Source organism: Lutra lutra, chromosome 11 (assembly GCF_902655055.1).
Source record: "Lutra lutra chromosome 11, mLutLut1.2, whole genome shotgun sequence".
NCBI classification, from domain to species: Eukaryota; Metazoa; Chordata; class Mammalia; order Carnivora; family Mustelidae; genus Lutra; species Lutra lutra.
Window position 1 is genome coordinate 73,664,850 of NC_062288.1, and position 144,179 is coordinate 73,809,028.

The 144,179-nt window shown below is 39.0% G+C and overlaps 1 protein-coding gene across 1 annotated transcript; it reads left to right on the forward strand.

The window, feature by feature from the left end:
- Positions 1-13,932: 13,932 nt before the first annotated feature.
- On the forward strand, positions 13,933-103,590 carry MDFIC (MyoD family inhibitor domain containing). Its single transcript, XM_053447784.1, is given in 9 exon segments — positions 13,933-14,160; positions 14,163-14,196; positions 14,199-14,243; positions 14,246-14,302; positions 14,567-14,614; positions 14,617-14,751; positions 33,123-33,245; positions 67,401-67,676; positions 101,091-103,590. Coding segments are annotated over 9 exon segments (1,179 nt in total). The 5' UTR covers positions 13,933-13,947; the 3' UTR covers positions 101,339-103,590.
- Positions 103,591-144,179: the final 40,589 nt, after the last annotated feature.

Here is a 144,179-nt window from a genome sequence, read left to right on the forward strand (position 1 = left end):
TTGACATATTTTATTAAGTTGACAGATTTCTCAATACAGAATCCCCCTTGCATTACTGGAATAAATATTTTTATCATGCATTATGCTTCTTTTACAATATGGCAGATTCTATTTGGTATGCCTTCATTTTAAATTTTAAATGCATTATAAGTAAGATTTATCTGTACTATTATTTGTTATTTACAAAGTGTGGGAATAAATGTTATTTTAACTTTACACAAGGGATAGAAAACTTTTATACCTTCTTCAGTTTATAATTGTGTATTTGGCATTTAATTTGTCTATTCTTTGAAGGTTAAATGAAAGTGATGAACCTATGAGATTCTGGTGCTTTTTTTTTTTAGTAGTATCTCTAATCACTTTTCAAGTTTCTTCAGTGGTAACAGTTTTTTCCATTTTTCCACTTGTGTTTATTTTGGTAGTTCATATTTTTTTTTACAAAATCATCATTTCCTCTAGATTTATAAACTTAAAGGAATTGCATACATGAAATTGTATATCCTGGTGTCTTTTAATTCCCAGTTGGTGGGGGAGCTAATTAGGGTGTTATTTTTTTTTTTAATTTCAGCTTCATTGAGTATAATTGACATAAAATTTTAAGATATTTGAAGTGTACATCTTAGTGATTTGATATGTGTATGTCTTCACTCTTCACCCCCTATCTGTTAATTAATACCTTTTACCTTGAGTGTGTGTGTGGTGTGTGTGTGTATTTGGTAGGAACATTTATACTCCTAGCAAACTTCAGCTATACAGTACAGTATTATCAGTAGTTCTCATATTTTGCATTGGATCCTCAGACTTTGTTTTTGTACCTGGAAGTTTGTGTCCTTTTACCAACCTTTCCCTATTGCCCCCATTCCCCAGCCCCTTGCAACCACTTTTCTACTGTTTCTATGAGTTCAGCCTTTTTTTTTTTTAATATTCCATTTATAAGTGATGCCATGCAGTATTTGTTTTTATCTGGCTTATTTCATTTAACATAAAGTCCTCAAGGTCCATCCAAGTTGTCACAAATGGCAGGATGACCTCCTTTGTTATGACCAAATAATATTCCATTGTATGTGATATATATGTATATGTGTGTATACCTATATCACTTTTTCTTTATTCATCCATCAATGGACATATGTTGCTTCAATATTTTGGGTGATGGTTATATAGATATATATAATTGTCAAAACTGTATTTTATGACCTATTACATCCTACATCTCAATTTTTAAAAAAATTTTAAAAAAATCAATGTCTGATGCTTTAGGGAGATAAAGGAATGTGTGTAACAATCTGTAAGTATGATGGGAAAAATTCAGACGCTGAGAGTAAGCACACATTTACTTGGCTGAAGGATAACTCTGGTGTTTATTTGGATTGAGAAGCAAAGGTACAAGGAACCTTTGTTCCTGGAACATTAGCCTAAGTGCTGGGCATTAAGACAACTGCTAAAGCTTAAGCTCTTCATAGTGAGAGCTGAATGGTGTTCTTTTGTACTTTGTAGATGGAGAATAATAATTTAGCAAGTTTATTTTTCTATCAGTTATCTATAGATGGCTTACAAATGACCCCCAAACTTCATGGCTTAAAACAACACCCAATTTATTAACTCATGGGTTCTGTGGGTAATGCATCTAGGAAGGCTTACCTGGCTCCTCTGCTTCAGGGATCTCACAGGCTGAGATCAACGTGTCCACACGGGATATGGTTTCACCCCAGGGCACCACTGGGGAGGAACTGCTTCCAAGGTCCTTGTGGTTTTTGGTAAGGTTCAATTTTCTGAGGGCTGTTGACTGAAGGCCACCCTCAATTCCTTATTATAGGACAATGAGAAAACATGATTACCAGCAAGAGACAGAGAAAGTGCTGGAAGATGGAATTCTTAGGCTCTTCCACGACTTAATTGTGGAAGATATATACCATCACTTTTGTCTTATTCAGCTTCTTGCAAACAAGTCACTAGGTCAGGCCACACACAAGGAAAGGGACTATGCAGGAAGTGAGGATCATTGAAGGTCAATTCAGAGTACTGCCTGCCCAGATCCTTACTAATGTGGCTAGCATAGGAAATACTGAGTGTATGTTTTTTGGCCTTCAGTATGCACGAGTTATTTTATTTAATAATATTGAAGAATTTACATGATGCTGAAGAGAAAAATATAACAGTTCTTAAATATATCTTCATAGTGTATAGTTATAAGTGCATAATATAAACATTGACAGGGGAATGAAGTAATTTTTTCATGTTATAGATGATTAAATTTGCTTTACAATTCATAAAGTTAAATACTAAAGGAAACATGACTTAAGTAATATTTTAAGTCAATTTCCTTAGTCAACTGGATCATTTTCAGAAATATAAATTTGCGTGGTACATTATGATAGTTTTTATAGTATAGTAGCTATAACTTGATTGTATGGACAATTGATTACTTACTGGCTTGATAGTTCAGTAACAGAACTCATCTTAAACCAATGAAAATAATTATTTACTTTTAAAGTTGGCTTCCTAAGAGAAAGGACCCAAATAGATAAAATCATGAATAATAGAGGAGAGATCACAAACACCACAGAAATGCAAACAATTATAAGAGAATACTATGAAAACTTATGTGCTTACAAACTGGACAACTGGGGAGAAATGGACAAATTCCTAGAAACTTACAAACTACCAAAACTAAAACAGGAAGAAATAGAAAATTTGAATATACCTACAACCAGCAAAGAAATTGAACCAGTAATCAAAAATCTTTCAATAAACAACTCCTGGGCTGGATGGCTTCCTAGGGGAATTCTAGACATTTAAAGAAGAGTTAATTCCTATTGTCTCAAACTGTTCCAAAAAATAAAAATGAAGGAAAACCTTCGAACTCCTCCTACAAAAGCAAAACTGAAGTATTAGGACTTCATTAAGATGAAAAGTTTCTTCACAGTGAAGGAAACAATCAACAAAACTAAAAGCATCCTATTGGAGAAGATATTTGCAAATGACCTATCTGATGAAGAGTTAGTATCTAAAATCTATAAAGAAACTTATCAAACTCAACACCCAGAAAACAAATAACCCAGTTAAGAAATAGGCAGAAGACAGGAGTAGATACTTTTTCAAAAAAAGATATCCAGATGATGGCTAACAGACATGTGAAAAGATGCTCAACATTACTCATCAGGGAAATACAAACCAAAACCATGATGCGATCCCATTTCACATTTGACAGGATGGCTAAAATTAACAAAAGAAACAGCAGGTGTTGGTGAGGATGCAGAGAAGGGGGAACCCTTTTGTACCCTTGGTGAGAATCCAAACTGGGGCAGTCACTCTGGAGAACAGTAAGAAGGTTCCTCAAAATGTTAAAAATAGAACTACCCTACAATCCTGCAATTGCGCTACTACGTATTTACTAAAAGGATACAAAAATACAAATTCAGAGGGGTATATGCACCCTGATGTTTATAGCAGCATTATCAACAATAGCCAGACTTTGGGAGAGAACCCAAATGTCCACTGACTGATGAAGATGTGGTGTGTGTATACACAACCATTTTATATATATATATTATATATATATTTATATATTATATATATATTTATATAATATATATTATTATATATAATATATATATTTATCCATATATATCCATAATATATATATTATATATATATATAATTTATATATATTTATCCATCATTTGCAATGACTTAGATGGAGCTAGAGTATATTATGCTAAGTGAAATAATTCAGTCATAGAAAGACAAATACCATATGAACATATAGGAAGGGAGAAAAGAAAAAGGAGAGAGGGAAATAAGCCCTAAGTAACTCTTAACAATAAAGAACAAACTGAGGGATGTTGGAGGGAGATGAGTGGGATTTGGGCTAGATGGGTGACGGGTATTAAGTAGGGCACTTATGATGAGCACTGATTGTTGTGTTTGAGTGATGAATCACTGAATTCTACTCCAGAAACCAATATTGCACTGTATGTTAACTATCTAAAATTTAAATAAAAAATATAATAATAATAGGGGCACCTGGGTGGCTCAGTGGGTTAAGCCTTTGCCTTTGGCTCAGGTCATGGTCTCAGGGTCCTGGGATTAAGCCCCGCATGGGGCTCTCTGCTCAGCGGGAAGCCTGCTTCCCCCTCTCTCTCTGCCTGTCTCTCTGCCTACTTGTGATCTCTCTCTCTGTCAAATAAATAAAATCTTTAAAATACATATATTATAATAATAAAACAATATATTAAAAACATAATTTACTATGAACGAAAAAAGTTGGCTTTCTAAAGTGTTGATTTTTAAAATTTATCAAGTACAGTGCTATTGTTATACACTTAAAATAGCTAGGGAAACAAAATGGCTTGAAAATAGTTCTAATGTAAAAAGAAACTATCTTTTTTTTTTTTAAGATTTTATTCATTAGAGAGAGAGAGAGAAATAGACAGCATGAGAGGGGAGAATGTCAGAGGGAGAAGCAGACTCCTCGCAGAGCTGGGAGCCCGATATGGGACTTGATCCCAGGACTCCGGGATCATGACCCAAGCTGAAGGCAGTGGCTTAACCAACTGAGCCACCCAGGCGCCCGAAACTGTATCTTTTATTCTATATTTTGAAATTACCATTGGGTTTCTACTAAATACACTAAACTGCATGCACGTAGGTAAAAATTTGTCTTAATTATAGTTATGAGCATCACCCATAATCCTAGAAGCCGGGTTCTTACAAGTACAGATTATTACTTTTGGGGGGAATTTTAACAAATAAAATGATGCTTTGTGTTGTTAAATGATGTTAATGATTTTAAATCATTATGATGTTAAAGTTATTAGAGAATTAAAAAAATGGTTTTCTTTCATTCCATCTCTTAAAATTTTTTATGTATCTGTTTGCCTTGGGCCAAAGGCTACCAGGGAAATAGTTCAAACTGATGATTGTTTTATGACAATTTTCATCTTTATCTTGGATTAGGGTTTCAAATTCTCAGAAGTCGTATTTGCCCTTTGGCCCATTGTCTACTCTAATGGACTTGAGGGGCTAGGGGAGAGATGTGGCCCCTTAAGGGCCATTGAGTGTTGGAAAGCATGACTTTGGCAGAGCCAAAGAAAGGAGTGGTTTGGTTTGTTACACTAAACTAAAAATTAGAATCATAATTTGAATTAAGAATTTTAAGTAGCCTTGCTTTTAAAGTAGTTAGAGTTACTTCCTGAGTTCATTCATTTTAGAAATGATTTTTCAAAAGATGCTAAGAAAATCCTCAACCCTCTCCAAAAATTGATTAGGAAAAAAAAATCTAGGTGGTCCAAAGAAGTTACTTCCTTCTGGTTTTGAAGGTATTCACATCCTATATGAAACAGGTATAGTATCTGTAATGCTGAATGATCACAGACAATGTCTGTATGCTAGTTTCTGAAAAGAGATTGCCCTGGGTCTCAGTATAGACCAAACAGATTCCAAAAGTATTCCAGTAATTTTAAATGTCATGGTTTCATTTTATAATGGTTTGTTTCAACATTGTCTTTCTTATCGTCTTTGGCATTAATGATTGTTTTATTTGATTTAGAGATTTCTTTCTATTTTGAAATAACTTTGTAATCATACCTTTATAAGTATCATTCTTTGTTTAAAACATTACCTTTATTCGTTAGTGGACTTTTTCAAATACCCACTTCTTCATTACAGAGAGACCCAGGAGAGATTCTCTGTTCTTTGGAGTTTAAAAAGCAAAGACTATAGGATAAAGAGAGAAATGACCCAAAGAACTCTAACTGATGTCCTACTCCTGTAACATCATGGGACAACACAATTCTCTGGGTGGTACTGGTGGTACAATTTATGGTGCAAATACAAATGAGCTTTTCAAGCTTTTGTTTTGTTTTGTTTTGTTTTCCCCCGCCTACTGCTATCAGATAGATTTTTGCCAGCACCATTTAGCCAACAGCATTTTGGCTATACCTCAGATGGAGTGATGTCTGATCACCTTGGAAAATTGAATATTCTCATTAATAGAGAGTTAAAAAAAAAAAACTTAGTCTAAAGCTAACCTAAAACTGTTAACTATACTGGAATTAAAATTTAAAAACTTAATAAAATTTTAAAACATTTAGCCTAGAAATCCCTCCAATAGAATTCTGAGACAAAAGTTTTTGGAATGTATAAATATGGTCTTGTTTTGGATTAGGCATACATGTCTTCTGAAATACAAAAGAACAGGTACAGGGTTTGGAGTTCTCTGTATGCTCTCCCTTTCCCTTCTTCCCCTTTTCCTCTGGTTGAATCCTTCTCATCTAGGCTCCTCTCGAAACCCGTATCATTCTGGAAGTTCTTCTCTCCGCACAGGGTTTGGTTCTACCTCTTGGGCCCTATCACAGGACCCTGTTCCTACTTCCTACTTACTATGAATCACATAATCCAGGATGATCTCTTCATTTCAAATACTTATTTGTGTCTGCAAAGACCCTTTAACCAAATGATGGAACTTTCACAGGTTCTGGGGATTCAGATGTAGACCTCTCTTTTTAGAAGCCACCACTCTGCGGACAGTGAAAGTCTCTGAGAGTGAGAAAAGAAGATGACTTTGTATAGGTTGGCTGTTGTAACCAAAATATTTTGGTGTTGCTGAACTTTAACACAGATAAATTGGGTAATCACATCCATAGTCATTTTAGTTACCCCTCCCCCAATATATATGACACAGAATCTTCAATTCTTCTGGTCGTGTGCGTGTGTGTGTGTGTTTAGATTATTTATTTATTTGAGAGACAGCTCAAATGGGTCGGAGAGGGAGAAGCAGGCTTTCCGCTGAGTAGGGAGCCTGACATGGGGCTTAATCCCAGGACCCTGGGATCATGACCTGAGCCAAAGGCAGATACTTAACTGAATGAGCCACCCAGGAGCCCCTCCTCTGGTTGTATTATGGCAGGGCCTGATAATCTACCAAATACAAATTTGGGCAAGTCTATTATTATTATTACTATTACTCTTACTATTACTATTCTTATTGGCAGTAGTACTTGTCACTGTTTTGAATCTCTGAAAGAAGAGTTAATTAGTACCTTGGTACAGGGCACCTTATCACGGGTCTATGCAAGTCCCCTTTCTTGTACACATGCTTCTTTGCATGTGTATGTTCTCTTCAATTCCTGTTCACTCATCCTTCCCTCCACAGATTACCATTGTAAGCTATTTATGTAAGTCCTTTTGCTTGTGTGTATTATAAGTTGTGTTGGTTTTTTTGTGCATGTATTTTTAATCATTAATCGGTGCTATGCTGAAATTATACTGTTTCTTACTTTTTTCACCAAATAGTGTTTTAAAGATCTTTTTTTTTTTTGGCTATCGTGTGCATATAATCTTTCTTCTGATAGTTACACAATACCCCCAAGTTCTGCATCCACTCCTTAACTTCCTGCTCTCTCAGGGGTGGCTATGTAGGTTGCTTCCAACTTGGTGCCACCAAAATAATGTGGCAATAAATAATCTACACCCCTTTATGGGCCTGGGTATATTTTGGGGTACTATGAACATAGGAACAGGACTGTTGCTCCTAGAATGAGGGGGGCTATGAGTGATTTATATCTTTGTGTTTAATACATTAAATTGAATTCATTCCTTTAAACTTCAGCACATTATTTGCCCAGGGACTAATGTTGGGATTCTAGGATAGCAGGAGAATAGAATGGGACTCCAAGGGCCTGGGGGGAGGGGCTGCTGGAAAAGGAGAGAGGAAAACAATGGAAGGTGGGAGGGTAGTCAAGAAAACCCTGCATTTTTCCCATAGTTGATTAGAAGTCTCTGGATTGAGTATCTTTTAAATGTCTTCATCATGGCCACCCTGCAGTTGCAGGTTTAGCAGGTCAGTGATGGTGTTCAGGGCCCTCCTGTATTCATTACTTTTCCACAATGCCTGGTACATCCGGGTTTGCTTTCTGTCTACCAAGAAAACGTCTCCTTATATTCCATTGTATACAATATCCCCATTTTCATTTCTGTCTTCACTCATGCTGTTCTTATCTGACATGTGCCACTGTGTGGCTTAATGTCTCCCTCCTTTCCTTCAAAACACAAGCAGAAAAGTAGAGTGACAGCAAGAAAATACCCTGCAGGCCAGAGCCGCAGGCCAGAGCAGTCAGCCAACTGAAAGGACACTCACAGAGGGCTTGACTGGGAAGTACAAGTCAAACTAATCTAGCAGCAGGAGATCCTGTGCCCAGTTCTTGGGCCATGTATGCACAACAGAAAATCTTAGGAATTCCTAAATATAGGATTAGGTATGGCCTTTCTTTGCCATCACTTAGAACAGATGAATTCACTGATGATGTGACTCAGCTAGACAACTGCAATGGGAAGCCTGGATATCCAGAAACTTAGGCTCTAGGGTCATCTTTGTAGTGAACCCACTCAACGACCTTTGCCAAGTCATTTAATTCTGTGGGGCTTTCCCACTCCTGGGTCTTTGCATGTGTTACCCCTGCTTTCTGGAATTCCCTGAGCTCCTTGACAGGCAAATTTTACTCATCAGTGATACTCAGCTTCGTATCATCTTCTCTCTGAAACATCCCGTGACTGTCCCCACCTACGCCTGAGCAGTAAGGTGCTGGTTTCTTTGTGCCCTGTCCTATGGTTATGTGACTGTCCCTGTCCCACTCTGTTCCCTGCCCTACTCCTAGCATTCTACACCATGAGTTCCTACTATTTCCTCTGTTTTTGCATAGAGGAAGTATGTAGCATATGGCTTGATACTCAGTGCATGTTTGTGGAGCATAATGAACTTTGTCTTCACACCCTTTTGTGTGTTAAATGAACGAGTTGGGCAAGATGGTGGTTTTCAAATGTTTAAAAAGTAGATGGACGGGTTTCTCATTTAAAAAATTTTAAGGGAAGGACGGATGTGTTATGGAGAAACAAATGTGTTATGTGTTATGGAGAAAGCACTCTATTTGAAGTAAGAATGGGACTCCAGAAACCTGTCCACTTGACCTCTTCTCTTCGAGAAAGCACTAGGAGGTGGAGAAATACAGTTAAAACAAATTGGCCTAGAATCATGGTTACTCATTTCCCTTGTAGCTATAGAAATGTAATTCTGTGAAAGATACTCTTTCAAGTAGCAACAAATTTTTTATGTGAACATTTTTTGGTGAAATTTTTCCTGAAATATAAAAATACTAACCTGCTTCCATAAGAAACAGAATGCAGTACTAATTTAACGGAATCTTCCTTAATGACCTAGACCCTCGTTAGAAATATTCACTTTCACTGGGCTGAATTCACAAAGGTACCAGTATGACGTGTTTATTTTCCTCTATCTTCCCTGTCTGTCATCTACCATTTCTTCTGCTGTCATTTTTTCTGACCTAATAGCTCCCTTAGCTAATGTCTTTTTCTCAAAGCCCCTGTGCCCTAAATTTTTTGTGAGCTAAGACAATAGAAAATAAAGTTTGTTTAGAGGTCTGTGTTCACACACGAAAAAATGAGTAGGATTTGAGAAAATTGATGGCCATTGTGTTGGCATGATGTGAAGGTCATGAAGGTTATTTTTGGTATTTAGAGTCTTAGGGTGATTTCCTGGTTGCTATGTCCCTGGGTTTTGGGTTTGCTAAAGTCACACTTCCACATGAATGAGTTAGGTATATATCTTTTCTAGAAAAACTACCAAAGACCTTGGTACAATCTGGGAATGACTGACTTTAAATTACTCCCTCACAGTTCAGGAGTCTTTTTTTTCTATTTATTTATTTGACAGAGATAGATCACAAGTGGGCAGAGAGGCAAGCAGAGAGAGAGAGGAGGAAGCAGGCTCCCTGCAGAGCAGAGAGCCCGATGTGGGACTCGATCCCAGGACCCTGAGATCATGACCTGAGCTGAAGGCAGAGGCTTAACCCACTGAGCCACCCAGGTGCCCCTGGGAATGACTGACTTTAAATGATTAAAGTATATAAGCCTTTTCTCCCCCCACAAAACAAGTAATAGAATATTTTTTAGTATGAACCTCTAACGTATATTTATAAATGACATGCAAGTCCTTTTTTACTAATGTTTTATATGCACTATAAAACATACTCAAAAATAGAAATTACAAATAACAAAAGAAAAATATAAATGCTCAAATTAAAATATTTTCTCATTATTCTTTCACATTCCAGAGACTTGTCTTGTGCACCCCTTGGTATCCACACACAATGACCTATACTGCTTGCAGAACTCTGGTTAAGCTTACTATGTGAGGGTAGTTACTCTGACTTGAGCTATGCCAATCAGCCTCTGCCCAACTGAAAACTAATTTAGCTGCTTTTCAAGACCTCAAATAAAAATTTTTAGCAACCAAGCCTAACATGTGGCAATGTAGCATATAGTAGGTACACAATAAATGTTTGAATGTTGAACAAATGGTGAAGGTTAAGTAGTCCATAAGGATGCTTTATAAACTGATTTGATTAGTTCATTTTATCTGCTTAGGTCATGTCCGACTTCTTTGACAATGTGTTCACATATTCTATCACTGGTGTGTATATCACCAAGCAGAAATGGTTGCAATACACATTGGGATTTTAAAGGTAGAGGGCTTTGAGCCAGGACTAGAGACTTAATTGTAATGGGAGGCCCAACCCAGCATAGTTTCCACCCATCCAGGTCATTATAGTATGAGGTGTGGCAAAACCTGACTGAACGAAGATGATGATGTGATGATACCCATGGGCATCTGGGTATCTGGGTATCTGATTACTACTAATCAGTAGTAACTAAATAATGGTGATTCTCAAGCTAGAGAGAGAATAGTATGATGACCTTGGGAAGCCTGTAGAGAAAGGGAGAGAGGCCAGTGAGGACACACTTGTATTGAGTATCAGGGCATAGCTGCGTCTTAGGCCTTCTGTGCTTACATGACATGTTCATCTTGGGCGCTCATAATTTCTAGCCAGTGAAGTACCATCTATGTGCTTATATTCCCAGCTCCTATTCAGCAACCTTCTGGATGCTTCCAATTAGCTCTCTTGCTAATTCTCTTGCTAGCTCTCTAGCTCTCAGACACCACATGATTTGCATGATTAATTCAGCAGATTTTCCCAAACCTGTTTTTTCTAGATGTTTCGATCTCTGTGGGTGGTATTGCCACTTTCCACCTAGATTCAGAAAGCTGGAAGTCACCTTTGATTCCTCTAACTCCCTACCTTATATCTCTATTTGGCTTCACTGCCAGCATCCTCCCTTGCCTCCTTATTGGACTCCCGAACTCTAGTCTCAGTGCCATTGGACTTACATTGACCGTTGTCAGTTCGCCACGGATGCTTGGCTGTCCTCCACTCTCTGGCCTGCCACCCTCATGGCTCCTTCTACCTGGGGCAGTCTGTTTCTCTTCTTTTCACTTTCTCCTTCTGGTCTCAGCAGAGATATAATTTTTTCCAGGAACTTTCTCTTGACCAGACTGTATCTCCCTGCTAGGTTACTATCCTAGCACGCCAAAACTTCCCTTGCCATGCTTCTTAGCAAATCTGTTGTTAAGGGATTGTGTAACCATACTTCTTCCAGGCTGTGAACTCCATGGGCAGTGGTCCCACTTATCATCTTCATTGCTATGTCCCCGGTACCCACCACAGCGCCTTCTGCCTCCATACATATTTGTTGAATAGAAGAATGAGAGAATGAGGGCGTGGAGTGCTGCTCATCAGGAACCAGGCTAGGTGATTAGTCAAACTGAACAAATACAGCAAGGGATGGGGTAATTGGGAAGCTTGGGGAACACTTAAGAGCCCACACTTAATTTCTGGTCTATCCGATGCCACATTTATACCTTCCAGAGGGAAGACTTGTATCTGCCTAAACAATTGAGATAATCTGCCTTATAGTCAGATAGGTCTGAATTCTAAATTTTAGCAATGAAATCCTGGCAAGTTAGTGGTAGAGCCAATGTAAAAATTCATTGAGAAAGTTTGTGTAAGGTACATGTATGGTTACCTGGTATGTTGATGTGGCCGTTGTGATCTTGCCATCATGCCATGCTCTGTGTAACCCATCGAAATGCTTCTGCTGTGTAATAACAGTTAACACTTTTGAGCACCTGTCCTCCTGTCTGACATTCTTCCAAATGCTATATGAGAATTATCTTTTTATAGTTTTAATTTCTATTTTAATTATTTTATAATTATTTTAATAATTATCCCACTAGCCCTTCTGGGACTCTGTAAAGAGTTTCTCTTACCATCCTTATTTTATGAGGCAACCAAAGCAGAGAGAGAGTTTGACTAAGATGCCCAAAGTCACACAGCTGAACAAGATACAGCATTTGACCATCAAGGTGATTGTACAACATAGCCTCTCATTTATTCCTAATATTTTTATTTGAATTTTATTTCTTTCCCATTAAGAAGACATTTAAATTCAAGGATTGATTCACATGTGTGCAACACTAAGTACTCTGCAAAATTACCAAATACTTATCACTGACTGTGACTTTCCAGAAGAGTGGTATAACTTCTTGATATTCATGGACTTTACCATCTTTGTGAGGGGATCAGAAAAAAAAAAAAAAAAAAAAAAAAAAGCAAAGGAAATAGTAAGAAAGGGCTAAAACAGAATCTTTCAGAGTGGTTGCCTTCTTCCTGTTTCTTTGATTGCAGATAACTGTGCACTATATAGTGATGCTTTGTAAATGTTCATTCTTGAGTGGTAATGCAGCGATCTTCAGAACTGATCTGTTTCCATCAAGTAGATTCCAGAGTCCAGGCCCCTGTACAAGTTTTCAGGAAACTTAAGGCACTTCTATGCACACCATATCTGAAACCTCTACACTAAAGATAGAAGAAAAAAAATGTGTTAGTCCTAAGTCAGAGAAAATGTCATTTGTTTTTTGGTGAGCATAGTCTGAATAACTGTCATCAGAAACTTGAAAGACTGTGCTTTTCAGGTTTAATTGAATGTTTGGTTGCACTGACTCTAAAGAAACAGATCTTCTCAATTAGTTGAGTACTAATACCAAGGCCCCCTGATTCCTAAACCAAGGAGCAAACCCTCAATTCCAGTTGGTTTTTTTGAAGAAATGAGATTCTTGAGATATTATGAGTGATATACCTAGAAAGATCTACCCAGTGCACATTTTCTTCCATTTTTTTGTAACATGGCTGTGATTCCTCTCTTGTCCTAGAGATTTGAAGAATGAGTTTGTTCTACCTTTTTACAAACGAATTCTGCATTTCACTTACAATGAATGAAAAAAAGAGCACAGGTTATGTGAATGTATTATTAAAATACTTTATATCTGCAAATTACTTTGTACTTGTTATTCTAGGCTCATCGGATTGAGCTACAATCAGAACGTCTGAGAGTTCCATGGCTTTTGACTTCCGACCACAAGTTTATCTCACCACAGAAGCCATTCAGGGTGTTGTAGTCCTGGCTTGGGGCCCTGGGCTGCAGTGTCCTCTGTGACGTCAGTCTTCTAAGCCTGGATGCCTCTCCTGACTTCAAGCACGTGCAACTGGTTTTATGGAACTAGGATCCTGTTTGACCAGTATCAAGGCTTGAAAAAGAGAATAAAGGTAATTTAAGAGGCACAGAGTAAGAATTTAAACACTCTGCTAAGGGGCACAGTTTCAAAACCACACTTCTGCTATCCCACCTGTAAATTCGATAAACATTTGTACTCTTTTTGGTTTTGCATTGTCCACCCTAAAGGTTTCTCCTTCATTAAGATAGTTCCCAGAGCTTCAGTAGGTCTGGGACAGGATTGGGAAGAAAGGCTGGGAGAGAGGGATTGGGGTGAGTATGGCCAGGAAGATGCCAGGGCAGCCAGCGACCAGCCAACTCTCTCCTTTCTCCCAGCCCTTAGAAGAACCCCTTGCTCTGAGCCAGCCCATTCAGGCTTTGGCCTCCTGACCCAGAGGGCTTGGGCGAGAGGGAGCCCACATTGTACCGCCCCCTGGGCTCGGGCCACCCGCCAAGAGTTCGAGGCCGCCTGATCCGGATATGATGAAAAAGAGCAACAGAGGAAAAGTGTTTCAGGAGTGGAGGGGGTTGGATGGGGAAAAGAGAGGCAGAAGGGGAACAGTCCCCCTCCGAGGGGAACAGGCTGGACTGAGCTGGCTGGAAAGAGGGGGCGGAGAGCTCGGAGTCAGAGGAACGGCCGCTGGCGCACTTGCCGCCACTGCAGTGTCTGGGCTGAGCCGGAGGGAGGCGGGGAGGGACGCGCAGGGGCGGCCGCCAGCGCTGCCAGGCCGTTGGGGCAAGATGCCGCCGCTGCCAGAGCTTTGCTAACTTTCCGGGCGGAAGAGGAGGAGGAAGAAAGGGCTTTGAGAGAGTTGGGGGGGTGCTGAGGTAGGTGGTGGTCGGCCCGGCCAGGAGGAGGATGAGGGGTTTCGTCCCCTTCCCCAAACTTCCAAATCCAGTCTCCCTTCCCCGCCCGCCTTCAGCACCTCCCTCCCCACTCCCACCCCCACTGTCCACGCGCGCGGGGTAGCAGTTTTCCTCCCCGGTTTCAAATCAAAACTTCTCCGGGGTGGGGTTTGGGGGAGGGAAGCGGAGGGGGAGGGAATGTCCCGTAAGGGTGGTGTGCTGGTCTCTAAAAACACTTTTTTTTTTCCGCCAGAAGCAGTCAGTCCTCTGCACCCAACACCTAAGAGCCCTTTGGTCCGCCCCCGGGGCGGAGAGCTAGGCGGCAGCGCGGCGCGGGCTCCGTGGAGCGGCCCATGTCCGGCGCGGGTGAAGCCCTCGCTCCCGGGCCCCAGCGCGGGGCCGAGGCGGGCTGCGGCCGGCTGGGCGCCCCAGCCCAGGGTGAGTGTCTGCTTGCAAGTTGCAAGACGTTTTGTCATTGTCGCATTTTATAAATTTGTTCACACGTTTACTGATCGGGGGCGGAGGGGTGGAGGTTGGTGCAGGGAGGACGGATTCTCACCTCGTAGTTGTGAACTTTTGCACAGTTACTGTTACTCAAACAAGTTCTCCAGGACTCCTGCCCCAGATCAACAACCGGATAAGAGGGCGGGATCCGCTGGTCCTTCCACTCCCCCTTCCTTTGGTTGTGGGGGGGAAAGGGGATGGCATGACTGGTCTTTCTTAAGCATATGCATTTTGGGGCCTAAGACTCAAATATGTGGGATCCCTCCCTCCCCTGCTTCGCTTCGGTTCTAGTGTCTTCATCAGATCCCGGTGTGCTGCTGCTCTCTGACCAAGTATGCGCTCTCTGTTCATCTTTCTGTTTATTGTGGGCCACCCTGTGACTCCGTTGATGATCCAGGTTTCTGTGACCCACTGCTTGGGAATGACTTTCACAGATGTTTCAATAACTGTTTTGTTTTGAAATAAATATGCTTTAAAAGAAACACTTTCCAAGAATTAATTAGCTCCTTTGTGTTCTTCCAAAGTGTAAACACAGGCAACCTATAGAGAAACTAATCTTGTTTCTGGGAAACTTCCCTAAGAAGCTTATAAACAAGTCAGGCAGTATCTTTTTTCTCTTGAAGGTAACCTACTTCAGGTCTTCGATGGGGACAGTGAACAAGGACCTTACTCTTCAGATGCATTTTCCTCTAAGCGTGGCTCTGATTTAAAAAGTTCTGATATTGATATAAGCTAAATGTTCCAGATCTCAGAAACCTACTTTATACTCTTGATTTTAAGCATATCTGATAGCTTTTCTTTTCCTTTGACCATAATGTAGTGAGCTTTTTGGGATTTTGTTTTTGTGATGGCATTTGTGTTTGTTAAGGCAGCAGAAATGGAAAAGAAGTTAATGTTGAACTCAGAAAAGGTTTTGCAGAAAACATCCATGACTAAATTAGAATGTTCTGGCATTCAGGGCTGTTAAATTGAATTATGTTTATCATTGCCTTTTGCTTCTAAACAGTGAGTCATTTTTTTCTGAAGAACAAATAGAACGAATCAGAGAGCTAGAATGATCAACATATTTTCCCAGAAGCAGCCCACGTTCTTCACTCTGTATTGCCAACATAGTCATTTTCTTGTTGGGCATGCCCTTCATAGTCTTATCGACTCATTGATGTTTATGTTCACACGTGAGCTGTTAATCACTCTTGTTAAACGATGCTTATGTCAAAATCCACATCAGATATACTACAAAAACAATTGATTTGACATAGTGATATCTACAGTGTCCAAGTTTAATAATGCATCTTCAGAGTCAGAACTTGCAGTGTTACTAAATATACCTGTGCAAATGCAATGCTGTAGAATACCCCAGGATCTGGCATTAAGAAGTGGTCATCTAGAATGGTCTGAGGTGCAACTGACTGCATACAACACCTACATTATCAGTGTGGAAACTCTTGGACTATATTGTACCTGAAAATTGGCTTATCCTTCACAACATAGTTATATGGTGCTTTTTTACTAGTTTATCTTTGGCTCACAACATCCTTTAAATAGGCATCAATTTAATTGTAACCATAATACAAAGTTGATCTTTTAAGAAAAAGAATTCTCAAAATCTTGTTATAATACTGTGTCTCAAACAAGCAGATTTCATAAAGTGTATTGAAAGAAAAAAAATTGAGCTAGTAGGTAGAATAAGAGCTTCAGGATGCTGCCTTCCATGGTTAGGTTGGTTTTACTGGTAAAGACATTAGTATAAGAGAGCAGCTTTGCTCACAGAGCACTTAACTCTCAAGCTCTTGCTTGAGTTGTTTTATCCTCTTCCTTCTGTCCTTGGATTCTTTTATCATCCTTTCAGAAGAACAATTTAATGATTCTCTGGTAAGTTGTGGGTGCTTAGTTAATGGAAACTTAATTTAAAATTTTTATATATTGAAATCAGTGAGAAGAATGGAGTGTTGTAAGAAAATTAACGGAAAATACCTTTTTATGAGCGGGACATAGAAGGTCAAGTCTTAACTTGTAAGCAAAGATACAGAGATGACAACATGAAACCTATACATTTATTACTGGGTTATGAAGAGCTATCCATACTGCTAACTGAGGACCTATAATGTTCAAGTTACAAGACATTTTAGGGGGTCTATAGTGAACTCACCATCAACTCTAGCATTCCTTTCTCCATTCTTTCAGGTGGTTAGTTAGACCCCAAAGTGTAGCTCGTTTTACTCATCAGCATTCAGAGTTAGGAAGGTTTTTCTTATTAAAAGCATAGTTCTCTTTCTTCAAAATTTCTACTCTTTTCCTGTGATTCTGGAAGGAAAATTCTATTACTTTGAAAGCATTAAAAGTATTTTCAGTGTATTTTGAAAATTGTTACAGAGCAAGGACATAAGCTCATATGCTCCAGGCTGTGAGAGGGAACCAGGACCCAGGATGGATGTCAGAAGAGAAAGAGCAGCAGGGATTGTGGGCCATAGGATGGCTCATGGGCCAGGAGGCTCCAGCTCATTGTTGCCATTTGGGCTAATATCTTCCAGTATTTCAAGAGACACTGGAAATACAGGTTTTTATGTATCATCTCTCCCTGTTTAAAAGTTGGCTATTGATTAAATACAGTCTTTGTCCAGGCCAACAAACAACTACACTTTCAAGCTGGAAATGGCCTCTAGGCAACTGATCTGTTATCTCTGTTACAGAAAATAGCACGTAAACATATATTTATAATTATGCAGAGAACCTGTATAAATGTCTTAGTAGGTGAAGGATGAGTAATACGTAAATCATATTCATCGTATATCATCCTTCACCTTAGTAGATGAAGGATGAGTAAAATGTAATATCATTTTAAGAGAGAGTGGATCCTAATATGTTGTATGTTAATTGAATTTAAATTTAAAAGATGTGGATGTTGTGTATGTGGTTCATCAAATTGTCATTTTTTTCTTTTTCAGATTAGACATTTTAAAATTCATTGTGTTATCAACATAGAAAATATAAGTACTTACCTTTTGGTGCAATAGTTACTAGAATCCATACAGCGGAAAGAGCTTTTTAATTAAATACTTCACCCATACATTTGGGACTTGTAACCATAGGGTTTTTAGAAATAATTTTGTCCAACTTGCTCAATTTTTAGAAAGGTTGCCCAAAGAATTTAAGTGACTTGGCCAAGGTCTTATGCAGTCAGTAGAAATCAGGGTAGAACCACAAATTGTGGAATATATGTCATTGTGATAAATGTGGTTGAAGGAGAGAATCAATACAACTGTTTCCTACGGCTGGATGAATTAAAGATAATAGGCTTTGGATACTGTGAATCACTTGAGCCTGTTCCAGTCCCTGCATCACGCCCCCACCCCCCACACGCCCTATTGCATTAGCCAAGACTTAGACTGTTGGACTGTGAGTGCTGGAATATACTTTAATGTGATAATGTGTGATTTAATGCACTCTTTTCTCTTGGGAGAGTCCTCTGAGACTATTAGGCAGACTTTTCATAGCAGGATGCAAAATGCCAGTGAAGTTAATTAAAAATAATTTAAAATAGAAGCTAGGGAGAAAATCTTTGAGTTGAAATTATATAAGAAGAGCTTTGACTTAGAAGATTAGCTGAGTTGTCAGGAGTTTATAGTGGCTAATCAGACTTCCTTTATGAGAAGCCTGTTTATTTCATTTTATGCAGTGTATGCTTGTAATACCCATGTTCTTCTATTTGTATCATATTGTTTTATCCTTCTGGTTAAGGATGGCATTTCTCAAAGTGTGTCATCTTTGGATAGCTTCTGTCTCTGGTTCCAGTTGCGGATGACCGTGTTTCCAAGAGATATTTGGCAACATCTGGAGGCCTGTTTAGTAGACATGCAGGGAGTGGAGTGGGTCCTCCTGGGATCTAGTGGGTAGATGCACGGGTTAATGCAAAATATCTTAGAATGCACAGCACAGAACAGCTCCTTACAACAAAGAATTATCTGGCCTTAGAATGTCAGTAGTGTTGAGATGCTATCCTGATTTCTCGAGGCAACTGACATTTTTGTCTTAAAGTGTCCATTTCTAGGTGGAAGGCTCAAGAATCTTCACTTTTAACAGGCTCCATGTGCTCTTTATTTCTGGTTGGAAATCATTGTTTTAGAGTCTTTTATCTGTAGAAAGACAAGTTATCATAGATTTCTAGTAAGTGTCTCTCTCTCTCTCTTTTTTTTTAGTAGAAAGAATTCGGAAAGCTTTTAGAAAGTCTCTTTTTCAAGTTCCAAATTTTCAGGCTATCACTCTGTATTACTAGTCTTCAGCATTTTTATTACCTACCCAGTTAATAAAAATAGTGCTGAGTATTCATCTTCAAAGAATTTTCTTAAATTTTGTTTACCACCATACAAATGTATTGTGTGTGAACTTTAGAAAAGAAATACATAAATAAGAGTTGTAGGCAGATGAGATAAAAATAAGTGAAACAGATATTTTTATACTGTCTTCCACCATTTCAGCAGATATTCTTGTCCTGCCGCCCTACACTTCCCTTTGGAGATCCCAGGATTATGGAATAATGAGGCAAAGATTGCATAATTTGCACGTTAGTTGTGTTCCTTTGTGAGCTGGAGTTTTGGAATCTCAGTGATCCTGTCTTGTAGAAACAGTGATCAATTGAACCTTGTTATGTGACAAGTACAGAGAGAAATAGACTGAATGAAATCAGGGTCTCACAGAACGATGGGGAAATACATACATTCACCCATAACTATCATGCAAGGTAGACTGATAGGTGCTATAACAGATGTACGAAGGAAGTGTGAAGGCAGAACATGGAAGTGAGAAAGTATCTCTAGCTGGGGCATTTGGAAAAACCTCAAGGGAAACTTGATTTTAGCTGGATGAAGAACCATGATTGCAGGACTCAGCTCTGTGAGATGGATGGTGGGAAGCAGAGCTTGGAGGGTATTACTATAGAATGCTAAGTACTTTGCTAAACCCATTGTATGGATTGTAGGAAGAAAGCAAGAGTGGAATAAGGTTGAGAAGATAAACTGAGGTGATTTTGAGGATGGCCCTAATTCTCCATGGAAGTGTTTGAATATCCTTTACTGTGAACAGTGGTGAACCATTAAAAGTTCTTGAGAAAGGGAAGGACAGGACCAAGGTGGTATTTTTAGGAAAATAAATCTGGTGGCAGTACAAAGGATGGGGTTGGTGGGAGGGGCAAGAGTGAAGGTAGTGATTATCCAGGAAGCTATTATTGTCACCTGACAAAAGAGGACGCAGGGCAGCACCAGTAGGAGTAGAACTGAGAAAATTAGTTTAAGAACTATAGCAAAAGTAGGATAGAGGTCTATCTAGATATGAGAGCCCCTGGAAGGCTTTTTATTTTTACTCATCATCTGTGACTCCTAAAGCACAGTGTCCAAATTTTGTTGAATTCAATTGATATAATTGGGCAACATATTTAATATGGGAGATGCTGGAAAGGTAAAAAATTAAGGTAGTCCACAGGTTTGCCATTTTGGCCTGAGTGGCAACATAGGAGGAGCTGTTGAGTCATCTTTTGATCCTGTTGGTTCCTAGAACTTATCCCTTGACAGGAGAGCCAATAAACCATGGAAAAGTGGAACTTGTACCTAGGAGAATGGTGAGGGTCAGGCCCCTAGGCTAAAAGTTCACCACCAGGTAGCTGATGGATGGGCACAAGAATGAGAGAGAGGACTGAGGGGCAGACTTGGAGGTATGGGCACTCTTACGGAGGAGAAGGAAAAGAATGCAGAAAGACCATAAGGAGTGGTCCCAGAAACATTAGAGGTTTAGTGGTCGTGGAAGATGAACAAAATTGCAGTCTGGTAAGGGAGAAGTATGATGTATAGAAGGTTTCTGTTGGATGGGTAGATTTTGAGCATGCTCATCACATGCTAATGGAAAGAAATTTAGAGGATAGAGAGATTGAAGATGAAAATATATGGAGCATAGTGATGGTGTGATGGGTGTGTGTAATTGAAAGAGTAAAATTCTGGGACCGAATGGGACAGAGACCAGTCTTAGGAAAGTAGAGAATATTCCCTTTTCAGATGGGTATGGGAGAAAATGGTGAATGATAATCTAGAGAAAGTTTGATAGGAAAAAGAGATCCTGGGAGGCCTCGATCTTCTCAGCAAAGTAGATGGTAACATTTCCTGGGAGCAAGACTGGGGGTGGTTTTAGGATGAGCTGAGAAATTTGAGATGAGTGGAAAAGATTTCAAAGAATGAAGTATTCAAGAGGGATTCAATCTGGGGCAAACAAAAGTCTGCTCAGTAACACTGAGGGCTTAACTAAGAATGAATGGCATGAATTTTTAGTGGACAAGGTCAGCATGGTTGATTGCCTTTCTCAGCAAGGAGCAGGAAGGAGCTTGAGAATAGAAGCTGATAGAATGAATTTTTGGAATTAGCAAAGGGTTGGAGGTTGGCAGGGTGGAAGCAGTGTGGGACAAGGGAGGAGGATTATACATGTGTGGGAAGAGTGTGTTTCTTCTAACTAATCTTGTGTTCTAGGGTATATGGGGAGCCAGAGAGACCAGAAGTGCAACTGGCAGGCAAAGGTTTCAGGGCAGCAAGAACTGTGTCTGTTGGCCTTGTTTGGTCAGTTAACATACAAGGATTTTTTATTTAAAAAAAAAAAAAATATATATATATATATATGTGTGTGTGTGTGTGTGTGTGTAAATAAAATATATACATATAAATATAAATAATAAATATACAAATAGTAAATATAATACATATAAAAATATACATATATATGTGTATATACATATTTATATATATATATATATATAAAAATAAATAAATTGAATGACCTTTATAGAGCTAGTGGGGAAATTGGAATTTTTGGGTGTATAAGAGTCTTTCCTGTTTCTTTGAACCTTATTTCCTGGATCTTGTTGAGGTGATTTCATGGAAAGTTCTAATAGCTGTGTGCAATTATTTTACCAGCATTATATTTTTATAATAATAAAAGATTTGGGGAAAATAAGGAAGCGTAAATCGACACAATCTAAAGTTAAGCCATTTGCAAATGGAAAATTAGAACGATACAATAAGCAACAACAGAGGATAACAATTCAACCAAATTGTCTTTCTGAGATAATGTAATTATTCTACCGTATGTAAAGGCAAGGGATGTGATTTTTATGTTTCTATTTCTAAAGGTCTTTTTAATCAGTTTTTGTTAAGGGAAGACAGATTCTGCACTGGCTAGATTCTGGATGTTTGGCTAGTTGGATGTTGGTGAGTCAGTGGAGCAGGTGAAGGACGCTTCAGTCCTTCCTGCTGACCTAATCTTACATGTGTTTGTGCACCAGTTTTTTGGATGCTTCGCTTTTCTTTATCTTCGTGGCTCTGTCTCTTTTTCCCTTCCCTCTTCTCCTCCTTTCCCAAAGTTAAACTTTTCGTATCTTCTTTTCATGTCAGCACAAGTATTCTGAAGGAAACCTTTTAACTTTGTTTTTGAAATCGAGTTGTATTTTAAAAGATTCTAATTTAATCAGTTAGGGTTCACTAAGTAGGAGCTGTGAACAGAGTTATTTTAACATTAATTTCGTTTGTGGTTTCTACTTGCAGTCCACTTCTGTTTTCGGATTCACACCCATGTGACCTGAAGTGAGATGATTCATATGCATGTGCTTTTATGCCTGAATTTTTTAGTCTTTCAGGAGTCAAGTCTGAAGTTAATTTTCATGCCAGCACATAGATTTCATTATTGACATGTTTGAAGAGAAACCCTGTTAACAAACATTTTTTTGTGTGCCTACTATGTACACAGTCCTGTGAAGATTAAAAATGTGTCATGCAGCGTTTGCCCACAAGGAATTTATAAAGTAGGCGAGAGAGAGAGGATGAGATATAAATGTGCCAAATTAAATTTTAATTCCTTGTCTAAATATCAGTTGCACATTCCAACAAGAACCGTGTGACAGATGAGTTGATGGCCAGTTGCCAACTGACGGGTGTAGTTCTGGAGCATACAAATTCAGAGGTTGAATGAGAAACTCAGAATGGCAACGAGTCAGTTTTGCTGGGTTGGACTGCTCGTGAGCCCCTCTGAAGAACTCGCAGTTTGTAGGTCTTTATGGTTTGGATTATGCAGAGTTGAGCACTAAAAATAAAGCAATTTGTGGTTGAGTAGGTGACAGGCGCTCCGAAGGCAGCTGGCAGAGTACAAAGGAACTGGCTTCCCCTTTAAGATATAGTCCTCCTACTCTTTTCTGTCATGGATCAGCTCTTGATCTTTTGGGCTCTAGAAATGTGGACCTACTCTGTTCTTTGTTTTTCCATCATTTAAGCAACATGCATTTTCTGAGGGGTATTACTCTATTTCTCACCAAAATGCGAGATGAAATTACAGAGCATGGGGAAGGTGTAGGAGCTTACATTAAGATGTATACAACATGAAAATAACTATACCAGTTTTTCATCAGTATGCAAAATGAATTTAATTTTTCTTGAGCTGAGGCATAGCATATTCAGTCTTTGTGTTGAAAGTATTTCTGGTTGGAGGAGATAAGGATTGGTGGCACTGGTAGTGGACACAGGAAAAAAAAGTCTGCATCTGAGAGAAATTGGGAAGTTGTAAGTAGCTCAGTCTCATAATTGATTTTGTTGGGGCCGGGAAAAGAGAGAATTGAAAGATGAGTCTGAATACCATTAACCAAGATACGGACCACAGTTGGAGAAACAGGACAGAAGAGAAGTGATGACTTTTAAGAAATGTTGAGCTGGAGTTGCTAAAGATGTACTGATGTAGAGTTAACTTAAGATTTGTAGGTCAGGACATGGGAATAGGCCTAGAATAATGGATCTAGAAGTTTGTCTCCTAGAGTTGAGTTGGTCATTATGGTCCCTCGTAGAAGTTAATGAGATTACAAAGATTATGGAGCCAGCATGGGTTGGTTGTCTTACAGGAGAATCCAAAGAAGGCAGTGTCTCAAAGAAAAGAAGCCAGGTTAGTGAATTCTATGAGAGGCTTCTAGTTTGGGCCTTTAGGAGAAGTACCAGAGAGGATAAATTCCATGACCTATAATCTCTGTCTATCATTCTAAAGTCCAAAAAATAAATTCCAGTACAGCTCTGATTCTCTTTTTTTTTTAAGGTTTTATTTATTTATTTGACAGAGAGAGAGAGAGTGATCACAAGTAGGCAGAGAGGCAGGCAGAGAGAGAGAGGGAAGCAGGCTCCCTGCCTAGCAGAGATCCCGATGTAGGGCTCGATCCCAGGACCCTGAGATCATGACCTGAGCTGAAGGCAGAGGCTTAACCCACTGAGCCACCGAGGTGCCCCCAGCTCTGATTCTCTTATCATTATCTTATTTATGGTTTCACTGCTCTGTGAAATGCTCTTCTCCATCCTCTCTCACTTAACCTATATCAGGATTGGACTCAAATCATAGCTGTGAAAAAGCGTTTGCAGAAGAACCAACCCCCTTTGGTTCACTTTTGATTTCCGTTGGCCTTCATTCTCATAACAGTACCAAGTTAAGGGTTCATCTCCACCTGATAGAACTGAGAGGTAACAGAAAAGTTTTAGAATTGTGGCAGTTAAAACAGTGATCATGAAAAGACTAAAGATGGGTGTGTGACCTCATTTTAAGAAAAGGGGAAGATGTCAGAGTCCTCAGTTCCTTTTTGTCATAGGCTTAGTCATTTACTAAGCAAGAGAACTGCTGTAGATATGGCTTCTCTGTGTTCTCGCAGTCAGTAAGACAAAACTCTTTCATAATAGCTTTCTAGACAAGATGAAGAAGACTGTCCTGTCCATAAAGGTGGGCAGAAGTTAAAAAAAGGCCCTAAAAAGCCACTGAAGAAATTAAGGGTGTTTAGCACAGAGAAGATAAAGACACAAGAGCAGGAGATATTTTCTAAGATGAGACTGTCACATGGAAGGAAGATTAGTCTTAGATTGCAAAGAGCAAAATACGATGAATCCGTGAAAAAGACAGGGAAGTAGATTTTAAGCCAATTGTGAGGAAAGTCTTTGAATTGTCACAACAGTCCCAGACTGGGGTGAGCGATGTGCTGAAGCTGTGTCCCGGTTCTTGCCTTCGCTCCTTGGGTTGTTCTCAGGAATATTTGATGGTGATAAGTATTCATCTGACTTCAGGTTATCGGGTTGGGTTGAGACCTCTAAAAGCCCATCTAACTCCAAATTCCAGGAGCCCGTGAGTGTTTGGTGTTAGCATGAGTATACTTGGTTGAAAGAACACAATTGAACATCTATTTGAAGAGGCGGGAGTTCACTAGGCCTCAGGGTAGGTCATTCTGAAAATATATCTTTAGGACAAGGAACTGTCGTTTAGATGTCAAAGGGAGGAGATAAAACGTGACTGAAGTAATGTGTCCTGGTTGCCAGTAGGAGCTCGCTGTCACCTCATCTCTCCCTGCTCCTTCCGCCGTTTATTTAGAGCCCCGATTGAGATATTACCGGAACTAAAGCGGCATTTTGTACTTATTCTTTTGCATAGTCATATTCAATTGTATGTTGATCTGATTGCGGAATTGTTTTCCACTGTGCTGTGTGTATAACCTGCTCTCCCTATCCCCACCCTGTGAACTAGTCCAGTCAGTGTCATTTGTATCACTCTTGCATGTAAATGCACCTTAAGCCTCTGAATGCATAAGAGACCCTTTGAGGGAGTGCATTTTAGATTTTGCTCAGAAGTCTTAACTTTTCAAAATATTGTTAACAGTGAATCAATTCAATTGATTTAGGCATTTATGTCTGTAAATTTCATAATGATCTGTGCTTATATAATAAATTTATGGTCTTTACAGAATTATGAAATTTTATGCATATGCTCATTCATCTGTTAAAAATGCTTTGTTTTTTTTTGTTGTTGTTTGTTGTTGTTTTTGGACAATGAGATTTTGATCCATTCGAGAGCATTAGGCAAAGCAGGTGGTTTTGCTGTGCTTCTTGAATGTCATTGGGCTTGAGGGGTTTGTTTGTTAGTGTTTGTTTGATGAGTGAAGAAGTAAAATTCCAGAGCCTCAGGTCTTCCTGAAATCTGCCTTATCTTTGGTTTTTAAAGGTTACATTTGGGAAGCATTTGTAGATTTCCACATTGTTCTGAGCCTCTGGGACAAACAGACCTAGATATTTTTACTTTCCCCAGTTATTTTAGTCTTGGATTACTTGAGGTTTCATAAACCGGAGCACACATAGATCACCTGAAATAATACGGGCATTTTAATGGAAGAGTAAAAATTGTTTAAAGCAATTTTGTTTTCAGAAAAAGGAGGCGTGAATATAGATTGCGTAGCAGTAAGAATATATATCTTATGTAAATTATAAATGATCTGTCATAGATTATTACCAAATATTAAGTTGAATTGGATGAGACCTAACATGCAGAAACCCCCAAATTTAAGTATAAAGAAAACTATGTATATTCCTTTTCTATATGAATATATGTGTATTTTACACTAAGTTTTATGAGGTTTTATTAAGATTTCTGCCAAGCACCATTGTTTATATTAGTCTTTCATGAAGTAAGCAAATAAAGTCTGGATAACAAGTAGAAAACATATTTGATGGTTGGTTTGTGCATTTAGATATACCTCTGCCTAGTTCAGCAGAATATTTAAGGCAGCTTATAATAGTACATTTTAAAAGAATATTAAAACATAATAATAGAAAATACAGGTATCTAGGAGATCAAAACATGGCAGAAATCGAAATGTACAGAGAGACTGTAGGGTCAGAGTCACTCAATTTTGTCTATAAATTTGGGTCAAAAAGAAGGCATTTTTAAAAAATTTGATGTTCACTGTGCATCAAGGAAAAAAAAAATATAGCTTCTCAGAGACCACAATAGTTTTCCTTATACTCAGTCTAGAAACAGATTTCTTGCATGGTTTTTCACATAGGGATTATTGAATAGATAACTGCCCTCAACAGCTCCCATATGGTAGCTTTTTAAAAAGATTTTTATTGGGGCGCCTGGGTGGTTAAATGGGTTAAAGCCTCAGCCTTTGGCTCAGGTCATGATCCCAGAATCCTGGGATCAAGACCCTTGCCGAGCTCTCTGCCTGGCAGGGAGCCTGCTTCCCCCTCTCTCTCTGCCTGCCTCTCTGTCTACTTGTGATCTTTCTCTATCAAATAAATAAATAAAATCTTAAAAAAAAAAAAAGATTCTTATTGTCCTAACAGTTAATGAAATACTAATAGCAAATATGGATGAGCCCTTATTCTGTACCAGAAACTCTGCTTCCCAGGCATGATTCCGTTTCTTTCCACATCCACCTTATGGGATAGATACTGTTGTTGGTCCTGTTTTGGCAAAAGTAGTTTTCCCAGGATCTATAGCTTAGTGGTGGACCCCAGGGCCCTGATTTGAGATCCTCTGCTCTTAACCACTTCTAGTGGAAACTATGGTTTAGAGATGGTATTTCTGTCCCAGAGAAACTAATGAGAGTCTTTTCCTTTGTCAGGAAGGAATCAGATACATCTGGACTTTTACATGACAATATTGTCTCCATTTCTTGGAAACCCGTGGCACATACAGAACTTTATGTTTAAAAGCTCATTAGTAGCTTTGACAAACTAATCATCCTTATGCAGCATGACTAGATTCTTTCACTGTTACGTGCTCACAGCATTTAGCTATTGAGATTGTACGTTTGCTTGATGACAGATTGCTGGAAAAAATATCCCTCTTCAGTAGTTGGAAGCGTTGTCGTTTAGGAAGGGTTACCTTTACCGTTTCTACCGACAATGGGCAGAACTGGGACTAGTTATAAATTACCCGGGAGCAAATTTATGTTAAAATAAAGTATAACTTGCTAATGAACCTAACTGACCGAGAGTAGGATGTGTTTCTTTGGAATTTTGAAGGGCTGAGTGTTGCAGTGGGTCTTTCTGCACTAGGTGTGGTATGAAATGAGCTGAGCTGCACGATGCTCTCTAGCTCTGACTTTGATCCTATTTTCAACTGCATATCTGTCTCTGAGACTCATTCTGTATTATCATCAGTAAAATGGAGCTAATGTGTTCTTTAAAATATCGTTGATGGTTCTGAAGATCAAATGAATATTATATATCAAATTCCTTTGCAAATTGCTAATGCTATAATTGCAAAAATTCATTAATTTACTCTTTCCAAAAAAGGAAGTGTTGTTTCATTTTCAAAAAGTTGTTTAATAACCATATACAAGCTGAGTGGCTGTTGTGTGCATAGAACATAACATAATGTTGTACATACATTATTATCGAATTTGCTTATTTTTAATGCTCTTCGAGTTTTCTTTTGTTAATCACCATTCAACTAGGTTATTTCCTAGCTCTCAGATAAGTAAAATTCTTACTCTCAAAGTTTTAAATTTGTATAATGTCAACTAAGTAAAATATTAGAGAATTTTTAATTAAATGGAAATTCTGTTTACCTGGCTCTTTCTCCTTCTTCGTCAGTGGGAATGATTGAGATTAGAGAGAGATTGCTTCTCACCATCCGTACCTTTCTTTAGAAAAATAACAGAAAGTTAAGAGTATTAATCCTGTAAGAAAGTCATTTCTGTGTAGGGCATATTGTATTTAAATTGATCGCTTAGAATTCTTATTATTTTCCTCTGATTCTTTTGCTTCATTCATGCTTATTATTTTCTTGGAGAATTAACTTAAATCTAATGCCTTACGAAGGCTTTTTTCCAATTTTCTCCACTCTATTCTGAGTGCCCTTCATTGTGTATATGAAGTTTTGGCTGTTCAGCCCCTTTGCAGAGTTAGAGTTACAGAATTTGGAGTAAAAAAAAAAAGACCTCTGCAACCATCCAGCTCAATGCCCTCACTTCCGGTTGAAGAAAATGCGCCCCAGCCACACAGCTGGTCAGTTTCTGAGTCAGAATTATAACCCAGTTCATTTTTCATTACTCTCAGTTTTATAGTTTCTTGTTTTGTGTGTATGCTGGGTCTGCCCAGCCAGAGGATTTTTTTTTGGTCAGGGCTGAGGTTTTTGGTAGTTGTTGGGGCTCCCCCCCCACCACCCCAGCCAAAGATTCGTCTATACTTCGGTATTCAGGGTAACTAGAATTCTTTGGGAAGCTGGCCTTTTGGAAGTGGCTGCCAGAAGTAGGCAGGTATTTTCTGGTCTAGTGTTATCTTTAAGGTATCTTCAGTTTTTATTTTAGTCTCTAAAACACGCTTCTGTAGTCATTTGTTAGTAGAAGTGATGAGTGTTCACTGTGATTCAGGTTTTATATTCTCATAGTTGTTCCAGCATGGAGACACAGCTGAATACCTCTGTATTGGTGATGAGGTCAACTTGCATTTTCTGATTACTTGGAATCCTTTGATGAGGTGATGTAGAAAGCAAGGTCTGTATCTCAGTGTTAAACAGGCGCTCCCGAATTTTCTCTAAGTTGTGTAGAACAGAAGAACTTAGAGCAGTTTCCCTCACACCTGGCTATCTATGATGATGACAGAACTTCTCCTGTACCACCTGAATTGGGACCTCTGAGGTTAGGACCTGTGCATCTTGATGGTTAAGGAGCTCTGCAAAGAACGGCATTATTGAGCTGATGAAGGTCTCTTTTCAAGAAAAGATTGTTAAGTTAGCGAAGAGTGCTGCTTGGATATGCGTACAGAATTCTTGCAGAAAGATACAGACTGATCTCATGGATCATGAAGTTACTTGATTACCTATGGGATGTGTGGGACATGTCTTTGGGGACCACATACTAGATGAATAGCTACTACAAACCTTCGTGAACCCAAAATGATTAAACCAGGACGGTGGCCCTGCTTCTGCAGTTCAGAAGTAACACCATAAACCTATACTGATCCTAGAAATCTGCTCTTTGAAACTGCCTGTAGGTCATCTTAGTGAGGAGTGGCTGACCCAAGGTATTGAAAGTTGTAGTAAAGTGGGTTCTGTGGCTGGACATCGTGGTGCTCATCTTATAATTGTCTATCAATTAATTCTTCCTCTGCCTCAGTGCATTTCTTTAGTGTTAGATGGAACTGTGCACCATTTATGAGGCTGCTGAATAGGTATTCCATTAAGTATTACAGATACATAAATAAAACAATATACATATGTGAGAAAGCTGTACAGCACTCTAGTGGTCACAGAAGTTTAGTTTATAGATGTGGAGAATTGGCAAAAGTTGACTTAATTTTTATACTTAAGACCTTTTCTGAGCCTTGCTTTGAGCTGGATGCTGTGGGTCATAGCAAAAAGCTGAGGCCAACTTTTGGGCCAAGACATTTACTTTTCAAAGAAGGTGAAGCTGGATAGACTGATGATTGTGATTTGAGAGTAATTACATTTTAGTGATTATATCTTGAACATAATGGGACAGAGAGTGATAGAGTTCCCCTCAAGTTAAAAAAGAAAAACTAACTCTAGAATTTCACAGATCAGGAACCTTAAAAAAAAAAAAAAAAGTGAAACTGTTCCTTAATAAATATTTAAAGCAGAAGGAACTTTATGTTCCTCTTACGAGTAGGTCACTACTAGACCCGTGTGCGTATGGACCACATGACATTTTCATTTATTCAGTGGAGAGTCTAGAGGGCCTGTGTTGAGCACTTGAATATTGGACATGATTCAAATGTGAGTCAAGTGTGTCTAGAGGCTTTATTCATACCTATTTTCTTTTAGTCAGCAATGCTTCATAATGCCCTGGTTTCATGAATTAATTTTAATGGAATTAAACTTGAACAGCTCAAAATTATATAATTAATTTCATTCAGCTTCAATTAAAGTTACTAATTGAATCAAGCCTACTAGCATGACACCTGGCGGCAGTTAGCTACATAACAGTAGCTGCAAGTATGTAGGACTGTGCTGATGAACTGGTGCATGGAAACTAGTGAGTCTTTATAAAAAAGCTCTTCTGTTGATAATCTCAGAAAGGCCTTGAGTTGACTGTAACAGTGGAAAGACTTCTGGAGTTGTTTAAAAAAGTCAAGGTTTTAATTGAAATGAACACCTCTCAGGAAGATTACATTTTCTCTCGGATAATGCTGAGTAAATGTTACATAAATCTTCTAGAACATATTGGTTTAGCATGCTTCTGATTTATATTTTACTGCTATCTGAATGTGGTTTTGCTTTCTGAAAATACTTAGCATTGAAGACCCTGCTTTTTTTCAGAGACTTTAGCCTCTGGATTTAGTCCTAAGAGGGTGTCCATTTATTTTCATGTGTTGAAATGTGTTTCATGGCAGAACTTTTCAATTGTTGTGAAATCCCCATGGTACATGAGAAACTTTTGCATGTGCAGAAATTTTTTCCTTCCACTGGAAATGTTAACACAGTTGACTAACAACTTCTGTTTGAATCTCTTTCCTTTCCTTGCTTCCATGGCTTGACATCATCCAGCTTCTCGTCCTTCTCTGACTCCTTTCTAATTGTATGGGCCTGTCTTGGCATTCTTATTTTAATTTATTAATTCTTCTGATGGGCCCATTCACTTAACTGGCTTTAGCAGTCAAATCAAGGAAGGTCACTGTTTCCAGCTATAACTTGATTTATTTATGATTTGCAAATTCAAATGTGCAACACTAAACTCATCCACTAAGCTGTAAAGTCCGTGAAGGCCCCAGTCGCATCTCACAATTCATTGTATCCTCATTGCCTAGCACAAAGCCTAAACATCTACTTGTACAAATACATTTTTTAAATTAATAAATTATTCTTCTGGCCTCCAGGTTTTCCCAGTCAAATCCTGACCGAGAGGGCTCCCTCATCTCTAGTCCCATCCATGCAGAGCTCTAGTTTTAGATAGAGAGATAGATAGAGAAATAGATCTAATTATATTCTCACATCCCCCTTTTCCATCTTGTCGTTCAGTATATTCAACTCTGATCAAACTGGACTCTTCTAAGTCTCTATTTTAGTTTCCCTTCCTCTCTTCTCCCTCTTAGGTACATCCATACTCTAGTGATTCTCAGGGATATTAAGTGCAATAAAATTACCTAAGTGCCCCACACTCAAATTGAAATAGAGTCTTTGGTGGTGGGGCCCAGGAATCTGTGTGTTTTTTTTTTAAGAGTGCCCCCAAGTGAGTTAAAGCGCAGTCAGGACTGAGGCACTGCTGTGCACAAATGTATTAATCTTCCTAATGCATGGCTCTGATAAGGCATTTCATAAAGCTTCAGTGGCTACTTTGACTTACTTATCTTGCCTTAAATTTGGTCCAGATTTCTCACCTTTGTGTGCAAATATCCATGCTGTGTCCCTAATCAAACCTTTACAGTCTTATCTCCTGATGTCCCTCTTAAAGTATTTCACACTCCAGAGTGTTGGAACCTTTTTGCTTGTAGAGTTTGCCCTTGCCGTTCTCCTACCAGGCATGGGCTTTCTCCCATCCCTGCTTTTAGAATTCCTACGAATGTTTTGAGGACCGTCCAACATGCACCTTTTTCTCTAGTGCTTTTCTTGAGCTCTGAATCAGGGTGAGTTTCTTTTTCTTCCTTCAAACGTCTTCAGTGCTCTGGACCTCTTATAACATGGATTTCATCTTGTGTTACAGTTAGCTTTTTGTCTGAGTTCTAATGTCCCTAAAAGGTGTTAATTTTCCTTACTGTTTTTCCCCCCGGGGACCCATAAACTCATGCATAAATCTCCCATCCTCAGTAGCCTCCCTTTCTGAGGATGCGGAACACAGTCATTGCCTCTTTCCCAGGCTTCCACAGAGAGAACTTTACACTTGGTTTCTATACCTTCTCACTTCTCAGTCCCTCCTCGTTCAACTGCGGTCTTTTAGCCCAGCCGTTCAGTGGGATCTCTTCCCCTTTGGTGCTTTCCCTACCATGCCTGCCCCCGACATGTACAGACTCACTTTCATCTTGTACATGACCTTTGCACATGACTCTGTCATGGCAGACCACTTGTGTTATGACTTACTGACAATAATCTTTTTTTAAAAAGATTTTAAAATATTATTTATTTGAGAGAGACAGAGCATGAGCAGGGTGAAAGGCAGAGGGAGAGGGAGAAGCAGACTCCCCACTGAGCTGGGAGCCCAGTGTGGGGCTCAATCCCAGGATCCTGGGATCATGACCCAAGCCGAAGGCACACACTCAACCATCTAAGCCACCCACGGGGCTCTACTTACAGTAATCTTAATGGGTTATTTTTGCTGTACACATGTCTGTTTCTTTGGTGCTGGTCACATAGTAGGTGCTCAGTAAATCTGTTACTACTTCAACAATCTATGCAACAGTCGATAGAGATACAGCTCCCATTTGCTTAAATTATGGCAGACTTGGAAGCATTTGGGGAAAAAAATACCTTAAAATAAAAAAATAGAGAAAAATATATAACTATAATAATATATCTTGTGTTTTATCTAGAAAAATGTGATAAAGAAAATACTGAGAGAACTGTAACTCAAGCTACCGATAGCTGCTTCACACATGGAGAGATGCAAGACCAGTCCATCTGGGAAAGCTGTTCAGATGACGAACTCATCCGAAGTAAGTATTTGTAGAGAAAATCAGAGTGATTTGGGTATATCGCTATGAAAGTATGCTTTCAGTTAATTGTTCCTTGTAGTTCTCCCAGAAATCTCTAAATCAGCAGAGTTTATCTGAAAGTATATTCACGAGTATTTTAAGATGTAGAGCTAAAACTAGGATATAAGGAATACCGTCTGTCCATTTTCATCCTTTTATTTTATCTAAAGGAAGAATTGACCTGTAAGTTTTGGACTTTATTCTTCTAGAGATATAGTTAAACTTACTTCCTTCTTGAGCAGTGATGAAGTAGAAGTTGGACAATTCTGAGTGGACTGTGAAACTAAAAAGATAAAGACAGAGCAAAAGGACAGTAAACAGCACTTTGGTGATTGGTACCATTCTGGTCCCTGTTCTTGTGCAAAATGATTCCAAACTGGTTTTCTGTTGTCATTTTTTTTTTTCTTTCTTTCTTTCTTTTTTTTTTTTTTTGCAATTAACATTTTTAGCACTACTTGGTTTCTTTTTACTCTCTTCCTCTTCCTGAACGTAGTCTGTAGAATATGTACAAAAGCTTTGGTGTATTTTCATCTGAATGTGGGAATGTCTGGCAACAGCAGTATCACGGGGGTGCTGTTCAGAATGCGGGTTCTGTGTCACGTTCTCTAGACCTGGAACTTCCCCTCTGTAGGTTCAAAGAGTGAATTATTCTTTCTAGTAAACAAGTAAGTATAAAGATTTTTGCTATAGTGTTTGGTGAAGCTCCATCTTAGTTACAGAATTCATACCATTAAAGGGAAAGGATTGAAAATAAATTCTTCGCCCTATCATCTACACTAGTTAGGTGGGCAGTGATTTAAAAAAAAAAAAATGTAAATTGCATTAAATAGTTTCTTTGGAGATAATGATGGTTTAGCTTGTACCAAGGGACAGTGGAGCATCTGGGAGCCACTGTCTAGTTTTATGGCCCCCTCTGAGAAGGCTGCTGGGGAAACAGACAGTCGAATGGATATCCGGAAGAAAAAGGCCAAAGGCAGCAGTGCCACCCCCGGCCCGAAACATAGCTGGCAAGACTCTCCGAATATTTACGGGTGACCTTGGACTCTGAATTCTGATTACAGATTTCAGAAACTATATTTTTGTCCTCTTCCTGATCACACATTTTCTAGGCAAAGGCAACTTTGTTGGGTCTCCAGAAAAATCTGATATCTGGATTTGCCAAAACGGAATGATTTATGTCATCTTTAGACTCGACTCAAGGCTGGCTAGCACTTCAAAGTTTGACACTGTGATAGCTCCTGCTGTTCCAACTCCCTGACACTGGCCTCCACAGAGCTGTCTGGATTTCCTTCTTTGGCCTTCCCGGTAGAGTAGGTGGTCGTCTGCATAATTCACTGCCTGTCTCTCTTAACTCCAAGGTGAGGGAGGTGTGTGTTTTCCTCTTCAGCATCTAGCACATTTGAGGGGGCCCAGTAAAATATTTTGTAATAACAATAGGCCCAGGAAGGAAGGCCCTGGCTCTGAGTTGCATGGGGGAGGAGGGGAACATCTGTGGTGAGTCAGGCCAGGGTTGGCTCCCATTCCAGGAGTCCTGTGTGGCTCCCTGAGCACTGTGGAAGAGGCGGGCAGCTGGCTCTCATGGAATTGATTTTAGTGTTCCCACTGTAGTGTGAGGTTGGTTGGACGCAGGGATCGTCAGAAAAATGAGGCCGGCCGGGGTGTGGGAATGTTTTCAAATGCACAGCCCACTCTTTTTCCAAGCTTCCATGGGACGGCTCAGCTGCATAAGCAAGAAGTGGACGAGAGTGAGTCGGTTTAATAGGACTTCTCTTTCTCTCTCTGCTCCTGAGAGTGGTTAGAAGGCTGGCAGCTAACATCTACATTGTCCCGGATGCCTGCTGCTTTCTTTGTTGGACATTTAAGGCGTAATTTATAGGGGACTGTTAGCTGTCAGTGTGATGAGGCTGTTTTTACTTTCCTGAGAATAACTGAGCTCTGGAAAGTCAAGGGAGTGGTTGCTTTGGAAATTGTATTCTAATTAAAGGGTGTATTCTCAGGCTTATAAACGAGATCCAAGCGGAGAATAATTTCCAAATTATTCTGTGAACTTTAACCCTGACCTCAGTGGACCACCCACTTGTGGCTCACACTTGGTTTATGCTCCAAACAGAAGTCCGAGCTTTGTGGGCCTTCCCTGGCCCTTCTAGAAAACCTTGCAGGTGGCAGACCTCAGGTACGGTGCTCTCAGGGCCTGGATTTCAAATCGGTTGCCCTTGAGTTGCTAACTTATTACAGAGAATCCTTTCTGGAAGTTATAAATAAAAGAGAAGAAATCCATATGGAATCGAACATTTCGAATAAATAGGCCACACACAATCTGGTCAGGGAATGTGCAATTGTGATTCTCTTTCTTATGAAATTTAAATTAAAAAGACAATTCCAACTACTCAGATTGGTTTAAAAATAAAAAAAAAGAAAAGACTTAAATCAGTAAAGAATTAAAAGCATAATGGAGGTTTTTGAGGAAATTTTATGATTGGGAGGTTTTATTTTTTCATCTTACGAATTTTCTTTTTACAGTTTAAAAGGGGGTTCATATTCTGAGGAAACGTTTTGGCCTATAATTTCTGGAATGAGACTTAAATTTTAGTTTATAAAAGTATCTTTTTATGGGAACACTAGTTAAGACTTTGGCTTTTCCCCTCGGATTAGCGTATATGATTCAGTATATAATTTGGAGCTCTGCCTTGTTTTTATAATCACTATTCCTCTGAATTGGTAAAATAAATGTGGCAGAGAAGTGACACCCTCAATTAATATTAATTTTTCTGTTTAACCCATAACATGCATAAACTGATAACAGGCAATAGGCAACATTTCATGTTTTAATTAGACTAGAAAAGGAACAGAAGTAACATTTTGATCTTAGTCTTTGGGGGGATTTCTAAGGTAAGAAAGAGAGAGAGAGAGAGAGAGAGAGAGAGAGAGAGTGTGTGTGTGTGTGTGTGTGTGTATCCTGTGTTTATACTCAGATATTTGTAGTATTTTCCTTTAATTTAGGTCAAGTTCTATTCTAATTATTTCCTATAGAGAGAGAGCTTACATTTTTCTTTGTTCTTCTTTCCAAAGTGCCTCGGGTCTCTATTGCAGATTTTTCTAGGTCTTTCTGAAAATTCTTATTACTTAACTTTATCCTTGGACATTGCTTTTACATAAATGTCTCCTAATTCTAAATGTCATTACTTAACTCCAGAAATTTTCCTTAGCTCCTCTTCTGAAATAAATTTCCCATTAAAATAAACTATTTTGTACAGCTAATTCTCTCTTTGTGATTTTGTAGAATTCCCATGATCTGAAGCAAAGTTAGAATGCTCCACTTAAATGATAATCCTCTTTCTATTTAACCCATTTATTCATTCTGAAGAGTTTTTAGCTCTCCTAATAGTAAACACTTAATTGGTAGAAGAATACAAGCCTCTTCTCTAATTCACACTTGTCTCCTCTTCATGGAGCTAATGCTTCCTGCTGTTTCACTCTTCCTGCTGCTGGAAACCTTCCTTTTGGCAACCTTGGAGTTTCCTCTCAACATCGCCAGGCTCGGTTCTGAGGAGCTCTATTCCTTCTCTTCCAAGACTTTGCCAGCTTACTTCTGATCACTCTTTAGTGAATATTACTTGATCACTTGAGGGAATGCCTTCTTTATGTCAAATGCTGAAAAAGGCCGAGACTCAGGTGTGCTGTTTACATACTGAGAACATTTCTTACTTGATGATAAGGGAAGAGCATGAGATATTTAGATTTAAATTTCTTCAGCAGTTCTCATGTTTGAATGCACATTATAGTTAATATTATTACTATTATTCCTTTAGAATTCACTGTATATAAAAGAGGACATAAGCAAGCCCCTGAAATAAGTATCATCCAGTAAGACTGTGGGGGAAGGGGGCGAATGTAGTTTTGTGTTATGTTTCTTAGGTGATGTGGAATTCTCTCTTAATAGTGTCTGCTCATTCATTCTGGGATCCCATATTGGGAATAAGCCTTTGTGACTTCATCTGGCTCATTATCTTTTCCTCCATTTGTCTCTCAGAAAAATTCTCTTTTTTTAAAAAAATACGCTGACCAAATGGTAATGTGGCTACGGTTGAGATGCTTTGGTTATTGCTGTAGAGAAGAATCGTTAACCACCAGTTATTCCAAAATTCAACTCATGATTTGGTTTCAGGGTTGAGTGGACAATCAGAAGCTCTTTTTGATGGTTATCTATATTTATCTCATTGGCCAATGACCATGAATAGGCTGGATTCTAGAATAGAACTCAAGTTTATTCACATACTTCGTCCTTAGGGTGCATCATTCCAAGCTTATCTGGGTTTTGGTCAAGATGCTAGGGAGAACCATTGCCCATTGTTTCTGCATTGGGCATCGTAGGCTCAGAATCTTGGAAGCTGACTGCCAGGTTCGGATACTGACATCATTATTCCTAGTGTTGGACATGTTACTTAAACTCTGTGATCAGATTTCTCATTTTTAAAATGAAGGCTAGTTCTGTATACCTCATTGTGTTATTTTAAGGATTATTTATTTATTTTAAAGATTTTATTTATTTATTTGACAGAGAGCACAAGCAGGAGGAGTAGCAGAGGGAGAGGGAGAAGAAGCTGGCTCCATCATCAACAGGGAGCCAGATGTAGGGCTCGATCCCAGGATTCCAGGATTATGACCTGAGCCGAAGGCAGCTGCTTAACTGACTGACCCACACAAGCATCCCTATTTTAAGGATTACATGAGAAAACGTATTTTGTATGCTTAGTTAGCACAGAGCTGTATGTGTAAACATTGAATGAATTTATTGATTTTCATTATTATTATCCTTGGGTACAGGTATCAGTTATGAAGCTTGGTTTTTGGTTTTTGGTTTTGCTTTTTTTTTTTTTTTTTTTTTTTTTGATCCATGATTCCAATGGGTTACGTGTGCAGAAATGCTGGGTACGTAGATCATGTCTTCCCAAGATTGTGGATATTTATGTCACAACGTTAGCCAGCACATTGGATGCTATGTGGTTTATGCTTATTAAATGCGTAGGAAGCACATAGAATTAATGAGATTCTTTACCCATCTTGCTTGTACTATTTCCCACTTTAAGGTCCTCTCATGAACATGCTAAATCAATATATTCTTCCTTTTATTCCTTCTAACTCCCTTCTTACTCCCAAGCTATGCATGATTCATTCATGTCAAGTTCCAAATATTTATAGATGACTGTAAGGGTATTAAAGCAGCCAAGTCATAGGTTTGACTGCTTTTTGCTGATAAGTTCTTCTGAAGAGTTCTCAGTGAACTATGGCCATGATCTCAATAACATTCATTGTCCATGGGGGTGGGTAGAGATGGCACTTTATGTAGGACCTTTTTTGGTTCCCCGTTTCTTACTCTTGTTGTCTAGCCAATAAGAAAAGAGTCTGAGACTGATTTAGTTTCCTTCCTTCCTTCCTTCATCCCTCCTTCCCTTGTTTATGCCCAACCTCCCACTCTCCCTCCTTCTCTGCCTTTCTTCTTCCTTTTCCTCTCGTCCTCTGCCTTTCCAAATTACTTTTTAAATGCTTTGTGTTCTGTAACGTGCAGTGTATGTTGTTGCTGTTGTTGTTCTTACTATTCCTATGAATAGTCTCATTTATTACTTCACCCTTCACCCCTACCCTCTACCATGACTGGTTTCATTTGCAGTCTATCTCCTGCTGCCCTTTTGTCAAAGATTTTTAGTCTCTTTCTGATATCCTTAAAATCTTCTGGTCTTTACTGGGGGGAGATGAGATAGTATTGAAGTGTAAGTGGTGCGTAGGGTCCAGTGAGGGAATCAGATTTATTCCTTTCCCATTTGGGACTTTCTTTGAGCCTCAGGGAGGTGCTGAGGCCTGGGAACTACCTCAGAGATCAACCTGAAAATGCTAACCACTGAAGGAATAACTAATGTGTAAAGATCAAGACCATAAATGCTGTGGTCTAGATAATTTTAGTTCTCAAACCTCCCAACTTCCTGGAGCTGAACACTATGTGAATTTACACATAAATTATTTTTTGTGGAGTATGTTATTCATACATAACTTTCAGGATTAGTAGTCAAAATATAACTTCTAAAGCTGAATAAGAAATTGGCTACATTAAGATGTGGTGTTACACTGGGCTGACTCTGTGTTATGTTGGTGATACAGTGAGGAACAGTGCAGGTGTGGTCTGTGTGTTCAGAGTTTATGGTCTTGAAATATGTATTATGAGTGCTATGATGGGAAAGGGCAGGCTGCTATATTTTCACATTTGAGAAGCACAAAGTCTCACATTGGGGAGAGGTCAAAGAGGGTGTTCCAGAGGGACTGATGTCTATAGGAAAGCCTAAAGGAGTTAGCCAACTCAGGCAGAGCATGGGAGTGGATGGCGCCATAGTAAGCCAAAAAAAAAAAAAAAAACAAAAACAAAAAACGAGCATATTTACAGGTCTAGAGGTAATAGGTCAGCTTGAGGAGAGTTACATAAGTTTTATATAAGCTGAGATATAAAATGTTCGACTAGACGTAGAGAGAGGTAAGAGGCAAAGAATCTGTTAACAGAGGGCTAAGGGAAGATGGAAGGTATTGAAGAGAGTAGGGTAGGTTTATGTTTTTATTTGCCTATATTTTAGGATGATTACTGTTGCGGTCGTTGGAATATAAATAAGAATGGGAAACTGAAACTATCAGGAGACCAACAGGGAGACCGTTGTATTAATCCAGCTGAGAAAGCTACGTCTTGGTTAGGGTCATGGCAGGTGGGGTCCAGCTTTCTGTGGTATACAGTGGGTGAGAGAAAAGCAGGTGTTGGGAATGAGGCCAAGGGTTTTAGTTTGGACAAATGATAGTTGTTTCCAAGGTCGGATGGCAGAGGTTTTAAGGACATTTCCAAAGGGGGTTTGAAATGCTGGGCTGTGGCTGTCTGATGGGTTGCGAAGGAAGTAAAAACAAGAAGGTCTAACAAATAAGAAAAATAGCCAGAGTGGCTGATAATCCATAAAGGTTTCTATTCCTGGAGAAACAAAACAGGTATCAATGGAGTAAGTGAACAGGGAAAGTGGAAAGAGAAGATGAATTATGAAAACAGAAAGTAAAAATTTTAAATTTTGAAGTGGAATGGTCCCTGGTGAGGACAGGGTACAAGGTGCAGTTGCAAGGATGGCTGACTGAAATAGTTTCTCCCAAACCCAGATTGTTAGATTTGGAAGAAATTTTAGAGGCTTCATAAAAATTGCCCTGTTCAGTAGGTGGGGAAACAAATCCAGAGGTTTGTTCCCATCTTTATGGTCATTAAAAGGCAAAGCTGGGGCTTATCTATGTTTGACTCTCAATCTTCTGAATTCCTCATTGAAACTTAATAGTTGAGGAGAAACCAGCAAGTTGGTTATCTCTGGTTCCTTCTGCTTTGCCCTAAGATTAGTTACCTGTTGTGGAGGAATGGAAGAGTCCATTTGATATTTTCTAAGCTGAGGACTCTGAAATGAATGAAAAATAGTGTACATTGTTTGGAGCTGCTGGTTTGCCTCATTGTAAGATTTAGAAAGGTCTTCTCCATCTAGTCCAGTAACATACGAGATTGGGATTATTTTAAAAAGAAAATTCTCCTACATAGCTAACAATGCCAGGGTAAAGGTCCAGCTTCCCAAAGTTACATTAGAGCCCAGTCCCCTGTAGGAACTGTTTCAAGTAACAGATAAGCCAGAAGATTCAGATTCCTTCAGGTTCTGCAGGAGATAGGACCAGCTAAACAAATTGGTGGGTAGGGTATGTGTGGAGTGGAGTGCAAAATGAGAATTCTGGTCCCCTTATTCAAAAAGTGTGAATTTCAGATGGCCAGCAGTAGAGCATTGAACCCACTCAGGGTCCTTCTGAGCGTGGGATTCTGTGCCATTGCACACACAAGTCCCATGGCTACAAAGCCAGGCCTGGCTGGAGGCATCAAGGGAGTGGGAATTCAGTTCTGGTAAGCAAAAAAGAATACTGTATACCCATTTTAGAATTTTTTTTTTTTTTTTTTTTTTTTTTTTTTTTTCAGTAAGGCTCTGAAATTCTAGAATGAGGAAGTTTTTCTGGGCTGGGCAGATCCTGCCTTTGTAACAAGTATGAGTAGCTTGTACAGGTATGTGGGACAGTTGCTATGTAACAGATTCTTGAAGGCAGTGGTTGCCAGGTTTTATTCAGGCACAGAAGGACTGAGACCTGCTTCTGGCTTTAGTTTTATCCATGGCTTGGTAGAGGATGAGTGTATGAGAACGAGAAGGAACATTGAAAATCCCCTCTCCACTCCTTCCAGGAGCTCATTCCCCTTCATCTTAGCACACTTGGGAGTCAATACGGTGACTTGTCGCATGTTTCCTTCACTGAGTCTTTCAGGACTGATGGTAAATCCTGCTCCACGGTTTTCCATCAGAAGCTGGAGTCTTCCTAAGTCCTTGGGTTCCACAGTAAGACACCCAGAAGTCAGGGAAATTTTTTTGAAACCCTCCGATGCTGGTATTGGAGGGTAAAATTGCATTAAGTGAGCTAGAGAAGAGAGTGGGTGGAGTGATTTGTTCTGCATTGGAACATAATCTCATTAAATACATTTTCCATGGTTCTTGAGAATTTGGACTGGGAAATTTAAGAAAAAAAAAAAAGATTCCTACCATCTCAAATGTCATAAATAATTGATTCATGCCAGCGTGATCTTTAAGATTTTATTTATTTAGTTTTAGAGAGCAAACACAAGCCATGGGGAGGAGTAGAGGGGGAAGGAGAGGACGGGGAAAGAATCTCAAGTAGACTCTGCACTGAGGGCAGAGCTGACATGGTGCTTGATCTCACAACCCTGGGGTCATTGCCTGCGCCAAAACCAGGAGCCGTAGGCTTAACCGACTGAACCAGCTAGGTGCCCTCATGCCAGTGTGGTCTAATGAGACCATAGATGTCATCTTTGAATGTTGCCTATTGTTCCTTGTCTTAATGAGAAAAAAAAAACAAAAACAAAAAATGCATACTGTATCATCAACATAGAGGCCCATCTTTGCAGGGTACCTTCTCCTATGTTCATTGAGCATTGCCAAGGTGCTGTCATAATCACAAGGTGAGTGAAATCTAGGCAGCAGCAGTGAAAACAACACATCCAAAGAATGGTTGTGATCGTGTGTAGTTAGCATTTTCTCCTACCTTCTCGTGAGTTAGGTTCTTATTGCACTTCTCTCATATCCAGTAAATTTTTGAAAGAGATTTATTTATTTACCAGAGTGCATGTGAGCAGAAGTGGAGGCAGAGGGAGAGGGACAGAGAGAATCTCAAGCAGACTCCCCGCTGAGCATGGAGCCCTACCAGAAGTTGGGGATGGGGGCTCAGTCTCACAGCCCTGAGATCATGACCTGAGCCAAAAATCAAGAGTTGGCCACTCAACCCACTGAGCCACCCAGACGCCCCTCCAGTAGATTTTTAAAAGTCTTGTCAGATAACTCTGAATATGAATACGTACCACCGGAAATATAAAAGTAAACCCATGTTCTTACATATTTAGGTTTTTAATATTTTTCATTTTAGCCAGTTTCAGGTGGTTGATTTTTGATCTGGCTTTACACTGTTAAAAGCAACAGAGCCAATGCCCTTCAGTGTTTTCCAGGTAGATATATCTCATTTGCTTTTTTAACTTCTTAAAGATTATACCCCAGTGAAATATATGTGTCTAATATTTAGAACATACTTTAATATATATCAGTCTTTTTTTATAGAAGATGGAATAATACTGACTTCTTTAATAAAGTCCAAGTTTGTTTGGACTGATCACATCAGGCTCAAAAAATTTCAGTTGATGTAGACATAGATTGAGCCTCACTGCCCCTCCGAGGCCTGGAAAGTCGGTGTGAAGGGGTGTTGGCGGTCGCCCACACTCACAGTCGAATGGCAGAGTCTTCAGTGAGTGCCCGTGTGGAGTGGTGTTGGGTGTGATGGTGCTGTGCCTGCTCTTGCATCCGGCTCCACCTCCCAGCATGACCTCTTCGATCCCTGTAGTATCCGATTTGTCCTCTGGGTCAAGGCTGCTTTTAATTTCCTCGAACTGTAGAGCTGCTTTTCCTTTCTTTGAAATCACACTGATGCTTGACTACTTTCACTCAAAGAACCTCAAATCCGTTTCACGGGAGCCACCTTACAAACATGGACACACTTTGGACCTTGTTGCTGCCAAGGTCTCTTTTCTAAGATCTTGAAATCAGAAACTTGCATTCTCATTTCTGCCCGTTCTTTAATTATGCCTATTGTGTTAACTGTGTTCTTTTCCCCGACTTGAATCTCATCTCCTTAACTTCACATGTCTTTTTTTCTGTTTTGTTTTGTTTTCATGGCTTGCTGACACCTGCAAATGATCTTCCATTATCTCCCCCAATTCTGTGACCTTGTGTACAGTTGGTCATGATTACAAGGGAACAGCCAACACAGTCCGTCTTCTCTGTTCAGATTCCAAGGCCTGGGGACTCCTACATAAAAGATGTTCTAGGCAGTACGATTAGCTTTAGGATGACTACACATTCTCTGATCTCAGTTGAGACCTCTCTGCTTCTCACCTGTACTTTAATTTCTAGTTGATCTTTGCTTTTGGTCCATTCTTGCCTTTTGATTTTGTGACACTATTTTCTAAAGACTCCTCTTATATTCTAATGTAGCTGTCTCTATCACTGAGACATTTTAGGCTATATTTTAGGACGAGCTCCTGGTATTCAAACCCACTTCTGGTTTTCACGGCTGGTACTTTGTCTACCTTGATAGATGTCCTAGATCTAAAACGATCTCTTAATACTGATAGGGCAATTTGCCCAGCGGCCTCCTCTCAGTCCTCTTGTAGTGTTTGACAGGACAGGTTTCCTGCTGGAAATTCCTCCCTCTGCCTCCCGAGCTATCCTGGCTTTCTTTCTGTCCTCCAGATGCCCTGAGTTCCTTTCTGTCTCTGAGCTTTCCCACTCTGGGTCATCGTGTCCCCACCCTCCCGCCCCCCCCCCCCCCCCCCCAAACTCCCTGAGCTCCAGGCTTAATTGTCAGTTCTGAAGAGAGAATTCTGTCTCCTCCCTGTTTCTCCAAGCACCCTTTCCTTTCAGTTGTTGTCACAATTTGTAACCCAGTTCTGCTACGCCGTGGCTACGATCTGCTGGATTTCTGTTGCAACCCCAGCAATGAGCCCTGGTGCAGGGCCACTGTGGACTTTCCCAAAGCTGTTTTGGATGACCATGGGAAGAAAAGAAATTCGGCTTTTTCCTCCACGACTTCCTTTCATGTCGTTTTACTGTAGCCAAAATAGATTCCTTGTTCTTCCCTCTACATGTGCAATCCTTTCCTCCTCCTCTGCTTCAGTCAGGTTACCTGTCTCCATGCATCTCCAGCTGCATGAGCAAGGCCTGCTGTGATTTCTCCCTCTTCTGGACTCGCAGACTGGGTTCATCTTCATCTCTCCTAAAGGACTTGTTAATTTTGAAATTGTCCTGCCGTGTGGATGGCCCTCTTCCTTGTCACCGAACTGAAGCTCCTTAAAGGCAGAATCGGCAGCCCTTTCAGCTTTGTAGCCCTCCCAGCATCTAGCCTAGGGCCATGCACAGAGTTTGCTCCCAATACTGTCATGTTAATTGTTGCATAAATGAAAATCTGTACCTTTTGACTACATTTAGCTTCTCTGTAGGAGACTGACAGCTTTGAATTGGTTAAGCTGTAGTAATTTGTCTTAAAATGTGGATTGACTATCTTTGCCTCTCTTAAGGAGCTAATTTTCTCAGTCTACAGTTCATGCATATCAAAGGATGCTTTTTATTAGTAATATTAACAATGTTATTACTTAGAGCTTTTTACAGTTAATGAAATTTTTCATATTGATGATCTCACTTGGCCTATCAGCAACTTTATCAGACAGGTGGAATAATAAGTATTATTGTCTCTAGATGAGGCTGGGCTCAGAAAAGTCAAGCAGTGTACCTAAGGCCACACAGCTCATCTCCTGATCATCTAGCCTTGAGTCTCAGATGGGGGATGGAGTAGGGAAAGGGTTGAGACATTATGGTATTCATGGTCCCCTAGAGATTACATTCAAGTCACAGGGGAGGTGATAGTTTTCCCAAATTATAAGTTTATCCCAAGCTGCAAATTCTAATCCTTTTTCCTACTTGGCAATTATTGCCATTCTGTCACTATCATGATGTGACTATATCCTGCCTTTGTGTTGGAACATAAAAAAGTTAGGAAAATTTTAATGTACTATAGTCCTTTGGAATTTTATCTTTGTTGTGATGAATTCAAGACAGTTCCGGGCTAACGGTATACTTGACATCTTACTAAAAAGGCTTGTTTAATTTTGAGAACTGTTTCCTCATTGCCTCCATGAGAACTTGCCTGTTCTGATTCCAAGAGATGGGCAGAGAATCTTGACACCTGCTGTTCACTCATTTCCTTCTACACCAAGAAGAAATCAGAATAACTGAAGCCAAAGTTACAGAGGCAGGAATATGATGCTATAGTCCTATCCCTTTGTTCAAAGCAACAGTTCTCAGCTCTTCACATGAGCTTAAAAACATACTGATGCCCAAGCCTCACTCTATACTAACGAACCTAGAATCAGATGTGAGTAAGTCCCGGACAACCTTAATTTCTGAGAGCTTTGCCGGTAATTTTTTTTTTTTTTTAAGATTTTATGTATTTATTTGACAGAGAGAGAGAGAGAGAGATCACAAGTAGGCAGGGCAGCAGGCAGAGAGAGAGGGGGAAGCAGGCTCCCTGCTGAGCAGAGAGCCAGATGCAGGGCTCCATCCCAGGGCACTGAGATCATGACCTGAGCAGAAGGTAGAGGCTTAACCCACTGAGTCCCCCAGGCGCCCTCTTTGCTGTTAATTTTGAGGTATGGCTCTGACTTAGAACTGGTAAGATTTTCAATTGAATATATTGCACTAGAACAAAAATAAAAGCTTGCACATTGAGCAGTTTTTTGAATATTCAAAAACTTTCTTTACTTTTTTTTCTTTTTTGGGGGGGTGGTGATTTCTTATCATTGTGATTGATGATTGATGACCCGTAGGGACTGAGAGCCGTGGCTGCCTGTTTGGGAGAACCCAGATCCTGGCTTCTTGTTTTTGCCCTTAGTTCTTCTGGGAAGTTGTTTTCTGGAGAGATGTTTACATGGTTGAGAAAGCGTTTTGTGCTTTTAGTTTCACTATGCAGCACTTTAAGCTTTATGATATTGGAAAAGAACTATCTAATTTGCACTGTGGCCTTGCGAAGTGGCATGATGGGGTGGGTAGTGTATTGAAAGGACTTTAGGATCGAAAACTTGATGCCGCCATAAGGGATTATTTGATTATCTTTGGAATCTCGATGTATTAACCCGAGATCAAGGTTTATGTTATTTAAGAGTTGGATTTCTTAAGGTTGAAAACACTTTTGCCTGTTTTTCTGAGGAATTACAAACGCCTGCTTTCATCTTCTCTTGACACTCTGTCCCGAATGGGACTAAGCTATCGCTTTCAGTTAAAAATCTCAGCAATAAGCAGTCTCCCAATCAAGTGTTTGTAGCTAGAGTAGAAAGAATATCTCCTTAACTATTATAGCTAGAGTTTGTTCTCGGAATAAAGCAAAGTCCCTTATAATAGAAATACAGTTTACCTAAGCGTCCTATTAATAAGTAAAAAAAGATCAGCTTTTTGAATAATATATGAATTCATAGGATATCAGTGGTATCTGGGCATTTGGGACAATACATAATTAGTTTCAGTTCCTTTAGAGAGGGAGATGTGGGTGTTAAAATAAATTGCTGATGAAGCACATACTTTGGAGAAGAGTGTATTTCAAAACTTTGTGCAATATCAGCTATTTCTTTCAATGGTACGGAAATATAGCATAAGACGGACAAGATTTATTAGGGGCAGTTTTACACCATTCTTACTGTCTAGAAGTTCATAGTTTGCTCATTTGGAACTAGTTACTAAAAGAAGAATAATAGCAAATATTTATAGACCTGCTGGGAACACATTAGTTCCGTGCAACTTTGGCACCATTGTTTGTCGCCGTTAAACCAGTCATAATCATTTGCTTGTGTAAGAATAATCAGTATCACAATATTTCAGCATTTACAGGAGCTTGGTCATTTTGTTATTAGGAGTTACCCTTTTGCAAAATTCCGAATAATGGAGCTACCCCAGAAGATTCAGCACCCACAGAGTAAGAAGATTTGGAATTGTGGAATAAATACATTCTGAGGGAAGAAGGGAGGGAGGGAGTTTGGAATAAATGGTTTTTATCAAGTAAAAGTGCAGAAACTGACTCTATGGAAGGAGCTGTTTTGCTACAAGGAGTAAATACTCCAACCAGAACTGTTCCTGGGCAGTCCTGTCTCCTCATTCTCGCCTTGAGGGAGTCCCTTCAAAGGTTTCGGTTTTACCATGGAAATTAATTAGTGAGGCTCTAGCATGTACAGTGTAGGTAGTATAAGGCCCTCCACAAGCATGGTTCACCATCTTGAGAGACACAAACAAAATACTGTATCTTTTTGCAACATGGGGGGTTAAGGGGGGTAGGAGAAGAGTAAATGAAACAAGATGGGATTGGGAGGGAGACAAACCATAAGTGACTCTTAATCTCACAAAACAAACTGAGGGTTGATGGGGGGGAGGGGGGTGGAAGAGGGGGGGTGGGGTTATGGACATTGGGGAGGGTATGTGCTATGGGGAGTGCTGTGAAATGTGTAAACCTGGCGATTCACAGACCTGTACCCCTGGGGATAAAAATACATTATATGTTTAAAAAAAATAAAATTTAAATAAAAAAAATACTGTATCTTTTGCACAACTCTTCAAAGTTAGTACTCTGATTTCAGTACAGATACTGTCCTTATCTTAAATATGTCCAAAAGTTTTCTTCCTAAGAAACGGGGCCCATTACTTAGGCAAGGATTCATCCCCTTGCTCATCACCTTTCTCGGGTTTGCTTCTTTTGAGAAACATCGTGTTCATGATCGATTCCTCGTCTCCATTGAGGCTAAAGAAAATGAGGGGTTTGTTAGAACACTAACTGGGGAGAAGTCTTTAGTTTATTTTTCTGATGACATCCACGGTGTTAAGGTAAAAATATTTAAGTGGAAGTTCACTGAGTGCATGCTTAATGTGCAAAAAGCACGAATGTGAGGGAGTGTTCAATTTCTACATTTAATTTTCTTTTTTCTTTCTTTTTTTTTTTTTTTACTAAAAACAAACAAACAAAAGCCCAACCACTACTTCTTTAACAAAAAACTAAAATGGGATAACTAAGCCCACAGAGTCAGAATCTAGGGTTCGGGCAGCCCAAGTACGTGCGATTATAGTTTGGTCAGTAATAATGACAGATTTTAGTGTCCATTTTAGTGTGTGAAACACTAAATTACAATGAATTGAAAAGATGGCTGTTTATGGTCCTAGAATAGCATTTCTGGGAGGTAAGGATGACGTGAAATCGTTTCAGGGATGGTTTCAGTTGCTTCTCTTGTAATTGCAGGGAGGACAGTGTTGTTTTCACTTCTTTGCGGGTTAATACAAATGGGAAAATGTTTGCGGATGGTCTGTTTGGGAGAGAGACTCATTATTATGTCTATCTCCACATTTAACTGATCCCTACTTTTTTGTTGTTTGTTTTCGGCACACAGTATCAGTACTCAGCCCCTTGGAAAAATGTCATAAAGAAGTTTCGTTATTCAGATAACTTAATTCTTTTTCGCAAGTCTGCAAGCAGGCTGCTTCAGCTAGAGAGTTGCCAGTCAGTCGGGCCTGATGGAACCCACTCTAGCCCACCTTGCAGACGCAGTGCTGGGATCTCTCATGCTGTTAATGATAAGTATGAAGACTTGGGAAGAACTGGAGGTGTCACCGACGACAGATACAAACATAGCATGGTGCTTTTTTCAGGCAGGGAAAGGTACGCATGTGGCAAGCCAGTTATTGACTTCCATATTCCAAATAACGTATTTGGAGCAAAAGTGAAAACGAAATAATGGCCCAAAGCTTGACTTGTCGGCTAGCTCTGTGTTTGGTAGGAGGAAGGCTCCTGGTCAGACATTGTGAAGGGGCCAGCATGCAACCCCCGTGCTTAGAGAGAGACCAGGTGTAGGTCAAGAAGGTAAGCTGTTGGGTCCTCGGATTCGGATTCTAATCCTGCCTGAAACTCATTGGCCTTGTGGCGTTATGCCAGGTCACGTCGTGTTCTGCATCTTCAGAAGATGGATGGCGGGGGAAGTACTGTCTTCCCTTAGTACCTCATGAGGTCAGTGAGGAGGCAAGTGGGAAAACCTAGGTGGAAATACTTCATTAAATCTTAAGTTTCTATGTGGAATTTGTTAGACTTATGATAAGAATAACTAGTACCTGGGTTAGAGGAAGAAGTACTGAACCATTCTGAGTTATTCTTTGGAAAGAATGGAGCCTCTTCCTTAGTCCCATTTTCGGGTGGATCTAGAGATACTAAGCAAAGAACCAGGAAAGAAAGTAGAGTGTGATTCTCTGGGTTCTCTTCTTGGTTATCCAGGAGTTAGCTGGGAGAGTCAGGTGCACACAGCATGGCCTCTTTTTATGATCCTAAAATAAATACAACCTAAAACACATCATCAGAGTTGCCTACAAAAATGTAAGGACTTGAGCCACTGCACTGAAGATGCCCCTCTTTACCTTAAAATGCATTTTCAGTTTTAAATATAGTGAAATATCTCAGTCAAAACAAGAGATTATTTTTTAAGAAAAAGGTGATACTGTTTTGCCCTTGATTCCTGGTAATATCCCACTGTATTAGTGTTATCAGGATAAAATGATGCTTCTTCCTAAGTTACCAATCAGTAGCAATTCACTGGTTTGTGGCCTTAGGTGCTTAATAAATAGAATTCTGATTTTTCTTAGCATTTAATTAGCTCCTTTAAAAATGAGAGTTAAAAAAAAATATCAAAAACACCCATGTGCCAACTGAGCTCAGACTTAACAGGTGTTAACATTTTGCCACATTTTCTTGAGATTTTTTTGTATGTGTGTGATGGTTTTTAAAACTATTTGCTTCAACATGGCAGATTGAACATATATATTCCGTTCTCTTTGGAAATCCCACTGAAATGATAGTAAATTAATGATAATTTTAACAAAGACATAAATTTAAGACAAGGAAATGACAGATCAGAGATGTTAAACATTTTCTGAAAGACAGAAAGTAGGTGGAGAAATTAGAACTGGCTTTGTAGCATGGACTAGCCAAAACCGGAGTGTTAGCATGACACGATATGGCACTACCCTGAAAAGGTTCAAGATCGGAGGCACAAAGGCTCTTGGAATCGGTGATGAAATTGGGAATGCACAAGTGTGCCGCTCAGAAGTTTGCTTACAGATGACTTAGACTATCAGGTCTCTTCCACCCCTTGAGTCTGAGTAACCGTATCATCCCCACTCTGACCTTCACAAGACACAAGAGAGGGATGCTCTAAAGAATTTAAACCAGGGAGGCTCCAGACCTGAGTGCCTGGAACAGGAGTGAGGGGTCTCCTGGCCAGGGGGCCCTCAGTGCAAATCAGCTGCCTAAAGGACAAGTCATAGTTGTCATCTCACCCTCCTTTCCCCTTAAGATTGATGGTCATAAACCAGATATCACACAACATATAGAGAGACTGAGTTTCATATTCTCTTTTGGTCTCTGGTTTTCCATGTTAGACCAAAAAAAAAATGGAAGAGATTTAATTTTACCTTCTCTTGCTTACTGTTGTCACTAGTAGCAGGCCTGAGCTCCTGACACCTGGCTAAGTGAACTTTGTTAAATTAGTAATTGTTGGTTGAAGGTGGAGAGCAAAGCACTTGGTCACAACTGTCACTCCCTCTGGTTAACCTTGCTCCCAGTGAATGGTTCTATTTACGTGTCATACCTTCCACTCTCTTATACATCTTTCTCTAAAAAAAAGGCATTTGAATAATTATATTAATAGATATTCTCTAGATGACTTAGATTCTGAATGTTAAGGCCCTAACAACGTGGCTGCTTACATTCATATTTTCTGGTTTATGCTAATATGCTACACTTACATTGTTTTTCTACGTGTTGAAAATGAATCTTGGGCCTATATGTTCTTATACTGTTAAAGTTAGGGAACATCCCTAGAGATCAGTGTGTTCAACCTTTGTAGTTTTTTGTTTTGCTTTGTTTCAGCTGGTAAGTTGAGCATGAAGAGGTAAACAAGTCATCTAAAGTAGCCCAAGAAGTTAGTGGCAGAATCAGGGCTAAAATTATGGAAAATGGTCTTTGATTATCCATGAGAATATATACTTGCCACGTGGAGTTTGTAAACTACAATGTGGGATTTGAAAGTGTCTGTGTGTGTGTGTGTGTGTGTGTGTGTGTGTGTGTGTGTATGTTTTTATTTAAATTCTAGTTAATTAACATACAGTGTAGTACTAGTTTTAGGTGTGCAATATAGTGAATCACTGCTTCCATACAACACCCAACGTTCGTCACAAATGCCCTCCTTCATCCCATCATCTTTTTAACCCATCCCCCCATCTCCTCTGTGGTAGCCATCACTTTGTTCTCTGTAGTGAAGAGTCTATTTCTTGGTTTGCCTTCAGGTCTTTCTCTCTTTTTTTCTCTTTACTCATTTGTTGTGTTTCTTAAATTCCATGTATGAGTGAAATCATATGACATTTGTCTTTGAAAGACTAATAGAAAATAAGTGCTAGAACATGAGGGGAATTTTTAAGACCTCAGGTAGATAAACTTAATCTACTGACTGTCCAGTTGCTCGTTTTGTTTTGTTTTTTTAAAGATTTTATTTATTTGACAGATTATTTATTTATTTATTTATTTGAGATCACAAGTAGGCAGAGAGACAGGCAGAGAGAGAGGAAGGGAAGCAGGTTCCCCACTGAGCAGAGAGCCCAATGAGGGGCTCGATCCCAGGACCCCGGGATCATGACCTGAGCCGAAGGCAGAGGCTTTAACCCACTGAGCCACCCAGGTGTCCCTAGTTGCCCATTTTGTTTGCCTTCATGATAAAAATTTGCTCTTGGTCTGCATTCTACCTATCTGTGGCTCCTGTATTAGAATTAGGATTCTCTGGTGCTGCACGCAAGCCAGGAGATAGGAGAGTCGTTGGAGAACTTTGTTTTTTGAACCCACACAAGATACTACTAAAGGATATGTGTTGCTCAAATAAGCCCTATGGAGTTGGAAAAAGATTGAGAGCTACTGCTAAAGAATTGTATTTTTAGTAAAGGAATCAGATTTGGGAAATTGGAATAGAATAGGAAGGTAAGTATAAATCACAGTGATAGTCTCTTATCTAAAATCTGAGCAGATTCATAAGAATAGTAGCAAGATTCCTGCACAACCATTCACTTTTCTATTAAAGAACATCGAATGAGTCCTGCTACTCTCTCTAGCCCCGGAACAATTTCAATATAAATAGATTTGTACATTTTCGAGAAATGGATGTATGTGTTCTTTCTTGGAAAGTAATTAAAGGATAAGATTTTTATAAATGTTTCCTAATATTCCAAATTGTGGTTGTATTTTACATACACTGTTGATGGCCCCTTTTTGTAATTTCCTAAGAAGTCTTTTACTGGGAATATCTTGATTCACAGTAAAGCATGTAAGTCAACTTCTGGTCAGTTTTACTGAGAGTGGTCTTATAAGTGAATAATTTATTATAGTAATGGCTTATAGGGTGAAGAAACATAGTATCTGGGAGAATATTACCAGGAATTGTTGATGGAAGCACATTCTGTGATTTTTCTAATGTATTTGTTAATGTTTATAATTTGAATTAGGCGGTAAGTATATGGTCCAAAGGACCATGGGAGTATTATCTAGACACACTGGTTCAACGTCGGGTCAGGAAATGCTGTGAGCCCTGTTCTGCTTCGGAACTTTGCTCCTGTTGTTAGGCTGGCCTGAAACCCTATTATTCCTCTTGGTGAGGCTTCTTCCCCTTCAAGTTTTTGTGGAAATGCCACTAAAGTATTTGGTAAAAGAAAGCATAACACATAAAGAAAACATAATTTTATATGTGATGGGCACTTCCCACTCTTTGTCTTCAAGTGTTAACATCTGTTGGTGGTGGTTTTTACCAACTCCAGTGATTATTTATGGGTTTTTATCTACTGTTGGAAGACAGAGCAACATTCTTCTAAATGTTAATGAGATTAATATGAGGTCTATGGTGACAAGTACATTAGACGTTCTCATTTTTCCCATTTCATCTGAACTATTAATGTCTGGCATATTATAAATAACACCGTGCATGTGGGCTAGTTGTTACAGGGCCAGAGGATTGGTGTCTGGAATAAGTAGAAGTCAAATTATATCAGGGAGGTATGGGAAAAGGCAACTGTTGTGCTTACGTTTTCCTTATTTACTTTTCAAGGTAAGAAATATGTAATCATTAAGGTTTTACTTGAATAATTGAAATTAGGAGCTGTAGAACGAACGTTGTTGTTTCTGTCACTCCTTCATTTGTTTTTTCTAAGTGACCCCTGTTCCAGGTGCTGGAGCACGTTGTCAGAAGGACTTGGCACTTGAATGCAACGCTTAGTAAATGCTCATTAAATGACTATATGAATGAATGAATGACAGGTTTCTTTCTATAGAGAAGCATTCATAGAGTTGGGTAGAGGGGGCAAACCTTTCAGCAAGTGTTGATCTGTGGGGAGAGAAGAAGGAAGCTTTCATTTTAGTTTGGTGGACGTGGACCCAGTGTGCACCAACGAAACCTGAGGGACATCTCCTGGAGGAGAAGATTTTCTTCTCTATATTCTTAAAGGGACAGTAGGAAAGAGCATGTCTTTTTTTCAAGGGCTGTCATCATCTCTGGATGTGATGGCTGGTGGTGTTTCAGAGAGTCTTGTGACTATGAGGCAAGAGTCTGATGGGAAAGTTACATGCCGAGGATGGCGGTGAAAATACAGAACCTGGGAAATTAATATTAGTAGAGCTGCCCTATCTTGGGATTTCTTGTCATGCAAGATAATAAATATTTGTAAGCTTTGTGAGGGTAAGGTATTTGTAAATTTTTTAATCTCTCCTATGCCTGGAACAGTGCCTGGCACTATAGTATACTTAACAAATATTTTATAATACATTTAAGTTAGTTTTGTCACCAGAGGCACCCTGATGGATTTAGTGGGTTTAAATGGCAAAATCAGAGGAAGAAAACTTTTTATAAATGGTCTCCATTGTGTCCATCTTTAAATGTAGTTAAATAAATTGCTTCCTCTGTATGGAAGCCATTTCTTGGGGCTTATGTTTGGGTAACAATTTTATTCCTATAGAGGTTAAAAATCACCTTGATACATTGATAAAGACAAGAAACTAAAATTCACATTCTCCAAGTCAGTCTTCAAAAATGTAAAGTAGCCCTGTAAGAGGGTGGGGAGCGGGGCTGAGATTTCATCCTCAGAGAAGACAAAATGAGAATGAGAAAATCATGTTATTTTTGCTTATGCGTTTACATATGGAAACCTTTCCATTGTGTTTATGTTTCCTTTCCATTGTGTTAAACGTTTCCATTGTGTTATGTGATTTGTGGTTCACAAGTAACCTATTATTATTATTTTTTTTTTTGGAAAGTTGTTTTCAGTTATGTGGGGTAAGCAGCTTGTTCACTACTTCCTTAGGGAGGAAGTTCTCCAGGATCTCCTGTAGGGGTTTGACATGATCACTGTGACAATCCCAGCCTTAGAGTCAATTCTGAGAACTTTGCTTGGAGTCCTAAATCTTTAAATTATGTCAGAGCATCATCTATAATGGGATGTTCTTAGAACTAAAACACAAAGGTTTCCTCTTCTCGGACCATATCTTAAAGGAATTTATTGAAGAGTGAAAAGCTATCCCAATAACAAATACTCACCAGTGAACTTTGAGGGTTATGACCTATATTAAAGCTCAGGGGAATAACAGTGGAATTTACTTTTTTTCTGATTTACCTTGTATAAGCTACCAGAAATAAATTTCTTTTTAAACGTTCGGTTAGCAGTGCATCATTTCCTCCACCAGATTCCCTGTCTTTGGCCTGGAACTTCATTTGCATTTCTACTGCTCTAACCTCAAAGAAGTGATACCAGTTTTACTTATACATTAGGTTGGATTTACTTTTATTAACGGGTCGGGGGGAACTTTTAGTCAGATAATTTTTACTGAGTTTTTAATACTGTTTTCAAGAAGGTCACTTAACTAGTATTTCTGATGCATTTCCCTACACATTGTATGATATCTGTAACTGAATCTTTAATTCCCTTGTTATAGCAGAGAGAATTTCTCGAATCCTTGCTGTAGCTCCACCATCCTCATATTATGCTTTTACAGCAATTCCCTAGACTCGTGAAGGTGAAGGATAAAGTTTATAATGAATACCAAACTGTTGCTTGATTTATTCAGAAAGGTTGTTACATACTGGGATCAAGTGACAGCTTAAAAGCTAGTATAATTCATCATCATCAGTTAATTTTCACTGGGTGTCCACTGGGTGCTGAACATTGTACAGGGTTCTTTGTCAGCAGGTAGTGCCTGATAAGGTTGATGGAACTCTAAGAAGACGGAATCTTGTCTTTAAGGCACTTGCTGTATAATCAAAGGCAAGTCAGTGAATGCCCGGTGTTAAGCTCTGTGTACAAAACATGGGAAACTAAAAGTGCTTTATTTTTTGAAGGGTTCTTATTAGTAAATTGAGGTCCTGCTCTCACGAACAGCTATGCTGACACCAGAAGAAAGTGGATGATATGGGATGGATCAAGGTTAGGGGTCTGCCATGGTCCAGTCCTTGCTTGACCCCCACGCATTTACTTGTGTGTGGACACACAGGTGCTTTTTGTTTCCGTGCATATGATTTCACAATATTCTTAATGAGACCCAGTTATCCTTTGAACAAACATGTGTACTCTGCCTCTCCCTAATGGGAGACAAATCGAAGTCACGTTCAGATGATGCATCTAGAGCTGGTGTTATGTCATTGTTCTGAAGACCTCTGGGTGATGTTTATGCATAAACTCCATTGAGATGGTTCAGAAATGTGACCTCAGTCAAATTTGGAATTAGCTCCTCGTGATCTTGCAACTTATGTTTTATCATACTCCTGGCTGTATGATGGTGAAGGGAGTATGGGATAGCTGCATTGTCAACTTTCAAGTACGGTACTGGTCTGGGGACTATCCATATGCCTCAGGTTAGGAATAGTACAGAACCATCTCTTCATTGAGCTTCTCCCTTGACCTTGGCCTGGCTTCTCCTGGCAGCGGATGTACTTACTCCGGGATTCTCGGCTAAGATTTCCTCTTGGTGTCCTCCGTGGCCGGAACGGAGGAGGGCTTCAGGGGAGGACTCCCTTATAGGGGCCTTAGCAGTTCTCTTCTTGTTGTTAACAAGGACTTAGATTCAGGGATTGCCTTAAGGTGGAACTGTCACAGGCCTTTATTTGCTAAGCTAGAGATTTATTCTAAAATATAATTTCTTTAACATCTTCGTTCATTGCTTATCAGTACCCTTTCTTGGGAGATGGGTGGGGGGAAGACTTGGTGTTCTGGTAACTGGCATCAGAAGTGCTGAATAATGATCTCTGACTCTAGTCCCTCGACTTGCCACTTCCGTTTTTGAGCTCTGATCTCCCTCTGTCTCCACGTAGTAGCTTGCTATCACGAGCATTACTTCTTTGGGTGGTGAGGCTTGGCCCAGCGGCTGCTGCTTCCGCAGCCTGTATCCCCTGTAACAGAGTTGTGTGAACCACTGACGGGCAGTGAGTGCGGGAGGCACCCGACAGAGTCTGCAGTTTCTGGCTTCCCGGTTCTCACTCTTCTCCCTGTTTCGTTGTTCAGCACTTCGAGTTTACGTGATCGGCTTGCTGGATTTTGACTGAACCTGTAATTGGGTTGCTGAAATTCAGTTACCATATCTGACCATCTGAACGTCGGTGGTCTCACCTCCCTAGCCACTAGGGCTGCTACATGGGGTTGTATGCCTGTGAATTGCACAGAGGCCAGTGGAGGCCAAAATCCAGTCCTTGCTCTGATCACCAGGACTTGCGCTCAGGCAAGGAAGGCTTGTGAAATTGGTCTTTGCAGAGGGGAGCACCTCTTTGGATTTACACGTTAGCCAAGTTTATTTGTGTGTTGCTAGCTTTATGTTGCTTGCAGGTAAGGATAGCGCTCTCTATTTTTTCCTCCCAGTTGGCTTTACCATCACCGGTTAGAATGGAGTTTGTTGTTTTCTTGTAGCAGCTGCTGAAAGCCCTCAGATGTCCAACATACCAGTATATAAGTAGTTCTCTGCAGAGTACCCCAAAGCTCCAGCCTCAGTACCCACGTGATCCGTGTTCCAGGAACTGGTGGCCGCTTCTTTTAACTAACTCCTTGGCCACCTGCTTTTCTATGGTAGGAAGTATTGATTCTCACCTTCTCCATTCTTGGCTTTACTTAGGTGTTTGTACATTTTAACAGTCTACTTTCTATGCAGGTTTTTCTATTTGATCAGAGCTCTTGGTTTCAAGGTTTTTTTTTGTTTTTTTTTTTTTTTAAACTTATATCCTTGCTTGACTGGAGAGCCCTTATCCCATGGGGGAAGGCTAGAGGGACCCCTTTAGCAGGGACGGGTCTAGGACCTATGTCAGAAAGCAGTTCTCCATCTGTCCAAGTGTGTCAGTGTGTATCTTAAGTTGAAACCCTAGAGTGCTGCGTGCTTCTTCATGGGGGGTCTACCATGCTTTGTGGTCCTTGAAAGCTGTAATCAGCATGTAAAGTTCCAGGATGAATTCCGAAGTTTCAGATACTTGGGGTTTTTGGTGTGTACTTTCCTTAATTGTTACCAGCACTATTTTTACTATAGTATATGTTGTTTGATGTTGTTAAATAAAATATTTCTGACCTGGGGTGCCTGGTGGCTCAGTGGGTTAATAAGCCTCTGCCTTCCGCTCAGGTCATGATCTCAGGGTCCTGGGATGGAGCCTCACATTGGGCTCTCTGCTCAGCGGGGAGCCTGCTTCTCCCTCTCTTTCTGCCTACTTGTGATCTCTGTCCGTCAAATAAATAAATGATATCTTTAAAAAAAATATATTTCTGACCTGTTAAAGACGTGTGAATGTGTCCTATCCCATTCTGATAGTCAGGTGCTTTTAAAGTGAATACTTACAAAAACAAGTATTAATAATTTTTAAAATCTTTTTCTATAAACCCAGGGTGAAACACCAGCAAGGTCAAAGAAATGTTTAACTTATGGTCTAAAGATTGAAATATGAGTCATTGCTATCTGATGCTTCTCTTGCCTATTCTAAGAATCCTGAGGAAAGCTTTTTGTTAAAACTTAACTAGGACTTTTCAGGCTTCTGCTTGCCTGCCCACTAATTGCTTTTTTTTAAAAAACCTGAGAAATGTCTTTTATAACTCAAAACAAAACAAAAAACCGTAAAATTTCAGTATGTAAAATAGACTTTTGGAAGACTGTGACTTTGTGCTTTTTATTCATATGTTTTCCTGTCATCCAAAAAACACTGCTTAGGCTATTTATTTTCTATAAAATATAAGTACATATGCATTTATTTAGATAATTTTGATACAGTTATAAATAATTATAAGCAGATGTCACTTTATCAGTTGAATCAAATGATGGAAATACCTATTGAGCCTGAGAACAAAGGGATACCATAGCAGAGATCCTGTCTTCACTATGGGATTATATTGGAAGACAATATGATCTTGTAATATATAAATAAAGCTTGTAGATAACAATCCATAAGGAAGCCTGCTAACTTAAACTGAAACATACTCTGTTCTCCAATGCAGGAGTGGTGGGCTCATATTATTCATGTAAGTTACTAGAAACTGATGTGCAAGAGTGGGCATAAAGTCAGGCCAAGTTTGTCATTCATTTGTGGTTAGAAACAAGCTTCAAGAAAGGCTACACTTGGAGGGAATATAGAAAATGTTTTGTTGTTCTTTGGTTTACTGCTGGGGACTTTTCAGTAAAACGTGCAAATCTTAAAGTGCTAATTATTTTCCTTCATAATCCTTATATTTTAGTATATTTTTCAGTGAAGTCGTTATTTTTCTGAAAAATGAAAGATAACGTTTGTGTCTTCTTTTCAGACCTGTTTATTTCTAAAAAGGTTTTGTTTTGATTTATAGGGGGGAACAAAAACCCCTAGTAATGGAAGAAAAAATAAAAGCCTAATGGTAAATCAGAAAGAAATGACAGGAAAATTTTATAGGGAAGAGAAAAACAATGGTATGAAACTGGGAAGTGTTAAACCTGTTCAGAGGGACCCGTCACTTTTTCTCATTTTGCCAGTGAAGGTCCTAATGCCCAGGGGAATGGAGTGACTTTCTCAAGTTCACAGAACTGGGAAATACTGACTCTAGAATTCAAACCCTAGTGGGTCTCCCTCAAATCCTGTGCCCATCCCTCCATCTCCTGATGCTGGTGTCTCTTGAAGGAAAACAGTAGCAGTTGTGCACAAATTGCCCCCGATAGAGAGGAGACCAAGTCCTGATTCACCTAGAAATCTCCTGGTTTTAAAACTAAAAGTTCTGCATCCCAGCACTTCTCTTAGTCCTGACCAAACCAGATGGTTGGTCACTTGACTAGATTTCCCACCAGCCGTGGTGAGGATACAAATTGTCTTCGAATGGCAGAGAAATCCTGGGGTCCTTTCCCTACAGAACTGCGTGATACATGCTTATCCTTCAGTAATAATCCGCTTCTGCATTGTAAGGCTCGTCTACGATCTTCTGAGATTCACCACAGGCTGTGGATTTGGCAGTGATCTTTCTGCTGCTAATAATGTACTGTTGCTTTCTAGTGAAATGTGGCATCTTTTGGGTCCTTTGGGCAAGGGGCAGTTCACGTGTAAGTATATATAATGTACATCGTTGTTCATAGGACTTAATAGAAGCTGTATTAGTGTTTTATAACAGTGAGTCCTGGCATTAATCCCATGGCTAAATAAAAGTTTATATCTTAGGGAACAGTATAGGATGAGCATTCCAGGTCAGTGAGAGGCTTTCCTCCCTGCTGTCCTGTACGTTCCTTCCATTTGGTTTCTCCAGCCTAAGATCTTCCCTCTGCTGTGGTCAAAGCTGGGTTGTTGGCAAATACAAGAAACAAAGTATAGAGGACACACCCCAGGCTGAGGCCTAGGCCTAGAAGTGGCAGAAATAATTTCTGCTCTCATTCTTTCAGAGTGAACATGGATACATGGCTGAACTGAACCAACAGGAAGACTGGGGAAATGGGTTAGCCAGGAGCCCAGGACAATGGGGAGCGTGAATCTGGGGAAAAGCTAGGAGTCCTTCCTCTTTCAGGTTCTGCTGAAAGATGTTTAAGTACTCTCTTAATGTTGTTTACCAAATGAAGAAAAGGATGGATTCTCCAGCCAACTTTGAAAGTTTTATCCTTTTGTTTGGGAAGAAGTCTTTGCAACCCCTGTCACTGATTACTGATGAATTACCGTTAATGCTTTCGTAATAAGACAGTCTCCTCCCCTCTGTGCATTCCAAGTCATGTGGGTAGATGGAATTCGAATGGGATTCTCAATGTGATCAATGTTCCCAAATAACATTTCACCATGTTAATATATACATTAAATAAAATGAAAATGTACTAGCTGTTGAAAAAGTTCAGAGGCTCAAGGGAGAAATAGTAATTTTCAGATATGCCATTGGAGGGGAATTGAGGAAACAGGTAGAAAACACCAGGTGCTCCCAGACTGTGGGAGTATTAGGGTACAGGGTGTCTCTAGGGTATACCAAGGAAGGCTTACATCAAGCTGAGGAACAGAGTTGGCCATTAGTGCACTTATTTCACTTGTTTTTTGCCTAAATTTACATTACGACAGGTAAATACAGTTTTATCACAAGTGCATCTTGAAGTGATTTTTAAAGCTATTATTCTGTCTAGATGCACGTTATATATATTTATCATAAAACCCTGTGTCACTCGTATATATAATCTCTACCATTTGAGTGTGTGTGTGCACACACGTGCATGTTTGTCTCAGAATGACCATGGGGGAGCACAAGACCACTCACCCAGCAAAAGCTTCGTTAACTATCTCTGGGAAGAGTAAGTTCTGTTCATACCAAGTCATCCCCGGGCAGTATTCTATTTTGATAATTTTGTTACAATTGTGAATTCTAAGCATTTACATTTTCTTCGTATGTGTACAACCAGCATTTAAACTGGGTGCGTGGTATGAGAATTCTTTTGTAATTTTATTAAATATGATTTGTGAAAAAGACCAGGGACTGAAGATGACTTGCCCATACTAATAGATTATAGGCTGTAACAAAATGTTGCTTTATATTGCCACTCCTGCAGCTGCAGTTTCGAGTGTAGTTATTATTGGCTACAATATCACCCAGGTGTTTTTTTTTTTTAATCAAAAGAAGTTCATGCTATTGACTCATTACTCCCATATTTTTTATTCTTATTGAAAATCACTAGATTTAATTCTATTGGTTTCCCTCCTGATTGAAAACATTTGAACCCGAAAAGCACAGTATTTCTTAAGACGTTTGTAACAATTCATCACGGATATGAAAATTACAATCATGCAGCATTGTGTGAGCAATGATTTAAAAAAAAAAAATTCTTTACACATATGATAAGCGGGTGACCAATGCTATCCAGGTTTGAAGATGCTGAATGTTCATATAACTGGTATTTGAAATTTTGATGTGTATAGCATTTGTTACTGAATATCAAGAATCCATTTTTTTGCTCATATAGAGTAAGTTTAAAATGGGGTCTTTTGTAGAAGCACCTATCCTGTTTAGAATGATATAACAGATGCTGAATGTTCACATATCAAACAAAATGCCAGCTTTCTGTGGAAAAGAGGTGTCAAAAAGTTTCTTTGTACCTTTAACGCATGTGATTATGTAGTACAAAATGCAGAGTTTGTAAAATTTCTTGAATATACAGGCAAAAAAATGAATAATTCAAAACAACTCATAAGTTCTACATTCTATTGTCCCTTTATAACGCAGGCAGAAGATAGCAGTGCGCTCCCAATAGAGCTGAATTTGCACAAGTTACACCTCTGAAAATGCCAGATGGTCTATGGTCTACTTTTGAGAGCTGTCACATATGTAAAGATTTGAAAAAAGAAAGACAGCTGAATGAGAGCAGTGGATCATTAAAGGGAGAGTGAGGGTCCCTAGGCATCACTTGTGTTTTAAGAAGCATTGTGTCGTTCCCATATTAGTGTGCTTTTTTTTTTTTTTAAAGCCATACACAACTTTTACACAATGAGGAGAAGAAATCTGTTTAAAGCCAAGGAGTTGGGGTTTAATCAGTGAGATGTTTTTGTTCTTTATTTGAGAATAAAACCCTGTTTCCGACTTGGTTTTACTTATAATTTTACCATAAGATTCAAGTCACACCCATGAAAAATTAGCAGTGAAGTTAAAATAAATGTTAAGATAGCTAATCTATCTAGGGTTTATCCAGTTTTAATTTGACTTACACACTGCATGTATCTGAACAAATCATAAAACTACGAAATTGTGTTAATGTTAAAGATCTGGCGTAAAGAGATAATACTCGGTTGTTACCTGACCATAATACAAACTATAGGAAAAATAATTAGGTGACAGTGAAACAAAAACGAATGTACTATCATTTATCTGCCAACAGAAATAGATATCATTTTGAAGACTGAAATGTAGATAAATCATTAAGGATATGTTTGAATACGACGCCAGCCATACCTGGTAATTTGCAAATAGTCAATTTTGATAGTAGAAAAAGGTCAGATCTGTCAATTTGAGAATTTGGTGGCAAGACATAGTTGTCTTTTACCACCTTTATTTTTATTTATTGAGAATGTTTAACTATGACATGGTAATTTTAAATTTATCTCGGATTTTAAATTTATCCATAAGGACTATGACAGGACATTTTTGATTGATAAGAAGGCTACTTAGCATGGGTCAGTTGGACATTTCAATTTAAGCAAGCTCTCAGATTGCTTGAAATATTCTTTTCAGAGAAAAAGTGGGCCAAAACATTCCATTTATTTGGCGAGATTACTGGTAAATGCTCTGAAAAGAGCACCAAATGAGGTTTAACTGTCTTCTTTGGCATCCCTTTAAATACATATGCATAACTATCCATGTTCAATAGCAGTCATTAGGATGTCATTCTAGTTGATAAAAGAAGCTAGGGGAGCAGCAGATTAATCTCTAGATCAAATGATTGCACACCCATAAGAAATAGATCTCCTTTTGCTGATGTCTTGTCCAATTTTGTTATAAGAAGGTCACATAGAGCTGCTGAACAGAGAAGTAACCTTTTTTTTTTTCATCAAGAATAAGGAGAAAACCAAAATATTTTGATATATTTCCACACCATTACTTTGTGGTTTTCCCAAATATTTAATTTTTAGATAATCATTCTCCAGTATCGCTGAAGAACCGAAAAACTGTACTGTATGAGGAGTTCATAAGTTTCATAAATCAGGTATTAATGGTAACAAGATTTGGTAGGAAAGTATGCTTTTGTTTGTTAAATAAAGAAATGAATGTCTTTAAAATTGAAATAGGCACAATCATGAGTAGAATGTTTTGATATATTAAAGATGTTTTTCTTCAAGAGACATAGGATATGTGAATAAAAATGGAAGTAAACAATGTACTAAAAACCTACTCAAATGCAAACTATCTTCTTTGTCAAAAATACATACCATTTTGGCTAATCCCCAGATCACAGATAATTAGGTCCTTTTAGACATTGTCAATGCCATGTATAATTCTTAAGCTTTGCATGCAGCACTTTTTCTAAATTGAGTTCTTAGTATTCAGATTTAATTTACATTTCATAACTGCTCATAATCATAAATGGAAAAAAAAGACTAATTAAAATAGCAGGTTTTGGTTTTGAAATTACAGGAAATTGTAAAATAGTAAAATTTTGGCAACGAATGGAATAGTTTTTGTTCTTTCTGTTGTTTTTGCTGAAGCACTATGATTGATAGCTTTGCTTAGGGGCTACTCAATCAATGTAAATGTTGATTTTAATAACCTCATTACTTAACCAGTATAAACAAATAACATTTGGGAGAGAGAGGGATCAGGGCTCTTTAGCTGCAAAAACTCGAATTCACTGTGGCTAATTTAAATTAAAAAAAAACTTACTAGTGATGTAGTTTTGGAACATTGGTGAGGTTTGGTGGGGTGGGGTACAGAGTCAATGGCCCAGAAAGAATTCTTGAGACCTCTGTGGTGCAAAAAGGTGGTTTTATTAAAGCACAGGGACAGGACCTGAGGGCAGAAAGAGCGGCAGCACGGGGTGGGGCTGGGGGGTTGTTGTGAGGAGTATCTGGTTACATACTCGGGAGTTAGGGGTAGGGAAAAAGGGAGGTTTTCGAAAGAACTTTCATATGCTAAGGAGGGCCTACAAGATACTGGAGGCCTTGCATTGTCAAGTTAAGGTTGATTTTCCCCTCCAGTAAGGCATTAATATTAAGACAGTTGAGAGCTTCCTGGAGGGATGGGGACACCCAGGAGTGGGGGCAGCGGGTGGAAATGTTGCAGGGTGTCAGCTTGTGCTTCGTCCTCAGCTTGCCTTCTGCTGCCGCCTCATTAGCACACGGACCCTCCCAGGAGTTCCAAAGCCAAGATCATTCCCATCCATTCAGTGGGGCTTCTCTGTTGACAGCCCCACTGCTGCACCATCAGCCCATGGTCCGCTAGGGAGTGAATATCAGACACTGCACCCCACTGCCAAGACCAACAAACGCCTTCTGTATCGTTTGTGCTGAGAGTTCCACCTCCCTGTTGTGGCTGGGGTCTTGCAATGGCCACTGCTGGTCTGTAAGTCATCCTTGTGCTTGGTGGAGCTTAGGTCACATATCTGCCCCCTGACTGCAGAAGAGCAGAGGACTGGGATAGAGGTATTGACTAGAAAATCTGTGAGGGTGTTCAGAAGTTCCAGGCAGCACAAATGATGAATAGTCATGTTGCAGAACCCGGACTGGATCCTGGTGGAAGAACCAAGTGGCTCTCGAGACTTTGGACGATCGGAGGTTTATTTATTAACATCTGCGGCTCAGAGGAGGAGGTTCTCCAAAGGTCTGAGCCCTGAGCACAAGCAGGGAGGGGGATTTATATCCTTCTACTTCCCCATACTTGGTACTTTTGGCGCGTGCCGGAATTGGAGTAGGAAAGAAGAACCTGGAAGGGCTTTGAGACGGGACTGGAATTCCCTTGCTGGTTTGGTCAGCCATCTTAGAGTACAATTTTTCCCTATCAGTCATCCTGCTTCTTTATGAGTCACTGTCCAAAGAATCAAATTTGTCCTTCCTTAGTATCATGGTGGTAAGTCTCTTATATTCTTTTTAAAGATTTTATTTATGTGAGAGCGAGCATGCATGCTAGAGAGCTGGGATCATGGCATGAGCTTGAAGCCAAGAGTCCCATGCTTAACCAACTGTGCCGCCCAGGCACCTCTCATATTTTTTCTTCAGTCTGAAGTGTTTTGCTTTTTATATATAGGCATTTCATGCACCTGTAATTTATCTCCATAAGGTATATATGCACTTAGATGTGCAAACACATACATATTTGGAGTGCTCTCTTCTTTTTCCGCTGGTTATTTGTGCTGGACCCATAATACATGGCTTTAGTTGCTGGAGTTTCTTAAGAAGACTGTGTAGTAAGTCAGGTGCTGCAACCCTCTTTTACTTCCTTAAAATTGCTTTAGCGATTCTTGGTTACTTTTCCTTATAAGTTTTTGGATCAGCTTCTCAAGTTCCATGTAAAAGTCTGTTGGAAATTTTATGGGAATTACACTGAACAAATAAATTGGGGGGAATGAATACTCTACACTTAGTAGGATTTTCTTTTATGTCCTTCAGTATTGTTCTGTGATTTTTTGCCAAGAATCTCCCCATTTTTTTTTTTCCTAGCTTAATTCTTAGATACTTAATGGGAGCTTTGGGAGGGGCTTTTCCCTTTATTTTATTTTTATTTTTTTGATATTGTAAAGCGTTCATTTTTTCTTGTATATTAGCTGTTTGGTTACTGTTGGCGTAGAGGAACTTTGTTGATTTTAATGTGGTTGATCTTGTATATATCTTGTTAAATTCTTAGTGTTTCAGGGTTTGTAGTCTCCTAAAATTTCCCCTAGAACATTCAAATTAGGGATGCATCTCAAAAATATTTTTTCCAGACCTATTATTTCTTTTTCATGTTATATTGCTTTCACCAGTGCCTCCAGTGTAATGTCGAATAAGAGGGATGAAGCTGAGCCACTTTTTCTTGGTCCTGACCTAAATGGGAGCATTTCTTAAGTGCTGACATTTAATTTTGGCAGATGTGTTTTATCAGATTCTACTTCCAACTTTTCATAAATGGTTTATTTTTTATACCAAATTAAAAAATAAATATAGGGAATGTTTTCTCCAGGATTCAAAATGAGATAGAAACAGTGCCTGGCTGGCTCAGTTAGAAGAACATGCAACTCCTGATCTTGGGGTCATGAGTTGGAGCCCCACACCGGGTATAGAGATTACTTCAATAAATAAAACTTTTTAAAAACATTAAAGTAAAATGAAATTGAAAAGAAGACTATTTCTTTCTATATTGTCTAGTTATGATACTTGGAGTCATTGCTTTTTTCCTTTTTTCTCAAAAGATGATTAAATATTTTATCCCAGTATCAGGGTTATTGAGATAATATTGCCATGTTTCTAGCACCAAAAAAGGGACCTGGTACATAGAAAAACAAACACTTGCTGTCTAATGAGTGTGTAATAACTTTTTCAGATTTCCAACTTAAATTTTCTTTTTTAAAAATTATTTTTATTAACATATAATGTAATATTTGCCCCAGGGGCACAGGTCTATGAATCCCAACTTAAATTTTCTTAAAAAACAAAGCAGTCTTTCCCACTATTTCATATGCCTTGTATAAAGTCACTTTTGATGACCCTGCCCCACTAACCTTTTTTACTAATTATGTTTCCTCGATGCCCATGTTTATTAGTATTTTTCCTTTTTTTTTCTCTCCATTTTGTAGAACCGTGGGTAAAGCCCGGAGCGGCGGGGAACGGGGGGAATCTGTTCCTGAATATATTTTGATGATTTTTCAAATATTTCTTTTTTAACTGGACCAACTTTTCCTGTTGTTTAGCCCAACCCCAGCGCTTGCCTCAGCTTCCAACGTGCTCACAGGAACCAACTGAGGAAGAAACCAGCAAGATAAAGAACGGGCACACAAATCTGAGAAATGGAAATGGAATTCACCACGGGGCCAAACATGTATCTGCGGAGAATCGAAGACTTTCAGCACCTGTTTCTCACAAAATGCATAGAAAAATTCAGTCCAGCTTGTCTGTAAACAGCGATATCAGTAAGAAGAGTAAAGTAAATGCTGTCTTCTCCCAAAAGACAGGCTCTTCACCTGAAGGTAAGTTGGAGATATATGCTTATTTTATTTGACCGGATGAAAATCATATTCACCAATAACTATTTGATCAAGCAAACATGAACCAAGACTCCTGCTTATATTTCAGACAAACTGGAATTTTGGTAAAATGCAACCACTCCAAAGGGAAACACAGGCTAGGAAAGGAAGTGCCAGCAGCTGACATCCCGCTTTAAAGATTATTGTCTTCTAGAGTGAGGAGTCATTACTTTAAATAGAACTGATATACTTACTGTTTTTCATACCATGTTTAAAAATATGAAGGCAACATACTGGTGGTGGATGCATGTGTTTTCTCTGTCTCTGCTTCATTTTATTATTCTGTGGTTCAGAGAGATTACTTGCTTGCATGTTTATCTTGCAAATGAGTTCTTTTATTTTATTTCAGTGTTCCAAAATTCATTGTTTATGCACCACACCCAGTGCTCCATACAGTATGTGCAAATGAGTTCTTAAATATGCAGCACTAAAATGAGAAAAGGATTTGGTGATTGTCATGTTCTTGCCAGAGAGTGGGCCATGCTAGTATCTTCCAGCCATCAGGGCTTTCACAACCAACCCCCCCACCATTCCTCACTCACTCTGCTCTGGCCTTTAGCTCCTTCCATGGAGGTACAGGGGTATTCTCTGACCTCTCAGGAGCTAATTATTATGTCCTCAGTTCTGCTCCATCCTGCCCTTGGCCAGGTCAAAGGCTAAATACTATGAACCTGAGAAAGGTTTTCTCTATTATGACACAAACCCATCTGATGACAGTGGGTTTATAACCCACAGACTTCTTTTATAAAACTAGCTTGCCATATTATATATGGATATTTTGTAAAAAGAATAGTCTCCCTACCATGTATAAGGTCCCAGATTTCTGCCAGCCTATCCGTGTTCCTCTCTTTTTCCTCTTTCCTCTCCTTTAGCAGTTCTTGGGATCCAAAAACTCAAATCTGTTTTCTAAATATAGATGTAGATGTATCTTTCCTCCCGCTCGTTGAGGTGTATCTGATTTTTTTCTTATTCCCCTTACCTTTCAATTTTAATTACCATGAAATCTTAAGTAAGGCAAATTCTGTCGATGCTTCTGTGAAGTTGGCCATGCTTATTCATAGAGATAAATTGAGTTGTAAATAGGAAATTGTATCGAGAGTTACCAGTAGTAAGTGGGAGAAAGGATATTACATTTTGGCTACAGGTGTCTCAAACTCAACTGAGGTAAAGTGTTAGGTTGATCAAATGATATGATAATAAATGGTCTGTATAGTTCTAGGTCAGTGACACTACTTTCCAAACTAATTAGATTGAAAGGGACATGATTGACACTTTAAAATGAGTTTGACATGTAAGCTGTATGGTCATCTCTGAAGCAGAGAGAGGCTGTTAACTAAACTGGCTCTCCAAGGAGTTGGGAAGGCAATGCAATTTTCTTTAGAGTATCTTTGCTTCTAGGTGATTGGGTGAAATAATTGAAATCTACTTGTTTTATACATTTGAATTTACTTATTACTGCCTTAACCTCTTATTTGCCATTTAATATTTACTTATTTTAAAGAATGCTCTCTCAGTCCAACCTGAACAGTGTGTATCAATCCAACGTGAAATAGCTTGTGGAATTTTTAGAAAATTTTTCATTATTTTCTTATTTTTAATACCACATCTGAAGTTATTTCTGATGGAAGAAGGCAGCTTCTTTTTTTTTTAAAGATTATTATTTGAGAGAGTGTGAATAGGGGGAGGGGCAGAGGGAGAAGGGAGTGTCTTAAGCAGGCTCCACGCCCAGCACGGAGCCTGACACTGGGACTCAATCCCACGACCCCAAGATCATGGCCTGAGCTGAAATCAGGAGTCAGACGTTTAACCAACAGAGCCACCCAGGTGCCCCAGGAATATAGCTTCCTAAGTAACATACAAAGGAAGAGGAGAATCAATAGTGTTGAAGAGAATTTTACTCTTCCTCTTTGTCTCCCTCTCTTTCAGTTCTTTGAGTGTGAGAGAGCAGAGATTAAGGATAATCCTGCTCTTTATCACGAAATGTTTTCCAGATTGGAGTGGAGGTCCGAGTCCTATGAAACACAAATGAAGAGGTCTAAATATATGGTAGAGTGTCCTATCCAGAACTTGGCCAGGAGGCTATAGAACTTAGCCGGTTCTATGTTCCTGGTGTGGGGATTGCTCAAATCCAGATGAAAATTTCCTTGTCCCAGTTCATGTATATTCTCCAAATTAGGTGTCCTCATGCTTTTTGATGCTATTTAAAGTTGAGCACTGACTTTCAGTTTTGAAGTTATGTTTCTTCTCTGGTAAATGTGCTGTAAGCTAAACAAAAAAGGACAGAACAGGCAGATAGCAAGTGAAAGGACCAATATTGCGAGTGTGGCCACCAGCTCGCTGGGCAACTCGGGTTTCTCTGGGGCTGCTTTCTCTAGAAATTGGTTTGGAGGAGAAATCTTCCAAGTTAGTTTGGGTTCCAAGATTCTGTGATGCTGTCCTCCCAGCAGGACTGCTGCATTGCAGGTCAAGTTTCTTGTTCAACAGAACATGGGATTCCAGGTTGAGCAGAAATGTAATACTTGCTGAATGGGACGGGGCAAGGGCAGGGATGGATTTGACGCACAGGGATGGCATCTGGATTTCAGGAGCTCTGTACGTCAGAACGGTAGGTCTTGAACACTCGATTTAGGACACGAATAAAAATGGATAAAAATTATTCAAAAAATGAGGGGTTTAATACAGTTTTCTCAGTTTTGTTTTTCTTTCTGTTTTACATTTTCTTCGATCTTTATTGTCTATGCCTGTTGCTCTCACAGTAAAATGAACAAATGAATAGCAGAGTCTTACTCACCATAAACCTCAAATCAACTAACCACAGTTTGACAATGTGTGTTTTTTCTGGACAAACGTCCCTTGTGGTTATTTTTGTGTTGCACATGAATAATAGTGACAAGCAGAGGGGCATTTTTCTGACTCAGAGGATGGAATTAGATATTTAACTATTTCATTCTGCTTCAGTACGAGAAGTAGGGACCTCTTTGCTGACAAGTTTGGGAAAACTCTTGAGATGGCGGCTCCTCGCTGCCACAGAGCTAAAGACTCACCCAGCCTTGGAATTGAGCCCGTGCGTTGGCAAGATCTCGTGAGCTCTAACCGTGGGTTAGCTACGGCGGGAGTGCAAGTAGAAATGCACACCTTCGATTCTCTTGCTAAGCTGTGTTGATTCGTCAGTTACTTCATTCTGTGTTCCTGCTGCACTCATATGATCTCCTTGTATCCTCCCCATAGCACTGTAAGTCCATCAACTCTGTGTGATTTTCTCATTGTAAATGAGGAAACTGAGGCACAGACGGGTCAAGTGAACCCACTGACAGCAGTTGGTATGTGGTAGAAATGAGATTCGACCTCAGACATTCTGGCTCCACAGCCTATGCTCCTAAGCACTGGTATTTTGCCTTCCTAGAGTTCCCTGAGATAAAGGTAATTTTGGTCATTCCAACGCTGCACCCAGTGTTGACCTGGTTACCTGTGGGTTAGGCAGGGATCTTTGTATACATGTGCCTTTCCAACTAAAAGGAATTTGCACACTTTTGCCCTATGCTTGTTTACCTTTCCCAGAGGCTGGACTCAGATGAGTCCGTTTTGTTTTTCTAATTTATCGTGGTGCCCAGCACAGTGGCTTCCTGGAGTTGTCTGCCAGTTAGTGAGTGAGGCAGTGTTTTATCTCACACACCTTTATCCTACTCTTCCTTCAAACTGGCCCTGGAAAATAAATGTGTACTCATATTCATGAAAAAATGTCATTTTAAAAAGTGCCTTTTATGCAGTAGAGGAAAAAAAATACCCATGTTGGAGAACATTGTACTTTTTATTTAAAGGTTATTAAATAGGTAGATTCCTACTTGTTTTGTATAATTAAATATTTTCATACATACTTTAATTTTCTGATTGCATCACCCAAGTGGAGAGTTTTAAGACTAAATGTTTAAGATTCTTGACCTTTGCAATAATTATATGATTTAGTATCATATAATATTCAAATTGCCAAGGGTTTTCATTAGACTCTCAGACACTTTTCTTGTCCTAGGAATGGTGAATCTTAACATTTCAGGTGTGCCAATTAGAGCCCTGTATTTTTGTAAAAATTAAGAAGTTTCAACAAAGAGGTTTTTAGAACAGACTGCATGCCTTTGGATTAAGGTGCCATTGTGTATGTACCTCCAGCTCCAGGAGCTCATTGAACAGAAATGTTGATTAAGACCATCTAGAACCTTGTAGATATGGTAGTATCTAGGATCTTTTTGTTTTGTTTCGCTTTTTAAGATTTTATTTCTTTGAGAGAGAGCATAAGCAAGGGGAAGGTTACAGAGAGAGGAGCAGGGAGGCCAGCATGGGGCCTGACCTGAAGTCAGACGCTTAACTGAGTGAGTCACCCAGGCAGCCCAGATCCATCTCATTTGTTATCACATGGACGCTCTGTGGCCTACTTTTCTTTTTTGTGGCCTACAGATTAGAACACAGATGCTGGGATCGGTCTGCTTGGGTTCAAATATTGGCTTTACCATTGTCTGATATGTCTTTGGGTAGGCTTTATGCCTCCGTGTCTTAAATGTAAAATGGGGAGGTTATTGGTCCCTACTTAATAGAATTGTTGTGAAGTGGAGTTGCTGTCGAATTCCTTGGAGTTAGAATAGCAGTCTGGCCCAGATGGAAGTGTTTGATAATGACAATTACAGCAGTGACACTTAAGGAACTCACGGGGGTTAAGAATGTTAACTTCCTTGAGAAGGCAGTGGAGACTCAGTACATCGGGTAGAAGGAGAGACATTCCAGGCTGAAGGGGTGTTATGATTTACTGTGTTTTTTCCAGAAAACCATCAGCATCTCACTGTTAAAGTGGGATTAGGAGCAGTAAGACTGGAAATGTGACAAATGGCAAGTCTACACCACCCCTAGGATGTCCTGTTCCTCTGAAGCTTTCACACAGCTTCTCAGAAGGACATCATTTTATATCCAGTGTGCATCCCTTTGAAAAAAATTCTTCTCTCCTAATGCAAAAACTCCATGGTTTTTTTTTTTTTTTTAAACCAGATGCCTTAATATTTGTTCAATATGGCTACCTAGTAAGCACCCACACAGAGACTACCTTTACCATCCTTTCATGTGTTAGAAATAACTACAACTTTAGACTTGTTGAGCCGGGATGCTACCAAGCTCTGTGAAGCCTTTGGATAGACCTAAACTCAGTCTTTGATTTTACTGGTTCTCTCTGCTTCCCTCTCTTCTAACTATTCTGTTGGCTTCCTACCTTTTTAGACTCCCCCTCCTCCCCCTTTTCTGTGTATTTCCCCTTGTATTCATAGTGCAGTAGTTTTTCATGGTCTGTAGGAGAGGGACAGGGCATGGTAATCAGGAGGAGGACAATAGGCCTGCCTTGGAGACAGGCTGGGTGGGGCACACAGCCTTCAAAGGGGATTTAACATAACTACCAGGACAGTTCGAAAAGGGCACAAGGTGATCAGATAGGTCCTGCTACCCCCTCCCCCCCCACCGACTTCCCCTATCCTTCACTCTCCATCAAAAGACTCCGTGTGTTTGAAAGTATGCCTCTACTGCAATCCTTAGAGGTCTCTGTGTGTGTGGTTAGTGGCACAGCTAAATGTCCTTGTTGCTTCTCCCCCCACCTCAGCCTGGAATGTTCTCATAATTTTCTTTTGCCTTTTTGACCTGTGCACATTTTGTTCAGAACTCAACTTGGGCATCATCTCCTGATGCCAGTTGTGAGCTAATTGCCTCTCTTCTGTGTTCCCGTTGCACATTCCCCATACGCAAGGGTACTCAAGTTTATCTGTCTTCCGGCACTAAAACCTAATCTCACTGAAGGCAAAACTTCTGCCTTCTTCTAATTTCCAGCAGAGCCTAGAATCTGGCTTGTAGTCAGTGTTCAGCCGATGTTGAAGCAAGTAAGGAGTATAAATCTGAGAACACAAGTACCTGTTCCTTAACATTTTATAGACATTATAGTTGAAACCTCAGAGTGGCCGAAATCATCAAGGGCGAAAATGTGGAGCCATAGGAGTGCAAATATCTGAGGTCAGAGTGAGGCGAGAAGAAACTCCACTGAGGCAGGACTGGAACTCAGAACTTCTGCCTCTCACCCCCATCGTTTCCTCATCATTCCTTGAGGTTTTCAGTCCACAACATGTTCCAACTCCTAAAGCCAGAAAGAAAGGTAAAATTCAAATTGAATTGTTCGTTTTCAGTTACATAATATTATAAATCTTATATTCATTTTCCCCCCATAAAAATGTCAGTTTTGCCTGTAATTATAGAAGTACAAGTATTTTAGTGGACAAATAATGGGATTTTATGATATGACCATAGTGTTATAATCTGAGCTTCCAGAAACAAACTTTCTGTGGCTTTGGCAAAATATGTCCCTGCAATCCTCAAAATACTTAATTTGCTTGGATGATGTTTTGTTTTGTGCTGTTTTCCCAGGCACAGTGCCTTCCATTCCATGTCAAAATGATTGTGTGGGAGAAAGGTTTAGAATTCTGCTTTCCGAGGCAGTATTTGCCAGTCCAGTGGAAAACAGGCTTTTAGTAAATTTTACTGCTCAACTAACAAACTAAATGGAATAACAGTAATACAATGGGAGGGGTGTGTGAGCCAGGAAGGCCTGATCAAAGTTGACAGTGTCAAAGTATAAATCATTCTGCATATATAAATCATTTTGCTCACTTGAGATATTTAATCAGCTGTGGTTTTTTTTTAATTGGACAGATTATCTATCCAAAGTATTTATAAATGGTAAGTGTGTCTTTAGGGCTAAATGCAAATATTTGAACACACGTCTTTAGAGTTGAGAAAAATAGGTTAACTCTGTAATTTATGTTCTAGATTAAATTATTCCCATACCCATCAGTTTGATGAGGAGCACAGGAAAGATTTTATAAGGTCCTGAAATACATATAACTTAACATTTGAAACACCTTAGATTGCTTCTTTAAAAGAGCTGAGCATGGGGCAGGCGCCTGGGTGGCTCAGTGGGTTAAAGCCTCTGCCTTTGGCTCGGGTCATGATCCCAGGGTCCTGGGATTGAGCCCGGCATCGGGCTCTCTGCTCCGTGGAGAGCCTGCTTCCTCCTCTCTCTCTGCCTGCCTCCCTGCATACTTGTGATCTCTGTCTGTCAAATAAATGAATAAAAATAATTAAAAAAAAAATAAAAAATAAAGGAGCTGAGCCCTTTGCAGGCCCGGTGAAAGGAGAGAGGCCATCAGCTAGGTATGCATTTCACCTCCTTTACCTTTGGCTTTTGGGTTTTGTAGACAAGTTGCTTAGACCACTGCTCTAACAATTTAAATGAACTTAGCATTCACTTAGGAGGTGGGTCGGGAGGAAATTAAACAATGGAGATACAGATAGATTGGCCAGGAAGCTCTGGGGTGTGGGGTGGCAGAGTGAAGAGACTGTTCAGAAACCCAGCTTCAGAAGAATAGGCTCAATGGAAAAACTGAATAAATCTACGACCTTACGACCATCGCTTTAATTTTTGCATTCGTAGTGAAAAGTTTCAGTGGTGTTTTTAATAGGTCAGACAGCACTGGGCAGGTACAGCAGTGAGGCTGTTCTGAGATAAATATTTGCAACCCTGTGACTTGTGCTGAAGGTGAGCACCAAGAACCAGAGGTTTTCTTCAGGGTGTCAGGATTAAGTGCTGGGTCCCAGGGTTAAAAGTGAGTAGAGCTGAACAGCAGTCAGACATTCATCCTAATGGGGACTGACCTTAGTTTTCTCTTTCAATTAGTTGGAAAAATGAACAGAAATTAGGAAATCATGTGCAGCTCAGTGTAGCTTGAGGATGACCAGAAGTTGAGTTTTAGAAATGTTGAATTTCAAATGATAATATATAATCCAAGAGCATTTGGAAATACATGCTTGGAGCTTGGGAGGAGTTAGAAGCAAGTATGCTAACTTACATTCTCACAGAATACTTGACATTGTGAATTTGGATGAGTTTTCTTAAGAGATTGAAGAGAAAAGATCAGATGGCTGAAAGCTAAGTGATTCAGGGATCACTGGAGGCCAGCCAGTTTGGTGGGCTGGGAATGGGAGTTCAGCTTGTGCACTTGGGAGGAATCCCATGGAAAGTTCAGACTCCTTTTCATAGGTGATGTCAAATAGAGAAAGTCAGAGTGAGGCCAAGACACTGAGAAGATAACCTACAGGAGAGGTCAGAGGCAAAGATAGGAGGATGATTATCTTGCTGAGGGGGGAAAAGGGGAAAGGGTAGTGTCATGGAAAGAATGTCTTAGGAAAAGGCTGCACTGGATAATTGACAGGTTCAGCAGGATGAATACTGAACTAATTCTGTTGGATTTCATTGTGGACGTCATTGGGTGACCTAATTTAGAGCCATTTCACAGAGCACCCAGAATGATGTGGGCAGTGGAATGCTGAGGAAACACACTGATAACAATAGTTCTAGAAAGGCTATAGTCCAGAATGGAAGTGTGGGTCCAGGGAGGTGGTTTTGTTTTAAGAGGGGAAAGCTTTGAATGTGTCTACATTTCAGTAGAAAGGATCTAGGAGAGTGGCAAAGTTTGACTTATATAAAAAGGTAGTAACATTAACTTCTTGAAGAATTCAGCTCTTGAGTTCAGTTATCAAGCCAGACAACTGAGCGACCCAAGAAGCATTTACTGAATTGATAACCTAGATGACTCTACTCTGTTGTGTGGTTGGTTAATCTTAGAAGCCTTTTGAGTAACTTCTATGGAATGGCTGGGTATGAGGAAATGTGACTTCAAGTGATTAAAAGCCTATCTCAAGCCCTCACTCCTACCTCATTCCAGGAACACTAACTGGCATTGAATGGAAGGCATGGACAGGGTGGGCAGTTAGGATTCTGTGTTCCAAATTTCTTGTTTATGGGTTTTTTTTAAATATATTTTATTTATTTATTTGACAGAGAGATCACAAGTAGGCAGGCAGAGAGAGCGAGGGGTAGGCAGGGTCCCTGCTGAGCAGAGAGCCTGATGTGGGGCTGGATCCCAGGACTCTGATATCATGACCTGAGCCAAAGGCAGAGGCGTTGACCATTGAGTCACCCAGGTGCCTCCAAATTTCTCACTGTTATATTTTGGACCACAAGTTGATGGAAATTTAGAATTGAATTTAAATCATAGCTTATATATAAGTATATAAGTAGTGTATATATATATATGTGTGTGTGTGTGTGTGTGTGTGTGTGTATAGTATAAGAAAGGAAATACAACATCAACAAGTAAAAAAAGCAGTTAAACAGTTACAAGAAAAATATAAAAAAGATTAGTAAGGAAACTACTGCATAATCCAGAAAAATAGAAGACAGGTTAATTTTAAAATGTATGTAAAGTAAATTTATCTTTTAATGTGGCCTACTCTTAACTGAATTACTATTGCAGGCAAAAGGTTGAAAAGGTTAAGACCTAACCTGTAATAAATTGGAATATTGATTATGATAGTCTCTTACACAGTGATTCATTTTTCGTTCATGGGCTTGAGAATCTGACAAAAGTTGTGATTCTTTTCCTCCTGTTTTTAAGAAAGATGGCAATGGAATCCTGTTATCTCTTTTGTTGTTCCCAGAAGTAAAGACATTGGACACCTTCGTACATTTCACTCTAAAATCAAATGTCTTTAAGACATTTGAATAGCAAAGGGAGAGCAGATAACGGGGATGCTGATGAGCTATTGTTAGGGTTTTGAACAGATGAAGGACATGATCTAACTTAGCATTTTTAAGCATTACCTGCCTCTGGTGCTGAGAGTTCACTATAGGCCCATGAGGGCTGAAGGTGGAAGCCTGCCTTATGTCTCCCACAGTAATTCAGATGGAAGATGGCTGGGTTGGACCAGGGTGGCAGTGGTGGAGGTGGTGAGATATTGCACAGGAAGGTATTTTGAAGGCCAGACTAAGTTACTGAATGCTAAGATTTCAGTGTGAGAGACAAAGTTAAGGATGACTCCCATGTTTTTTTGGCCTAAGCAGTCTCAAGTAATGAGTTCTTATTAATGGAGATGAGAAGGCTACTGGACAAACAGGGTTTCATTGGTGGAGGAAGATAAGGATTTTAGTCATGGCCATGGATCTGAGATACCCTTTATTTAAGTGGTGATGTGAAAGGAGGAGTTGAATTCAGAGGAATGGTCTGCACCCCAAGAGATATATTTTATGAGCCATCATAGACTCATATAAGGTATAGAATGTTTGGTGGACGGCATCCCCTAGGGCTGGGGTTCTCAGCCCTGGCACCTGGGTATCTGGAGTAAGAGATTCTGGGCAAAAAATATAGGAAGTAAATTACCACTCTCTGGGTTTGTCCCAAGAAATTCTAATTCATCTGGAATGCGGTATGGGTGGCTAAGTTATCAGTATCCTTTAGAAGCTCCCCACAGGATTTCAATATGCATGCAGAGTTAAGAACTACTGCACAGGATGCAGGAGTCCTGGACTACTCTTATATAGAGAGGTCAGAAAAGGAAGAGGAACCATTTAAAAAAAAAAAAAAAAAAAAAAGGATGAGTAACTGGTGATCGAGAAGGCACCATGAAAGAGGGACAGCTTGGAAACCAAATGACCCTTGACATTGTCCTGTGAGGGTCACTGGTGACCTTCATGCTTTTGGTGTTGTGATGGGGACAAAGTCTGATTGAAGATGGTTCTAAAGAGAATGAAAAGAGAGGAATTAAAGATGGCAAGTCTAGCCTACTCTCGTTCAAGGAATTTTACTGAAGGGGAATGTTTTTAGAAATGGGAGATATTGGTTGCCTGTTACTGATAATGAGCTACTTAAGGTGAGAGAAGGATGCCCTGGAGTAGGAGAGAGGGGAGGAGATCTGTTACAAAGTGCCTTAGGTTGTAGTTAATGATATATGTATGTATATTACATTCTTCACAGGTTCTATTTATTTATTTGTTTTTTTAAAGATTTTATTTATTTGAAAGAGAGAGAGAGAGAGATCACAAGTAGGCAGAGAGGCAGGCAGAGAGAGAGGGGGAAGCAGGTTCCCTGCGGAGCAGAGAGCCTGATGTGGGGCTCGATCCCAGGACCCTGAGATCATGACCTGAGCCGAAGGCAGAGGCTTAACCCACTGAGCCACCCAGGCACCCCCTTCAGAGGTTTTACAGTGTTAAAAGAAAGCAGGCAGGTGCTATAAGGTGATCTTACCAAGTGTCTCCTACGAATAAGCACTGTACTACTGTGGGCCCTATTCCCTGAGCCGGGTATCTCTCAGGTGACCAGTAGGATGTGGCATGGATTTGCAGTTTTGGAAACCTTCCACTTTAAGAAAATATTTTATCATTTGGAATGATGCTAATTATGATAAAAGTTTCCATTCGTTTTAGAGGGATTTCAAAGAATTATTTCATAGTTATAATAATAGCACTAGACACTGCGTAATACTACAATTCTCAAAGGGGGAAGTTTTTGGGAAAAGATACAGAATGTGCAGGATGTTTTGAATCTTCTGACAAAAACTGGCTGATGACTCATGAGTCTCTTGCAATTTGTTAAGTATACAGAGGGAAAATAGTATCAAAGTATTGCTCATTGGATATAATTTTTGTCTTCAAATATCAGAGGTGACAACTCACAGCAAAACTTTATCTCAGATGCTCACGATAAATCAAGACATTTTTCTTTCACTTTAACCTAAAATTTACTTTAGCTATAGAATTAGCGTTGTAAAAAAAAAAAAATTCTGAAGGTTTGAAGAATAAAAATATTTAAATAAGCTAATGAACTGAAGATAATACTGATGTGTAATCCATACTTTAATTTATGTCCAAATATCCTGTGGTCTCTCCACTGACAATCTGGAAGAAAGAGAAAATTCAAAATGTTAAGTTTAACTGGGTTATATTCTTTTTCCTCTGACTTCAACTAAAACTGTTTTTGATGAATACTATATTGTGTATTTTTTGTCTTGGTGCCTTCATAGTTTTCCTGGGGTCTTTTTGCCTCATGTTGTATTATGTTCTTTGAATTCTTTCCTTTGTTTGCCGGCACTGTCATCTCAATCTACTTAAAAAAAAAAAATCTATTGTTTCACTGTCTAAATACACACTAAAAAAAGTTGGTGCCGAAGGAACAGGAACAAAAGGGTGTCCTTCATCTCTAGGAATAGGTCTGTTTTGTCCCTAGAGAAGCTTCTATCTTTGCAGATCTGGCCTGCAAGCCAAGTTTTGTCTCAGTTGAGTTGTTACTCCAAAGTACACCTTCCATAGCTCTCTCCATCTGCTTGTCTTTCTCATCGCCCACCCCCCTCATCTGTCTTTCCCCTCATTTTTCTGTCTTTCTCCCCCACTCAGAAGTTTTGCATGATTTCATTGAAGAATTTATTGCTATTCAGAAGAACCCAAATGGCAGTGACTTCAAAGTGATGTTTTAATAGTATTTTCTAATAAGTTTATTCTTAGCTTGTATATTTGTGAGTTTGGGTACATGGAGATTTTCAGAGCTATTTCTTTTAAGCTGAGACCCACGTTTTTTTTTTTAAATAATGATTTATTTTTCTAGATTGAATTAAGCTCTGGTGATATTTGAGTTGTCTTTCAGGATACATAGTTACTTCATGGAATTACACAGGGACATTTGAGAATGTAATTTTAAAAGATCAATTGAAGTAACACAGAAATATATACAGTTTCTCTTAGAAATGTTTTCACTAATACCAATATATAGTGTTAAACTAGTACAGTTTTTGAGGACCTTTTTGTAATTAATTTGTATAATTCTCAATTAGTATAGTATAAAATAGGGTAGAGGAGGAGCTGATAGTATAAATTTGCCTTATTTCTGAAAAAAATCTTGGAAGGCATTCATTTTTTCTTATATAGAAGGTTTAAGTTGAATACAGTAGGAAGCTTTTTGAAAGATTCACTAGGATCCTCCAGTTGAGAGGTTCCTAGTTTTGGGAGAGGTCTATGACTTTCACTTAACTTCTATACTTGAAATCTAGCATTTCCTTCATTTATAAATGGAAGTAATAAACTTCAGTAGCATTAATAGTACCTCTGACTCTGTCACTGATATTTTCATATCCTATTACCATTGTTGCAGAAATCCTGAAATACTGTTTATGCTAATCACTACTGTAAAATTATAGTAGTTATCAGATGACCACAGAATCTTGTTATTGATGTGTGAGAAAAAACACATACTTAACAATACTTTTATTCCACTTTTAATAACTATTTCAACATAATTGGTTTCCTATGAAATCATTTCTGTTTTACACATTTAAAAATCTTTTGTCCATGGCATGCAAAAAAACAAAAAGTGCTCTACCCTCCTTTGCTACATCCTAAGCATTCTTTGTAAGCATAATTTCCTTTGTAATCCTGCATTTCTGTGTGTAGTTTTCATAATGCAGAGAATGCAGATTTTTTAATAGCTTTTTTTGGCTCACATGAAATTGGAGTAAGTGTAAAAGACATATCCAAATTTCCACCGTGAAAAACTGTTAAATAGTAAGTAGCCGTTGTTCTCATGTTTACCTTTTCATGCATACTTTTGTAAAATTATTTGTTTTTTAACGGAGCATAGTCAACAATATTGGGATACAGAGGCATGGAGAAAATTATTTCTGTGGTTTTGCATGCCACAATTTGGGTAATGTTAACTCTCCATAAAAAATACAGGAGAAAACAGAAGTCAACAACCTAGTGAGAATTTTGTTTCCGTGGTCTCAGAGAAATCTTCCTAAGAGATTTTAATTGATATATAACAACAGTGTGGCTTCAGGCCCTCTTCCCAGCACAGGACCCTGGTAGTTTGTACTGGCTTCCCTACTTCTTGTACACTTGACCAAAGCGAAAATGTCAAGTGGTGGACGCTGGCTCGGGAGGTAGAGGAGGCAATTAGAAGAAAATATGGAATAATTAGAAAACAGTTTGCTCAGGTAAGTTAATGATATTCCTTCCTTTGACAGGGAAAATATTCATACAAATAAATAGTTGTCTCCTCAAAGATTTAAAAATCCAGGAATTGGGGGGGAAATGTGAAGATAATTGAAAGAAAAGAGCAAAATGGATTAATACACTAGTTTCCCAAAGACATATTAAACCTGCCTAAATTTCTACTCTGAATTCTCTTGGGAAATCAAAGTGGAAGAACTGGACCTCTTGGGGAATAATATCCTCATAACATAACATAATTTAAAGTTGACACTAGACGCTGAAGTTTGTTTTTTTTTTCCTAATAATTATGCTCAGTGAGGGATGCAGAAATTGCATTTTGGAATGACAGAAGAGCAGTTCTTTTAGAAAGAACTTTTCAATGTCTGTGGTAGCTCTCTCCCGGAAAACGTGTTCTGTGGAGTGACAGGAGAAGATGAAGTAAAACCAAAAGTCATCTCCGCCTCAGGCCATACAAATGAATTTCATAAAGTCAACAGGTATTTAAGGATTTGCCCTGTGCCCAGGCTTGGGTACGAGAGTGTGTAGAGCAGTCCCATTTTATTTCTTAATCTAGTGCTTTTGGTTATTCGGTCACTTATTTCTGACTAAAAGTATAATTTTTTACCAAGTATGAACATACTAGCTCTTGAACCTCAGTGGACCCATTATGTGTGTGTGTGTGTGTGTGTGTGTGTGTGTGTGTGTGTATGTAAATAAAATTAGGCCTCCCAAATATCATCTTCCTAACTGATCCTCAGATCCCTTGCTAAACCTCCTAACTTGCTTAAGACCCTCGCCTTCTGGCATACCTGCCTTTCAGAACCAAAATCTAGACTTTTTCAACATCTCTCCATACCAGGGAGCTGAGCACTACTGAGGAAACCTAAACCTCCATAAAAATCACCATCATGACCCATGTGTGATCTTGGGTCTCAACCAGCTTTTCAGAATCCCTCAGCAGACCTTCGGCATGCCCCTCATTCATTCAACATCACCAAGCTTGCTCGGGGGCAGGCACACTGCTGGGGACTGGGACACCGCAGTGGGCTATGCAGACAAGCAGACCTGCTCTCTCTGTTTTCCACAATGGCTGCTCTATTCTGTTGCCACTCTCTTTAAATGAAATTCTTGGAAGCTTTCCCTCACTCTCCAGGGGCAGGAGATGCTTTCTCTGCATAGATTTCTTGAAAGGATATCTGCATTTGCTGTCTCTACTTCCTCATTTTTCAATTACTCGTCTTCCCACTGCTCTTCAGTTTCCCTGTCACATCACTGAAATGTCTCTGGCTAAGCACCGTATTTGACACAATCTCCTTGAAATCTTTTTCTTTCTTGCTTCTACGTCCCCTCCATTCCCTGGAGTTTCTACATCCTTAGTAAGTCCTCAGTTTTTCTCAAGTGATGTCATTCTCCCTGGACAACTTTATAATTTCATTCGTTATAAGAGTTTCAGCCACGAGTGGCTTCCTACCCTGGATCTGTCTCTTACACTCTAGGCCCGTGTCTCCACTCTTGTCCAAATGTCCACCTCTTGAACATTCCCTTTTGAGTATCTTCAGACTGCCATGTCTATTATTACTTTTTAAATAGGTTCCTTTAAGTAGTTTCCATGGCCAGTGTGGAGCCCATGGCCAGTGTGGAGCCCAGTGTGGGACTTGAACTCACAACCCTGAGATAAAGATCAGAGCTGAGATCAAGAGTCAGAAGCTTAATTGACTGAGCTATCCTGGCACCTCCCCAAAGTATTTTAAACCACACTATTTTTCTTTCTATGTTTCTTTCTTGGTAAATGGCCCCAGAAACCAGGGAGTCATACTTCACTATTTTCTAACCATCACTGCCTCATCTGTTGTCTTATCAACTCCTACGAATCCGAGGACCCCCATTATATTCCTTAAAGTCACCTTACCTAACCCTTCTGACACCATATTATTATCATTGATGTTGCTCCTGCCTCCTCCTTTCCAAAATGGAAAATTGAGGGTTTTCTCTGCCCCAAAAATGTTGAGCCACTTGCATTTCTAAAACTATCTTGTTCTTCGTGTGCCTTTGAATAACCTCTGGACTACCTGGAGCCACCTTTACCTTCTCTTCACCCAACACATGCCCTGGGCTCACCTGCTTCTGGGGCTTAGCCAGCTTGGGGCCCCACACATATTCAGCATTCGTTACCTTTCCACTGTACTTAGACTGCTGTGTGAAGCCAAGTAATGGCTCTTGTTCAAGGCCAAGAAAAGACCCTGAGCTAGACTTAAACAGAAATCTTGTAACCGGAAAGAATCTGGAGATCATTTTCTTCTGCATTATATGCATATAGACACTGAGTGAAATGATTTGTTCAAGGTCATTTAGCCAATTAGTGACAGAGTCAAGACAAGTCAAGACTTAGAAAATAGAATGTCATTTCCTGGTCGCTAGAAGCCTCACCAAACCCAAACAGACAAACACCACAGACACTTGTGGTATTCCTCCCAGTCGTTCTGGCATTTGCTGGCCTGAATGGGCAGCCTAGGTAATGAACTGTGACTCAGGGAAACCTCAGCGGGGTTGGGGGGTGGGGGGGGTGAAGTGCAGAGCAGTGAGAGGCAGCACAATAAGAGTTTTTTTGTTTTTTTTATCATCTTTTCTATGATTTAAAATAACGAGGCTACAGAATTTGTTTTGGATGAGAAAACCAGGTTTGTCAGTATTAGGGTCCTTGCAAACAACATGTTCTTGGATTTTCTTGGCTCTGAAATTGTTTGTACACTAAATTAAGGTGGAGGTATTTATACCTTATAATTTCAATGTCATGCTGTCCTGTTCATCTGAGGCTTAAAAAAAAAAAAAACAAAAACCCAAATGGTATTAATAGATAACATGGGTGGAGAGGGAGGGATGTGGAAAGAGTAACAATGCCATCACTGATTCACAAATTAATTCCATAAATAGCAGGATTTACCTCCTGTGCACTGCTTTGAAATGTGCTTTGATGTCTCATTTCACTAGGCTTTTGCTCTTCATCCTGCCTGGAGTGTCTGTCAGACTGCTGTGTCTCTTTGGTTGGGGCCTGGCTCTTCTATCAGGAGGGGGGAGCACATCCGGAGCCTTCTCAAGGCAAGGCTATTCTTGCCCGTAGGAGGCCCCTCCCCCTGCCAGAGCTGCAGTCCTGCCTCCACCGGAGCTTGCAGGAACAGGAACTGCCAGGGCCTCTCAACCCTTTGGATCACAGAGGTGCAGGGGCCTGATCCCAGCCCTGTGAACACTGTCAGCTTCTCTTTGTGTGTGTGTATGTGTGTCTGTCTGTCTGTCTGTCTGTTCCCACAAGATCTATGTCATGAGTAACCTGGCCCATTCTGGGGGGTTCAGTAATAGGCTAATAATGGGTGACTAAGCATCTCCAGATGGCAGTGTCAGATTCTGAACTCACCTCCTCCCATGGACACCCCAAATCTACAGCTACCTCTGGAACCATTTCTTCTGAAAAGGACCTGCAAGCTAGCTGTGTATCCTTCCCATCTGGCAAGGAAAAAAAACCCACATCCAAAGCAAGCACAAGAGGCTGAGGCTATCCTGCAGTAAAGCTCACTCCAGCGCAGTGTTGCACACTTAGGAGGGAACTCAAAACCTGGAGCTTCTCCCACATTCAGCACCCTAACCTTTAAGACTGCATCTGATGGATGAGCCCCCGAACATCTAGCTTTTAAATCAACGGTGCTTGCATCTCTAAGACCCAAAAGAAGACTATGCTGAACTGAGGAAAGGCTAGTAATGGGCTTGTGCTCTTGGACCCACAGGCCCGATGGCCCAGGATAGAGGCAGCTGATTGACAGGTTAGATCTAAACCTTAAGATAGGCAAATACTCTCTAACATAAACAAGTGTCAGTAAGGGGGCAGGCATCTAATTTAACACACCTCTAAGGGTCATCGAGGGTAAGCTGGCAGGTACTACCTTAGGGAGGTTGCTTTCCCTCTGCCTCCCGCCAACTAAACTACTGTAATCTTCTCCAGAAACCTCACAGTGGGGTCACTGTCTTTGTCATCTAGACTGCCTATGAACTTATACATGTGTCTGATGCCCAAGGACACCACTAGATTGTCTAGCTCTGTTGGACAGCAGGGACTGTGTTCCTGGGTCCCACAGACTAACACAGGAGAGACTGTTCTTGACCAGCTGCCACTCGTAGGGCACTGTACAGATAGCAGAATGAAACATAGTCCTAGTGTTTCTGCAAGAGGGGCTATGTGCTTAACATGAGCTTAGACTTTGGGCAGGCTTCAGGTGGGGCATATATCTAGGGGCCTGCTGATATGGACTCCACAGGCCTGTGCATGCTTTCTTCGAGCTCCCCTTCTGCCTTGTTCCAGATTACCAGTATCCTTCCAAAGGGAACTTGCATACCCACCTGCTATCCTGATTTTTTAACTCCCACCCAGTGGATACCTCTAGATTGCCTAGCTGTGGAAGGCAGTGGGAGTCATAGTTGTAGTCCTACAGGATTATATATGTTTGCATACTTTAAAAGCTGCTATTGTGTGTGTTGGGGGGGGCGAGTCTGTCTTTGAAACAGTTTTGAGTCTAGGTGCTGACTGAGATCCTTTCTTTTGGAACATGGATAACTTTTAGCATATGCTCAACCACTGGGAGCCACTGAAAATAAAGTAGGCTATTGTACAATACTAAGGTTTGAGAGACAACCAAGAGCTAGGATAGGGTTGAACAATAAGATTTATCTGCTACATAAAGCCACTCTACTTCTTCATACTGGGCAAGGTCGCTGTTTGATCTAATGCATAGAAGCCAACATAGAGAGTCAAGAAAAATGAATAAAGAGTATGTTTTAAAAGAAACAACAAGACAAAACCTAAGAAAAAGTTCTTAAGCAGTTTACCTGACAGAGTTCAAAATAATAGTAATAGTTTTAAAGATGTTCACCAAACTTGGGAGAAGAAAGAAATATACAAAATTACCAAATGGAAGTCACAGAGCTGAAGAATACAAAACCAAACTGAAAAATATGCTTAGAAGGATTCAGCAGCAGACTATATCTGAAGCAGAAGAAAAAAATCAGTGAACTCAAAAACAGGGCAGTAGAACTCACCTCATCAGAGCAATAGAAAGAAAAAAAGTGGGTAAGATAGCTTAAGGGAGTTAGGTGACATCAAGTGGGCCAATATTCACATTGAAGGGATCACAGAAGGAGAAGAGAGAAAGGGGCAAAAAAGTTACTTGAAGAAGTGATGGCTGAGAATTTTCCTAACCCCGTGAAGAAAACAGACATCCAGATATAGGATGCTGAGAAATTTCCAAATATAACGAACCCAAGGAGACTCATACCAAGACACATTATAATTAATATGTCAAAAGTTAAAGAGGAGAGAATCTTAAAATCAGGAAGAGAAAAACAACATACATACAAGGGAACCCCTACAGACTATACTTGGATTTTTCAGCAGAACCTGTGCAGGACAGAAGGGAATGGCATGATATATTTCAAGTGCTGAAAGAAGAAAAACTCACAACCAAGAACCCTCTCCAGCAAAGTTGTCATTCTCAATTTTAGGAGAGAGCATTTTCCAGACAGACAAAAGCTAAGCCTGCCTTACAGTAAACTCTAAAGGGACTTCATTAAGCTGAGGTAAAAGGGCACAAATGAGCAACAGAAACACATATGAAAGTACAGATCTCAGTGGTAAAGTTAAATATATAGTAAAATTCAGAATAATGTAAACATGGCAGATTAATCACTTATAAAGGTAGTATGAAGGTTAGAAAAATAGTAAAACTATAATAAGTAGTTAAGATAAACATAAAATGTGACATCAAGGAAGAGGGGAAAGTAAAAATATAGAGCTTTAGAATGCATTAAAACAAGTTATAAACTTAAAATAGACTGTTAGAAATGTTATTATATATAAGCCTCTTCCTAACCACAAAGGAAAAACCTGTGGCAGATACACACACAAATATGGAAAAGAGATTAATCTTAGCATACCACTGTACAAAATCTTAAGTTACAAAGGAAGAGAGCAAGTGAAAGGAAGAAACAGAAAGCTACAAAACAGCCAAAAAAAAGAAAAATTTTTTTACAAATGGCAGTCAGTATATGCCTATCAGTAATTAACTTTAAATGTAAATGGACTAAATTCTTCTATTAAAAAGGTTGAATGAAAACACAAGATTCATCTATGTGCTCTCTACAATAGACCCACTTCAGATGTAAAGTCACACGGACTGTAAGAGAAGTAAACAATCTTCCATGCAAATTGAAACCAAAAGAAAGCTGGAGTAAGTGTATTTAGATCAAGCAAAATAGTCTTTAAAATAAGGACTGTAAAAAGAGACAAGAGAAGCACATACTGATAAAGGGGTCAATACAACAAAAGGATATAACATTTTTTAAAAATTTTTTTATTTATTTTCAGCGTAACAGTATTCATTGTTTTTTGCACCACACCCGGTGCTCCATGCAATCCTTGCCCTCTCCAATACCCACCACCTGGTTCCCCCAGCCTCCCACCCCCCGCCCCTTCAAAACCCTCAGATTGTTTTTCAGAGTCCATAGTCTCTCATGATTCACCTCCTCTTCCAATTTCCCCCAACTCCCTTCTCCTCTCTAACATTTTAAATAATTTAAGTACCCACATAGGAACACCTGAATATGTAAAGCAAATATTTACAGACCCAAAAGAAGAAATAGCAATATGCTAATAGTACAGGACTTTAATACCCCCCTTTCATCAACAGATAGATCACCCAGACAGAAAATCAATAAGGACACATTGTCCTTAAGCAGATCATTAGACCAGATGGACTTAATATACACAGAACATTACACCCAAAAGTAACATGGAATATTCTCCAGGATAGAGCATGTTGGGCCACAAAATAAGCCTAAATCAATTCAAAAAGATTGAAGTCAATATTCAGCATCTTTTCTAACTGTAGTTGTCTTTAATTAGAATTCAATTACAGGGGGTGCCTGGGTTGCTCAGTGGGTTAAAGCCTCTGCCTTCAGGTCAGGTCATGATCCCAGGGTCCTGGGATGGAGCCCTGCATCAGGCTCTCTGCTCCTCAGGGTTCCTGCTTCCTCCTCTCTCTCTCTGCCTCTCTGCCTACTTGTGATCTCTGTCTGTCAAATAAATAAAATCTTAAAAAAAAAAGCAATTACAAGAAAAATGGAAAATTTACAAATGTGGAAATTAAACAGTCTACTGAACAACCACTGGGTCAAAGGAGAAATAAAAAAATGCCCTGAAAATATGAAAACAGAAACATAACAAAAATAATGGATACAGCAAAAGCAGTTCTACCAGGGAAGTCCATAATGATAAGTACCTATCTCAAGAAACAAGAAAAAATCTAAAACAACCTAACTCTATACCTCAGGGCATTAGAAAAACAAATGAAGACCAAAGTTGGTAGAGTGGAAGTAAATGAAGTAGAGGCTTAGAAGACAAGAGAAATGATGAATGAAACCAAGAGCTGTTTCTTTGAAAAGATAAGCAAAATTGGTGAACCTTTAAATTCACCAAAAAAGCAGACTCAAAAATCATAAAGAGGAGAAATTACAACTGATATCACAGAAATACAAAAGATTTAAGACACTACTATGAACAATTACATTCCAACCAATTTTACAACCAAGAAGAAATAAATTCTCAGAAACATAACCAAAAAACACTACCAAGAGTGAATCATAATAAAATAGAAAATATAAAGAGACTGGTTACTAGTCAGGAGTTTGAATCAGTAAGAAAAAAATCTCCCAAAAAACCAAAGTCAGGACCAGATGGCTTCACTGGTGAATTGTAAAACCCATCCTTCTCAAACTCTTCCAAAAATAATAGAAGAGGAGGAAACACTTTCAAACTCATTTTATAAGACTAGCATTACCCTGATACAAAAACAACACAAGGATGCTACAAGAAAGAAAATTACAAGGCAGTATCCCTCATGAACGTACATGCAAATAGCCTCAACAAAATATTAGCAAACCAAATTCAACAATTCATTTAAAAGACCATACATTGTGATCAACTAAGATTTATTCCAGGGATGCAAGGATGGTTCAATTTCTGCAAATCGATGTATATACCATTTTAATAAAACAAAATATAAAAATTATATGATCATCAATAGATGCAGAAAAATTATGACAAAATTCAACATAAATTTATGATTAAAAATCTGAACACTTGTGTATGGAGGGAATATATCTCAATGTAACAAAAGCTGTATATGACCAGCCCACAGCTTAACACCATACTCAATGGTGAAAAGCTTGAAAGCTTTTCCTCTAAGATCAGGAGTAAGACAAGGATGCCCACTCTTACCATTGTTATTCAATATAGTATTAGAAATTCTGACCTGAGCAATTAGTCAAGAAAGAAACGGAAGACATACAAATTGGAAAAGAAGAAATAAAACTATCAGTATTTGCAGATGACATAATATGTATAGAAAATCCTAAAGATTCTTACAAAAACTGTTAGACCCAATTCTGTGAAGGTGCAGGATACAAAAATCAGTATCAAAAATGTGTAGCATTTATATATATGTATATAATCAGAAAGAGAAATTAAGAAAATAATCCTATTTACATTTGCATCAAGGAATAAAATACCCAGGAATATATTTAACCAAGGAAGTAAAAGAATTGTACCCTGAGTACCAACAGACATTCGTGCAAGAAACTGAAGACAACATAAATTATGAAAATATTCTGTGCTCATGGACTGGAAGAATATTGTTAAAATGTCCATACTACCTAAAGCAGTCGACAGGTTCAATGAAATCCCTAGCAAAACGGCAAGGGCATTAATAGAAATAATAGAACGATCCTAAAGTTTGGAATTACAGAAGACGCTGAATAGGTCTTTCTTGAGAAAGAACGACAAAGCTAGAAGCATCACACTGTCTGATTTCATCTATATTACAAAGCTGTAATAGTCAAAGCATGATGGTATTGGCATAAAAACAAACACATGGATCAATGGAACAGAATATAGAGCCCAGAAATAAACCCATGCATGCATAGTGAGCCAAGAATATGCAATGAGTAAAAGTCTCTTCAGTAAATGATACCAGGAAACCTCGACAACCACATGCAAAAGAATGCAACTGGACCACCATTGTATACCATACACAAAAGTTAACTCAAAATAGAATAAAGACTGTAAGACCTGAAACCATAAAATTCAGAAGAAAATACAGGCAGTAAGCTACTCCTTGATTTCTACTCTGGTGGCAATTATTTTAGATTTGGTACCAAAAGCAAACCTAGAATAAACAAGTAGGACTACATCAAACTAAAAGGCTTCTGCACAGCAAAGGAATCCATCAATAAAACAAAACCACAAGCTATCGAATGGGAGAAAATATTTGTAAATATTGAATGAGGGGTTAGTATCCAAAATATAGAGAAAAGTCCTACAACTCAACAGCAAAAAACCCCAAAGAATCTGATTTAAAATGGGCAAAAGATTTCAATAGATATTTTTCCAAAGATGATATACAGATGGCCAACATGTCCCATGAAAAGGTGCTTAACATCACTAATCATCAGGGAAATTCAAATCAACAACACAATGAAATACCACCTCACACTTGTCAGATTGGCCAGTATCAACAAGACAGTAATACCAAGTGTTGAGGTTGTGGAGAAGAGAGACTCCTTGTGCACTGTTGGTGGGAATGTAAATTGGTTTAGCTACTATTGAAAACAGTACGGAAGTTGTTCGAAAATTAAAAATGGAACTGTCAGGGTGCCTGGGTGGTTCAGTCATATTCTTTGCCTTCAGCTTAGGTCATGATCCCGGTGTCCTGGGATCAAGCCCCGGCATCAGATTGGACTCCCTGCTCAGTGGGGAGTCTGCTTCTCCCTCTCCCTCCCTCATAAATAAATCTAAAAAAAAAAAAAAAAAAATTTTTTTTTAAATAAATAAATAAGGAAGTACCATATGACTCAGTAATTCTAATGCAGGGTATTTATCCAGAAGAAATGAAAAGTTCAAAAAGGCAAATCCACCCTCATGATCACTGGAGATTTATAATAACCAAGATATGGAAATAATGTTTCTTAATGGATGATTGGATAAAGAGGATATGATCAATACATATAATTTTGTGTGTGTGTGTGTGTGTGTGTATGTATACACACAAATGAACATTATCCAACCATAAAAAAAGAGGGAAATCTGGCCTTTGCAACAACATGGATGGACCTTGAGGGCATTATGCTAAGTGTGTGAGTTAGATAAAGACAAATACCGTAGGATCGCACTTATATGTGACATCTAAAAACAGAAAAAAATGAGTTCACAGGTATAAAGAACGGATTAGATTGGTGGTGGCCTGAGGCAGCAGGTGGGGGTGGGTAAAATGGATGAAGGAGCGACAAACTTCCACTTACAAAATAAAGAAGTAATGGGGACGTAAGGTACAGCATGGTGACTACAGTTAACATATTACCTCTATGAAAGTTGCCAAGAGAGTAGATCTTAGAAGTTCTCCTGAGAAAACTATGGTGACAGACAGTAACTAGACATATTGTGGTGATGATTTCACAGAGCAATTACAATAAATCATGTTGTAAACCTGAATCTAATATGTTACATGTTAATTATACCTCAATAAATACATTAATATTAAATAAATTTGTTTTATTAAATAAAAACTTCTGCACCTTCCCACCCCACTGGGCACTATTTTGCCAAAAAAAAAAAAAAATTCTTAATTTACTTTGCACAGTATTTAGACAAGCACAGGTAAGAAGAGAAACTGAAATGTGAATTGTGAAAGAGACACAGTTGGGAAAAATGGGAAGAATGTTAAGGTTTGAGGAGAGATTTCTGAGATCATTTCTGAACAGTCTTAAGAACGTAAATCCTACCTCGCACCAGACAGAATGGATAAAATTAACAAGTCAGGAAACAACAGATGTTGTCGAGGATGCAGAGAAAGAGGAAACATCCTACACTGTTGGTGGGAATGCAAACTGGTGCAGCCACTCTGGAAAACAGAAAGGAGGGTCCTCAAAAAGTTGCAAATACAGCTACCCTATGACCCAGCAATCGCAGTACTGGGTATTTACCCTAAAGATACAAACATAGTGATCCGAAAGGGCAAGTGCACCTGAATGTTTATAGCAGCAATGTCCACAATAGCCAAACTATGGAAAAACCTAGATGTCCATCAACAGATGAATGGATAAAGAAGGTGTGTGTGTGTGTGTGTGTAATGGAATACTATGCAGCCATCAAAAGAAATGAAATCTTGCCATTTGCAATGACATGGATGGAACTAGAGGGTATTATGCTGAGCAAAGTAAGTCAATCAGAGAAAGACAATTATTGTATGATCTCTCTGATATGAGGAATTTGAGAGGCAGAGTGAGGGGTTTGGGGGGTAGGGAAGGAAAAAATGAAACAAGATGGGATTGGGAGGGAGACAAACCATAAGAGACTCTTAATCTCACAAAACAAACAGGGTTGCTGGGAGGTGTTGGGGGTGGGGACAGGGTGGTTGGGTTATGGACATTGGGGAGGGTATGTGCTATGGTGAGTGCTATGAAATGTGTGAGCCTGACGATTTACAGACCTGTACCCCTGGGGCAAATAATACACTATATGTTAATAAAAATAACTTTAAAAAAAAAGAGAAAATTCCCAAATACACAAACTATCTTTACACCTCAAAGAACTAGAGAATCAACAAATTAAGACAAACCCATGGATGGGAAGGGAAATAATTACAATTAGAACAGAAATCAATGAATTAGAAATCAGATATATAGTAGAACACATCAACAAAATTAGAAGCTGGTTCTTTAAAAGAATTAATAAGATTGATAAACCACTGGCCAAACTTCTCCAAAAGAAAAGAGAATGGACCCAAATTAATAAAAGTACGAATGAAAGGGGAGAGATCATGACTAACACCAAGGAAATAGAAACAATCGCTATAAATTATTATCAACAACTATATGTCAATAAATTTAGCAACCTGTTAGAAATGGATGCATTCTTGGAACCTATAAACTACCAAGACTGAAACACAAAGAAATTGACAGCCTGAGTAGACCAATAACCAGTAATAAGATTGAAGCAGTGATCAGAAACCTCCCCAAAAACAAGAGTCCAGGACCTGATGGATTCCCTGGGGAATTCTACCAAACATTCAAAGAAGAAATAATACTTTTTCTACTGAAGCTCTTTCAGAAAATAGAAACAGAAGGAGAACTTCCAAACTCATTCTATGAAGCCAGCATTACCTTGACCCCAAACCAGGCAAAGACCCCATCAAAAAGGAGAATTTCTGACCAATATCCTTGATGAACACGGACACAAAAATTCTCACCAAAATACTAGCCAGTAGGATCCAATAGTACATTAAAAAGATGATTCACCACGACCAAGTGGGATTTATTCCTGGGCTGCAAGGTTGGTTCAACGTCCGCAAATCAACCAATGTGATACAATACATTAATGAAAGAACAAGTTTAAAAAAAAAAAAAAAGTAAATCTTAGTTTTAATGAAAAAATTTATTTTTTCCTGGCCATAGATGGCATTGTGACCAATTTCAGCAGACCATTAGACATACTCTTTCTAGGAAACTTCTTCTAAGATCTAAAGTGGACTTTGTTATCCAAAAGTTACATTCAACTTTATTAATTAAACCTTTTGGATTAGGGGGTTTTCCAACTGGCCAACTGAATAAAGTCAACACCGACTAGGTTCAGGTAAAGTATAGTGTTTCTCTGTTTAAGCCTCCCAGCTTCCAGAGAAAGTAAATGGACGTAATTTAAATATGGAAAAAGATGATTATTTTAAGTCTTCCGCTGCAGCCAAACATAAAATTTCCTAATTTTTCCTGGGCAGATTTCTGCCTGCTTCACTCTTCTGCAGATTTCTCTTTCTTGCCTTTTTGGGTCTCTCTTTTCAAAGTGTTTCAACTATAAACTGAGCCTTTTATAACCCTCCTTCAGTTAAAATGGAATGGCCTGATTTTAGTGTGGTGATCAGAATAATGAAATATTGGTAGGTAAAGAGCAGTGGGCTCTCTAGAAGAAATCTTGTATTATTTCTGTCACTATGACAGTAACAATATTTAGTAAGTACTTCATGAGAAATCCCTTCTTGAGCACTTATAGGCACGCTCATCCTCATCCTTTGAGGACAGTGCTGTTATTCCCAGCTAGCCAGCTTGTTGTCTGGTTAAAGTAATGTTAATGTTATTTGCACCATCTGTATTTTTTTTTTTTTTTAAGCTTTTCTTTACCCTCTTCTCTGCTCAGGTACTAACTGTACATGTAAAATGTTTTAAATAAACACCTCTACTAACTGTTTACTCATCTTCATGTTTCTTTGTACAGCTTCCGAGGGGGGCAGAGGGGCACGGGGGCAGGGGGTGTTCTGTTATAAAAGGCTGTGTTCCGGGGCGCCTGGGTGGCTCAGTGGGTTAAGCCTCTGCCTTTGGCTCAGACATGATCCCAGGGTGATGGGATCGAGCCCCGCATCCGGCTCTCTGCTCAGCGGGGAGCCTGCTTCCTCCTCTCTCTCTGCCTGCCTCTCTGCCCACTTGTGATCTCTCTCTGTCCAATAAATAAATAAAATCTCTAAATAAAATAAAAGGCCGTGTTCCTAGACTTAGTAGATGCGACTCTTCAGAAAGGACTCCGTGACTCAGTGCTACAGTTAAGTCTTGACTAACAATTACTGGATCAAATCTCTCAGAGTTTGGAATATTTAATGAATCGAACACGGAACAGGCAGCAAGATAAATGAGTAAGAGAAGAAAAAAAAATCTGTGCTATTCACTTAAGTGTAATTTAAAATGCAAATGCACTTCCCATAGGTGCAGGATGGAATCCAGAATTTGGACATGTGGGAGGAAAAATCAAGGAGTCCCTTTGTGGGAGGTGGGAGAACGGTTTTATATTTTTTTTCCAAGGTTCTTCTGAGTTTGCTGAGAGGAAAGATAATGTAAAGATAATTGTTTAGTTTTCCTAAGTGTGGTCTTCTCTGTACTGCAGTGGAAAATACAGCTCTTCTCTTCTTTTACCTCCTGACCTAACTCACTTTCTTCCCTACTAGGAAAATGTTGACTGTGTTCTGGCTGAGAAGCATGGCCTCACGGGGACAGCAGTGTGCCAGAGAGTTCTGGGTAGGAGGGACACTTTGGGCCAATTTATGCAGGCGGCAGGTCATCCTAGGGCTGTAGGCCAGATGCTGCATGTCCTCTGGCTTGGAGACACAGGCCTCCTTGGAGCTGAGCTACCGTGCTGTATTAGTAAATATTTCCTGCCCCCGCATACACTTGAGGAGCAGAACTCCCTGGAGATGTCTGTGTCTCATCCCTCACAGCTGGCTTTTCACAGAGGCCACATACTTAGCTCTCCTGGCTGTGATTCAGGATTACTAAACCCCGCTTCTAGCCTGCTTTCTGATTTTGCGTTGAGAAACAACCGTCGCAGTGAAGCTGCGTCTGGGCACAAGAAGGCCTCCACCCAATTAGGCATCCCCTGTACAGTGAGCCCCTTTGTACCCCCACCGGGCAGATGTGAGCCTTAGCAGCTAAAGACATGGCGACACCTGTGGGTTCTCTGTAGCTTTGGTCATAAAGTCAGGTTTGATCTCTGTGCAATTTCCTAAATTACTAATTACGCATAATTGACTGCTCATATTTTTATCTGCAGTTGCTTTTTGGCACACTGTCAGTCTGTTACAAATGGTAACCTCTTTTTCTCCGTATACAGTTTGCTTGTTGGGGACCTGATTAAGAAAGTCGTTTTAAATGTGGAAGTCATAGGAAATGATATTAGAGATGAGATAAAACACATACAAATCTGCGTGCACTCAGAAATGGTTTGTGGGTTATTCTCAGAATTCGTTGCTCTGTGCTTCCCAGTACTCTGCTATTTGGGGTCTCTGTTCCAAGAAATTCAGAGCACCTGTCATACCACATCTTAAAAAAAAGAAAATGAAAGAAATTTAAGAGGCTCCCTTAGAACAGAGCAGAGTTTAGGGTGCACATGGTTTCCTGATGGCTCTTAAGTCAGTAGTCTGCTCACTGTAACTGCTTCCCTCATATTTTCTTAGCACCTTGGGTCACATAGGATTGAGTCAATCAATTTGGGATCATTTCTTTATTAAACTAATGTGTTCTTCTAAAAATGAGTCTCCAGTCTTATCTTAAACAAAACCAAGGCCCTTGGACCAGTCACAGAGGCTTCCACCAGCCATCTAAGGATGCTGGTTATCTAGGTTTCTGGTGTTACCTTCATGGCATGGGACAGCTAGATGCTTTCCAGATAGATGACCTTTCACAGGACTCAAAAGATTTTGTTTGGGTTTGTTGTCTGCAGTCATTCGTAACAGTTTTGGTTTCTTTTAATCAAACGTTGTGCTGAAGCTTTCTTTTTACGGCTTCTTGTGGCTGCTGGTGTGTTTCTTTGTTTCCGTCAGTGTACAGTAGCTGTCAGTCTTGCGCTGAGCTCCCCTCTCACTAGTACACCGAATTGTGCAATTCTTGCTTGGCCCAGTCTGAGACAGGCATCTTTCCCAGAACCTAGTTGGCTTCTCAGAGGTTAAATACTTTTGGCAAAAACTGCAAATATGACTGAATAAAACCAGAAAAATGAAAAACCTCAAGAACAGGGGGAAAAATAATTATTTCTGACTGTGAACTACATCAATGCAGAGGACTCATCTTCTTTCGTCTTCTTAGTTGGCTAATACTTCTAATCCTCTCTTTGCTTCAAATAAAACCAGCATGGTAATGCTGTTTGTGATTGTTGATTCCCCTGAAGGGGGTGGGGTGACCATGGCAGAAGCTGTCAGCTCTTTGGCCTCACCTTAACCTCTTCCTTACCTCAGGTCACCATGTGATCCAACTGCCCTTTCTAGAGCACAACTAAAAAGAAAAACTGATCAGAGAGCATTTAGGGATCTTCTTGTTGTCGTCGTACCTAGGTAGTTCTTTACTTCTAAAGGACAGATAATGACTGTGTCTGTGGTCCCCGTCTGTAGAGATGCACCTTGGTTAGTATCACTGTTCTCCCTGAACTGTATTTTGGTTTGTGGATTTTTTTTTAGGTGTCCTTGAATTGATTGGTTTTTCAGAGTAGCCCAGAGTGGTTTCCAAGTAAATGATGTAGAACCTGTGTTTTAAGATAATGTCTTTTTTGTGTCTGTGTAAGTTTTAGTATTTATATAAAGAACTTCTTTTGAGACCTGTGTCATGGCTGTGTTTGACCAGAATTCCTATGTCATCCGTTCACTGCTTTTGTGCAGGTAAGGATGGACCTGAACTTTTATCCTTTCAATTGACAGATTTGTTTCTTCTGAGACACGCTCTCTCTTGGCTGCCTACCGTCTCCTGTCTATCTCCACAGCGTGACCGGCTGCTTATCAGGTCTCCTACTCATCAACTTTGCTCTCGTTGAGGGTTATAGCCTTTACTACCAACTCTTCATTAAAAGTGAGATTCAGACTCATCTTTAGAAAGGAAAGGAACATGAATCAAGGCTAAAAACAGATCAAGACAAATCAGAAAGTTTTGGATTTATAACTGATCTTCCCCCAAGGCAGATGAACCGAGTGCTCCACCCCTGCGGTCAGCCCAGCATGCTGGACTCGAGGCTGGCCCATTCCGGTGAGGCGCGTGGCTTCTCACTCTGACTCTGCAGCCAGCCTCTAGGACTCGGGGCGAATTTTCTAAAACTCCTCTAAGTCTATATTGGTAAAATAGGGATCATACCAGTACTGCTTCTTGAACATATTATTAGAATTAAGGGAATTCATATTTGGAAAGAGTCTTACACAGAGTTTAGTACAAAGTAAGTATCTAAAATAGTTTTTTAAAAAATGAAATGGTGTGGGTGCCTGGCTGGCTGAGATGGTTGAGCATCTGCCTTCAGCTCAGGTCATGGTCCTGGAATCGAGTCCCCCCCATCAGGCTCCCTGCTCAGTGGGGAGTCTGCTTCACCCTCTACCCCTCGCCCCTGCTTGTGCGTGCTCTCTCTTAAAAATAAATCATTTAAAAAAATAGTGATGAAAACATCTCTCTCCTAAAAGACGTATTTCTTAATTCTGAAGACCGCAAATAAATAATTTTCCTTCATTAACACTAGGCTTTCCATTCTATGAAAAACAACTAGTCTTACCTATTTGTTATAGAAACCACATTTTGGGGGAAAAAATCACATTTTGTTATAGAAGAGAGTCTAGAAAGGAGTGTTTGATCTCTTGGCAGCAAAGAACTTTTTCATTTTGTTTACTAAAAATAGTTTAATAGACTTTAATTTGTGAATCTTGTTGGCTTAAAGTAGGAGTTTGGACAGATCCTACTCTGGGTGTAGGGCTTCTCATTTCTGTATGACAACTGTCATTATCTAAAATCTGGAAGAGCTTTTAATTTCCAGTGAATGGATAGGTCCTGTGAGTGGCGATTAACTGTTTAGTTTGGAATGTCACTCCTGTCCCTTTTTATCCTGCAGGCTCTTGATTTCTTAACAATTACATTCAGTCTCTCCCCTCCTGATTATTGGTTTCTTCCTCTTTTTTCTGTGTAGGCATGGCTGGGCTCCCTTCTTTTGAATCAGGCATTAAAACTTTTTATTTCATTCTGCTACCGAATCTTATTAATGCCTCCTCAGCCATGTAATCAATCCCATACCTTTGGCTAACTGTAAGATTTGATTTAGATTTCTCTATTACTTTAAACTCTCAAGGTCTAAAAATTAACTCATCTGTCTCTTGTTATTTTATTTTTACCTTAAAAAAGCCACATACTGAGAGCAGATAGTCATTTTTGAGAAAGGACTGGTATCTTAAATATCTACAAATCAGTAAGAAAAAAAACATGTAACTTAATTAGAAAAATGAGGGGGAACTTGAATGGCCTGAACACCTGTTTCAAAGAAGAGGAAACACAAAAACATGTCTAGACTTACTAGTGAAGATATAAATGCAAAGTAAAACCACCATGAGATATCCTTTCACACTCAACTGGCAATAATGAAGGCAGGACAGTCTCCAAGATTGATGAAGATGTAGATATTGAGCATTCTTAAGCTTGGTTTGGGAGAGTAAATTTTGGAGCAAGCAGTGTTTTTGGAAACAAGTTTGCATATCCTGTGAGCCCAGAGCTCTGCCAGTGACCTAGCATGGGAGCTCTAAGACACTTGCACAAAACTATTCCAAACAGTAAAGTCTGGAATAGCAAAAACATTGGATATGACAAATATATTCACAAATAGTATGGATAAATTAATTATGGTACATTTAATCAATTGGGATACTCTACACCTGGAAAATAAGTGAACTTAGCAACAGGATCCTGGGGGGGAAATACACAGTACTGAACAAAAAATGCTACTCACAGGAATCCAGAAGGTACCTTTATCCTTTCTGAGAGCTACTGAGGGACATTTCCACATTTACTGTTGTGAAAAGTATAGTGCAAAGTAAGGGAAAGATTTAGTCAAAATTCAAGACATTGATTATATTGTGTAAGAGGGAGCTTTACATTGGAAGGGACCGAAGGAGGCTTCAAAGATGTAAGCCTGTCCTTCTCAGGCTGGGTGGAATGGCCATTCTTTCCTCCCTTGAAACTGATAGATCCAATACGGAGAGTTCTGTATATGATGTATTCTGTGATTAATATATAAAGAATCTTATGTTCAAGAAGATTCTTAGGGCTTTAAGAATACTCGGTTAAAGGTTCTTCAACGTCAAGTGAGTTTTTGTAGATTCCCCTTTCAGCCTTGAAATAGCAGTGTTCCCAATGAAGTAGAAAGTTAAGGTCACAAGTGTTAGAACTAGTTAGTACTTACATCTCTGTGAAGGCATATTGAACAGAACTGGCTTTCTGAAAGGTAACTCTATTTTCTTCATAGGATAATAAATCTAGCTCTTTATAACAGTTATCTTACAAACCATGATAACCGTATAATCCTGGAAAAGCTCAGTAATCTACTGAATGTATCGTACTGAATATTTTTTTCCTCCAGTTTGGGAGCAGGTGGGTGGTGCAGTCAAATGTCTATTTCTAAAGGACTGCGAGGTCACAGAAGTGTTTAGCCTGTGTGATGGAGAGCAATAGGATGTAGGGAAGATGGGTGAGAGGCACAGAGCAGTAGAACAAAGAACTAAAACCACTGTACGGTGTGTGAGAATAACAAAATCTCACCCACATGCACACATCTGTACCCACACCCCACCACCACCTTTTCGGTTGGTTGGTTGGTTTCTGAATGCAATATTGACCTCTAAAGATGGCTCTCCTAAAATTTAAGCTTCTTTGTGAGCTTCCAGCCCACGGGAAGGCTTATGAGACTGCATGTCATGGGGTTTTGGATTATTTTGATCAATTATTTATTTTGATCAATTCTTATCATTCAGCCCATTGATAATTCTCTGTTTGTGTTCATTTTTTTTTTTTTTCCTCACTACATGGTCTCTTCCCAACTGAAAATGAAGATTGCTGTGTCCACTGTATCCTGGCCTGCTTGTTCTGTGAATTCCTCACCCTCTGCAATATTGTCCTGGGCCAGGCTTCCTGTGGCATCTGCACCTCAGAAGCCTGCTGCTGTTGCTGTGGAGACGAGATGGGGGACGACTGTAACTGCCCTTGTGACATGGACTGTGGCATCATGGATGCCTGTTGTGAATCATCGGACTGCTTGGAAATCTGTATGGAATGCTGTGGAATTTGTTTTCCTTCATAGGTATTTATCTTCTGTTTGTGTTAAAACTGGAGGTTTTAAACTTTTAGGTTTCTTTGAAGGGGTCAGAAAATCACATGGTGAGAGTCTCATGAAGCAACCCAGTATTTGCACTGTTAACTCATTATTTTAAGTAATCTCTGAAAGCCTTTTCTCTCTAACTGAATCTACGTGTTTTAATATGTGAAATTTTAACTACTTCTAAACTAAATAAATTACAATGACTGAGGGACATTTTGACCAAAAAAAAAAAAAAAAAAAGCTAAATGTCTCCTTTTTATGCATGTTTCTGTTGCTTTTAACCATTCTTAAGAGCCTCTTGCTCTAAGTGTATTATTTCTCTGTATTTAAACCAGTTTATATTTTTGATGTTTATCTGTTTATGGTTCCAAGTAAGCATCCCTTCTTTTAAAGTGAACTTTGGGAGAAAAACCCACACCATAGTTGGGCACCTAGTGTTCAGCTCTGTGCTGGGTTCTCCCTTTCTCCCCTCATTCATCAGACACTAAGCGCCTACTGTGTGTAATGTTCTGCTCAGATGCAAAGACGGATGCCACTGAATTCCCATCTAAAGGACTATACAGTTTAGTAGAGGAGACACCCATCAAGTACACACCAGTCCTCAAGGCATACTGAAGTGCAGATGATGTGAGAGAGAGGCTAAAAAGACTCTAGGAATACACAGAAGAGACTAGCTCTTGTCTACTGGCATAGGCACACAGCTTCAAGGAAAAGGGGGCATTTGAGGAGGACTTTTAGGATGAGTGATCCATCCATGGCTTGGATGAATCAGATTTAGTAAGACCAAGTTTTAGGTGGGGAGCTTGAACTGTGTGTGCCCTTAAGCCATTAAAAGAAAAATGCCTTAAGTATGTATTTTCTTTAGTTGCAGGAATACAGCTTTTTGTTAAAGCCTATAAAATTTAAATTAATGAAAAATATGCAATTTTTTACACATCATTTAAATGTTATGATAAAGTTTTGATAAGAATATAATGCTTTATTAAAATAGCTCTATTTTATTAAGAATGTGGAATACTTTTGACAAAATGCATTTAAATTAGGTGATTTTTAAAAAATATTAAAATCTCAGTATTCTGATTTTGATTTTGATCAAAAGTGGTTTTTTTTGTTGTTTTTTGTTTTTTTTTTTTTGCGGGGAGGGTTTGAGAGCTTTCAGTCTTTTGCAGGAGGGGGAGGTTGTTTTGCTTCGTACACAATGTTTATAAACAGGGCTCACCTTAAATGTAAACCCTTCCTTCCAATACAGTGGGAAACTGGACATCTGCTACTGTAACCAGATTTTATTTAGTACTGCAATTTTGTGTGAAATGAAACCAACACTGAAGGTTATCAAGATGCTGCAGTGTAAAGAAATAGTCTCATAATCGACTGAAGTATATAGTTAATAAGACACAGACACTTTGTGTAGCCCAGATGAAGGTGGGGGTAAATTTCCATACTGTGTGCTCTCCTACTAAGTCTGATCTTCCCAGAACTGTAGTTTGGTTTGATTTAATGTAATTCCTTGTAGAAATTCTGGAAGGATACTTTTGCATTAATAGTTATTTTTTAATTCTTCCAGCTGAAATTCAACTTGATAGTGAAAACAAATGCATAGCAAGGCTAGCCTTTTGAGAAAGGTTTTAAACCCAAAGTGCAGGAATGTCACCTCTGGTTTTTCCTTTGAGATAAAACCTAGCTTCTACTTCTGTCATTACTTAAAGGACTTAAAGGAAAAAAAAAAAAGCAAACTTCTGAATCCCCTTTTCATACACACATACACACACATATACACACACTTACCCTTTAAGTTAGTGGTTTTCTATAATTCTATTTAAACCTGACATCTTTCTCTTGTCTAAAGAGTGTTTTTGTTACAGTAAATATAAGAAAATCTTTGTACTATTTCATAGTAGCCAGAATCTGAATATTTACGTATACTCAAAGTTATGCGTATCTATTAGGATAGAGGAATATCATCTGTGTATTGACATATAAATTAGCCTTTTAATGACCTGGAATTGTTAAGATGTGTCACTTTTTATCTTGCAAGATTTTTCAACCAGGTGGTTTATCTAATATTTAAATATATTCTGCCACTATTTGCAAGGAAAATATTAGCACTTTTGAAGGAATGTTTCTCCGTAACAGGGAACATTAATTGATAGCAGAATTTTTTTTCATATTTATATTCACAGTACTTTTCCTCTATTGTCTACTCTAGTCATTCCATAAAGTATTTGTATGATTTTTTTAAAATGAGGAAAAAAAAAAACCAAAGTAGGAAAATGTGAAAATAGTTTCAGTATATGTTAGAATTTCTGTATGTAAAATGTTTTGTTGAATATATGGCCGTCATGACTAAGTGCTAGAGTTTACAGTTACAGATTTGGTCTCTTTTTAAATGTGGAAACCTAACCTTTGATATTTTTAAACTGGACCTGTATTATCCTGAATACATTATTTTGAAATAAAAAAAAGTTCTCTCTTGTGCTTTAGCATATTTTCTACCTAATTGATACATTGATATTTGAATGAATTTGACTATCATTTAAAACTTGAGGCTTTTATCTTGTTACTTCCCTTTCTGAAGATTTCCTAATTTCCTTATGTAAATTACATGACTCATGCTCCTAAATAAACTATGAAAGATTCAGATCCATTTATACTGCAGATCATAGTTAACATATGATTTTAAAACATGGTCTTAAATAAATGGTTTTTAGAAGTTGGGAGATAATTCCAAAAGAAGTAAATGGAAACAAAGTTCATTTTAATATGTATACTGAGATATTAAACACAAAAAAAACTATGAAATCAGGTATTAGAGTTAATGAATTTCATCCAAAAGTTAAATCATCAGAAGTATTTTCATCTAGGGTTTTTAGTAGTGCAATTTTTAAGTAGGAGGTAGTGTTTTATAGTTACTATTTAACCACCCCCCACTTTAGCTAGAAGGCTTTTTATTTAGGAATAGAATCGGATTTTTGCATTCTTATAGTCTATCAACTATATCCTTTTTCCTAACCTAGTCAGGGTTTCTCTGAACAGTTCAAGGAGTAACCAAGGCAACCTTATGTAATAACTTTTCATTCTTTAGCCATACAACCTCTATCAGTGCCCTAGATTCTAATGTTATAAATGTCAAAGTCACTGCCTAACATAAATAAGACTGGAATCCTGAGTCTGTGGCTTGCCTTCTGGAATTCTGGATTAAATGCTTAGATTTACCCAACCACCTAATGAATAAGTTTATTTATTAATGAGGTTATTTTTCAAATTATTCAAGACCTTTATGCCCTTTCCAATTACTTGTGATTTGTAAGCCCGTAGGTTTATTACATCTAATCTGACAGGCAAGATAAAATTTCATCAAATAATACACTATCCATTTTTCTTTTCCTTTTACACTAATGTAGTAAAGCATACCATTTTTTTTTTAAAGATTTTATTTATTTATATGACAGAGTACACACACCACAGGGGGAGGGGCGAAAGGAGAGGGAGAAGGAGGCTCCCCACTGAGCAGGGAGCCTGATGCAATGGGGAGCTTGATCCCAGGACCCTGATCATGACCTGAGCCAAAGATAGACGCTTAACCAACTGAGCGACCCAGGCACCCCTAAAGCATACCATTTTTGTTTTAAAGACTGGTTAACCTATTGATAGGGTTTATTGCACACTTACAGTTTACACTTTTTGATCAAGCGTTTTTTGTTTTTTTGTTTTTGTTTTTGTTTTTTTACAAAGGAGTCTCTTTAACCCTTCTCCATGCCCCACTGTCACCAGTAAATTTCCAGTGTCTGTTTTCTCAAGGTACCTCAGTAAGGAGTCAGGACCCTCACATAGTTTCAACCTAGGTAAGGAGTTTGGCACCTCTTATGAGAAAACTGCCAGTATTTACTTGCTTATTTAATATTAGAGATTTTGCTGAAGTGGGTGTGGAGCGGGGAAAACACTGCAACGACACAGCCCTCCAGTGGAGGGTGGTTTTGGCAAAAATGATCAGTAGTGACTAAACCCAGCACAAATTTTTGCATCTCAAAATGCCCAACAATGATTGCTTCCTCGACCAACCGTGAAAGGGCTGCAAATCAAAAATATCATATAAATATTCAAATTTTAATGGTGTCACTAGGCACTCTGGAGTGAAAAGGATTATGAGCACAGCCGCCTCACCTAAGAAGCAGGATCTCTAGGCAAGCAGAAACCTGCACCAGCCCCTTCTTCATCAAAAGGGGGACGATGGTGGGACAATGGCCACGGGGGCTACACCGATACTGCCCAGCTGCCAAATGTCAACATGAGCGGTTTGCTGCCTTCCTACTGAACTCGGGACACTAGTTCGGGCTCCACTGTGTGTCTGTTATTTATGCCCTCGGGCCCTCACCTGGGTGCTTGCTGAAACTGAGTGCTGCTTTCAGTTGCGAGGGGACCGGGAAGAAATCACTGGTACATAACCATCCTTTGACACGTTACCGACATGGGGTATAGATAACATGTGTTAAAGACAAAGTGGAGCTTTGCAATTAAGTGCTCACTTCCAGGCAGGTCTTTGTGTGAGGTTCGGTTGAGAATATAATTATTAGGAAAATAGTAAAAAGCAAATTCAAACAAATTCTAAGTTTAGCTTGAAAAACTGAAAAGGTTCTTAAGTTCTGTCTGATGCATAAAGGGGTAGAAGCAAAAGAATTACGTTCCAAAGCCAAGAAAGAGGGTGTACAAAAGCAGCTGATCCACTTGACAAAGTTCATAGCCTTTTGCAAAGGAATAAAAGCCTGTTGAGCAGGGAACCAAAAGATCTCATTATAGGATGAAGCCAAGCCATATTAAAGCTTGTGCACTAGTAACTATGTCTAAAAACAGCCTGCTGTTTTATATTGAACCAATACATTTCTTAACTTGGTAGGTTGCAGTGTAAAGATGTACAGAGCCTGTCTGCTGGATGCAATGCCAATTACAGATGTGGCCGAGTGGTGTCAAACACCTACAAATAGTTAGGATCTCAAGCAATCTTAGAGTGAAACAAAAGAAGTTTTAAAATGTCATCTCAAAACCTAGAAAGCGCAGTTCGTCATGTGTGTCTGACTCTTAGAGTCTGGAGATCACCTTTATTATATAATTCGATGTGGCCATCATATGATCCCTCCATCAGAATGCTCAGTTCTTTCAAGGACATGAATAGTGCCTGAGAGATAAGGAGAGTATCTTTTAGAAGTAACACCTTCAGATGACAAGGCATCTGTGATCAGCTCTGCAGGAGGGGCGTTTTCTTGGTGTTGAGGCGGAGGAGGGAAATACTCACGAATGCATATTCTATTAGATTTTCTTAGATCATCAGAAAGAATAATTGGGCATATTTACACAAGTACATTTTAGTAAACTATTATCCCGGTTTAACGAGAATACATATCCTGGTAAAAGTACATTAAATAGCAATCCAAAAGCAATTTGGCTGCTGAGGACATTATTTTTTTTATCTAATTATTCACAAATTAATGAATAAAATTAAATTCCAATCACTGAAGAAAATGAAGCAATGGTGAGAATCAGAACTACAGATTAGTTAAAGCAAAGATATGCAATGCATAACAGAATTAAAGCATTTCTTTTACTCAAACTCGGTGCTTAAAAAAGAACAAATCCATCATCTTGAAATTTGACTTGTAGCTTGACATTAAAAATAATATGAGTAGAATTTTCAGTGGGGTAAGCACAAAACTAGTTCAAGTTGTGTCACTCTCAATTACTGTACTCAGGTGGTGTGCCCATTAAAATTCCCACTTGTGGGTTCCGCTCACTATGCAAATGGGGTCATTACCTGGAGAATTTAATTGGTTATGACACTGGGAGTAGGACTTTTCCTTTCAAAATAAACCCACTTACACACATTTTCACTAGAAATATGATTGTTATATATACTTTGGATTGTTTTGCTCTATCAATATTTACTAAAATTAGACTCCCTTTGCTTGCTTACTCCTTACGAATAATTCACAGTGGATCCAAATTACTTTGTGGATATGGTCTTATTTGTCCGTAAGACTACTTAGAATGACTCTTTCATAAATCAAATTGCTTCTCACAATATCACATAAGTCTCTGTATCTGTCACCCCACCCCTCATGCGGGTACATTTCCAGTAAAGGTTTTCATCTTTTCATAGAACACATCTTCTCTTTCATCAGCGTTCTCAATATTTGATTTGAGGGGATTCTTCCACTTTTGTCCCTCCTTTGTCACTTTAAAGAACTGTACAGGTAAAGACTTAACCTGCCCTCTTGGCTGTCTAACACACATACTGTTTGTATAGTACAGAATGTATAATAATCTATATGGCCAAGGAGTCATATCTGTACCACTTCCAAGGCCCTCATGTTCACTGAAGAGTCTGGGCGAGGACAGAAGTCATTCTCAGAATGAGTTCCAGGGACACCTCCACCAAGAACCGTTAGACGACTGAATTTACTTATTTTTATCTAAGATTTTTATTTGTAAGTAATCTCTACACCTAACATGAGGCTCGAACTCAAAATCGGGAGGTCAGGGGTTGCACACTCCACCAACTGAGCCAGCCAGGTGCACCTAGACCACTGAATTTAAAGAACAAATAGCAAGTAGGTGTGAAAAGTGCAGCTCTTCATACACCTAGACCATCTGTTCTCATTGACTGTGGCAATTTGAACTGGAGAAAACCTGAGTGTATAGCTACCTACTAAGAATATTTTTTTTTAAAGATTTTATTTATTTATTTGACAGACAAAGATCACAAGTAGGCAGAGAGAGAGGAGGAAGCAGGCTCCCTGCTGAGCAGAGAGCCTGATGCGGGGTTCGATCCCAAGACCCTGAGATCATGACCTGAGCCGAAGGCAGAGGCTTAACCCTCTGAGCCACCCAGGCATCCCCCCGACTAAGAATATTAATAATGGCCTGAATTTACAACAAATCCTGAAATTATAGCATAGTTTAGGGGATCTAATATTAAACTGGGCATCCAGGAATTTAGTTCCCAGACACTGACCCAACCAACAGTTCCCAGAGTGAACCTGAAGCAGTAACAGGACTGTTGTTAAGTATTAATGATAGACTCTCTGGGAAGCACTAAACGGTTCCCCAAAAGAGCAGGGCCATGCAGTCCAAATTTTTATCATCGTACCAAGTTGTATAAGCCAAGATTTTATCACGGGCTGATCTGGACCTAAAGAGAACATTTCTTCCTTTAATGTAAAAAAGAATATTCTAAAACGAGAGTAAAAATAATTCCAAAGATGATAGAAGCAGAAATAGTACACATTCATAACTGGACCATTGGGCAGGATTTTTAACATCTGTAACTATGGGAAATTTCCCACAGAATATCAAATATGGATCCAAGTCTCTAACATTCATTTTTCTATGATATTTCTAATTGTGCCCAGAGGATAAGAAGGAGTTGGCGCATCCAATAAATATAATCATTTACATGCACGGAGCTCCCTTTGAAGTTAATAGGACCTATGGAAAGGAGAGTTATGCACCACGAAAACGGAGTTCAATGTGAAACCTCGTTCTTTCTTGTTAACATGCAGCGATATTGCCAACACATTTGGATTTTCTTACTGCTTATCTTTTCTTTGTATGTGCTGTTTAAGTTGGAGTCGACTGAAGTGCTCCATGTGTAGAGGCAAGATAGTCAAGAGCGCAGATGTGATGATTGCAAGCATATACTTGGGGACCAGCTTTGTAAGATACTATCCAAAAGTGGTAGGGCCTGACATTTGTAGCGCTTGTTTAGCTTTTCAGAAGGAAGCCATTTCTACTTTCCCATTTGATCTTTGCAACCCTGTGATTCATCTAGGATATGCATTTTTTCCTTCCATTTTGCAGATCAAACAACGGATTGCTTAAGCTCATTTTCTAAAGTAGTTCCTTTAGACCCAGGAAACCTGATCTCCCAGATCTTGCTATTACAACCGTTTTTTGCTTAAGAAATTTTACATGTTATTTAATATAATAGACTCAATCACAACTGCTCTGTTTGAAGCTGGCTTGAGGATATGGGGATCTGAAGTCTCACCAGCCTTACTCCTGTCTCCCATCTTTGTCACCTGGAGTGGAGTCCTAGCATGGGTTCTCCTAGAGACTGAAAATCACAGCCACTGTACTACTTAACTCTCATTACATGCATTGACCCAAAGTCTGTCAACCCACAATATTCTGCTCTCTTGTGCCTACTCATCAAAAAAAATTTTTTTTCCTAGATGGATAAGGAATCAGGAGTTAGATGTTCTTCATGAATTGTTTGCTGGTCATTCTCCATTTGTCTCTCTAGATCTGTTCTCTGTCTCTGCCTTTGTGCCAGGTTCCCTTGCTTTCTGGTTTCTAGTTGGCTTTGGTGGATGGCAAGCACTGATGGGCAATCAGAAGGTGGGAGGAGAGAGAGGTCAAGGTATTAATTCCTATCCCACTCCCTGGGCCCCTTTCTGCCAGGTAATGACCTTTACAGCTCCATTCCCGGACATAAAGTGCTGCTATGTAGTCATCCTTCTCCCTGCTTCTGCCCCTTCAGGCATGGGGAAGTAACGTCTCCCACTGTGGCTAGTTCCTGGCACTTCAGATTCCTTTGTTAGTTACCTTACGACTGATTCTTCCTCTGTGAACAGTCCCTTTTATTAAGTGCTCTTTAATTAAGGCCTTTGAGTGAGCCATCTGTTTTCTACCAGTCCTCTAATGAAGTAGCGAGTCTGTGTGTGTGCAAATGCACATGTTGTCTGAATCCAATCTTGTTATCATGTATTTCTCAGATTTATCAAAATAATGTAAACTCTGGTGGTTTCTTAGATGTCTGTCTCTTTAGCATTGACAGTCAAATCTAGTATCACAAGAACCACACTAGACACTCCACAAATTAATTTAGCAATTTCAGGTTTGATGATTACACACCTTCATGCTAACATCTGATACTATAACAAGCTGGCAGGGGAACAGGGAAAGAAAGAGGGAATCATTACCGTGAGTGATCCAAAATCTAAGATAGAGTTTTTAGAGCTCTAGGATCCCAACAGATGATGAGGTTTAACTTTGTTCCATACATCCTGGAATGACTCAACATCATTATCAATGTAAGCAGACCCACAATAGAAATCTTAGCCTGGAAATCAGTCCCTCCAGAAAGGTCTTAGAGATGCCATAAGAATGTCAACAAAGATAATAAAACAACTTAATTTGCAATCTGTATGCCTTCAGAGTTGGATACTTCTAAGTTAAAGTAGGTCCAACATCAGCCTTAGTTGTCTAGTTCAACACTAGATAGGTAAATGGCAACATTTTAATTGGTACTTCAGATATTCACCCAATTAGTCAAGGAGCATTTACTGGTCACCTATGTATGCCAGACCCAGGACTGTGAGTAGGGACAGCAAGGTGTCCATTAATGAGTTCCCAGAGAACGCACATTAAATTGATAGAATTCAAGAGTTAAGAGACAGAATTGCTGCAGGAGTAGAGAGTAGGAGTGACTAAGGGTCTCTGGAAGAGCCAGGAAGGTTTCCCAAAGGAGGGATTAATAAAACCAGGATTGGAGAAAGAGTAAATAGTTATCTGTTCATTCTCAAGTTGCGATAATATTAGAAGGACAGAGTACAGGTGAGGGCAAGAGCAACAACTGAGCCCAACAGGTAGCACCATAAATGCTTTGCTGAAGGTTTCTGAACTCAAACCTGTAGGCAACATGAAGCTTTCTGAGGATTGTAATCCAAGAAACAGGATCAAATTTGTATTTTAATATAATTTTATTGGGGCGGCAGTATGAATGACAGATTAGAGGGGACTGAAGATGAACTTAGGTAGACAGTTAAAAGACTGTGTATTCACTTACACAAAAGATGGTGAGGGCCTGAACTAAGGCACTAACTGTAGGCACAGATGGGGGTAGAGGAGGGACCAAGGAGGGACATTCCTGGAAGAGAACTGAAAGACTATCCTTGGAGAATGGACATGTTACATGTGCCCAGTGCTTGCATACAAAACCAACTGCATGAATGTTGTACAAAAGTCAAGTTCACAGAAGTTTTAAAGTCCATTGATGTTTAAGGTCACAAATGTCATGTTTTCACTCAGTGAGATAATGGGTCTGAAAGTACTTATCAACAGTGTCACCAATATTAGAAATCCATTTAGGGTTTACATGGTAGGAATGGTAGCATACCTGGTGTTCTGGTGGTGAACCAGTGAGAAAAATACCATATGAATGTTAATGCATGTCGCCGGCGGGGGGTGCAGGGAGGAAGTATGAGGAAAACAAGAGTAAGGAGACATGGACAAAGATCTCCAGTGTTCCTGGCAGGTAAGAGGTGTTCATTTATATACTTGTTAAATTAATACATGAATGAATAAATGAACGTGTGTATGTGTGTGTGTGTAGAATGAACAATGAGCAGAATCACACGTGTATTTCCACAACACACTGGATGATGACTATAAGCATAACCACTGAAAGGGAGGACAATTTCCACTTGAGTATACACACAACGGTTTGATCATTTTTAGCTAAACTGATCACTACCCAGTTACTGCTTACTAACGGTTAGTTAAATGAGTCATTCTTTAATTGCCCTAATGAGTAAGTCCACTTCCCATCATGACCCAAATCTCTTTGGTGGGCCTCCAGCAGCTCTAAAATTAGCGAGTAAATCTTCCAAAGTTATATTCTTGCCGGCCTTTGTCTTTTTGCACAACCTGATTCAAATTTTCAATTGGGCAGCTTCCAAGTTTTGTGTTAGTCTGGGAAGGTGTTTACTGGCCCCCAGAGGTTGCCTAATTTGTCCTAAGTTCTGTGCATCACACATTATGTTTCCCTCTAAAAAAAAAAAAAAAGGCAAAAAAACAAAAATACCCCCAAACCTCAACTATTTTTTGCTTCACAAAAAAAAAACCCCACAAAAAATAGAAAAAGGATCATAGAATTAGACTGTTTTCTTAAAAAGTAATCACATAAAAATGTAAATATTTAAATTCACATTGCAAATACTAATTAAATTTTAAGGAGATCTTTAAAATATAGGTGCTTACTAATAATAATCAGGGAGGAGGGAGCCACCAGGGCAAAAGGAAGCCACTTGGGCTCAAGCTGATACTTTAAGGGAAGGACAGTGAAGTTGCCCAGACACCACTGTGATTTGTATCCGGCAACTATATCCTAAAAAACGAACCAAGGGCTTTTATCTGTTCATCAGAATATTTATTAATAGTTGAAAGTGTGGAGGACAAGGCAATGGGAATCCAAACCATAATATAAAAACTTAGATTTGCCAGATTCTTAAAATGTTGTCTATTCCAATTCCTGGGGTCGGGGGTTGTTTTCAGAGATTGTGTCACAGAAAAGAAGGAGTCAGGTGCTAGGATTTCCATGCATCATCCAAGTCAGAGTTGCCATTCTTTTGGATTACATTTTCCTTTAAACAAAACTTTAGGTTCTTTGACTTAAAATATATTATACAGCAGGGTATGTGTGAAACATATAATTAAGCAGCGGCTATCCCCTAACATCTATTTTTAAACTATTTTGATACATAACATTGGCATTGCAATCCTTTCTTCTTTAAAGAAGAGCATCTGCGGGGCGCCTGGGTGGCTCAGTGGGTTAAGCCGCTGCCTTCGGCTCAGGTCGTGATCTCAGAGTCCTGGGATCGAGCCCCGCATCGGGCTCTCTGCTCGGCGGGGAACCTGCTTCCTCCTCTCTCTCTGCCTGCCTCTCTGCCTGCTTGTGATCTCTCTGTCAAATAAATAAAAATAAAATCTTTAAAAAAAAAAAAAAGAGCATCTGCCTTGAACAACCTTGAACAACTTTCCATGGGGATCAAAGTTAATATTTAAGAAGAGTAAACACTTTGCTTGTATGCTTTCTTAAATTTCAACAAGTATGTGATTTTACATCCCATCAAAGTATCAAAATGCTGCACATCTTTGTGATGAAAAAGTTCCATTCTTTCTACAGGCACTAAAATATCCCCATTATTTGGAAGTTGGCAGATTGTCTTTAAAAGTTTTTCTGAATGAAAAACATGGTGGGATCATACATTGCATAATTACATTCCAAGTTTGCATGAATAAAATACTTGTAAGTTTTACAACCAGAAGTAGCACTGTGGTTGTCATATATCACAGTACACACAATTTGATTGTTACAGAGTAGACATCTGCCAGAAACATTTCAGTTTAGCATGATGAATTTACCTTAGCCCTGTCAAGAATCGCATTACAATGCCAAAGTATTGCTTTGAATGTATGTTGAAAAACAGAAAAAAATTTATTGAGGTAGGGTTTCAAATCCTCTCAGAATCCTGTCATTACTGGTACCGTGGCGAGGCCCCTGTGAGCTCAGGTTACTCCGTGGGGGATTTGCCAAGAGTGAACATCACTCCCTTCATTGGAACAGCTCAAGAAAAGGTACTGTTGGCTGTGAGTGATACAAGGAGTTTATCAGCATCACAGCAAGGATTCCAGCACACTCCATTTATTAAGAAGTATGAGGATATTTAAAACATAATCCCTTTCTAAGCCATTTAAACATACTCATATGGGAAGCTGTTTATCTGCGGCCTCTTCTCTGGTAAACTTCTCTGCAAGATTGAACTGAACTCTAATAGAAACCATATTTGCCTCAAAATGCTTACTATTAGCCATCATACATTTAAATGGTGGAATCTGTGCCTTCCTTGTGTGTGAAGTACAAATAGGTAGATAACAGGGGATGCCAACAAGTGGTGGGTTATTCCAGAACTGTTCAAGAACTATCGTTCAGTTCACGTCCAGTATCTTTGGGAGCCAAGATAGACCACAGTTTCCCCTGCTGCCTGCTTCGCAAATACCAGGCAGAATTTTACTCTGATTTCTTGAAAGGCTTATGAATTCTACCAAGAATTTGCTGCGCACCCCAGAAAGATTTTACGGTGTAGACATGACCACATGATAGGCTTCTTATGTCTGTAGCAACTTTTAAAGTCTAAGATCCAGAATAAAGACTACGGCCTTAATAACACCAAAGGGCCGCATCCACATAGGCAAAATTTTGTGCAAGGTTCACAGTTGAACTACCATAAAATTTAGCTGCCGCTTTCATTTGAGAAATGTGGCAGATAAAAGCAGTTTCAATATTGCACCACTGCATTAATGTAGATATAGCACAGATATATTAAATTTTTTCCTCTCAACACCATGCTCTAAGAAAGTAGTTAAAGTATTATGTTTGCATGATACTGATTTGACATGTAGTCTGAGAAATATATGAAATGTTGTATTTTTAAAGGACTTGGCTTATGAGAAGTCATATTTGAGGGAATGTAGAATCAATTTGCAGCGATAGTTTATGGTCTAGGAACTCCTACCAGCTAATGGGAGAAACTGGTTGTGTGTGTGTGTGTGTGTGTGCGCGCATGCGCACGCACACATACACATGTATGTGTATACACACAAAACACAGACACACAGACACACACACACACTATATATATATGTATATATATATATATATAGCCTCACAGAGAAATAACTTATATTGAACTTCATCAAGAGAGAATAAAAATCATATAATCTCTAGGTTTATAGTTGCAATGTGTCAAAACTATTTACTTAGTCCAGAAAGTGTGTTTAGATCATTTTCCACTTTTCCTTTTCTATCTTCTGATTGCTTTCAGTTCCACTAGAAATACAAATTTCTATCACATTCAGGTAAGCCACATATTAAAAAAATAAGATCTAAGTTAAAAAGATCCCAGAAAAGAATGAATTTCTAGTGTGTGTGTTGTGTGTCTGTGTATCCTTGTTTGATGTACGACTTACAGATCCTGTTTTTAGTATATGTGCTGCCGAAGCGAGCACCGACTTACAGATCCTGGAAGAATGTCCAGAACAACTGACTTGAAGAATATTTACCAATATTTCTCTAGTAAAATCTGACAATAATATAGACATGAATAGAGAGGAGAAATGTCTAAGAGGAGGGGCACCTGGGTGGCTCAGTGGGTTAAGCCTCTGCCTTCAGTTCAGGTCATGATCTCAGGGTCCTGGGATCGAGTCCCGCATTGGGCTCTCTACTCAGTGGGGAGCCTGCTTCTTCCTCTCTCTCTGCCTGCTTCTCTGCCTGCTTGTGATGTCTGTCTGTCAGATAAATAAAATCTTTAAAAGAAAAAAAGAAAAGAAAAGAAAAGAAATGTCTAAGAGGAGAAACCCCTGGCAAAACAACCCAGATAAACAGAAGACATGATAGAGAACAAATACGTGCAATTATACTCTATGAAGAAAACATGACGAGACTATTGGCAAAGTATCAAAAAAAAAAAAAAAAAAAAGAGGATTCATAAGACTACCAGATTGTGGCACAACAGAATATTATATCTCTATGTCTACAGGACAGTGAAAAAGAACACTGCACTCATAGGGGAAAATTGCTTTTATTGGAATTATGGGAAATCCTTTTTCGTAGGAATTTAGAAACTTCAGACAGCATAATAGGTCTGGTATCTCTCCAGTGTATCTTCTATATTAAAATCAAAAAAAAGTTTTCTCATCTTTCCTACTTGTCTGCCATAGTTTAGCAAGGGAAATTAACACTATAAATCAAATCTATTTCCTCTGAAGTTATTTAGATGATGAAGCATGTCCAATTTTTTTTTTTTTTTATTTTTGAGAGTTTCCAACTTTTTGGCAGGCAGATACCACTGCTTCTGGGGCTCCCTCTCTGGCTTTGAGATCGGGGAAAATAGCAAACAGTCAGAAAACGATGCCCCACAGTCTTTCTGAGATAGAGGCCTAGAGCCTCGAGATTCTTAAAAGGCAAATTTCAATTTGCAAAATATTTTCAAAATAGAAATTACCATTTAAATTGCTTCACATTACTTTGTACATTATGGTGGCTTTATGTACCCAATAACTTAAAGAATAATTTGCAATATTAAATTAATCCGGAGAGTATAGCAGTTGGTATAAATAATAGTACTTAGGAAACTGAGCACTAATAACCTGTGGGATTTTTTGTAAACCAGAGTAACATCCCTGAACCTGAACATCTGTCTCTATCATTGGCAGTTCTCCTCTCCCTGAATTCTATCTGCTCACATTTTTCTTCTCACAACTCTGATCTTCCTTTTACATTCCAGCTCTATTTTCATTCATCACTCTTTACCTTCTTCTCCCCAAGTGCCTGTTGATAGACATCCCTTCCTAAGTCCATCATCCTCTCTTCCCTGTGCTTGTTTTGTTTTTAGTTTTTTTATTTAATAAATAATAAAATATTTAATTTTTATTTAATATTTATTTTATTATTTTATTTAATAAATAATAAAATAAAAAATTTTATTTATTTATTTGACAGAGAGAGAGCAAACATGAGCAGGGGGAGTGGGAGAGAGAGAAGCAGGCTTCCCACTTAGCAAGGAGCCTGATGTGGGCGTCGATCCCAGGACTCTGGGATCATGACCCAAGCCAAAGGCAGACGTTTAATGACTGAGCCACCCAGGCACCCCTTCCCTGTGCTTTTCCTCAATGTCTAATTCTCTCTTGATGTTCTCGGTACTATTCAGTTAACTTTGGTGCACCTAAGTGGCCACTTTTTCTGGGCACTGGGAAGACAAGATAAATCAGAGTCGGCTCCCACATTTCTGGAACACAGGGCAGACTGAGGGAAATAAAGATGGGAACATATTGTGAAAATGCATGGTCAGGAGACAGAGAAATGTGAACTGGGTGTGGGACTGCACAAGACTGAGGCTTGGCAGGAATAAGAATTCTGTTGAGGTATCATTCTAAGCCAGTTCTTAAAAGGTGATTTCAAGTTTCGCGGGCTGACAAAGGGGGGGAGGAGGGGCAGTCAAGCAGAAGGAGCAGATCGCTGATGCTGTGAAGAGCATGGAGTTTCCCAACACCTGAGCCTGTTCAACGTGGCTACACAATGACTTCAACAGGAGAGACAGGGCATCAGATGAGACCGAAAATAGATGTGGTCAAGAGTTTTTATTCCAGGCCACGTAATTTAAATTTTATTCTATGTGCTGTAACTTAAAGCAAGAAGATAATTTCAGATTTGTATTTGAGAGAGGTCATTTGGACAAAGAGAATGGAAGACACTGGAAAAGAGACAGGAAGGGGAAAGTGAAACCAGCTCCAAAGCTGTTCTGGTAGAGATATCCATGATTGTCCCTCCCTAAGGCTACCAGGTCTACGGCTGCGGGGTTAAAGTATGGGGGCTGAGACTTTCGGGAGATGTGCTGACGATCAAACCCATGGGACTTAATCTGTAATAGGATAGGAGAATGAGGAAGAAGAAAGAGTCAAGGATGACACTGGAGTTTTTATCTTGAAGAACTGTCTTATGGAATGTCACTAACCACTGTAAGAAACCTCTGATGAATGGGATGTGCTAAATATGAGGGCCCCATTCACACAGAAGTTCAAGTACCAGGCAGCTTGACACGCAGGAGGGGAATGCCAAGAGGAGGTCAGGACTAGAAAACTAAATTTGAGAGTTATTTCAGTTTGGATAGGGTTGCCCTGAAAGCCAAGTCTGAGGCAAGAACTTCTATATAGTTTATCTGGGAGGTGATCCCAAGAGCAGGATTAAGGGATCAGGGACAGGGAAGCAAGTGAAGAAGAAAAGCCCGTTTAAAGGTATCACTGAGGTTATCACTATGGGCACAGAGACTCAATTCTGCCAGTGCTGAGATGGACATGGAATGTTTTCCAGAAATGTGTATCTAAAGGACAAGAGGCATTAAGCTATAAACTCCTACTCCATTGGCCTACACTGCTCCTGGCAGTGTGAACATCCAACCCTCCAAACTGTACTGACTCTGGCTAGTCTAGCTCCACAAGGTCTGAACCAGAAACCCTGGTGGCACAAAGCTAGTCAGGGGTCCCCTGAGGCCAAATTTGGTCAGCGTGAAATAGGCAGGAGTCCACAAGGAATTACCTGCCCAATTCACATGAGACAACAAAGGTGGCCCTTCGAGGATGTGAGTCAGGGTACCAGATGAGTTTTTAGGAAAGGTAACCACAGAGAGGTGCTAGCTGAAGCTACTCAGCCTGATGGGGTCTCTTGAATAAACACGTAGACTGGCATCTCTTGCCATGGTCCGATTATAGAGCAAACCCACAACCAGCTGAAATATGCTGATATTTATTTCTATACATACTTTCCTGAGAAGTAAGTCCAGAGCTTTCATCACATTCTCAAAGTGGTTCTTGATCCAGAAAAGTTTAAGAGATGCCAATATGGAGCAAGAACGGAAGCTCAAGAAAAGAAACTTCATAAAAACAACATTTCAGAGTCAGGAGAAGATGGGAGAAGAAGGGTTAGTGCCCAAGCTTCGGAATCAGAAGAACTTGAGTTTGATCTTGGCTCTATTTGAATTTGAGATTATTGCATCCTTTGAGCCTCATGATGCTCCTCTGTAAAACAGATAAAGTAGAGATGGTAGCACCTAGATCACAGGAGTAGTATGAGGATAAAATGGGAAGTGTGCAGCACCTAGAATTAAGTAAATGCTCACTTAATGATGAGTCATTGGAAAAGTGGGAAAATGTGAGGAAGAAGTTGTGTAACAGAACCCAAGGGAAAAAAAATTCCAAAAAAGAGGCAAACAATAGTTTTCATTAGGCAAATACAGACAAGAAGGTAGAAAAGAGTTCATTGAGTTTTTGATGATTGTCAACAACAATCGCAATACAACGGCTGGGTAGAGAAGGTCAGGAGAGCAGCGCGCTGAGTGAAGCAGCGTGTGGCCAGAACAGACTCCTACTCCTCCCCATCAGGGATTCCACCCAGGAGTGACCTTCGCAAATAATTTTTTTTTAAAGATTTTATTTATGTATTTGACAGACAGAGATCACAAGTAGGCAGAGAGGCAGACAGAGAGAGAGGGGGAAGCAGGCTCCCTGCAGAGCACAGAGCCAGATGTGGGGCTCGATCCCAGGACACTGGGACCATGACCTGAGCCGAAGGCAGAGGCTTTAACCCACTGAGCCACCCAGGTGCCCCTTCACAAATAATTTTAAGGCTACCCTCAATTGGGGTGCCTTCTCCACAGAATTCTCTTTCACCTACCAAATATTATTAGTTTATATATATGTTAAGTCCAACTGGCAAGGAGATGAGATTAGTTCACTTTTCCTTATTTCCTTTCTCCCCTCAGAGTAGACTGAATGAGCCAACCGGTTGAATACTTCTCTCCTCAGTATCCTATTCCCTGTCCCATCCACCTCTAACTCAGGTACCTGGCTGCCTTCTTTTCCACTAGAGAAGTAGTTATTTTTTATTATTGACTGTATCCTTCCAGAATTTTCCTTAAATATTTACATACTTCTCTGCACATATCAGGTTCAAATATGTGTGTGTAGTATGTGTGTATATTCAGAATACATTATTGTTCTTCATTGTTTGTTTGTTTTTTTCCTTAGTATGTCTTGGTGATCTTTCCATTTCACATCATAGAGATTTCAACTTTCTAACAATTTTAACCTCTGTGAAAGGTTTGAGATTTTACTCTATTTGCAAGTTGAAAGCTAGCCTGCCACAGCTTCATGGGTGCTGGCAGGTGACTTGAGACTCCCGGGTCAGTGACAAAGAAGTTTTATACTAACAGCAATAGCAGTATCAGGGGTATCAGCATTTATACCACACCCCGAAGCTCCAGATCCCACAGGATAACATAAAGAAGGACAAGGAATGCCTGCATATGCACTTGTGTGACCCAAGCCTAGAGGACCCAAATCATCAGTAATTGGCAGTTAGCAGACTTGCTTTACTTTGGCCCTAGAGGAAGATATTATATTTATTATACTGGAGAGTAAACATGGCCTGTGCTCCAGAGGGAGATAATAGTTCCATCTTCCAAGGCTATCCATTAGACAAACATTCTTGCAAGATATGCATTAATATATTATTGCCCAACAAACAAGTGTGTACAATTTCATAGTACGCACGTCATTCAACCATTCTCCTTTGAATGATCATTAATAGTTAAGGTAGAACAAGTTCTGCTTCCTCAGTTATGTTCCCCGGGTCATTTTTACTGAATGAACCAAACTCTTTTTTTTTTTTTTTTTTAATTCGACAGACGGAGATCACGAGTAGGCAGAGAGGCAGGCAGAGAGGGAGGGGGAAGCAGGCTCCCCGCTGAGCAGAGAGCCCGATGCGGGGCTCGATCCCAGGACCCTGAGATCATGACCCGAGCCGAAGGCAGAGGCTTAATCCACTGAGCCACCCAGGCGCCCCAAATGAACCAAACTTTTAAAGTCATTGACAAACTGCTCATTTATTTTTTATTTGATTTGATGTGAATTCATTTTCTGAAGTTTGATTTTGTTGGTTGTGTTCTATAAGGTAGCTTTTCTCATATGTTTTGAATGCTTATTAAATGCAAGTTCCTCTTGAATGCATTTTAATTTCTCTCTTCTCTGAATTCCAAGTTTCCCTTTCTATTGTCTAAGAATTTTTGAGTTGTTCCATTTGGCCTCATGGGGCTACCTTGTCAGAATCAGGTGTTAAGCTGATGACTAGTGACTGGACTGAGGACATTTCAAATTGATTCATTGAGCAGTATCTGGGTTGGGTTCAGGCTTGGCTTCAAATCTGAGTCTCCTCCCTCTTGGCTCTCTAGGTATATTCCATCATTTAAATCACACTACCCTTAGAGACCCAAAGCAACTATTTTCATCCTTTCAAAGGACAAGGGGGGGAATGGGGCAACGAGTTGGAAATAATATCCTAGACCTTTGTTTTAAGAACTTATGCTGATGTAATGAGTAGTCATTACATCACAGTAAATGAACTTCCTGTTACCTTGACAGGGTTGGGTCTGGAACCCAACAAGTTCAAAGCTGCGGCTTCACTTACTACTTTGTGCACCTGTTGCAGAGGTCTATTCCACAGACGCATTTAGCTTGTTTTGAGCGAATATATGTATACACACACACATACACACACACACAATTTAGTTATACATTGCCTCCTTTGCTAAAAATATATTTTGTTTTCCACATTGCTATGTGTTTCAAGCCAAGGAGGACTTCAAAGGATGAACTTACAATGCCACCTTGACTGAACACCAATATCACATAAACTAACTCATACAACTCAAATAGCAAAAAAACAAACAATCTGATTAAAGAATGGGCAGAGAATCTGAATAGACATTTTTCTAAAGAAGACCTACAGATGGCCAACAGGTCCCCAAAAAGATGCTCAATGTCACTATTCATCAGAGAAATGCAAGTTAAAACCACAAATGAGATATCACCGCACACCAGTCATAATGGCTAGTATGAAAAAGAAAAAAAATAACAAGTGTTGGCAAGAATGTGGAGAAAAGGGAGCCCTTGTGTGCTGTTGGTAGAAATGTAATTTGATACAGCCATTATGGAAAACAATATGGAGGTTTCTCAAAAAATTAATAACAGAACTATCATATGATCCAGCAATTCCACTTCTGAGTATTTATTCAAAAGAAATGAAAACACTGACTCAAAAAGGTATCTATGCCTCCATGTTCATGGCAGCATTAATTATAATAGCTAAGACATGGAAACAACCTAAGTGTTTATTGATAGGAGAACAGATAAAGAAAATGTGGGGGACACACACAGGAGTATTAATTAACCATAAAAACAAACAAACAAGGAAATTCTACCATTTGTAACAACACAGATGGACCTTGAGGTCCTTATGTTTTGTGGGCATTATGTTAAGTGAAACAAGCCAGAGAGAGAAAGACAAATACCATATGATCTCATTTGTAGGTAGAATTAGAAAACACCAAATCTCAACCCCCACCCCCAAAAGCAAAACTTACAGATACAGAGAATAGATTGGTGGTGGCCTGTGGAAGGGACTGCGGGGCGGGGGGGCGGTGGTAGGCAAGACAGGTGAAGGTGGTCAAAAGATACAAACTTGTAGTTCAAAAGAAAAAAGCTGATTTATACAGAATTACGGAAATGAGTATGTTTTAAGTCTTTCACAAGTTTGTAAATCGGTATATAATGCTTACAATTAGTTTTAGCTGAGTTTAAATCAATGGAGTTCTTCTATTAGGAGAGCAACTTATTGATATTGCTTCCAACCTCAGAACTTTCTTCCATGTTCCAATAAATTGATGGCCTTATAAGTCATATTTACTTACCATGTGTAAAAACTGCTACTCTCAGGTCTACCAAGTCACAATTACCCAGAATCTAGACCCAACTCTTTAGGAGGCAGGACAATGGAGGCAGGAGGGATGGGGAACCAGTATGCTTAGTTTTTGAAGTGTATCAGTTCTATAAACATTAAACATTGAACCACAATCTTTTTCTTCAGCTCAATTGTAACCATCCATAGATCCCAAATATAAACAATAACAAAAATAACATTTGAATAAAGCTAGAATCCAGGAAAAACTTTGCATCATTCAGAAGTCTGAAAAATGCCTAAAGAAAATAATCTGTCTTTTAAGAAATACAGTAACTCAAAATACAGTAACACAGCCTTTAATTTTCTATTGTTATTTATAAACGGCGTAAAACCCATTTTATTTAAAAAAAAGGTTTCAAACTTTGAATAAATTGTTAGACACAATTAGTGAAGGACAACGCAATCAGACCCTGAAGGACTTTTTCTCTAATCTTGTGTACTTTTTAGTTAGATTGTCACTTACCTAGTGCCAATGTGAATTAAAATACGGAATATATATATATATATATATATATATATATATACACGCTTAAAAACAGCAGACCTACATATTCATATGGGGGAAAATTAGATAAATACTGAAAAAATGCATCCTTTAAGACTTTCTCAGAAAAAGAATTAAAATCCAAACTTAGCCTGTTTTTTTTTTTGTTTTTATTCTACAGATATATGTAATGACCTTTGAGAAAATTTATTGAAAAGTTTTTCCCCCACCTGATTCTAGAAAGAACTACCAGAATTAAAAGATAGAGAACTTGTGTGGCTATTTCACATCAGTAATAGTTACATGAATGACTATGTCTCTTGAAATGGACTTCCATACTGATATCTAGCATATTTTTTTTCTGAATCTCTCTAGAACCTTGTAGTATATACAAGTTTAAAAGCAAGGTTTTGGATTTCTTTGAACAGTAAAATTTACAGAAACAGTTTTGTTGAATCTAAGATTTTTGACTATTTTGTTTTGTTAAGAAAAGACATTTTAAAAAACTGCTAGTTAATATCATCAAAAGATTTTAACACACAAAATTAATCAAAGGCATAGTGTCAGAATAAGTTACTGGTTTTCCCAAGAAATAATGGTTGGCAGCTTTATAGCAAAACAAATAGTTATCACTTACATTACTTCTTTTGAATTAAACCCATGAATATTTTATTGTTGAATTATTACTCAAAAAGTATTTATTGAGAGCTGACCATATACTAGGTTCTGTTCTAAATCCTAAAGGATAGCAATGAACAAAATGAAGTCCCTACTTTCAAAAAGATTGCATTCCTGGGGGACAAAAAAAAAAAAGGACAAGTAAACATATTAGCTGATGATGTTACATCAGAGAAAAATAAAGCAGAGTAAATGAAATCAGGAGTGCCAGAGCGAACAGATGATTATTTTATATAAAACAGTCAAAGAAAACCTCTTTAAAAGGATGAAATTTGTTCAGAGATCTGAAGCAATTCTGTGAATAAATCATGCTGCTATCTGGCAGAGGAAGAAGCAAGTGCAAAGGCCCTGGGGCAGATGAATGCTTAATGTGTTGGAGAAACAGCACACAGCCCTGCATGACTGAAGCAAAGTGAGGTACAGAAAGATTACTTAGGAAAAGATATTAGAAAGTTCATGGGTGGCCAGATTATATAGGGATTGTTACGCACTTAAGCTTTAACTTTGAGTGAGATGAGTAGCAAATGGAGAATTTTGAGCAAAATAGTAAAATTATCTGCCTCGAGTTTTTCATCTTTTTTGCGGGGGGGATAGTTTCGGATTTACTGAGAACTTGCAGAGGCAGCAGTAAGAGTTCCCATATGTGTGTCACTCAGTTTCCCCCATTGGTAACACCTTATACAACCAACATTTTTGTCAAAAGTAAATAACCAACATTGGTGCATTACTGTTAAGCTCATTCAAGACTTATTTGGATTTCATCAGTTTCTCCATCAATGTCCTTTATCTGTACCATGAGCCAGTCCATGCTTTGAGTTACTTTAGGTTGTCATGGCTTCACAATCTCCTCTAGTCTATGATGGTCTCTTGGTCTTCCCTTATCTCTCATGACCTTGACAGTGTTGAGGAGTAGTGGCCAAGTTATCCTGTACAATGTCTCCCACTCTGGGTTTGTCGGATGTTGAGCTCACGATTGGACTGAAGTTGGGGGTTTTGGCAAGAACACCACAGAGGTGAAGTGCCCATCCAGTCATGTCGTATCAGTTCTTAGGATATCCTAATATCTCAGGATATTAACATTCATCAGTTGATTATGGTAGTATTCATCACATTTCCCCACTTAAAGTTACTCTTTTATTCCTTCATAACCTCTGCTTTGGAAGAATGATTTAATGTTTAAAAGGGTCATTTGATTACTGTTTTGGGAATTGAGTAGATACAAGGAGGCAGCTGGGAGGCTGACACTGTAAACAAGGAGAGCGTGTGATGTTGCTTACAGTGCACTTTTCTGGAATGAACCCCCATGTAAATTAAAAGAAGGTGCCATTTTCTCTCGAGACTATCTTTCATGAAGTAGCAATAATTATTAATACTGAATCTCAACTCTTAGGCACAAGGCTTTCAAAATAAACTAACAAAATTGGATAAACACTTCTGTAAGCAGCAGTAACAGTCTTGAGGAAAAACGTGCCTGATTGTGTCGTAAACTGAACAAGCCACTTTGCTTCCAGGTACACCTTTTATTTTTTCTTACATGAAGGGATTACTAATAGACAGTCTGGTTATTCAGACTTGGGTACCTGGCAAGCATTATCTTGAAAAAGGACAAGCAGATCTCTCACTTCAAGGAACACTGCTGCCAGCATTTGTTGCCAACAACATTTAAGCCTTCAAGTGAAAATTAGAGTTTTGAAAACTTGTACTCAATACTCAAAACCTTTTTTTATTATTAAATCAGCCAAGATACCAATCAATGTGATTTTTAAAATATTTTAAAAGGAAAATGTCAACATTTGAAAGATCTGTATAACTCAAGGAACCAAGTTTTCCAAAGACCAAGGAATGATGTTAAAAAATCATATATGGGTAAAAACCAAACAAACAATAAAAACCATGCAAAGTGTTAGGTAGGCCAATGGATGTTAATGCAACAGTACTAAAAGTTTACTGAGGTGTGATCAAAAAAAGAATATCATTATTTGAAAAGGTTATTATAATACTCTTTTTTCATCAACAGATCTCTAGCCTGAAATTTCTTCCTATAATTCACCCAAAACACCACATTGCAACAAATTGAATACAAAAGTTGACATTAGACTCGGGCTCTTTTCTATTATGCCAGACATGGAGGAGATTAGCAAAAATGTAAATTAATGAAACTTTTTCCTAATTATTTTTTTCCTGGAAAATATTGTTATTTTTCACAAAAACATGCTTCTTGTATTAATATATGAAGAGTTTATTAATGTTATTTTTGAATGAATATACAGATTTTTTAAAATGTCGTGGTTTTCATTGCTAATATAGAAACTACTGACATAACCAGTATAAATAAAAATTTCTTGGAATTATCACTAGTTTTTAAAAAGAGTAAAAGGATCCTGAAAGTAAACATTTAAGAACGATTTCTCAAAAAAAAAAAAAAATTTCAGCTCAGGTCATATCTTTTCTACAAATCTTTAGTGAATTTCAGTTTAAAAGCAAAGGAAGAAATCATTGAGAGGAAGAGCAACTAATGTGAATTTGCAAAAAGTTAAATAACTACTATTCAGAAATACAAAAACATATTAGACAAATGGCTAACTGGGCAAATTGTTATAACAAATATTTACAAGCCAAGTATCACTAACTTTTATTTAAGAATATATTGCTTTTTTTTTTTTAGCCAATCCTCAATATGATAATATTCTGTCACTCCCTTCTCACATACCTCCCTCCCTCCAGAAAACATACTAATACTTAACTGTGAGTGGTTGTCCCTAATCAGTGAGATTAGAATACTTTTAATAACTTTTCCTTACTGATCTGTATTTCTAAAATCTCTCCTTTTTATGCTAGGGGGAAAAAAACCCTAACAATGTTTAAAGACCAGATATTTTAAAACCATTTTAAAACCAATGGTGCACTTACACTGAAATTCTGTATTATGCAAAGCCAAAAATCATTCATCCTGAATCTTTAAAATTATTTGAATAAAAGTTATGATTGCTTAAATGTATTAGTACATGGTTTCTTTATGGGCATTAATAATTATAGATATTTTGATACTTCCTTCAAGCTTATAGCACTTTTTCAACAATTAAATATAGAACTGTCAAGAACAATTCTAATTGTAGGTGAATTTATAAATGTCTTTGATTATTAGCAGTTCTAATTTGAAAAAAATAGATTTGATAAAAGAAAAAGGAAAGATATTACCTTAAATATGTTTGGGTAATAAATATTGATTTAAAGTTTTCTTATCTCACCAGTCCCTTATTATGAAGACAACTCATGATTTTTACTATCTGCCCATGATTTGAAGGACTGGCCCAAAACTTTGAATTGTAGAATAAATTAAGTTTAGTTCATTGTGTTTTCATTATATTCAGTTTTATTTCACTACAAGATGATTAATAAAGAACATTTTGAACTCATTTTTAAATTTTATCTTCTTATTGACATGTCACAATTACAATATTTCCATAATCCTTAATAATTTAAATTTGAAAAGTTAAAAATGGAAAAAGTAAAATATCCTATTTTATGTCTTTTCTGCAATGAAGTCTGATTATAACATTCTTGCTCTCAAACCATCAAATCTGCCAGAACTTTGTGCAGTAGCTTTAGAAATGTTGTTTTGTGTACAGTTTTCATTTCTTCTATTTCTCCTACAAAAACAGCAGCTAAGTGAATCCAACCAAACTCACCCAAGTTTACCCTCTCTCTTCCCCCAGTGGTGTGTAGGTCTTCTAAAAATTGTGCTTTCAGAGAATTAAAGTAAATGAATTGGCAATGTTCACTGACATGTCCAAGTACTATGACATTCTGAGAAATTCAAGGGTGAATTTACTCACAGTACCCTCAATTCTCCATTTTCCTTACCGGCTCCAAAGCCTGAAAGGTATTTGTACTTCTAGTGATATGTCCACAGAATTACCTTATGAGAGTTGTCTCTAGCAAGTTTTAGGTCACACTCAATAGCCAACAGAATACTATCAGGTGATTAAATTTCCTAGAATGGCTTTTTTTCTGACCTTCCCCACTAACTAGTGCTTCCATATTTCCATTCTTACTGAGCAGCAGAGATTCCATTTTTATTATAGCTCTCTAGATGTAAACCAAGAGAAATTCCTTTCCATTAGAACTTCTCTCAATGCTGAAAAATCTCACTTCAATCTCTTCCTTTTATTTCCCATTGTTCATCCATTTCAATCTTACTTTTTGGTTTCTTTCACCCTTTGCACAGGAATCATCTCTTCATCTGTGAAGGCTGCTGCCAAATGGCTCACCAGTAGGTCAGAAGTCCCAAGCTTCCTGTAGGTTGCTCTTCAGCTTTCTTAGCTAAGCCCATTGAGCAGATGTTCATATTTTGTGATTGAGCTAGTGAGGCAACACTATGGAAAAGGATCACGTAGGTAGTAGTTCAACACTGTATGGTTATTCTCCTCAAAGTAAAAATCTTGAGGCCATGGAGGCGAAGTTGTTCTTTCTCCTTTTATCTCACAATCAGGTTTCATCCATTTGTCTACCCTTGTAGAGTTACTGAAGAGGCCTCATTTTCATGTTTATTTCTTCCAAATGGAATAAAACTTTCCGTATGCCTTCATTCAACTTTGCTCCTCCATACATTTTTATTTTAATCAAAAGCTTTCTTGGAGTGAGTGAAGGCCACCTACGGAGCTAGTTTATGTCTTTAAAAGCTTTGTTTATCACCCAGAGTGATACAGCCTATCATAGGGGATTCATTTTGGTTCAAGGACACATTATTGTCTTGATTGGGCTCATACATCAAAGGCAAGAATTAAAGCGTTCTGATGAAAACTTCCCACCTGACACACAGGTGGCTAAAAGTATGTGCTAGCCTTTCTTGGGTCCTTTTGTCACCTTTCTTAGCTTTCTTGTTTTGAAACATGATAATAGTAGTATTTGAGTTTTCTGGGGATTTTTGTTCTATATTGCATGCTGTGAAAGGATTTTTCTAGGTTCTGCTTCTGGGCTCCCTCTGATCTTGTGATGTTAAACACACTGCTGTCTTCCCTCGGCATTACTCTCATCATTTTCTTCTCCACTTGTCCCACTTCTGTCCTGTGTATGTGGGAGGGGGCTGTACAGAAGATGTGAGAGGAAATTGAGTAGAATGGCAGAGTCGGGGGATGTCAGGGAATCACACTGCTGAAAAAAAAGACCTCGACAACTTCTAAAAGAAAAAAGGATAGGCTGTACTGGTCTTTGCATTTTTTTTTTCCAGCATAACCACAAAAGTTAAACTTTTTTTCCAATGAAGCCTTTAAAAAAGACACACTGTCCCTTACCTTTGAATTTTGATATCATCTAGGTCCTAGAGCAATTCATGGTTTGTTTTCTAAACAGTAGAGAATGATTTATGCAACACAAATCCCATATTTTCTTGTAGGACCACTGTCATTCTGACCTTGAAGAACTGTGTGAATTGTAATGAAAATAAATACTTCAATAAAGCATGACATCATATCTTGATTCATTTTGCATTGTGTGTATTTAAGGAAACACTAGAACTTCCTTCTGATAGGTTTAATACCTTGGGAAATATGTTGACTTTTGCTTTCTCTCTTGCCCCAGGGTCATGTTTGGAAATTCCATTCAGTATTAGAACCAGATTTAGTCAGTCAACAACAACAAAGAGAAAGAATGTGGGGTTTTTTTTGGACTACATGTCACTTTTTAAATATTTTCCTTATGCCAGTCATTTTGGTGAGAAATACGTATACAGATGAACACAAAGGGGAGCAAAATGTTGACAAACATACTGAAGAATAATTTAATATGGATCAAACTTCTTGCACATAAGATCTTTCTAGTATCACATTCTGCTATTCAGGGCTGCAGTTTAATCTTTCTTTGATATTATTTCCTGGAATGATTGGCTGGGGTTATATAATTAAAACAATCTGCATGTGCTAGCATAAATTTGATTGTTCTAGACATTAGGACTAAATCTAATACTAAACATGATAAGCTTTGATGGTAAGAAAAAAATACTCAAGCTTTGGGAGGCTATCTACTTCATATTTCATAATCATAAGTATTTTATATTCACTAAAGAACTTAGCGTAGATACTGGCACATAGTAGGAGACAGATATAGATATCAATATAATTCTGCTAAATATAATACATGAAGAAATATGCCAGGCAAATTAAGTAGCTAACAACTCTGAGAAATTTTTATTCTTAGAGAAACAATGTATAAAAATAACCATGAAGTAGACAACTAAGATACCTGGAAAATAAACAGTAAACAAACCTTAAAATGACATTAACTGCTCTCCCAGCTCTGTAGTGAAACATCCATGCCTTTATGAATAATAACGTGTATGTTGCTAAAATATCAACTTTTTTTTTTTCATTCGCTAATGCACACAGTGTGATAGATTTGTCTTTAAAACTTCAGAGGGCAATTCACAACTGCTCTTATTAACATATTCCAATGCTAGAACTCCCTGTATAAAAGAAATCTTTTGATATAACACACTGCTTTATTCTGTCCCTGTCTCTCCCTCTGTATCTCTAGGTCCTGCTGGCATATTATAATTGGCTCAAACAAGACCCTTCTTTAGTTTCATTCATTCATTCATTCATTCATCTATCCATCTATCCACTCATTCATTGTCTTTCATCCATGTCCCCCACTCCCATCTGCCCCACTCATTCATCTTAATATATGCATCTATCTATCTATCTATATATATATACACACACACATATGTATATGATGTGTGTGCATATATTCTGTTAAATGTGTCAAGTTTTTTGCATACAGTTTTTAATTTTAGTAAATGATATTGCACATTGGATTATTTTTTTCTCTTTTAGATCAAGTTTTTGGGATCCATCCATGCTGGTTATGCATATCTCACCCATTGCTTTGGCATATAGTTCCTGCTATCATACTAAATATTGGTGATACAGTAATGGGTAAATTACTTAAGATAAGCTTTAATTTCTTCATCTGTGAAATGGGGATGATACGTCTACCTCATGAAATGGTGTAAAAAATTAAATGAAAAATGTGTGACAGCTACCTAGCACATAAATTCTCCCGTGAATTAGAAACTCAGTATATATCAAGAAACTCACATGGCTTGGCAAAATGGGTATAGAATGGTGGGGAAACATGGGGTAATACATAAGACGAAACTGGAGAGTTGAAAGGACCCGATCATGAACATTTTTTCTACAATATGGAAAGAAATTTGTACTTTCGTGCTTTAAATTTTTGTCCAGAATTCCCTTAGCATCACCAGAGATTGAGAATTCATATTCACAGGACCCACTGACAGAGATGAGTCCCGTCCATGTGGCTTAAGCAAATTTTTCTAAAGCAATAGATGGATAACATGCTTTTACTATGTGCCACATTAACTTCTGCCCTTGAAATTGGTGGTGGGGAAAGGACATCATTCCTAGAACTGAATTTTAAAATCTTGAAACTTAGGAGGAGGAAAGTACTTAAAACCCTTTGTTTAAAATAGAAGGTGAATAAACCTTTGAATTCGGGGGTGGTGGAAGTTGGGTTGACCCTGTATCAGCCTTTTGTCTGACCTAAGTGAAGCCTGTTACTGTCCTCTGTTGGTTCTGTCCATCTCTTAAGGAAAATGACCAACCCATCTTGCCCCTCACCTTCAGTCTCTGGGGAAAAAAGGACTACAGTCCAGTAGACCCTTGGCCCTTTTCTTCTATAAACAAAACAAAATAAAACCCGGGAATCAACTTTCCCAACAACCTATTCAGAGGACCATGACTATTCAGACATGTTAAAATTTGAGGACCTTTTGGCATTGAAGAACCATCAAAAGATCCATATATTTTAGAACTATAATGTCCAATACTGTAGCCACCAGCCACATTCAGCTGCTTGAATTTAACTTAATCAAAATGAAATATAATTTAAAAATTCGGTTGTACTCGCCCCATATTACCTGCCCGATAGTCATATGCATCTTAGCTGCTACTATACTGGACTGTCCAGACACAGAACTTTCCATCATTGCAGATAGTATCACTGAGAACAACGTTTCAGAAAGCTTATTCTAGGAGCAAGCACAGAGGATCTATTAGAAGGGAATGCTATAGTTCAGTGAGAAGAACATGTCTGGAGTGCTGACAAAGGCCTCTGAAAACAGGAATAGTAAAGATAGAGAAGACAGGATGGATATGAAAGACTTTCGTTTTGTAACTAATTCTTTGAAAATGTATTTATAAACATCTTTTTCCTGAAATTCTCCTCCCTTAAGAAAATGAATACAATTTTGATTACACGGCCAATGGCTTTGAAAATCTCTCATTAAGTATCGTCAGATTGCTTTATAGAAACACCGTATCCATTTATCCTCCCACCAATACCCTATTGACAACCAATGTTAGCACTGAAAACAACTTTTCTCAGGATTATGGTAACACAGAATTTCATTTCTAAAAACTTACTTTTCCTGGTTTATCTTTTGAATCATTACATTTTTGATATACCATGTTGTTAATTATTATACAGTCAAAACTTTTTCTTTTGTTCCTTCTAAAATATCTGTACATGTAATGATCCTTCTTTAGATGCTAGATTATACACTGTAAACCTCTGAAGGGTTCTGCAGGTCAATGAAAATTATGTATATGAGAGTCTTAGTTAGGATCTAGGAGGGAACTTTTGGGAAACTTACAGTAATACAAGGATGAGATGTACTTTGTCTTAGGAGATAGGTGTAGAGGAGAAAAAGCAATAATTTATATACAAGAGGTATTTTGAAAGAATCATTAATGCCTTCCAGATATTGCCTACATATGAGAGAAGGACCCACGAATCAGAAAGACTGGTTTTAATCCGGAATGACTGACAGACTCCTAGATTCATGATTAAGGAAATTAAACAGGTGGTGACAAATGAAGTTTTAGAAACACGGATTTGGGGAAATCGACACATGACCAAGTGGCAACTAGCAGTTATTTAGGGGCAAAGAATTAAGACCCAGGCAAGAGGAAGGAACCAACAATATGACTTTAATTTCAGAAGAGAAAGTAAGTACCTGAACTGAAAAAAATTAAAAAAATAAATAAATAAAATGGAGGAACTCTCTGAAGAAGGTATTTAAAGAGAAAAGGAACCAAATCTCTAGGTTTGAGCAATTGACTTCCTGCCTTCTGAAACCTACCCTGTTTTATGTGCACTTGGCCGTGAGTCAAGTTGGGGGAACAGCAGATAATGATAATACACCACAAAACTCATTCCCTTCCTGGGTTATCAACTAGGAGCACACTTCATGAGGGTTATGCTGTTCTTTTTTCTATATTGCCTAGCCTCCTAGTAGCTCCCCTTGCCCCACGCCCAGTCTAGTCTCAACACAGAAGTTCTACCTCGTCTGTGCCAATAATGTTACCCCTCTATCTAAAACCCTGTGTAAAATTAACATTCTTCCCAAGATGGCCTCTAGGTCCAAACTGATGGCATGGTCTGCTCCCTTCACTTGCTTTCTGACCTCCCCTGGCTACTTACAGCTCCCCCACTCATTTTTGCCTTTTAAGTCACACTAACTGAACTCCTTGCTGTCTCTCAACATACCATGCATGCTCACATCTCAGGACTTTGGCTCTATCTCTTCCTTCTGCCTGGAGGAAGAAACACATCTCTCCCCAGGGCCTATGCTCTCACAGAGTTTTAGAGTCTTTGCTTACATTTCAGTGAATCCTACCAGGACTCTTCTGTCTCTATCTTCCTTGAGGAAACCCCAAACTTCAGTCAATTATGCTACTTCTTCTTTTAATCCAGTGCATATCCTAGTCTAACATGCCATCTACTTTACTAGGGTTATTGTCTGTTTTTCTTTCTCCAGAGTGCAAGCTCTGAAGATGCAAGGCATCTGAAGCACTGAGCTCAAAGTCGGGCACATAGGTCTTCAATAAATATTTGAACAATTTCTTTCCTCCAAACTGATGAACTTCAGTACTCTCTAGATTTCCTGTTAAGTAACTTTGTCATTTTTATCAGATCTTGGTACCACACTCTTAAGAATTCTATTTTTAACCGGTTTTTCCCCCCTCAAAGTCATCTGATTGATGCAGTGGTCTCGATGCTAGATATTATCATTGTGTATTTGCATTTTATATAATCTTCTGGCCTGCTTGTCTCAATGACATGTGTCAGGGAAATGGTGCTTACCAGCCACTCGCACCTGTCTTGTTGATGTTTGATGGCTTGGCTTATTTTGTCTAGTTCACTTCATAATTTCTTGAGAAATCTGGCAGAGCCTTTCCCAATGGTGTGAAAGCATTTTCTATGGGCTTGCTGACGGTGTGACTATTTCCCTCTGGTGTTATAGCTTTCGAGTGGCTTAAAATAAAAGACTGAACTATTCCTGTACCTGGCAGTCTTTATTGCTGCACTTTATCAACTCAATCATACTAACTCATTAATTTATGTTACTTACCTGCCTACACAAGCATGGTGAAAAGGAATCTGCAAAAAGGCCACAAAATCAAGTGCCTTCTTGATTGCATCCCTGGCATTTGTACAAAGCAGAAGACTTCTCTTGCAAATTCTCTTCAATTTTCCCATTAAAAAAAAAAAAAAAAAAAAAAAAACCCTGTCTCCCTAAATTTGAAAATGCCAACAAAATCACTTCTGTCAGAAAAAAAAAATTTAAAACATTATAGTTGCCATCTTCTGCCTCTAGCACTTTCATAGACTTGTTGGACAAAGAAAGCCTCAAGGACAATTCTAGGACTCTTCTTTTCTCCTTAGATCCAGACCACTGTGCTTCCTTGTCTTTCTAGAAATTCTGTATGCTAGCTTTCCCTCATTATCTTGCTATACTCATCCTCCTGAAAATAGCATACTCCATGATACTGAATTTTGAACATTAGAGCTCAAAAGAAGAGATTATTTGTCTAATTTTTGCACCATTTGGAATAGAGAGACTGGATCATGAGACATTAGATTCCTTATCCAGGGTTTTTTCCATACTCTATTTACTCCCAGAGCTTTTTTTTTTTTTTTAATTAAACTTGAAGACTTACAGTAAGGGAGAAAAAAGTATGGTTCAGACTGTTGCTGTCAGGTGAATAAAAAAATTATTTCCTTCAGTTTACAGATAAGGCAACTGAGATGTAGAGAGTTTACAAAACTCTTCCAATGTTGCAGTTAAATTGTTACTGGAATTCATGCTGCTCAATTCCTCAAGCTCTCCAATTTATAATGACATAAACAAAACTACTTAACATTAAGCATAATTGCAACTCATCTCAATTAATCTTCTACTCAAATGAATTGTTATTTATAAATATTTGCAGAATTTTTGGCACTGGTGATAGCCTGAGGTTTGTATTCCATATTTTGGAGGTATACCTATTCTTCAAAGTATAGGCACTGTAATTTTTGGTTGCTCATGAAATATTTATTAATGCTAATGCTAATAAAAATAATGCCATGGTGATTATGCTCTTCAGTCATTAATGCGCTGGAAGAAGTAATTTGCAAATTGGTACACTGTCACTCAAAGTATTAATTTACCACATGTGGGTAACAAATTACTTCTGGAATCAGGCTAGGCACAATTGTGAAGAGTCTCTGAAGTGACACCTCTCCCCCCCACCCACCCGTAGCATTCACATTCAGTCATTTGCCAAATCTTGTAGAGTTATTTCCCACAATGTCTCACATATATTTTCTTTTTTTTTTTTTAAAGATTTTATTTATTTATTTATTTATTTGACAGAGAGAGATCACAAGCAGGCAGAGAGGCAGGCAGAGAGAGAGGAAGAAGCAGGCTCCCCACTGAGCAGAGAGCCCAATGTGGGGCTCGATCCCAGGACCCTGAGATCATGACCTGAGCCGAAGGCAGCGGCTTAACCCACTGAGCCACCCAGGTGCCCCTCACATATATTTTCTATTCCCACCATTGTATCACCACTGTTACCATCTGAGTTCAGGTCTTCCCTACTCTTGTTTAGAGAACTGCATTAGTCTTGTAAGTGGTTATTCTGCTGTCATTCCACCTCTACCCCAAACTGTCCTATATGGTGGCCAGGTAAGCCTTCCCAAAACATGGAGACTTGAAAAATCACCCCAGGGAAGAAGTAAACAATACAGCCAACCAACAATTGGGATTCAAAAGTCATCAAGAGATAGCTAGAGCTTCTACTTTATAAAAGCACAGGCTAAATTAAATACATTGGTCAATGCTTATGTAACCCTTCACTGGCTCCTAAATGAAATTCAGACTCTGGGCCTGCCCTTGCACACCTGTGTGTGCACACACACAAAATGGTCATGTACACATGTATGTACACGCTAAGTTTCTCAACTTTGAGGCCCACCGGAATCTTCCACCTAATTTCAAACATGCTGATTCTAAGTGCTTGGTGAAGAGTGGTGGGTGGGCCTTGGGATTTTCCAAAGCTTCCCAGATGACTCAAATATGCACTTGGAGGCTAAGAACTTCTTCTTCTTCTTCTTCTTTTTTTTTAAACATATAAAAAGAGGCAACTTACTGTAAAAGGGAAAAATCTCTCCCATGAGTCAGCAGACCAGTGCACACTTCTGGATTTTGCCTTGAACAAAAGATCTCCAACACATCAAATACAATTCCACTAAATCTCGTTTCCTCATCTGTAAATGTAACATGAAGGAACAGGGCCAGGTTAATACATTTAACTAGCGTTAACATGGCATTTATCATGTACTTGACTCTGTATCAGAAGCTGAAAATTTAGCATTGAACAAGAAAAACAAAGTCTCTGTGCTAATCCACTTTATGAAGCCTAAGAGACAGTTAAAAAATAAATAAAAGTAATTATAGATTGACATAAAAACTAGGAGAGAAATAATTGATATTATGAGACAAAAACTTGGGGTGGGGATGGGCACTATAGTAAAAAGAACAGTCAGAAGTCATTAACTGTCAGATTTTAGATAATCCTGATCTCAATTTTGTAAAGAATCAACAAGGTAGGCCACACCAATGAAAGGAAACCGCAGACTCCTGAAGGCTTCATATTTAACATGTAAACATTGTACAGACTGAAATTTTTGTTCAACAGCATTAAGTAAGATCCTGCTTCATTGTTTCCCCACTTTAAACACCCATGTTTTGATGAAATAGATAAAATCTACTCTTTCAGACCCTTTGAAGGTAACAAAAATTGATTTAGGATTACTGGACTCAAAATAGCTTTACTGTACAATGGAGCTATAATACAAACACTCCTTCACTGGGGTTTGAGGAATCCATTGCTCCTAGAGCACAATTTCTGACCAAACACTGATTTCTCAACCTTCTAAGTTGTCCAGATATCAATAATCCTTGGCTGTTTGTCCGCACTGACATTGCTGAGATGCCACTTTCTTTTCCTGGGGCCATCTTTGTCTGCTCTCTTACAGTGGGAATTCTAAGGACCCCACTTAGGGCCAAGAGAGGCAACATTGGGGACAATTCCTAGTGTTAGGGTGTCTTGTGCTTTATAAGCTATTCATGAATTAGACAATCTGGATCCTTGTTAACAAGTCCAAATGGAATAAGAAACGTGAGCCAAGATTCTGAGCCAAGTGAGTCTGGAACCATGATTTGCTTGCCATCTGGAAGAATCCCACAAGTCAAGGAGCAAGCAGATTGAGGCTGAAAGTGGAGATGCTTCTCAGAGTCTAAGGAAATGCCTAGGCAGTGAACATTTTTACTTTTTATCCAAAGTGGTCCAATTTCATTTTAAGTACTAACTTTTTTTGATGCCATTGTTAAGATTTGATTTCTCCAACGCTCGAATTTTTTTCCTCTGGTTAATTTCTCTGCCCCTGTAAATGGTTACCCTATCTCTTCAGTTACAATAATAGCAGGACAATAAGGTAACTAGCATTTAGAGAAGACTTGCCACCTGTCTGGCACTGGCCTAAGACCTTAACCCTGTGGTCTCTGCTCTGGCTCTCTCTACTCTCAAGGCTAAGCTGAATGAGGACTTTAAAAGGGCTCTTTATATAACCAATTGCTCTGGCAGAGAAATAATATCCAGAGAGAGCAGATGCATTCTTCAATGCATTCGATATTTGGAAGACTAACGCCCTCCTGCTCTCAGGGTTTAGCCTGAAGAATTTCAGGTCTCTGATTATGCAGCATGCCTTATGGGGGTTACATAGTCTCAGCGTTGTCAAACATTATGGGCAGGAAAACAGCAAGCTTAGGCTGATTACTTCTGCTACCCTGAAGCCAGATAGCAGGGTCAGGGCCTGGCACTGCAGGGATGCGGCAGCTGAGTTCTGGGAGCTGGCATCTGAGAAGTCAGGAGAGCACAGCACTTCACAGTACTTGTGCTGAGAGCCCTACAGACCATGTGTGGCCTTTCCACATGGAGCAGGAACTGAGGTCTACCTACTCTATGTGATGGGTCCCTCATGGGTTATTGCACACTCATTCCTCCTTCCTGCTGTTTCTTAGGGGTCACTCCTCCAGCAGGAAAAGTCTTAGAAGACCTCATTCACGGGGGCATCAGGCACCAAGCCGCTGATCCCCTCACGTTGCCACTTTCCTCCACAGACTGAGGAACAGCCAAGTCACAGAAACCATAATATCTGTTTACTTGTTGGAGTCACCATGTGACTAGCCTTTTAAGTTCACAGGTGTCGTTGCTTGAACTATCTGGGCAGTCTTTATTGTAACTGTATAGGAGCCCAAAACATGAGACTTTAAAAGGTAGAGGACGTGGGGGCAGCCCCAGTAAAAAATGAACGCACAATACTAGCGCTCTCCTCTAGAGTAGTCACAGTTTTGAGAGTTTTCAATATAACAACTCATTCCACCTTTTTAGTAAGCTTATAAATTATAAATCTAATTTTATGAATGTGGAAACTGCAGCCTCAAGAAGATGAAGCAACTACCTAAGTTCACAGAGCCACTTAGGGCAGAAGCAGGACTTGAACCTAGGAAATCTGGCTCTTCCAGCTCTGTTCCTAAGTGTTCCTAACACTCTACAGAAAGTCATATTTAAATATAAGTTATGAATTTCACTTCGTGTTTATGTAGAGTATTTCTCGAGGTGGAGGAGGCGAGGTCTTTCACACAGTCTGCCACTTAGACACAAGATTAATGTGTTGAGGCATCATCAGGGTCAACTACCACGCTGTTTTGTAAATTAACCTTGGTTGTGCTGGAGTCAGACTGCATTGAGAAGTGAAAGGCTTTTCATCTTGGATCTTCCTCATTTACTCACAGGCAATGCCATCTGGGTCCCGTGGTGGCTGGCTTCTTGACTATAATCTAACAAACACTGCTCTAAGACATTTTATTCAGAAGATTAAAATGTGATGGTATAGACTGTGGGATACAAAAATACAACAGGATCTGCTGATGTTTGACAGCATCAATTTAAAGAAAATGCTCAAAAAATATTCAGTGAGACAGGAGTCAGGGATATCTAGCAAGCATCTGTAAGGTCTTTATGTGGTTATTTCCATGAAAATACACGTCGTCTTGGACACAAAGGGATTGTTACTGTTGGTTAAATGCCTGAATACAAGAATAAGGAGCTGCTTCACTTCATTATGTCTCATCCAAGCCAAGGGTGGCTACTCTTAATATTAAGCCATTTATTATTTTCTAAGGAGGATCAAGGAAGTCATTAGCCCATGTACATTAAAGTGCCAATGTAAAAACGAGGGCAGATGTACTGGTATGGAACCCTAGTTTATAAAATGGACATGGAATAGCTTCATGTACACTTCTGCAAGTAATTCCCATTAGACTCATTGTGGTCTGTCCTTATTGGCATGAAGAAATCTTATATATGTTCATTATACCCATTAGCCTCACTTTGTAACCTATCTCTTTTTGTGGCCAAAGGGTTTTCAATTCATGACTACATCGTATCACCTTTAGAGTGGTTCCAAACTGACTCTCTTAGGTCCAGTGACTTTTTTTTTTTTTAAACTCATCTTTCACGGGAAACACATCCTTTTACTTGATTATGATGAAATCGTTCTCCATTGGTATCATTGTGTCCCATGACAACTGGAAATTGTTCGGCAAGGAGAAGCTGAGGTGAAGTAAATAAGATGCTCACACTTCTGCACTATCAAATCCATTCTGTAAAGCTACTCAATCTTCATGCTTTTGCCCAACTGGTTTTATCTTAAGTAAGTAACAAATTCATAGCATACACGTCAAGAAGTTAGAAAGACACCAACCAATGAAAACAAAAGAACACAGACAGAAAGGATTATTAGGGTATGGATAGAGATTCATGGTTTAGAAAATAGTTTTTCAAGTTAATCCAAGCACTTACTCTTTAAAAAACAGTAATGCAGAGAAACCATCAATCCAGTTTTATCAAAAAATAAGACACACACACAGGGACAATGTTGTAACGATAATGTGTAATTTGTCTCAACACTTCCTTTTGGCATTAGCCCTCATTTTCACTTAATAAGCGCCCTTCCCCCACATCAGTTCATGAGCTACTAACTACTGGATCCTAGAGACATCAGTTAAGTTGGACCCAGTCAGCACTGTTTATGGTAACTGGATACCGTAGGACCGCATGGCCGATGCTGGGCCCAGCTGAATGACTCCGGATGTTTGCTGGTGCAAGTGCTTGTTCTTTTAGCCTTACTTGAAAATATCTGTTCTTGGGAGATACTGGCTACCATTTTGTGACACAAGGAAGAGTCAATTTGAGACTGATCAAAACAGAGGCAGTGGCTAAGAAAGGGGGAATTTTTTTTTTTTTGTAAAATATTTCAAGCCCCCGTATTAAGCCTCTGTATATTTATACTCATTAAATATAAAAATATTTAAGCCTCTGAAATGAGATCTAACTGAATATTTACCAAAGCAAATCAATGAATTGCCACTTGTGCTTAAGACAAATTCGAGTTCAGTTTTCTGTCCCTCAAAACAAAAACATTCTAAACGAAATGTACATTAAATTAGCCACATACATAGCCACGTCTTGGTAAGATGGAGGTGGGGAATAAAATAACAAATTTGGAAGTCTTTTTATACAAAGATAGTGTATGTTTGCTGCCATGTAAAAAGGACAATCTTTAATGTTGGGTTGAGTATGTAGATAGAAGCCTTCTCATTCCAAGTGTGGAACATATATTCATCCATACAACTTTTCTGAAGGACAATTAAGAACACTGGATTAGGCCCAGAAAAAATTTTTTTGAAATTATCCCTCCCAAAATATTCAGAGTTGCACATAAATCTTCCAGAGAGAAGGATGTATAGCAAGGGGAAATGTTTTTTAAAACTTAGGTCATTTGGGCACCTGGGTGGCTCAGTGGGTTAAGCCGCTGCCTTTGGCTCAGGTCATGATCTCAGGGTCCTGGGATCGAGTCCCGCATCGGGTTCTCTGCTCGGCGGAGATCCTGCTCCCCCCCCCCCCTGCCTGCCTCTCCATCTACTTGTGATCTCTCTCTGTCAAATAAATAAATAAAATCTTTAAAAAAAAAAAAAACTTAGGTCATTAAAATCTAGAGAAACATGCACCAAAATGTAAATGAAAGGACCACAGAATTAACATTTAATTTTCTGTGTTTTCATCTTTTTTCTACTGCTTTTTCTATGGAGTATGCTTTTTAAAAAAAAAAATGCATGTTCAAATGTAAATTTTGGACTTTTGGCTTGCTTTCTTATTTTCCAGCATTTAAAGATAATAGCTATAACTGGAGCATCTCTTTGTAAAATGAACTGACAGAAAAAAATAGACATCTAATAGACAAGTATTCCAAACTGTGTGCACCAAGGCTCTCTCAGGCCGCAGAGGGAGAGCTCTGTGACCACCATGGTTGACTATTAGCTCGACAGCACGAATCTATCCTAAAGGGGTTTCAATGTCTAGCACATGGATAGAGAGCTCTAAAAATAAATACAGGCTCTATTTAGACATTTACTGCTTTAGGTAAACTGCTATTTAGTTCATTTTTTGCTTCATTTATTTTTTTTCTCATTTCTTTGCAAGACCCAAAAATGAGAAGGAAAAAAAAAATCAGTTCCATGTTATAAGATTTCTCTTTCTGAGTGAATAAAGATACTGGCTTTTCATTATTGGTCTTAACCAAGAACTCAACATGTATTTCTTGGAGTTTAGAAGACTTTCCTCATTCTGTGACTCACCTTCTACCCTGCCTATAATTGCTAAGCTTTACGCTAATGCTCATTTTGTTATTGTTGTTGTTGTTCTTATTGAGGGATATTAAGGTCATTCATTTAGCCAAGGTGTATTTTTGTACTTTATTTCTCTACATGGATCTTCTCGGGCCTATTATCACACCCCTCCCCCGCCCACCCCGCCGCCCAAATATGGACTCATTCACCTTTTCCCTTCTCCACTCTCTCCTTGCCTGGTTCTTAAGGTACTGCTCTTTGGGTTGGACATTTTCATAACCCATCTGCTGACAAATCTTTTGCTTTGACCTTTAATCTTCAATTAGGATATTATTAGCTGATACGATTTCCTACCCTGAGCCTGAAGCAGATGGATCGCTTTATCCTCTTCGCAGAAGGAAAATCTACACAGAACAATGAGGCATTACAATGCCCCAGAAATTGTGTTGTTCTTTTGATTTTGATAGTTTAGTTTAGTAATTATAAATATTTATTATGCTCTGAGTACTAACATGCAAATTCTCTTAGGGGCAAAGACTTCACCTTTATCACCACTGTGGCATTCACCAAAATCCTACCGACATGCTGTGGCCCAGAGTGGAAGCTCCATTCGTTATGCATACATGCCCGACTGGATGGCGTGGGCCCTGCCCTTACTGGGCTTACATACTACTGTTACTAACCTGTTTTAGGCCTACACCTAATCCACGTGTACAACACCCACCTTCCAATCTTGGTCTTAATGAAAGAAACACAAATATTTTCAATGCATTATTGTATTAGTTTCCAGAAATAAATAGGGTGCCCTAGGAGCTCAGAAAAGGGGCACTTAAATTAGTCTGGTAATTCTGATAAAGCCTCCTGGGGGAAAATACTTGAGCTGTACCCTGAAAACGGTAGAAGAGTTCAGGAGTAGAAGACAATGGCTGATACCACAGTGCAAACCCCATCACTACAAGAGACTGGCAGGTCACGGATCTGAATGAGGACTACATCCAGCTACCTAATTTGCAGGGCCCAGGGGAAGTGTATATGCTGCATTCCCATGCCTATGAAGCCGGGCCTGGCAAAGTAGGGATTCAACCAGATTCACACACGTCTGCACACACGTGCGCATGCACACACACAGAGCTTGGGAGATGGGAGCTGTGACAACCTGGAGAAGTCAGCTGCATGTGAAGGGACAGCACAGTTCAGCCTCAGTGGGAAAGCAGGACCCATGCTGCTGGAACTTCTGCTTCTCCAAGAGAAACAAAAACTTAATGACTGAACTTGAAGTATAGTTTTAAAATGTTTCATTCAGTGGCACCTGGGTGGCTCGGTTGGTTGAACATCAGACTCTTGATTTTGGCTCAGGTCATGAGCTACTTGGGGTGTCACACAGCAGGGAATCTGCTTCTCTCCCCCTCTGCTCTGCCCTTCCCCCTCTCTCAAGCTCTCTGAAATGCATCTTAAAATCTTTGGTTCAATTAAAAACAAATGAAAATACACTGCACAAACCACAACAGCAAGACCGCAGGCCCCAGATGGCACCAGGACCATCTGTTTGTCCCTCTGACCCAGAGCATTCTTCCAGCTATGAATTATTGACAAACACTGCTGAACGGAGAATACTGTCCAGGAGAATCGTTTTCAAGCTGATTTTGAAGAACTGTTGGATTTGAGAAATAAAGTTTCAGTACAGTATTTAGAAGGATCTCGCATGTCCCCATGACAGAATTCTCAGCAGTGTTCACATGCTTCCTGGGATGCCTGGTTGGCTCGGTCAGGTAAGCATCTGCCTTTGGCTAAGGTCATGATCCCAGGGTCCTGGGATCAAGCCCCACATAAGGCTCCCGCTCAGCGGGGAGTCTGCTTCTCCCTCTGCCTGCTCTGCCTACTGCTCCCCCTGCTTGTGATCTCTGACAAATAAATAAATAAAATCCTAAAAAAAAAAAAAAAAAAAAATCTTCCCATCTACAACCTTAGTCCAAAGGATCTCCAAAAGTGACAATGCTGCAAAAATCACCTATGAAACAAATATGGGTCTAAGAGAACCACCCTGGGCCTATAGAATGAGAACTTCCAGGGATGTGGACTTGAAATTTGCACTTAGGAAACATCCATGCGCACCAGCTAAAAATTACTGGAAGATCTGGGGACATTTCCATTGTGTTTTGCTACTAAAATTAGGGATAAATGTAAATATTTCTGTTAAGTTTCCAAAGTAATATAGTGACATCATCTCCATTTTGTAGTTAATAAAACTTTCACATTTACAGAAGACACACCAAAACTAAGGATTTTTTTTATTTTAATTTTTTTTTTTATTTTTCAGCATAACAGTATTCATTATTTTTGCACCACACCCAGTGCTCCATGCAATCCATGCCCTCTACAA